Consider the following 121,649-nt stretch of genomic DNA (forward strand, 5'->3'; position numbering starts at 1 on the left):
AATGGTAATTATTCATTAATTATGCTAAATCATGCAAATATAACTTGTCTGGATAGCCATATATAATACAACTGCTGGGACTGCCCCGGCAGAGCTCCTGATTGACATGTGTACTATGGTGCATTGAGTTGGTTGGAACCTCTCCAGTGCGCTGCAATAAACAATGATTAATTTAATATTGACTTAGAGTGTCCCTTTGTAAGAATTTCCACGACACTAGAAAAATATGTTAAGGACTGGACACTATCCAGAAAACTAAGTAATGATCTTTCAGAAAAAGTCTAGATCTCAGGAGTATATACCATTTCACCCTAGGAGAAACATCCTTGAAACATACCACCAACTATACTTACCTTGGTGCATGGTTTGAGTAAATTCATCTGGGCGGTTTGACGTGTCCATAAAGTATTTTACAGATAAAGCACGCAGAGAATATTTTGAAATGAGAAAAACATTGTACAAATTTAACCCTCCAATTACAATTTGGCAAAAATTATTTGACTCTGTCATAACTCCAATCCTTTCCTATATGGCAGCGAAATTTGGGACCCCCTTTACAATTTAAACTACACATCATGGGGCAAAATCCCCACCTAAATTTTAAACACCTGGCAAAAATATTCTAGGTGTGCACAGAAATGTCCCAAACCTAGCCTGCAGGGCAGAACTCGGGGGATTCCCCCTAGCACTCCAAGTTGAAAAAGAGTGACCAAATTCTGGACTCAACTAACACACTGTAATCCAGAATATTATCATCACAAGGCTTTCTTATACAAACACCACAACCCAGAAATTGACCCTTTAAAGCTCAGATACACTGTCATCAAGGCACAGGGTGGCTATTTTGAAGAATCTCAAATATAAAATATATTTGGATTTGTTTAACACTTATTTTGGTTACTGCATGATTCCATGTGTTATTTCATAGTTTTGATGTCTTCACTACTATTCTACAATGTAGAAAATAGTAAAATAAAGAAAAACCCTTGAATGAGTAGTTGTGTCCAAACTTTTGACTGGTACTGTAGGTAGGGGTAAAGTGACTAGCGGCAGTGTATGTGATGAGTGTGAAGGTGTGTGTGAGTGTGTGTAGTGTCAGTATGCATGTGCGTGCATGTTGTGTGTGTGTGTCAGTGCAATTGTGTGGGCAGAGTCCAGTGTGTGTAACATAGAGTCAGTGCAAGAGAGTTAGTGCATAAAAGGGTCAATTCAGGTATGTTTATTTATTTATTTAACCTTTAATTAACTAGGCAAGTCAGTTAAGAACAAATTCTTATTTACAATGATGGCCTACCAAAAGGCAAAAGGCCTCCTGCAGGGACGGGCTGGGATTAAAAATGTAAAATAAATCAAATATAAATATAGGACAAAACACACATCACGACAAGAGAGACAACACAACACTACATAAAGAGAGACCTAAAGACAGCAACATAGCAAGGTAGCAAAACATGACAACACAGAATGGTAGCATCACAACACAATGAGCTATTTAGCAGTCTTGTTTAGAAGTCTAATGATGGCTTGGGAGTAGAAGCTGTTTCGGGTCCTGTTGGTTCCAGACTTGGTGCATTGGTACCGCTTGCCATGTGGTAGCAGAGAAAACAGTCGGTGGCTTGGATTACTGGAGTCGTACATTTTTTTGGGGGGACCTTCCTCTGATACCGCCTGATATAGAGGTCATGGATGGCAGACAGCTCGGCTCCAGTGATGTACTGGGCCATACACACTAACCTCTGTAGCTCCTTGCGGTCAGATGCCAAGCAGTTGCCATACTAATTGGTGATGCAACCAGTCAATATGCTCTTGATGGTGCAGCTGTATACCTTTTTGAGGATCTTGAGGGCCAATGCCAAATCTTTTCAGCCTCCTGAGGTGGAAGAGGTGTTGTCGTGCCCTCTTCACGACTGTGTTGGTGTGTTTGGACCATGATAGATCCATAGTGATGTGGACACCAAGGAATTTGAAGCTCTCGACCCGCTCCACTACAGCCCTGCCGATGTGAATGGCGGCATGCTCAGCCCTCCATTTCCTGTAGGCCATGATCAGCCCCTTTGTCTTACTGACATCAAAGTCACACTGCCATCTCTCTGACCTCCTATCTATAGGCTGTCTCATCATCGTCGGTGATCTGGCCTACTAGCGTCGTGTGTCTGAAAACATATTTGATGGTGTTGGAGTCGTGCGCATCCACGCAGACGTGCGTGAACAGGAAGTACAGGAATGAACTAAGCATGCACCCCTGAGGGGCCCCCATGTTGAGGGTTAGCATGGCGGATTTGTTGTTGCCTACCCTCAACACCCGGGGTCGGCCCGTCAGGAAGACCAGGATCCAGTTGCAGAAGGAGGTGTTCAATCACAGGGACCTTAGCTTAGTGGTGAGCTTTGAGGCTACTATGTTGTTGAACACTGAGCTGTATTCAATGAACAGTATTTTCACATAGGTGTTCCTCTTGTCCAGGTGGGAGAGGGCAATGTGGAGTGCAAGAGATTGTGTCGTCTGTGGATCTGTTGGGGTGGTATGTGAATTGGAGTGGGTCCAGAGTGTCTGGGATGACGGTGTTGATGTAAGCCATGACCAGCCTTTCAAAGCATTTCATGGCTACATATGTGAGTGCCACAGGGCGATAGTCATTTAGAACGGAATACATTGGCGTTCTTGGGCACAGCCACTATGGTGGTCTGCTTGAAACATGTTTGTATTACAGACTGGGTCAGGGAGAGGTTGAAAATGTCAGTGAAGACACATGCAAGCGCATGCTCGGAGTACATGTCCTGGTAATCCGTCTGGCCCTGCGGCCTTGTGAATGTTAACATATTTAAAGGTCTATATTTATTTAAAGGATACGGAGAGCGAGATCACACAGTCTTCTGGGATCAGCTGGTGCTCTCATGCATTGTTCAGTGTTTCTTGTCTCAAAGCGAGCATAGAAGGCATTTAGCTCGTCTGGTAGGTTTGTGTCACTGGGCAGCTCGTGGCTTGGTTTCCCTTTGTAATCTGTGATAGATGCAAGCCCTGCCATGTCCAACAAGCGTCAAATAAAAAGTGGTTGGTTATAGGTTTCATATGAGGTAGGATGTTAGAATATCTCCTACTACTGTATAGTACTGTATTTAATAATATATTTATAGTTTGAAATTATCAAAAAAATCATGCATGTGTTATAGCTAAGTACTACTTGTTTAACTGGTTGTTATGTTCATGAGGTAGGCTGCTATAATCATACTATTGTATATGTTAGAACGGCCAGCTTCAGACAGCTGATTCTAGCCATCCCTTCTGGTTAGATCTAGTCGGGCAGCTTAGTCTCCCATTCAGAGGACCCCCACTTTTGTTTGTGTCTTATTGGTCAAGGTCACGCCAAATATTTATCACTACGTCTCCTTCAGTCTATCAGTGGCCTTGTTTCCCAGGACTCTAGTTTCAGTTAGTCTATGACCCCAGCACACTGTGTGGTCAGAAACATGCTATCCCCATCCTGATGAGCACTTCCACAGTTTACTCTCCTGCTGAACTTTTCCTCCTGTGGACTGAATCCCCGCATGTCTGATGTTTAATTGTGTGTGCATCTAAACTACTGCACATAGTTAATGTCAGTTCTCACTGGACCTGATTCTCAGTTATCTGAAACATGAGTGGTCAGATGTGTGATGTGTGAATGTGAACATCTTCTTCCATTAAACTCCCCTTAACCTGGACATCCGCCTCATCCTTGTTCTAACCGGACATTCTGTAGTGGTTGCTACCGGCCTTAAGCCAGCACCTAAGGTTTCTTATTATATTCATGGTCCTTCGACTCTCTACAACCCTACTCCTATTTTTCAGTATATAATAATGTGACATTGCGTGTTGGTTGCAAGTCAGATGAACACAATGGAAGAGGTGTCAAGCCATCGATCTAGTTTTGGTCTGTCAAAGAAACACTGGCTGGGAATGTTCAAACAGCCCTCTGTGTGGTACAGCTCATATTTTACATGTGAACTAACTACAGTATGCCACATGGATGACGAGCTAAACTACTTCCATGCTCGCTTTGAGGCAAATAACACTGAAACATGCATGAGAGGACGAGCTGTTCTGGAAGACTGTGTGATCACGCTCTCCGCAGCCGATATGAGTAAGCCCTTTTAACAGGGCAACATTCACAAGGCCGCAGGGCCAGACAGATTACAGGACGTGTACTGCGAGGATGCGCTGACCAACTGTCAAGTGTCTTCAATGACATTTTCAACCTCTCCCTGTCCGAGTCTGTAATACCAGCATGTTTTAAGCAGACCACCATAGTGCCTTTGCCCAAGAACACTAAGGTAACCTGCCTAAATGACTGCCAACCCGTAGCTCTCACGTCTGTAGCCATGAAGTGCTTTGAAAGGCTGGTCATGGCTCACATCAACACCATTATCCCAGAAACCCTAGACCCACTCTAATTTGCATACTGCCCAAACAGATCCACAGATGATGTAATCTCTATTGCACTCCACACTGCCCTTTCCCACCTGGACAAAAGAACACCTATGTGAGAATGCTATTCATTGACTACAGCTCAGTGTTCAACACCATAGTGCCCTCAAAGCTCATCAATAAGCTTAGGACCCTGGGACTAAACACCTCCCTCTGCAACTGGATCCTGGACTTCCTGATGGGCCACCCACAGGTGGTAAGGGTAGGTAACAACCCATCCGCCAGGCTGATCCTCAGCACAGGGGCCCCTCAGGGGTGCATGCTCAGTCCCCTCCTGTACTCACTGTTCACTCATGACTGCATGGCCAGGCATGACTCCAACACCATCATTATGTTTGCAGATGACACGACAGTACCTACCCGATGACACAACAGTACCTACCCTTACCACCTGTAGACCTGATCACCGACAACGATGAGACAGCCTATAGGGAGGAGGTCAGAGACATGGCCGTGTGGTGCCAGGACAACAACCTCTCCCTCAACATGATCAAGAGAAAGGAGATGATTGTGGAGCAGGAAAAAGAGGACCGAGCACACCCCCATTCTCATCAACGGGGCTGCAGTGGAGCAGGTTGAGAGCTTCAAGTTCCTTGGTGTCCACATCACCAACAAACTAACATGATCCAAGCACACCAAGACAGTTGTGAAGAGGGCACGAAAAAAACCTATTCCCCCTCAGGAGATTGAAAAGATTTGGCATGGGTCCTCAGATCCTCAAAAGGTTCTACAGCTGCACCATCGAGAGCATCCTGACTGGTTACATCACTGCCTGTTATGGCAACTGCTCGGCCTCCCAGTACATCACTGGGGCCAAGTTTCCTGCCATCCAGGACCTCGATACCAGACGGTGCCAGAGAAAGGCCCTAAAAATTGTCAATGACTCCAGCCACCCTAGTCACAGGCTGTTCTCTCTGCTACTGCACGGCAAGCGGTACCGGATCGCCAAGTCTAGGTCCAAGAGGCTTCTAAGCTTCTACCCCAAGCCATAAATCTCCTGAACATCTAATGAAATGGCTACCCAGATTATTTTCATTGACCCCCCCACCCCCCGCCCTTTTACACCGCTGCTACTCTCTGTTGTTATCATCTATTCATAGTCACTTTAATAACTCTACCTACATGTACATATGACCTCAACTTACCGGTGTCCCCGCACATTGACTCTGTACCGGTACCCCGCTGTATATAGTCTCGCTATTGTTATTTTACTGCTGCTCTTTAATAACTTATTACTTAGATTTCTTATTCTTATGTGTTTTTAAAAAACTGCATTGTTGGTTAGGGGCTCGTAAGTAAGCATTTCACTTTAAGGTCTACCTACACCTGTTGTATTCGGCGCATGTGACTAATAATATTTGATTTGATTTGATGTTGGGCGGCAACCTCTTGTTTTTGCCTGCTTGCATGGCTTACACTGCTTTTTACTCTCTTGTTCTTCACTTCTCTCCAGTTCCATGGTCTTAATTGTATTTTTATTAACCCTTATTTTACCAGGTAAGTTGACTGAGAACACTTTCTCATTTACAGCAACAACCAGGTGAATAGTCACAGAGGGGAAGAGAGGGGATGAATAAGCCAATTTGAAGCTGGGGATGATTAGGTGGCCATGATGGTATGAGGGGTTAACGGGGTTATCGGGGTCAACACCCATACTCTTATGATAAGTGCCATGGAATCTTTAGAGACCACAGAGAGTTAGGACACTCATTCGATGTCCCATCCGAAAGACGGCACCCTACCCAGGGCAATGTCCCCAATCATTGCCCTGGGGCATTGGGATATGTATTTATTTTTTAGACCAGAAGTTAGATTGCCTTTTACTGGCCCACCAACACCATTTCCAGCAACATCTGATCTACCATCCAGGGACGGACCAGGACCAACTCTGCTTAGCTGCAGAGGCAAGCCAGCAGTGGAATGCAGGGTGGTATGCTTCTGTAATACTAGTTACACATTAATGTCATGGCTACCAACCTTCTTCAAAGATATATTTCCGCACGCTTTAATTTCTTAAGGCTCTTTCTTTGCCTCCTCATGTCTTACCTAAACTGCCTTGTTCACCCAAAATAAATGGTCTAACCATTGCAATTTAGTCTAATCTGACAATTCACTATATCATAATTCATACCTCTAATATAGGTTGTTCCAGGGATGGGTGAGTAAGTAAGTAAGTGAGTAATCCCATCTGTGCTCTTTGGAGAATAACATTTCATATCACCTCATTCAGCAAGGTATAAGAATGACACAGTTTACAGGACATGGTAATAACAGACTGTTCTCTGTTCTAGGTTTTGGAACAGCATCTGTTAGGAAGATGATGCAGGTAAGCCTATTTGGTTTAAGATCGCTAACTTACGTTCTTGTATAACTGAACACATAATATTCAGTGTTATGTGGGCAGAGAGAAAGTATGCGTAAGAGATTTGTTCAGACAGGTGGGATCTCCACAATTTCATGCCAGACAAGGCAATGAGACATTTCCATTGGAATATATCCAAATTCTTTTCCATGACTGACATTACTGAATTAGCTATCTCTTCAAATGGAGAATTTAAAGTTAAATAACTTGACTCTGGATGTTACATACTCTGTCTGGTCCATAGGTGTGTTTATCCACTCTCCATTTCCCTTCAGCTGTGGCCTTTGTCTCTGCTGCTAAGGGCCTGGCCACCTTCAACATCAGGCCTGGCCACCTTCAACATCTGTTTGTGTGTTCATGTCACATTATACAATACACATTATAGAAGTACACCTGTACATACTACAAACATCTGTAGGGTAACTTCTCATCCAGGTATTAGTATACTAACTCATTGCCATTGTCCCTATGCCCTAGTCGTGTGTCTGTGAATGTACTGGACCTGGCCCCATCGTGAGCTGGAATCTGGTTTGGTCAGTTTGTCCTACTCACTAGGTCCATACTTGCGAACATTAGAAAATGTTAAACTTAAACTTGGGTTTAAGTTTAAACTTGAACCTTTTCTCCATCTCAAAATCTGTATCAGCCAATTAAAATCGATTCACATGATAGAATGCTACATGTTAGCTGTTCCCATTGGATACCCTGGCACACTTAGCCCTATGCTAATAACAAATCCAATAGCAAATCCATTTTTGTCATCTTTGTCATATGAAGAGAAATAATTAAGAGATAAATATAGATAAAACGTATCCATGCTCATCGGCCATTGGACATAAACATTACACAACAAGTTGGAAATCGCAAATTCAACAATGAGTGGTTTGGTTGGAATCAGTGGCTAACTGCAAGCATTGCAAAGAAATCATTAGCCTGCTATTCAGTGGAGTGGCTGTGTGGTCCCAAGTCTAAGATTAAGGGTCTCTTTTCCTAGTTTAAAATAATAAACATTCAACTTTGGCCATGCTGTCAATTAAGCATGATTTGTGCCGCGCTCAAAACGACTGTTAACTCGGGACTGCAAAATCTGACTTAAGTGAGTTCAAGACAACTGGGAACTCGGGACAAACAAGCTATGACTGGGAAAATATGTTTTGAACTTTCATCCAACTCGGAATTGTAAAATCGAACTCGTACCTCTTTCTAGAGCTACGACCTGAAGATCACTGACGTCATCATGATTCTACCAGTTGTCTTGAAAGCACCATAAATCCAGAAAATGCCAGACATTGAGGACAAAGTTTGATGACAAAATTTGCCCACGAAGGACCGCTGCGCCCACCTTCCTGTTCAAGTGAGCACAGCACAACAACGTGAGTCCAAAAATGTCTTGTATGCTTCTGCATAAATGATGTAATATACCAGGGAGATATGTATACTGTAGCTAAGAAAGTAATACTAACTATATGTGGTGTAGTAAGCTGTTAGTAGTGTCACACCTGCTCCCGCTACCTCTCCCTGGCACTCGAAGGTGCCAGGCTCCCCTGCATTACGCACTCCTGCCAACATCAGTATGCACACCTGCCTTCCCCCGTCACATGCATCAGCGATTATTGGACTCACCTGGACTCAATCACCTCTGTCATTACCTCCCCTATATCTGTCTGTTCCCAAGATCTGTTCCCTGCTTCAGGATTAATGTTAGTTCATCTTTGGATACCCGTTTCTGATGCTGTCTCTGTCCTGTTTGTTGTCTGTTCCATATTAAATGTTCTACTCCCCATACCTGCTTCTTTTCTCCAGCGTCGGTCCTTACAAGTAGCCCATGTGCCTCGCCCTAATCATTTTGTCTATCTTCACCTCTTAATTTCGCCTACTGTTCTGACTTGGTGGTGCAGATGTAGCCTATAACCTGTTTTTGAGAAATGTAATCATTGGATATTGTAAGAACTTTCATTGTCTGCTTATATGCCCCCTTTATTTAGCCAGCGGTTCTGACTTGGTGTACAGGGAGAACACTGTAAGAACGGCCCGTGTTCTGAATTCTGTCTGTGTTCATTTCGAAAGTGCTTAACAAATAGTTATATTAACTACCTCCGTCCTAGTGCGCTCATTAATGTGTTATTCGAAATTATGGATTGCCTCTTATTCGCTTGTCGTCCCCTTATGCCCTAGTTTGTACATCTCAATTGTCAGTAAAAAAAACTTTTGTTTAAGCAAGTTAGCCGTATCAGCAGTAAATGAGGCCGAATGTACTGTTTCGTTGCCAGACAAGTCTCTGCTTGGAGAACGACACATAAGCTACTGCTATATACATAATCGTCGCTACAATATAGACTATACTGTATATGAAAGCCAGAGGCAATTATAATTTTTTTAAATGTTGACTATCTCGTTTGAACGACTTTGAAAGAGATACTAACGACTTATCTCTTTAACTACTTAGTAAAAAAAAGTTGCTGAAAAGAGATACTAAGTCCTTCAAACTAGAAAATTGTTCTTCTGTCTAATTAGGCCTCATTTGTTATGCAGCTTGTCAGACCAAGTAATGGTTGCTGCAAACATTCATTCCCTGATTCTATCCATTGATATGAATGACAGTTCTTTGATAGCCTAAAGAATGGCTGCTTTTGAATGCCATGTAATAGAGCAGAGTGTAATAGAGCAGAGTGTAATAGAGCAGAGTGTAATAGAGCAGAGTGTAATAGAGCAGAGTGTAATAGAGCAGAGTGTAATAGAGCAGAGTGTAATAGAGCAGAGTGTAATAGAGCAGATTTTTTTAAATGTTGCCAATTTCGCTCTAGTACTGCTCAGCCACAAGCCTTGGGCATGCTCTGCCTAGAATATTTTGTTTCCTTTATCATTATATACAGAAAATATATACATTGATACCAAATAAAACACATACGTGCAAATCAGCCTGAATATCAGGGATAACAACTGGAGTGCGTTTCGACTGCTAATTCATACACACATTGCATCTGAAACTATTATTTAGAGATTGTAACCCTTCTGTCCCCACTAAAAGTGTTTTTAGGGCTCCACACTCTGCACAAATTAAGGGTTCAACAAGGGTTCTTCTAAGATCCTCAAAGTTCTTCGAAGAACCTTTGGGTTCTTGGCACTGAAAATGGCTCCCAAAAGATTCTTCCAAGAACCCCATAGGTGGTGGGGTTCATCGAGGAACCTCCTTAGTTGGAGGGGGTTCTTGCAGGAACCTAACTGCCCAACTGAAACGTTCTGATTTGAATTTGAAAGGACAGCAGCTGCAGGCACTTAACTGTAGTACTGTAAAGATATCCTCAATTTAAGGTAAGGTTTGTCCCTTGTATTCATATTGTTTTATGACGATAATGTCTATCTTTTCACATTTGTACAAATCTTTCTAAAACAGAAAATGGACACAATTCAATGGGTATCAATCCAAGAGGTAAGAATATGTAGGCTATAAGAATATGTTGAAGGCTAGCTGTATTGGGTGTCGATGACTGAACAGACAAGGAGGCATACATATGTAAATTGGTATGTTATGCAGATCACATTTACCATCCTCCTTCCTTACCTCGTCAATGAATGTCCCATAGGCCTCTACATTATGGACAAGGTATGTGTATGAAAACCATTATCAAAAGTTTTTTTTTCCCATTTACAACCAAAACCAAGGTATGAATACTGTCGTGTCAATGTTTGGTTAATCATCTGTATAATTACAATTTTGGGGGGATTCACAGACTTCACCCTCCCTATACCTCTGATGAATATAACAGGAAATCTGTTCAATCACCATGCACTGCAATATCCTTCTGGCTATGGATACAGAGAACATCAACACATTAACATCAACACGCCAGAGGAAATACCCATTGGACATGGGATTCTGCTGGGAGTTTACCTCATATTTAGATTTGTTTTTATTCTGCTTTGCCACTAAAATCCTAATAAACACAGAACTAAAATATTGTGTTATTGTTACAGTAGGCATATTATTAATATTAATAATAATTACAAGGGAGGGAGTGTAGTTAAAAAAATGTACCCCAAAAGGTTCTTCAAAAGGTATGTCGAGGATCAATTAAAAGGGGTTCTTTGAAGGGCCCCTTTCAAAGGGTTCTTCGAATAGCTTATAGTGGTTCCCCCACATTTTCAATTTGAATAATCCCTAAAGGATACTCCAGGAACCTTTTCCTTTTAGAGTGCATCTACCGTCATTCCACCTGGAGCGTAAAGACATATCCAAGCTGGAGGCAATAGGAAATGTCAGGAAGAACTTTACTGGCTCTGAGAAACAAGCCCTTAAATCTCCAGAATTACACAACTCTAGCCATCCTCCCAGTGGACAAGGGAGGCGTTGTTACTGTACACGCCTACATAGTCTATAAGACTGAAGTAATAAGATTGATCAGACATTCCAGAAGGGACAAACCCCACAACACAGCTTCTGGGCTGTAGTTGAACAGACTGTCACTAAGGGCATGCACAATAGTGATATCACCAAAAGAGTGATATCAGACAAGGTTTGGCAGAAGGCATGAAGATCTCTGCTCTGCTTCAAATTTCCTGAATGATAAATTTGCATTTCTGAGTTGTATAATTAAAAACAGTATCTTGTATGATTCAATAATTGGAAGTGTAAGAGTTGTTGCCTTGTCCATTTCTCTGCAATTGTCATTCTAATGGAAACATTTACTGTACATCGAAAGGTGCAAAGTTATGGGCAAAGACACAAAAACATCCACATCAAATTAAATATATTTCTTGATCAAATAACATGGAGAACAACCACATTTTGTGCAGTATTAATTTAACATCCTTACAAACCACCATTACTCTATTGCACATAGGCTGGCTCAATTTACCTGTAGATTTTCCATCACCATGAAGGAAAACAATGCACAATACAGTAATTGAGTACATTGAGGCTTTCACGGCTATTGAAAGGAGAGGGCCAAGGCTGCATTACAGTGCTTGAGGCATCACTATAGACCTGGGTTTGATCCCAGGATGTATCACAGCTGACTGTGACTGGGAGACCCATGAGGCAGTATACAATTGGCCCAGCATCGTCCAGGTTAGGAGAGGGTTTGCCAGGCCGAGATTTCCTTGTCCCATCGCGCTCTATAGACTCCTGTGGCATAGGGCTAAGTGTGCCAGGTTACCTAATGGGAACAGCTAACATTTAGCGTTCTATCACGTGCAACTATGTCAACGATTTTAATTGACTGATGCCGATTTTGAGACTGAGAAAAAGTTTAAGTTGAAACTTTTTCGAATGTTATATAAGTATGGACCCATTATCTTTCGCTATCGTTGTGTCTTTCATCCGTTCCATTTGTTCCATTTAGATTGGCAAACAAATATGTTGGTCCCAAAAATGGCTCATTATTGTTTTTGAATATATGTGGGGCTTTCACAGGTAGATATCAGATATCAAGACGCTATGTATATTGTACATCAGAATTATATGATGTTCAAGGTTAAGTGTATTATAGGCCTATATACTGTATTTGACTGTAAATGAGACCAGTTTGTGTATCCTACAGGGCTGGTTCTGTTGTACGTCTGCTTACCTGATTAAGGTCACAACTTCCTGGGTTACTGTGTTCTCCCTCATCACAATGGTGAATACCATGGGCCTGGCAGCGTTCCTCATGTTTGGAGATGGCAATTGCGTGGACTTGTGGAATTTGTCCCAAGTCATACTTGTATGACTCACAAAGAAAGACTGCCATTAACTTTGTGTGTACACACTCCCCTACATATTTATTTGGACAGTGAAGCTAAACCTTTTCATTTGTCTCTGTACTCCAGCATTTTGTATTTGAGATCAAATGTTTCATATGAGGTGATAGAACAGAATGTCTCCTTCTATTTGAAATTCCCTTATATGTATATTAAAGTAGCCAAAAGTTTAGTATGAGCAACCAATGACTACATCAAGCTTGTGACTACAAATTTGTTGGATGTATTTGCAGTTTGTTTTGGTTTTGTTTTAGATTATGTTGTGCCCTATATAAATTGAATGGTAACTAATGCATTGTGTCATTTTGGAGTCACTTTTATTGTAAATAAGAATATAATGTTTCCGATCACTTCTACATTAATGTGGATGCTGCCATGATTACAAATCATCATAAATGGTTAGTTACAGAGGCTCAAAGATCATACCCCCAAGACATGCTAACCTCTCACCATTACAAATAACAGGGGAGGTTAGCATTTTTTGAGGAGTATGATTTTGTAACAATGTACACAATTGTATTTGTTTTGTTTTATATGTTTGTGTAGAACAAATGTCTGTCTAACAAAATTATTTGTAAAAAGGCCTATGTAGTAGACCTATGAAAAGGTGACTTGTTTCTGTCACATTTTATATTATGCCCTCTAGCACCAGGTCTGAGAATAAGATCATGTTGGGATACAATGGAACTAAGTGTCATTACAAAATAGATTTAGCTATTGAACCCACTTTAAAACATCCCCAAGCATGTTTGTTGTTTCATAAAATAAGAGTTTAAAACATGTATAGTTAAATGTTGTTTAACTTGGTAGAACTTTGAAAACAGTATATTGTCAAAAATGCATGTTCGTTCTCTGATATTGAATAGAGAAATAAAGACCTAGTAGAAAGCAACTTTATGTGCGGGTAGGCACGCACAGCCTTGGGGAGGAAAAGCCACAGAGAATTAGTGCAGTTTCAGCACCATAGCCAGTGGACAGCGGTGGTGCTGGTGCAGCCTGGTCTCATAGTTTATAGACGTGCAGCGGACGCCTGATGCCTAGATCATTGTTTTAGGCTTAGCCTATTCTATGTATTCAATAGTGGAATACCGAATACCACATTCCATATGCCTAGTAGGCTACTACATTAATCATTCTCCGGATGCAAAGTTGTACAACAAGGGTGTAGTTGACATCGACAGTGAGTTTACGTTTGCTAAAATCCCTTGCACATATACTGTAGGAGTCAGTGGTGCATCAGATATGTAAATGAATTGATGCTTCTTATGGATAATGCTTCTATAATTATATTGGTATGGACATTGGACACTGACTGGTGTTTGTTCTAACACTCCGGATTCAGGAAATAGGCTATAGGAGGCTATATCAAATGAATTGTAATAGCCTGCGAAGAATGCTCCTTCTCCACTATTGCGGGCTGTCACTATCCATTGTTTGTGTGTAGTAATATGCCCTTGTGATCTAAGCTACACTAAAACTACACTTAAGAAAAATCTATTTTACTTAAATAAAGTCACGTTGATAAGGTAGTTCAGCACATCCAAACTACTTAGTGAAATTATCAGTATGTAAATCTGAAATGTCATAGACTACAAATTTCAAAATTAAGGGTTTAAAAATGTACAGATAAATAGTTGAACTTGGTAGAACTTTGAAAACATTATATTGCCAAAATGCTAGATCACTTTTCGTCATACAGTATGTTAACAGAATGTGTAATTTAGACAATTAAACACAATAACTATGTTTCAAGTGAGAATTAAGCATGCCTGATGCCGAAAAAGAAAGGAAATGATTGCCTACTTCACCCATATTTTATTTTACTTAGCTAAAAGACTTTACTGTAGTTCCAGTAGTTAGCCAGGTCTCATAGACTAGGAGTAAAATAGTAAATCAGGGACTCTCAAATTAGTATGATATGTTAAGTTTGGTATGGTTACATAAGACAGACTACTTAACGCAATAACGCAAAAGTTTAGCAACCCAGATATTGCGAGTTCGAATCTCATCACGGACAACTTTAGCATTTTAGCTCATTTGCAACATTTCAACTACTTACTACTTTTTAGCTACTTTGCAACTACTTAGCATCTTAGCTGACACTTCCCCTAACCGTATCCCCTTTAGCTAATCCTAACCCCTAACCCTAACCCTAATCCTTTAGCCTAACTCCTAAACTTAATCCTAATTTTAACTCCTAACCCCTAGTTTAGCTAACGTTAGCCAGCTAGTTAATGTTAGCCACCTAGCTAGAATATATATGTTTTGCAAATTTGTAACATATTGTACATTTGCAAATTCATAAGGTATTGTACATTTTGCTAATTTGTAACAGATAATGTGAATTTTAATTTGTAACACATCATATGAAATGGGTGATGCACATCCACAAATGAATACATACCATACTAAACATAACATATACAAAATGGGGTGACTCGGATTTACATACAGAATAACACAAAATGCTCTGAGACCAGGTTGGTTGGGGAGGTGTTATCGTCGATGCACTATTTGCCCCACAAGGTGTCTATCTATCATTCAGATAGGTTTAAGAAAGTCATACAATTACATAATAATCGGATATTATGGTTATTATGCACACTGGAAATGAACCGTAAACTGTTCTGCAAAATGTCAACTGCTCATCTCAAGAACATTTCGCGGATGGTTTATGGTGGGGGGAGTTTGACCCGTTCTTGATGTCAGTTGCTTCTAATCTTCAAGCATTGCATTCAATTCGGAGGAAGAGGACGAGTGTCTGGGATGAGAAGAGACGCAAATCCTTCTAGACTGGGTCAGAGATGATGAAAACAAAACAAGTGGACTACGCAACTACTGTTTCGGACAATCAAGGTTAATATATAGGGCAAATGTATTTGAAGCGATGTCCTCTCTCCGGTTATGCGTTATCATGGCTGGAGTGGTGCTGGGGCTGCGGATGCCTGGACCATTGTTATAGGTTTAGCTTAATCTATGTATTCGATAGCCGACAATGGACCATATTCCATAGGCCTAGTAGGCTACGATACTACATCATTCTCCGGATAGAAGGTTGTACAACAAGGGTGCAGTTAACATCGACAGTGAGGTCTCGCTTGTTAAAATCACTCGCGCATATTGGAGTCCGTGGTGCATCAGATATGTAAACACAGTTATGCTTCTGGTGCATAATGTTTCTGTAATTATAGTGGCACCCTGATGTAACTGGACCAATGTGGTATGGACATTGGACACTGACTGGTGTTTTGTCTGACGCTGCGGATTCACGAGATATAGGATGCTAGGCTACATCAAATTAATTGTAATAGCCTGCGCCAAATGCTCATTCTCCAGTATTGCTGGCTGGCACTGTCCGTTGTTTGTGTGTAGTACTATGCCCCTTGTAATCTAAAAACAGGTGTGAGGTAATGGGGATTTGGAAACGATCAGTGTAGGGGAAGGTCCTCAAAAAATAGTTTACCAATTACATCACACTGGAAGAAGTTAAACTACACTAAAGAAAAATGGATCTTCTTTAACTAAAGTTACTTTGATAAAGCATAGTTCAGTACATCCAAACTACTTCGTGAAAAATTAGCTATATGTAAATCTGAAATGTCATTGACTACAAATTGCAAGAATATATCACTCTGGGGTCATATGTTAACAGAAAGTGTAAATTGGCCTGTTAAACATAAAAACGATGTTTCAAGTGAGAATTAGGCAGGTCTAATGCCGAAAAAGAAAGGGAATTGCCCACTTCACCCATATGTTATTCATGCAAAAAGACCAACTAGGCCTACTGTAGTTCGAGCTGTTCAGCCTGGTCTCATTAACGTCGAAGTAACATAGTACATGTAAATCAGGGACATTCAAATGATTATATGTTACCTTTGGCATGGAATGCTACCAGAAATAATTCGCAGAAACCCGTTACTAAAGGCAGAGTCATCCATGATTCTTCAAATTATATTTTAAAAGAGAAAGCTAAATATTTTAAGCATATATTTTATTTTCTGTCTCATCCTAACCCTTAGAATGACGATTACTGTAAGGAATTATTTCCAAATAATAACAAAAATGTAAAATTAACAAAGACAAAAAGATCAGTGCGAAGTCCAAATTACAGAGGAATAACCTTTCGAGGCTATTAAATCCTTTCAGTCTGGAAAAACACCAGGGCTTGATGGCAAGCCTTTTTTTATATACTCATAGCTCCATTATTAGCTTGTTTGAACTACTCCTTTAGAAATGGTAGTCTGTCAGCGGATTTTGAAAGAGTAAGAGACTCACTTTGGTGAGTCTCTTATTCAATGGGTACAAGTAATGTTTTGCAACCCCAGGTGTAAAATAGTAAATTGCGGCTACTTCTCAGAGTTTTTAACTATTAAGAGGAGTTAAACAAGGCTGTCCCCCTTTCACCATATCTATTTGTTATGGCCATCGAAATGCTAGCTATTACAATAATATTAGAGGATTAGAAATCCAAGGTTTAAAAACAAAGGTGTCCATGTATGACGATGACTCAAGTTTTATATTCAGTCTGCAAGCTAGATCCTTGCAATTTCTCATTGAAGATCTAGATAACTTTTCTGGCCTAATTATAATAAGTGTATCATGTTACGTATTTGATCTTTAAAAAACACAACTTTACCCCGCAGTTTACCTATAAAATGGGCTGACGGTAAAGTAGACGTACTTGGTATTCATATCTCAAAAGATATGAGCACAACTTTTTATAGAAATAGAAAACTAGTAAAAATAGATCCTGCAAACATGGAGGGGTAAATACCTGTCTATTTATGGAAAAATGAACTCCTTAGTCATATCTCAGGTTACTCACTTACTTATGGTGCTGCCTACTCCTGATGATTCGTTTTTCAAATCATTGGAGTAAAGAATATTTCACTTTATCTGGGATTCTAAACCAGACAAGATGAAGTATCAATATAATGAATATGATCTGGGTGGTTTGAGATTATAAAAGCACTACACCTCTCTCTAAAAGCTTCACTTATACAAACAATTATTCTCAAGTAGATTACTGAGAAAACATGTCCACTGTTTAAAAATTGCCTTTTTGCCTTTGTGCAGATTGCCATGTCTCATTTTCGATGAATTGAAAATGAAACATTGTTGAAAGTGTCTCTCTTTTTCGAACAAGCATTGCAGGGCTGGTTACAATGTCATCCCCTCGAAAAGATAGAAAAAATATGTGTTCTATGTTTGAAAAGGGTATTTTGTTTTTAAATGATATTGTAAATTGGAATTTTACAGTTATGTCTTTCATGGAGCTATCGAAATTGTATGGGAAGTTCTGCTTAAGATTACAACCAATTGATTACATTACCCCAAAAATGGAGGACACGGGTGGCAACGGGAGGAGGTAGGGAACTGGTCTGTCTGCCCAATATAAAGGATCAAAACTGGCGGAGGTAACAAAAATAGCATAAATAGGAAAGTATACCAGTTTCATTTGAGAACCAGGATGTTGACAGCTGTGCCATACAGATTCCAAAATATCTGGGAAGAGATTTTTGATATACCGATTCCATTGCAAAGGGTGTATGAGTTTATATATAAAACAACGCAAGATTAATTGAAGACATTGTGCTTTTCAGCTAAAATTATTGTACAGAATTCTTGGCACCAACAAAATGTTTAATATTTGGGGCATACAAACGTCACAGCTCTGCAGATTTTGTTGTGAGAATACAGAATCAATAGACCATTTGTTCTGGTCTCAGGTTGAGGAATGGCTGAAAAAGCCATTAATCTAAAATTGACCCTAAAAATAGCATTGTTGGGAGATCTGGTCAGTCAATTACTAATATACTAGTACTCTTAGTAAGAGTATTTATCTTCAACTTGCAAACTGTGGATTCTATTCGATTAGATAGATTCAAATTGTATGTTAAACATCACAGCATAGTTGAAAGCTATATGGCGCATAGAAATCCGAAGAGGGTGGTCAGCAGAGATGGATGGAATGGGCTGAGGGAAGCTGGGGGTTGAGATGTGAAACTGAAGACAAGTGGGAGTGGAGTTGCTGGGTGGTGGATAGAATGACGGTCAAAGATAAAAGTAAAAAATAAAGTCTAAATAAACAACAACAAAAAAGTATGTTTCAATGACACTGAAGGGCAACACTGTTACATCCATTACCTGTTTGCCTGAGGCTGATACCGTGCAGGTGCTTGTACGCGCGTAACCTCGCATTCAAACGGACACATGTACAGGTACGCATCCTCACATGTACGTGTGCGCGCATGCACACACACACACAAATAGTGCCACACATGCACTCAAACGCCTTGCTGTTTGGATTTTTGTTGTCCTTGTCTTTTGCTTTTTTAAATTGATGTTTTCCTTTGTTTTTCTCTTTTTTTCCATATTGCTGGTGCATTGGGGACGGTGGCTTGGGGTGGGCGTTTGGGGGATCTTGGATGGTTGGTGGCCTAACGGTTGGGAGATGGGGCCGGTGGCCGATATGTTGTTGGATCGGGTCCCCGATTTGACTTGGTGGGAGATCTCTCGACGTGCCCTTGGGCTGGACGCTTGACCCTGGTTGCTCCTGTGGGTCGCTCTGGATGGGAGTCTGCTAGATGACTGAATGCAACGTACATTTTGAACGGCTTCACTGCAGGTAGATTGTATGTAAAAATATGTAAAAATAAATAAACAGTTTAGCGTGGTACATAAGACAGGTTACTTAAGGCAATAACGCAGACATCTAGCAACCCAAAGTTTGAGTGTTAGAATCTCATTACAAGCACCTGCATGGCATCAGCCTCAGGCAAACAGGTATTGGATGTAACAGTGTAACAGATGTAACAACTACTTCATATTTGTTTGCTACTTTGCATGTTAGCTAACCCTTCCCTTAACACTTTTAGCTAACCCTACCCTTAACCCTTTCAGCTAACCCTTCCCTTAACCAGGGATGCAAACTGGTGAGGGCCCAAAAAGGTGACACTTTTTTTTTGCACTGAAACATGCAAAAAATCCCTGCTAGGGGGAAATGCATGTTTTAGCTAATTAAACAACAAAGAATATGATCTACATGGTCAGTCTGTGTGTAAAATAAAAAGTGGTCAATGTGAACCTAACTCACAGCTAAAAAAAATTAAGAAAGCAATCCAATGTTATTTGTTGCCTAGACTTTACTGCTAATTACACTCAAGTTTTGAGAAAAACAATACACTAATATTGCAGTTAGCCATGAAAGCCTTTATAATAGAACACTTGTGACCACACACACACATCTAAGTATTGCACTTGGGGAAAAAACATCTTAAAGTAGAAATAGAATGAAACAACAGGCATTCGATTTTTGCTCTATTATAATGGCAACTATAGTAGACATTGATCAAGTGCACAAGACTACATGTGTGCAAAAATAATGTTCACTGAGTAAAAATGTGTATTATCCCCCCTCACACACACACACAAGTGTTACTGTCAAGTTCAACACAACATAAGCAAAATATTTGGGCTACACTGAACATTATTACAATTGTACACGTTCTGCCTCTGCATGCAGAGCATGATACCCTTTGTTGGCATAATTGATCTCTTTTCAGGCAGAGAGTACACCTGGCATACCCCTTTTATCCACTGTATTGAAAAAGTATGTGGTGTTCCTTTCACCTCTATAGTGGCATCCAGTTTAAGCCAGGCCCATCATTTTCCCCTAATTCTCTAATTCTGAAAATTAACTACATACTGTAGAAAGAAAACATTAGTTCACAGATAGTAGTTACGTTCGTTAGCTAGTTAACATTTCACAGATAGTAGTTACGTTCGTTAGCTAGTTAACATTTCACAGATTGCCAGGGTCCAGTAAGCAACTAACGCATTATAACTTGAATGACAAGGAGTCGTATACCAGTTAATACTATCGCGAATTGGTTATGTGAAATGTGACTAGTTTGCATCCCTGCCTAACCCTTTAACCTAACTCCTAACCTTAACCCCTAGCTTCAATAATGTTTGCCACCTAGCTAACATTAGCCATTACAAATTGGAAGCCGTAACATATCATACGTTTTTCAAAATCTATCATACAAAATGGATTAGGGACATCCACAAATTAATACATATGAAAAACGTACTTTATCATACTATATGGAAAGTCTCGGATTTACGGACAAAATACAAAATTCTCGAGACCAGGTTGCAGCAGTTAGCTACACCACTAAATGACAAGAAAGTAATGAACTACTCTAAACACTACCTCAATTTGAATTTAGTTCACAACTCCTGAACACTGGAGTAGTGGTTATTGGCATTAATCTAATGATGCAATCCATCTGCAATCTAGGACAATTTATAGGTAAATTGAGCGAGTGTTTTGGGGGTAGGATTACCACTTTTCGTGTTCACGCCGGACCTTGATTTAATAGCAATACAATTAAGGCACGCGGTGAATGCCAAGAGAGGAATCACGTTAACGTCGATCCAAATAATTGAAGTGATTGTATTTTAGGCAAACAAAACATATCAACATAGTTACTTCAGTGGTAAGAAACATAGTTGTAGGCTATGAGCTCTGGTGATCAAACACGGGAAAAGTATATGGACACATTTTACGTAATCCATTAGCCTTGGTTTGATGTGCTGTGAATTATGTAGGCCTAGAATTCAGTTTGTTTTTATGGATCATGGATTCAAAACTGAATAAAAGGTATTTTGGGTTTGGGACTTTTGAGACTATACCGTTGGTTTTATCAGAGAGAGTACAAGTATCTTATGTGTTTTTGACCCAGGTCTGAAATGGCAACGTCCATACTTCAGGCACCACTCTCTCATCTAACAAACGTGGGTCGTCGTCACCTCGTCATCCCCCTCCTCGAGAATTTTGTATTTTGTCTGTAAATCCGAGACTTTCCATATAGTATGATAAAGTACGTTTTCATATGTATTAATTTGTGGATGTCCCTAATCCATTTTGTATGATAGATTTTGCAAAACGTATGATATGTTACGGCTTCCAATTTGTTATGGCTAATGTTAGCTAGGTGGCAAACATTATTGAGGCTGCTGTAGATGCAGACATAGCTACTTTTCACTCACAATAGAACAAACCAAAAACACTTACAATAGATAGTATACCTTTAATAATGACCATGATCAAATCTAAGAATGTGATAGTGACCTTTGATACAACGCATATTAAATTCAGGGGTGACTTAAACATTTGTTTTCTTAAATTTTTATATACTCTCATGAATGAATAATTTCCAATACCATTACATAAATCTGATTCCCTCAATAAATCACACTCCCCTCTGTCTTTCGCATACAGACATACACAGTACAGCAAGCAGGTCCCGGAAAAAAAGAAATCACACACAGATACCATATATACTATTCTCTGGGTTTTCATACACTTGACATTAAATCAGTCAAATTAATTTTAAGATTACATATTTGAGGCGTTCTCAGTTAGCATTGCCAGTACATTAAAGCTTAACATTTCTGAGGATGAAGTGGAAGGGTTATATCAATGCTTTAAATCTGTTAAGAAAAGGACAAGGATAAGAAACAGAGTGACAGGGCTATCTTGATTTTAAAAGCAGTACATGCTACATTTGTCCCCAAAATGACTTAGTTTCATTGACCCCGTTGTTGGAATGATGGGGAACAGAGAAAAGTAACAACTATGATTTAAAATAAGGAAGAAGACAACAATAGTATTGTCCGGCTAAGAACTTGAACTCAAGACAGTTTACATTTCCACCCCATCAAGAAAAAAAAAAGGGACCTCCTTTGAGAGCGGATGCTCTAGACATCTTTCCCCTGAATCTTTTTGCTGACACACTTGAGTTACAGTACAGCAAATAGAGTTTCATTGACACTGATGTCAGAAAAACTGTTAAGGCTCCACCGAAAAAAAAGAAAGAAAATAAAACATATTGTATCTCTTCTTCAACAAATTGTTGTCACAACAGTGTTAAGCCAAGTGATACCCAATTTAAAAAATATTTCTTTTTTTTTTAAAACATTAAAATTTTCTAATGTCACAGCCTTTCACATTATCCATTATATGCATCATTTGCAGAAGCTTTTCACATCTTCTACCAAGCCACAAGACCACCCTCACATGGACAAGAAGGGCATAACAGAACAGTTTATTTTGATTATGCAAAATAAAACTGGCCAAGTACAGTTATCAAACATTTGTCAAGATTCAGTTAATTGTCGCATTCACTCTTCCTAAATCAGAACAACCAATACAAGCACTTAACGTTTCTCCAACACTCACACCACCACAAGTTGAACAGTCACTGAATATCAGCAGCATGTTAGATTTTGTTAAAGAAGTGCAGATATTTGTTACTCAGTTAAGGATGTGAGTGTGGGAGTATAGCAAATAAAGACCTGCCAGGCTAAAAATACAGAAAGAAAGAAAACAAATAAGGATGAAGCAATTTGATTAATGGAAACTGACTTCATCCCTGCGCACGACTTAGAGACTGGGAACCGGACCAGAAGCAGTGTGGCTCAAAGTTTGATGTGGGCCAAAATAAATAGGAGTTGACAATTTCTTTATGTCCTCTTTTTTCATGATCTAAATTCCATTATGTCCATCCAAGTATAACCATTGATCAAGCTATAAGGAGCATTCCTCTATTGTGGTTTACTTCGGTTTTGGCGTTCCTTGGGTGGGGAGGGGAAGAAATAACAAAAGTGTTACCATTAGAAAAACTTCACTGAATAAAATCTTCCACCCCCCTACAATGGTTTATTATTTCCTTAGAGACATAGGGAACAATGTCTTGATGGGCAGAAGCCGAATAAAAGGTGAAACACTCAGAAAAGGTTCTTTACCTGATCAAGTCGAGACCCTCTCTGTATTGGAGCTGGCTCATAGGTCTGTTGAAAGAAGAGGCATTTAGGGATGGTTACACCTCCTCCACAAAACAATAAAAACAGCAAACAAATACAAAACGGTAGACATTTGGTCTGTGATGGGACAAATCAAGCAATACAAAACTCAGGTTGTCCCAATATTTAAAAAAATCATCCCTATTGTAAAAAGGAGATATACACTGCACTTGGAAAGTATTCAGACCCCTTCCCCTTTTCCACATTTTGTTACAGCCTTATTCTAAAATTAAATAAAACATTTTCCTCAATCAACATTGAATACCCCATAATGACAAAGCAAAGTTTTTAAAAAAGTCAAATATACACTACCATTCAAAAGTTGAGTGTCTAATTTGAGAAACAGATGCCTCAGAAATAGATGCCTCACAAGCCTTCAACTGGCAGCTTCATGAAATAGTACCTGCAAAACACCAGCCTCAATGTCAACAATGAAGAGGCAACTCCGGGATGCTGGCCTTCTAGGCAGAGATCCCCTGTCCAGTGTGTGTTCTTTTACCCATCTTAATCTTTTCTTTTTATTGGCCAGTCTGCCTAGAAGGCCAGCATCCCAGAGTCGCCTCTTCACTGTTGACGTTGAGACTGGTGTTTGCGGGTACTATTTAATGAAGCTGCCAGTTGAGAACTTGTGAGGCGTCTGTTTCTCAAACTAGACACTAATGTACTTGTCCTCTTGTTCAGTTGTGCACCGGGGCTTCCCACTCCTTTTTCTATTCTGGTTAGAGACAGTTTGCGCTATTCTGTGAAGGGAGTATTACACAGCGTTGTACGAGATCTTCAGTTTCTTGGCAATTTCTCGCATGGAATAGCGTTAATTTCTCAGAACAAGAATAGACTGACGAGCTTCAGAAGCTCTTTGTTTCTGGCCATTTTGAGCCTGTAATCGAACCCACAAATTCTGACGCTCCAGATACTCTTGCGTCATTAAATCAGAACAACAGTTTTCTGCTGTGCTAACATAATTGCAAAAGGGTTTTCCAATGATCAATTAGCCTTTTAAAATGATAAACTTGGATTAGCTAACACAACGTTCCTTTGGAATAAATAAAAAAATCTGCCGTTTCCAGCTACAATAGTCATTTACAACATTAACCATGTCTTTCTAACACTGTATTTCTGATCAATTTGATGTTATTTATTTTATTATTATTTTTAAATTTTACCCCGTTTTCGTGGTATCCAATTGTTTAGTAGCTACTATCTTGTCTTGTCGCTACAACTCCCGTACAGGCTCGGGAGAGACGAAGGTTGAAAGTCACGCGTCCTCCGATACACACCCCAACCAAGCCGCACTACTTCTTAACACAGCGCGCATCCAACCCGGAAGCCAGCCGCACCAGTGTCGGAGGAAACACTGTGCACCTGACAACCTTGGTTAGCGCGCACTGCACCCAGCCCGCCACAGGAGTCGCTGGTGCGTGATGAGACAAGGATATCCCTACCGGCCAACCCCTCCCTAACCCGGATGACGCTAGGCCAATTGTGCTTCGCCCCCCCAGACCTCCCAGTCGCGGCTCTGGTGGCACAGCTGGCACTGCAGTACAGCGCCCTTAACCACTGCGCCACCCGGGAGGCCCATTTGATGTTTTTTAATGGCCAATTTTTGTTGCTTTTCTTTCAATAACAATGACATTAAGTGACCCCAAACTTTTGAACGGTAGTGTATATATATTTTTATACATACCTTACTTACAAAAGTATTCAGACCCTTTGCTATGAGACTTGAAATTGAGCTCAGGTGCATCCTGTTTCCATTGATCATCCTTGAGATGTTTCTACAACTTGATTGGAGTCCACCTGTGGTAAATTAAATTGATTGGACATGATTTGGCAAGGCACACACCTGTCTATATAAAAAAAATGGTCCCACAGTTGACAGTGCATGTCAGAGCAAAAACCAAGCCAAGAGGTCAAAGGAATTGTCCGTAGAGGTCCGAGACAGGATTGTGTGGAGGCACATCTGGGGATGGTACCAAAACATTTCTGCAACATTGAAGGTCCCCAAGAACACAGTGGCTTCCATCAATATTAAATGGTAAAAGTTTGCAACCACCAAGACTCGTCCTAGAACTGGGCGCCCGACCAAACTGAGCAATCGGGGTAGAAGGGCTTTGGCCAGGGAGGTGACCAATAACCAGATGGTCACTCTGACAGAGCTCCAGAGTTCCTCTGTGGAGATGGTTGTCCTTCTGTAAGGTTCTCCCATCTCTGCAGCACTCCACCAATCAGGCCTTGATAGTAGAGTGGCCAGACGGAAGCCACTCCTGAGTAAAAGGCACATGACAGCCGCTTGGAGATTGCCAAAAGGCACCTAAGACAATGACAAATAAGATTGAACTCTTCACCCTAATTGCCAAGCACCACATCTGAAGGAAACCTGGCACCATCCCTTCAGTGAAGCATGGTGGTGACAGCATCATGTTGTGGGGATGTTTTTCAGCAACTGGGAAGTACAGAGAGATCCTTGATGAAAACCTGCTCCAGAGAGCTCAGGACCTCAGACTGGGGCAAAGGTTCACCTTCCAACAATACAACAACCCTAAGCACACAGCCAAGACAATGTAGGAGTGGCTTCGAGACAAGTCACTGAATGTCCTTGAGTGGCCCAGCCAGAGCCCGGACTTGAACCCAATCCCTGGAGAGCCCTGAAAATAGCTGTGCATCGATGCTCCCCACCCAACCGGACAGAGCTTGAGAGGATCTGTTGCGAACAATAGGAGAAACTCCCCAAATACAGATGTGCCAAGCTTGTAGCATCATACCCAAGACTTGAGACTGTAATCACTACCAAAAGGTGCTTCAACAAAGTACTGAGTAAAGGGTGAATACTTTTGTAAATGTGATATTTAATTTTTTGTTATTTTTATACATTTGCTCAAATTAAATGTTTTGCTTTGTCATTATGAGGTAGTGTGTAGATTGATGAGTAAAAAAAACATATCAATTTTAGAAAAAGGCTGTACTGTAACAAAATGTGGAAAAAGGTCATGGTTCTGAATATTTTTTTTTTTTGGGGGGGGTGTCTTTACAAAAATGGATGAAACCTATCTGTGATCAGTTCGTTTAGGATCTTTGTGATCAACAAGAGACGGTAATTATGATTACCTTTCTGACAACCTCCTCTTCTTCCTGTCTCTTCTCATAGTGGGAGAAGTCATCAAAGATGGAGGTGGTGTGTTTGTAAGTTGCGATGATCTTGAGCACCTGCTTAGCCTTCTCCAGAGGGACCTCTTGAGTGTCCCTGGAGTTGGTCACCGGCTTGTTGTCGTTGTTTTCCAGCCTGATGTGCCTCAGCTGGCTATTAGGCACGTCTTTCACAAACAGCCAGTCCACGTCAAACTTGCCTTTCCACTTGTCCTGCGCCCAAACGCCAGCACTGGTGCCGTAGTCCACGGGCGAGAGCATCTCTGCCACGCCACAGAAGTGGCCACTGCCATTGACGCTGAACAGCAAATAGACAGGGCCTTTGGCATTGATGGCACGGAAGGCTGAGTCCAGACGCTTGTTACCATGCTCTGTGCTGCACCAGATGGAGTACTTGATGGAACGGTGGATGTCGTCCTCAGAGTAGCTCTTGATGATGAACACGCGGCCATTCTTCAGGTTCCAGTCAAACTCCTTAGGGTTGTAGCTGTGGGCAGCCCGCAGATTCTCCAGAACAGGGTGGTTCTCTAGACCTGGGCCAGAACCTGGAGGCACACCTCCACCCCCACCACTAGAGGAACCGCTGCTGTCCATGCTGCCCCCACCGTAGCCCGGGTTACGGTTGCGTGGAGCAACCCAGCGGGTCTGAGGGGGTGGGGCTGAGTTGTGGTTCTGGTATGACTGTGGGGGGGGCGGGCCCATGGTCATCTGCTGCACAAGGGACTGGGCAGATTGAACAGACTGCTGAGGGGGAGGGGGGAGCCCGTGGGGGAGGTGGGCATGGCCATGAGAGTGGAGCTGCTGCTGGTGGTGGTGGGACAGTGGAGGGGCCACTTTGCTTATAGACCCCTTGTTATCCCATGTCCCAATGTCCATATTGTGTTTGATGGGTGGTGGTGGCAGGGCTCCCCCCATGGGCATGCCTGGCTTGGCCTTCAGCTGCTGTGGCTTGGCTGGTTTGCTGGCGATAGCAGCCCAGGACGTGGGCTTAGGAGGGGGCATGCCAATTGGTGTTCCACCATTGCCTGTAGAAACAGCCTGAGCCACAGCACCACCGCCGATCACAGAGCCCACACTCTTCACGCCTGAGCCATTGCCCGACACATCCCCACCTATCTTCAGCCCCAGCATCCCCTGCTCCAGGCTGTTCATGCCTGGTGCCTTGCTCAGAGTGTCACTGTGGAACCCTGTCTGACCATCAGGGACTAGTGTGCCCCCCAGGGAGCTGGGAGGGTAGCTGTAGCTGCCCCCATAGGCTGAACTCTGAGTCTGCTGGCCTTGAGACCCACTGGTACCCCAGGTGGAGAAGGCTGGGTTCTCAGGGAAAAAGTTAAATCTATGTGGGTAGATGCTGCTGCCAAGTCCCCCAGGCTGGCCAAAAACGGTGTCATGCATGAAGTGGTGGTCTCCATTGCTAAGGGGCGCATAGGGGGTCAGGTAAGGGATCGGGGGGTCGCCACCGGTGGACCAAGGTGCCTCGCTCAGGGGGTAGGGGAATCCAATGGAGGGGGCATAGTAGCTGGACAGGTAAGGGTCAGTCATGGATTGGTAGCTGTTGTTCTAGAGAAAAAAAAGGAGTGTAAATACAATTTTGAAATCCTGATACATCAAACTAAATATCAACATGACCTACTATCACAAACCCCAATGACCGTCAGCTTATACCCCAAAAATTCTGATTTTAGGACCAAAAGGGCCATGCGTGCAGTACTTAAGGCATCATCTTTAATTATGCAAATGTATAACAATATCAGCTAACAATGTAGCCAAGCAAACGTCCTGTCCTCCTGTGCGACAATATTGAGTTGCTTGTGGTCCTCCCTGCAGCCAAGTCAATTTTTTATTTTCTAATTCAGACACAGATACACACATTTCAAAAGTCACTCACCTGATTGGATTGGCCAGTGAGATAGGGCTCAAAGTCATTATCATGGACAGTTTCCTTCTGGTGGAGTGAGCCATTTTGCACTGAAACCGGAAAGACTGATAGTAGGGTTATTTATCAATGTGTGTCAAATAAACAGACACACACATGTACATGTCTTTTCAGTCATAACTGATTAACACTTGGGTGTGTAAAAGCAGCAAGACATCGAATGCATAACAAGACATGCATCACTGACATAACAAGACAGCACTGTATTTACACCGCAGCTGCATTGTTTGTAACTCAGTCCGTGCATGGTCTGAGCAATCGCAGTCTACCTAATGAGTCGAAATTGATCTAGCTAACAGTAACTACAGTGATCTTACCTTTAGCGTCTTGTCCTTTTGAATTCTTAATTCCCGTGTAATTGGTTAACATGTAAAAGAGAGAAATATGTTTTAGCTGTCTAATTAACATCCAACCCACACTCGCTGAAAATTAGAAGCTCGCTTACATTAGCGTTAGTTACTTAACTTTACCATCTAGCCAACAACCAGTTTACTAGCTAACTAAACACATTGCGTTGGCACAGAACCACAATTTACTAGAGCTGGTAAACCACTGCAACAGCTGAAACTGAGCCTGACAATATTAATAAGGAGAATACATGTGAAATACATAATGTTGGGTTTTTAGCAAAACACATAGCTAGCTAACGTTAACTAGCTAAGCGCTAGGAACAAAACGTGGCGATTGCTTCAAATTATTATTGGTATAAAAAGGTCAGATTTATTACGTGTTAGCTAGCGGCTAACTAAATTGGAGTTAACGTTAGCTAGCTAGATTGAATCACATCTCAGCAATGGGTGGATTGGGCGCACAACCAACCACCTTTCCTCAATGCAAGGCCTTGAGTCGACGCTGAGTGGATTTTTTCCGGGAAATATATTCTGCCTACCTGAGGGTCAATACTTGTAGCAGACATAATTCATGAAGCAAGCCACTGGATTTGTGTAGAGCGTTTCAATTAGACGCGTTCCCTCAAAACCTGCGTTTTATTCGTATCCCAGTACAGTAGCTAGCAAGCTAATCAGCAAGATGTTTTCCTTCGTACAGTCAGCAGCAAGCTAACTCAAACTACTGTTCCAAGGCTCAATTCTGCCAGTCCCCCAATGTTTACGTAAATCCAATTTGGAGATAGTCCTGGTGGTTTCAAAGGGTCCACTGTTAGGATTAATCCTATGTATTTTTTATTTTCCCCCCTTATCCACCAAATTGCAGTTATTGTGCTGATGGCCCTGTTCACTTCCCCCACTAACAGTTTCATCCGGGGTCTAAATGAAGGGATTGACGTCAGCGGCACACCAGGCGCGGTGCCTCAACGACAAAACGTCGGAAGTCATGCATCTTCAATAGGAGGACTGCGGTAATCGCGTTTCAGAAATATCACTTGTGATCTTTAATGCTCTGCCGCGATGACGAGTCAGCGCGCTAACCAATCCCACGGAAGAGTGATGGGGACATTCTGAAAAGGGACGATTTATTTGGGGCACAATCTACTAGAATTAAGGTAAGGCTTTGATAATAACATGTACAACCTTCACAATAGAGAAAATACTCTCAATAGCAATGTAGATATCATGTATATTATCTTGACGACTGTTACTACAAATATTCTGTATAAAAAATTGCACTGAAGCCATTTAGTGAGCTTTTTTCCCCTTCCACTCACACTTTTTATAGACTCTGTTGTGTTTGTCACAAACATTAAGTTATATCTTGGTTATAAGTGTTTCATATAGAGAATGTAAAGCTGTGTGTATTTATTATAGGCTCCAAGTCGACCTACAGCCCTGCAATCATTTTTATAATATTCAGATTTGATGGACTGGACTCTTGAGTCGGGACTTGAATAATAGCCAGTGATACTCAATGGTTAAACATGCAATTTAAAAAAATCAATAGTAAGGCAAGTAAATGAGGAATGTGAGTCAAAAACATATCTGCACACATTGGTTAACAGAAAAGCACAGTTTATTCAAACAAAATTCACTTAAAGATACAGCCAGGGTCTTTTTTTCCATCAGTGGCACGCAAATTCAAACCAAATTCAGAGGTAGGCCTAAAAAATTAGAAGATGCATTTTTACATGACAACCACTGACTTTAGCTAATTTCTATCACAATATTGAAGATTGTTAATAAAATGTCTTTATTTTCCTCTGCTATCTGGAATTTAATGTATGAACTGCACACACACGCACACACACGGGCACACTCATACCTTCACATAGGTCCAAATCCTAACTATAAACCTGTATACATAACTTTGATAATTTGCACATGACTCAAATTTTCATGCACATTTTCCATTAACATTAATGTAGAACACACAATTATAGGGTTTGGTCCATTTTCAACAGTATGTGTAAATGCATATTTTTACAGAGTGACACTACTGTATGTCATCAAACATATAGATTCAATGGTTGTAAAGATGGGGAGAGGTCTGGCCATAATAAAGAGATGCTCTGCTTTTCTGACACCAGACTCCAAAAAGCAAGTTCTGCAGGCTCTAGTTTTGTCTAATCTTGATTATTGTTCAGTCGTGTGGTCCAGTGCTGCAAGGAAAGACATAGTTAACCTGCAGCTGGCTCAAAACAGAGCAGCACGTTTTGCTCTTAATTGTAATCAGAGGGCTAATATAAATAAACTCAGCAAAAAAAGAAACGTCCCTTTTTCAGGACCCTGTCTTTCAAAGATAATTCCAAATAAATCCAAATAACTTCACAGATCTTCATTGTAAAGGGTTTAAACACTGTTTCCCATGCTTGTTCAATGAACAATGAACAATTAATGAACATGCACCTGTGGAACGGTCGTTAAAACACTAACAGCTTACAGACGGTAGGCAAATAAGGTCCCAGTTATGATAACTTAGGACACTAAAGATGACTCTGTACTGACTCTGAAAAACACCAAAAGAAAGATGCGGAACGCACAATCGCTCCATCAGTGCTCAGACTGTCCGCAATAGGCTGAGAGAGGCTGGACTGAGGGCTTGTAGGCCTATTGTAAGGCAGGTCCTCACCAGACATCACCGGCAACAACGTCGCTTATGGGCACAAACCCACCATCCTGGACCAGACAGGACTGGCAAAAAGTGCTCTTCACTGACGAGTCACGGTTTTGTCTCACCAGGGGTGATGGTCGGATTTGCGTTTATCGTCGAAGGAATGAGCGTTACACCGAGGCCTGTACTCTGAAGCGGGATCGATTTGGAGGTGGAGGGTCCGTCATGGTCTGGGGTGGTGTGTCACAGCATCATCGGACTGAGCTTGTTGTCATTGCAGGCAATTTCAACGCTGAGTGTTACAGGGAAGACATCCTCCTCCCTCATGTGGTACCCTTCCTGCAGGCTCATCCTGACATGACCCTCCAGCATGACAATGCCACCAGCTATACTGCTCGTTCTGTGTGTGATTTCCTGCAAGACAGGAATGTCAGTGTTCTGCCATGGCCAGCAAAGAGCCCTGATCGCAATCCCAGTGAGCAAGTCTGGGACCTGTTGGATCGGAGGGTGAGGGCTAGGACCATTCCCCCCAGAAATGTCCAGGAACTTGCAGGTGCCTTGGTGGAAGAGTGGGGTAACATCTCACAGAAAGAACCGGCAAATTGGGTGCAGTCCACGAGGAGGAGCTGCACTGCAGTACTTAATGCAGCTGGTGGCCACACCAGATACGGACTGTTACTTTTGATTTTGATCCCTCATTTGTTCAGGGACACATTATTCCATTTATGTTAGTCACATGTCTGTGGAACTTGTTCAGTTTATGTCTCAGTTGTTGAATCTTGTTATGTTCATACAAATATTTACACATGTTAAGTTTGCAGAAAATAAACGCAGTTGACAGTGAGAGGACGTTTCTTTTTTAGCTGAGTTTACTATGTATGCCAGTCTCTCTTGGCTACGAGTTGAGGAGAGACTGACTGCATAACTTCTTCTTTTTATAAGAAACAATGTGTTGAAAATCCCAAATTGTTACACATAGCTCTGACACACACACTTATCCCACTAGACATGCCACCAGGGGTCTTTTCACAGTTCCCAAATCCAGAACGAATTCAAGAAAGTGTACACTATTATACAGACTCCTAATTGCATGGAACTTCCTTCAGCTGTGCTTTTGCCTACTCCATTGCCTGATTAGGGCATAGTAATTCCCCTACTCTGGTGCTCTGCTAGGTGTGGCGCTAAGGACGCACGACACTGCACTAGTGTAACACGCCAGTAGTCTTTGGTGCTGGTGGAAGGGACAATGCATAAATGTTTAGTAGCCTATATGTGCACAGGATCAAGAACATTTTTGGGCTCATTGATATTTTCTCAAAAACAAATATTTGTTCATTCTATCCACCCAAATTGTTCACTTTCAGGCAACCCTCACCTGGGGTCACACACAAACATTGCATAGGCCCACAGGACCTAAAATAACTGGTTCCTATATTGTGGACCATGGAAGTACTAAAAAGACAAGTCCAACAACTTGAAGTCTATAACCAAACAGGAAAACACGGGCACAGAAAACCCCGCGCACACCATTGTGCACGTGTTTGGGTGGAGCTGAAGGACAGCGCAAGTCAATAGGCCAGGTTGGAATCGTGGTGATGATTTGTCAGCACTTTTGTCAAACGGCAGTTCTATGACTGTGACACAGTAAAATACATCATAATAGTTATTTGTTTTCATCCAGTGATGTGGTAACACAGCCTGATCAACCAAATGATGACCCATCCCTGGTGATTACAAAGCATCAGGCTACCACTCATATTGCTAAAATAAACAGCAAACCTGGTTTCAAAAAAACAGATAAAGCAACACCTCTTGGCGCAACGCCTCTCCCCTATTTGACCTAGATAGTTGGTGTGTATGCATTGATATGTAGGTTACGTGTGCATTTTTAAATGTTTTAAATGTAGTTCTGTTTTTGAGCTCTTCTTGTCTATTGATGTTCTGTATTATGTCATTCTGCATTATGTTTCATGTTTTGTGTTGGACCCCAGGAAGAGAAGCTGCTGCTTTTGCAACAGCTAATGGGGATCCTAATAAAATTCCAAATACCAAAAATACAACACATACCATTCCCTGTACACTGATACATGTTATGTCAGAAGTATCAGTAGTTTTCTGATTGTACCTGTACTGACCTGCTGTATAGCCCGCTGGGTGCCACTCTGTTGTTTCTCCTCTGTTGCCAACTACTTATGGAATTGTCATGCCAAACAGCTTGACAATGAAAATGGAGTAGGCAAAAGCACAAACTGACCTGGGACCAGGCTAGTATTGACCATAACTGCACTGAACTGTTGGTGTAGGCTAGTATGCATTAAGAGTGCCCGGGAGGCTGAGGAATTATGTTTTTGTGCAGTGTGGGAATGTCTTCTGTTTCAGTGACTGGAGATGTGATTTCACTCTTCCAAAGTAGGTATTTCACTCACTCGTTCCTCTTCTGCCCTCCTTGCTTGTCAGTCATTTTCAACACACTTGCAAGCCTTTACTTATAGTCTGTAAATCAAGACATGATGGTAAAGTAACTGCACAGTCTCAGACAGAAACATACTGAATACATGTTGCAATATAAAATAAGTGCGCACACACACACACACACGGGCCAAATATATACGATTTTGTTCCCCCTGAGAAAGTAATGGTACTTACAGCCCGATTGTACACTATAAATACAGCGGCGATGTTTTAGATGGGTAATGGACACCACCAATGAAATTAACTGAAAAAGAATACACAATTATATGAATAAATATCAAATAATTCAATACTAATTTCATGCTCTTAAATAAAAGGGTCTAAATGATTAAAACAAGTGAAACATAAAAATAAAAAAGGAAAAAAGAGGCCTTGACAGTAGGGCAGTGATGATACCAGTATCGCAAAGGAAAATTGTGGCAAAAATGAAAACATGAAGCAGATCTAAACTCTTTAGTCCTTTAAAAACCTGCTGTATGTAAAATACTGTGTGCTATAGCTTGGGAAATAAATTAATGTGACTCTGGATGACAACATCATTATGTTTGTTTCCAACATTATGGCGTTTTTTTAATAAAGATGTTAAATCCGCTTCGTGTTTTGTTTCCTTGCCACCATACTAACAAGTATCGCGATACTAGTATTGTCCCGGCCCTACTTGACAGTATTACATGTGGCTGTGACCTTATGCCTTTCTATCTGTTCTAGTACGTGTTAAATTGTGTTTGTGTTTTCTTTGTAAAGTGTGTTGTGACCATGCATAAAATGCACTTTAAATTCACATACAGCTGTCCTCCTCCTCAGTGAAGGTGCTGACCATATAGCAGGCATAGACGAATCCCAAGAGCTGTAGGCACAAACACAGAGACCACCAGTTCAACATTCAAATCAAATCACATTTTATTTGTCACATGTGCCAAATACAACAGGTGTAGACTTTACTGTGAAATGCTTACTTACATTTTGTGTGTGTGAGCATATGTAGTGTTTGTGTGTGCGTATTGGAGTGTCAGTGTAAGTATGTGTGAGTGTGTGTGTAACATGTAACATTACATTCCAATGAATACCACCACATGGGAGAAAGAGAGAGAGAGAGAGAGAGAGAGTACTCACAGAGATTAGGAGTTGTATGATACAATGTAGGACCTCTATGTATTGGTATTCTAGCCAGCATCCCAGAGCATAGATGAGTTCTGGGCTCTCCAGACTCTGCCACCTAGTGGCAGGAAGGTCCCTGTCGTCACAGCCTGGCCCGTTGTCTTTCCACCATGAAAGGTGTGAGGATACACCCAGGGATAGCAGGTCGCTCTCCTGCAGTGACACAGCATATGGGTTGTTCATGTTCATACTAGCATGGTTATGTATTTATGGTATGTTATTGTTTGGGAATAGAAAGACTGTTTGATCCAGTGCCAAAATAATACACAATTGAAGACGAAGCAAATATATTAGTTGATAGCAGGTCTGAATATTAGTGACCAATACCTTGGAAAGGCCTCCCAGGTCCAAATAGAAACAGCACACAAAGACATTCCAGGCCACCCACAGTAATGTCCACAGCAGGTACTGAGGCATGAAACAAAATATTTGATGACCATTTTAGACACATAATGTCTATCTATTTGTATGGAGGCAAACCTCTATACATGACAGAATTGTAACAATGGCCAATGCTTTTCCACAGTGGTTATAGAAATGACTTTGCCTTCAGCACGTACAGTTCCATTCTTCTATGAAGAATAGGCACATTTCATGCAATTATCCATGTTGATTACAAGGTGTAATTTGTAAGTAAATACAGTACACTGCATTGAAACTTGCCTATGTAATAACCATTTAATTACACAACTTTCTCTATGCTTAATATAACATGGGATCAATATTTATATTTGCAGCACATAAACATTCTTACATCACAGGTGATCCCTTACAGCTATTGTAGATTGGATTATGGATCAACAGTAATATTTCAGTGGGGACTGAAGATTTATTTTCTTTATCGTAGACAAAAATACAACATTATCCATTGTAGGATAGCCTGGGGCAGATGAACACAAAAGTAGTGTGGCCTAGATGTGACTTACTAGAACAACGTAGCGTGGCCTGTACTGGATGGTTCCAAAGAGGCCGAGGATAACCATGATTATTTGCAGGAAGTTGACCATGATGGGAGCCCACTGGTACCCAAGGAAGTCAAAAGCCTGCCTCTCCAATGCTGTCATCTGGGATGTGAAAGGGAGAGAGTAGGAGGGGCAGAAAGAGATGGTGGGTTAAGAATCTCTATGACGTGCATTATGCATGAGGAAGCATCTTATCAAGTCATCCACTCACTGCTTCCAGACTCTCCAGAAATTCTCATCTAAACAGTTGGTTCTGAATTGATGGATGGTGGTGTTAAACAGTCATCTCTCCTACAAAGCATTCACTAGACTCATTTTTTCCACATGCTGACTGCTCTCTCTGGGTTGTCAAGGTAACTGAGTCACTGGGACAATGCATGTTTCAGGGAGAGGGGCAGAGCAGGGATATGAATTATGTCCTCTGAGTCGCCTTCTCAATCACTCAAAATGGGGGGTAGGGTTGGAAGAAAGAGCGGGACAAAGTGGGACTAAGGTTCAGGCAGAGTGGGGGTTGACTCCCTTTCCCCTTAGGCAACTCATGCAAGCAAGATAAACATGTATATTTTTGTATTCTAAAAGCACACAATCAATTATTTTATTTTCAGTGTTGACCCATAGCTTGTAGTTATGGTGAGCAAGAATACAAAAATCTTAATAAAAAAATGTATGTTAGAGAGAAATATTAATTTATGTTTGATTGACGTTGTATTTGATGTGAAATATTTATATTATTATAATACACTTAAATGTGTTTTTCTCAGCACACAAATATATATATGGCCTATTATTACATAGTTTTACTTCAAATATGTTTAATTCAATTTAGTTGGATATGGAAATGGAAAGACTGACGGGTGTGTCGTGGGAACTGTAATTTACACGTTTATCTCAAACGCGCAAAATTTGCCTACTTTGTTTTGTCTTTACAAAAACAATTTCAACAACATCAGCCAGCAGAAGTGGCAGTAATCATTGAAGGAAGTAAACCAAGACTATGGTAGCAGGTGTGTTTTGAAAGTCTGTATAGAGATAGCATCATCGCAGAAGAATGATCTCACCACTTGGAGAGTGCAGAGGAAGATCAGCATACATCGTCCTGAACAGCAACCCATTCTCTCTTATCTGCATAAACGGCTTCCAAATAGGCGAATCGAAACAGCAAAGCAACTTTTTATAAATTCATAGGGGGCAAGTTGAATAGTCATTCCCATATCCAAACAAGCTCTCCGGTCCGGGGACGTGTCGTGGTTTGCAGCGGTGGAACAAAACGAACTGAGAAGGAAAACACTTAAGGATGTTACAACGAGGGGGAGGGTAGGGGGCATAGTAATTCCCCTACTCGGATGCTCTGCTAGGTGTGGCGCGAGGGACGCTCGACACTGCACTAGTGCACCAACTAGTGTAACACTCCAGTAGTTTTTGGTGCTGGTGGAAGGGACAATGCATAAACGTTTAGTAGCCTATCTGTGCACAGGACCAAGAACATTTTTGGTCTCAGTGATATTTTCTCAAAAACAAATATTTGTCCATTCTTTCCACCCAAATTGTTCACTTTCAAGCAACTCTCACCTGGGGTCATACACAAACATAGCATAGGACCTAAAATAACTGGTTCCTATATTGTGGACCATGGAAGTACTAAAAAGACAAGACCAACCCATATTGAAGTCTATAACCCAAACGTGAAAACGCGGGCACAGAAAAACCAGCGCACGCCATTGTGCACGTGTTTGGGTGGAGCTGAAGGACAGCGCCAGTCAATAGGCCAGGTTGGATTCGTGGTGATGATTTGTCAGCACTTTTGTCAAACGGCAGTTCTATGACTGTGACACAATAAAACACATCATAATAATTATTTGTTTTCATCCAGTGATGTGGTAACACAGCCTGATCAACCAAATTATGACCCATCCTTGGTGATTTCAAAGCATCAGGCTACCACTTACCACATTATTATTACACATGGTCATCTATTTCACCTCAGACGTCCACATCTGTGTGATGGTTTAGATTGAAATGTTATTCCAATCTCCACGCACTCCATTCACAGCACTTCTCCATCCTTCCGAGAGATGACGCTAGAAGCAAATCACAAATTCATAATTGGGGTTCTCCAGTTCCCCTGTCACATGGCTCTACCACGGAGCTGAGGCATAGTGTAGAGATGGAGGGGGCTTGAAAAACTGTGGAGGAACATCTGACGGTTCGATACAACACAGGGGATACAGAGGAAAATAGTTAATCTGTCTGCTTGCTTTGCTTTTTGCGGAGGTGTCCAAAAATGCCAAATGCAATGGTGCATTAGGCTCATGTTTTCTCACACAAGAGGCTCCAGTTATCGCTTTAATTGATTATGCTAGCGGGGAGCGGATGGTCTGAGTGGACGCAGAAATTGAAGGAACAGACCAAAGTGGACGCTGCGCGCCGTCGCGCCTCCCGAATCTCTGAGCTGAGTGAGTGAGTATGAGATCAGCTCCTGGCGCAATGCTCTGCCTAGAGCATGTCTCTCTTTTCCAGCATGTGGGATTTTCATATATCCCCATAATTGTATTATAGCTTTTCTGCTGACATAAATTTGATAGGCTTATTAATATTTTTCAATTTGATAATTGATTGGTAAGCTAAATGCATTTCTCCTCGCTATTTTTTTCCCCTTTGTGTTCACAGGCTCCGTTACCTTTATTTCCAATGGGTCATGCATTTAATAGAGCAGACACGTGTGCTGCAGCCATAATGTCACTTCATTAACTGGCTTTTGTGATTAGACGTCTAATTAACCGATTCGTCAGAGAACCTTAATGTAATTGCATGCATTATGGAAACGTTATGTATAGGCTAGACTACGTTTACATCGCATGCTTAGTATTCGAGAGGCTTCTTTGAATCATAAAGATAATTCATTTTAGACCAATATTTGTGTTCGATAAGAGATCACCAAGCTTGGTCAGTGAATGAGAACACGCACACATAACAATCACTACATCGATTCTCATGTGTGCGTGTGTCTCTGAACCTTTTTGGTGATTCTCTCATATGCCTTGGCACTGCCAAATTCACCTCGCGTGTTCACACCCAGTCTCTCTGTCATGGCTAGAGTCATGTTGTGCCAGCTATGCCTGCTCCGTGTTTGGTCTCTAACCTGTTGTCTCCGGAATCACTGCAGTTTGAGCTGTCGGGGTTCTCGATGAGATGTTAAAACCCATTCAACCTATGAGAGAGTCGCGGTGTGCAGTGCAGGCAAGGGCGCAAATCATTAGGCTCACATACCAGGCTACTCGACTGATGCATAATGAAGAGGTTGAATAGGAAACATTGTGTGTAGCCTACTTGTGGAGAAGACCGAAATGCATTTGAGTTTGCTACAAGGTAAAATGTATCAAAGGAGAAGGTGGTTTGGGATTTGCTTTTGTCAGCAGCAAAGGGTGCAGACAAATTAATCTCAGTTGGAGCTCAGAGCCAGGGAGAGAAGAACCACAGGGCCAGTGTATGAGCCAGCTCCCTCTAGTAGCCTAAGCCTTTATAGATCTATTTAGCATTCAGTGCACACTTAAATGCATGGATGAATACATGCTACTGAGAATCCTTTCACAGACAATATTCTCCCTCACTCAAGGCTAAAATGGTTAATGTTATTGCAAGCAAGCATCTGACCTCATTCACATCATCATCATGTCTCCTTTACCCTCCCCCCTCTCTCTCTCACACACTCACTCACACACACACACACACACACACACACACACACACACACACACACACACACACACACACACACACACACACACACACACACACACACACACACACACACACACACACACACACACACACAGATTGAATTGTGGCTCAATGTGCTCATGGTGTCTGTCTGTCTCTGTGTGTGTGTTGGCTGGAATGACTCACAGATAAAAGGTGGGGCTGCTCTCCACATCATCTCCCAATTGATTGATCAGGACTTAAGTGCTATGCTTGCTGTGGCCAGGGTGAGTTCAGGACATAGAGAGAATAGAGACAATGTATCTGTTTGCATATGAGTGTGTGTATGTGTGTGTGTGTGTGTGTGTGTGTGTGTGTGTGTGTGTGTGTGTGTGTGTGTGTATGTGTGTGTGTGTGTGTGTGTGTGTGTGTGTGTGTGTCAGGGTTGTGCTCAATTCAGAATTGTGGAATTGACTCCCAATCAACTCATGAGTTGGAATTCAAGTTGAATTGGCCACACCCCACAGGATGTAGAATTTGAATTTCAGCTTGAGTGACATGACGTAGAATTCAATTCAGTGCAATTCAAAGAAATTCCACTCAGCAATAGAACATTAGAGTTTCATTGAATCTGACAGGTCACACTTCCAGATAATAAAGAATATATAACTGTTCTCTAGAAACAATGTTCATATACTATTTTAAACATAGCGCTTAGCCAATTATATTTCCACCAACCATTTCATTTATTTGGCTTCTTTTTGAAGTCCTCATGGTCAACTTGAGGGTTTAACTAATGCTTTCTGTGAAATGTAGTATTTATTTTTTACCATATTGAACCAAATTTAAAGGCCCACACCAGTAGAAATCTACTTTTTCGAGATGAGAAACGAAGGCCAAATATTACCCATGATGTTGCACAATGATTTAAGTCAATAAGTCATCGTTTTAGTCAAAGTAGGATATATTTTGGCTTGAATTGACAAATCCGAACTGCCCACTTCGTTCAAATCCGCGTGAATGCGGTCTTTTCCCATGCCATACAAATGATTTTTAGCCTACGTTTCGTTTCAGTGCTGGGTTTTATTTTAATGTTACCACCCACCAGCATGGCTTTGTTTATTAATTACAAACAGCTGCAAAGTTATTCCTCTTCGTGACTGAGATGAGTCAAACAGCCATGTGTCCACTTGGCCGCCTGAGCCATGGAGCAAATTAAAATAAGGGGCACAAACGTTTTTTGTTTTTTTTTACCAGAAAATGATCATATCCATTGGATAATTTGTACATTTTCACTTATTTTTGAGCTAGTCTGTATTATTATTTTTTATATATGACCATTTTATAAATGGTCAAAAATATAATTGCATGATATGATAGCCTTTGAAAACCTGCTCCCACTGTCGCCCCCAAGATGAATGGTTTTGACCACTAAAGTTTTGCTTAACTACACACTGCACTGCTTTGATTGGTGTAACTGTCACGATCATCGTTGGAAGCATACTCGGACCAAAGCGCAGCCCTAGTCACACCCCGACCTAACCAAAATAGAGAATAAAAAGGCTCTCTATGGTCAGGGCGTGACAGTAACGTTAGCTAGAAACCACAAGTGTCTATCCAGATAATGAAAGGGCACTTGCAAAATAAAATTCAAGGAACTTATCATTTGTGGCGTGTCATTTGTGTCTCCCCCCCATTATCCCCTGTGTATTTATACCTGTGTTCTCTGTTTGTCTGTTGCCAGTTAGTTTTTTTCATTCATACCTACCAGCATTTTCCCCTGCTCCTGCCTGTTTTCCTGCTCCTGTTTTCTAGTCCTTCCTGGTTTTGACCGTTCTGCCTGCCAAGACACTGAGGCTGCCTGCCGTTCTGGACCCTTTATACCTTCGCTGGATTATTGACCCCTGCCTGACTTGACCTGTCGTTTGCCTGCCCCATTTGTTTCTTCAACGCTGTCTGCATCTGGGTCTTACCTCAAACGTGATAGTACAAACTGGACATGACTGACCCAGCGGACCCGGACCAGCTGCCCAATGCCATCTCCTCCCAAGGAGCCTCCATGGAGGGGGTCCAAACTTTTGCTGAGCGCCATGACCGGACGTTGGACATGTTGCTGGAGCAATTCCGCGGATTGTATGGGAGACAGCCTGCCACGGTGGTAACCCCACCACCTCTCAGTAACCCGGCGGTTAGCAGCGCCGCCCCACCGGCCACTCCACCTTCCCGGGAGTCCCGTTTACCTCTCCGGAATGCTTTAATGGAGAGCCGAGCACCTGTTGGGCGTTTCTAGCTTAGTGTGTCCTCATTTTCGAGCTTCAGCCCTCCTCCTTCCCCTCGGATCGCTCCAAGATAGCCTACCTCATCACGCTGATGTCCGGTAGGGCTCTCACCTGGGCTACCGCTGTATGGGAACAACAATGTGTGTGAGTCTGGAGGGGTTCATGGGAGAGGTGAGGAAGGATTTTGATGCCCTTTTCTCCAGGAGAAAAGCTGCCCGGAAGCTAATCCAGCTCCAGCAGGATGCCCGCAGTGTGTTCGAGTATGCAGTGGATTTTCGCACATTTGCAGCTCGGGAGTTACCCACAGATCTTGATTCCCTCATCAAATCAAATCAAATTTATTTATATAGCCCTTCGTACATCAGCTGATATCTCAAAGTGCTGTACAGAAACCCAGCCTAAAACCCCAAACAGCAAGCAATGCAGGTGTAGAAGCACGGTGGCTAGGAAAAACTCTCTAGAAAGGCCAAAACCTAGGAAGAAACCTAGAGAGGAACCAGGCTATGTGGGGTGGCCAGTCCTCTTCTGGCTGTGCCGGGTGGAGATTATAACAGAACATGGCCAAGATGTTCAAATGTTCATAAATGACCAGCATGGTTGAATAATAATAAGTCAGAACAGTTGAAACTGGAGCAGCAGAACGGTCAGGTGGACTGGGGACAGCAAGGAGTCATCATGTCAGGTAGTCCTGGGGCATGGTCCTAGGGCTCAGGTCCTCCGAGAGAGAGAAAGAAAGAGAGAATTAGAGAGGACATATGTGGGGTGGCCAGTCCTCTTCTAGGTGTGCCGGGTGGAGATTATAACAGAACATGGCCAAGATGTTCAAATGTTCATAAATGACCAGCATGGTCGAATAATAATAAGGCAGAACAGTTGAAACTGGAGCAGCAGCACGGCCAGGTGGACTGGGGACAGCAAGGAGTCATCATGTCAGGTAGTCCTGGGGCATGGTCCTAGGGCTCAGGTCCTCCGAGAGAGAGAAAGAAAGAGAGAAGGAGAGAATTAGAGAACGCACACTTAGATTCACACAGGACACCGAATAGGACAGGACAAGTACTCCAGATATAACAAACTGACCCTAGCCCCCCGACACATAAACTACTGCAGCATAAATACTGGAGGCTGAGACAGGAGGGGTCAGGAGACACTGTGGCCCCATCCGAGGACACCCCGGACAGGGCCAAACAGGAAGGATATAACCCCACCCACTTTGCCAAAGCACAGCCCCCACACCACTAGAGGGATATCTTCAACCACCAACTTACCATCCTGAGACAAGGCTGAGTATAGCCCACAAAGATCTCCGCCATGGCACAACCCAAGGGGGGGCGCCAACCCAGACAGGATGACCACATCAGTGAATCAACCCACTCAGGTGACGCACCCCTTCCAGGGACGGCATGAGAGAGCCCCAGCAAGCCAGTGACTCAGCCCCTGTAATAGGGTTAGAGGCAGAGAATCCCAGTGGAAAGAGGGGAACCGGCCAGGCAGAGACAGCAAGGGCGGTTCGTTGCTCCAGAGCCTTTCCGTTCACCTTCCCACTCCTGGGCCAGACTACACTCAATCATATGACCCACTGAAGAGATGAGTCTTCAGTAAAGACTTAAAGGTTGAGACCGAGTTTGCGTCTCTGACATGGGTAGGCAGACCATTCCATAAAAATGGAGCTCTATAGGAGAAAGCCCTGCCTCCAGCTGTTTGCTTAGAAATTCTAGGGACAATTAGGAGGCCTGCGTCTTGTGACCGTAGCGTACGTGTAGGTATGTACGGCAGGACCAAATCAGAAAGATAGGTAGGAGCAAGCCCATGTAATGCTTTGTAGGTTAGCAGTAAAACCTTGAAATCAGCCCTTGCTTTGACAGGAAGCCAGTGTAGAGAGGCTAGCACTGGAGTAATATGATAATTTTTTTTGGTTCTAGTCAGGATTCTAGCAGCCGTCTTTAGCACTAACTGAAGTTTATTTAGTGCTTTATCCGGGTAGCCGGAAAGTAGAGCATTGCAGTAGTCTAACCTAGAAGTGACAAAAGCAATGGATTAATTTTTCTGCATCAGTTTTAGACAGAAAGTTTCTGATTTTTGCAATGTTACGTAGATGGAAAAAAGCATCATCACTTTGACCATCCGCATCGATGGGCGATTACGGGATGACGGATGGAGAGGAAATAAAATTTCGCTCACAAGCCCAGGAATTCCACCTCGCCTCCAAGTCATCCCTGAAGTCCCCAACTGTCCCGTTGCCGAGAGCACTCGAGGTTTCCCGACCTCCCTCAAGAGTTGCCGAAGACGGCTGAGGCACTGTTTCCCGAGCCTATGCAACTAGGCAGAGGTGGGCTGTTGCCAGCGGAACGGCAATACAGGATCAACACAAAGAGCTGTCTGTATTGTGAGACTTTTGGTCATTTTGTGTCCTCTTGTCCATTAAAAGACCAGGCTCACCGGTAGGAGCGAGTACTCTGGTGGGCCATATGGAGAACTTTTCTGCTTCCCTTACTCGCACCCCTTTTCATGGCATTCTGCTGTGGGGAAACCAGTCCAAATCTCTCCGTGTCCTCATTGACTCTGGGGCCGATGAGAGCTTTTTGGACGCCAGACTGGCTACCAAGCTGAACATCCCCACTCAGCCCCTCTCCATTCCCATGGATGGTAGAGCTCTAGATGGCACTCTATAGGTCGGGTCACCCATAACACCACTCCCATCAACCTTACGTGTGTCAGGGAATCACAGCGAGACCATTCAATTCCTGCTCATCAAGTCTCCCCAGATTCCCATGGTTTTGGGATTCTTCTGGCTCCAGCGACACAATCCCCTCATCAACTGGACTACGGGTGCTATCATGGGCTGGAGTCCATTCTGCCATGCCCATTGTCTGAAGTTGGCGCAACCTGACCCGGGACGTCTTCCTAGGGGCTCGGAAGTTACTCCAGACCTCTCCTCCATTCCCGCGGTGTACCAGGACCTCCGGAAGGTGTGTTCAGCAAGCCCTGGTCTACTTCCCTTCTGCCGCACCATCCCTATGATTGCGGGATTGACCTTCTCCCTAGCATCAGCTGCCCCGGCGACGTCTGTACTCTCTGTCGGGACCAGAGACCAAGGCTATGGAGACCTACATCGGTTCTTCTTCGTGGAGAAAAAGGACATGACCTTGTGCCCGTGCATTGATTACCAGGAACTCAATGCCATTACTGTGAAGAACCGTTATCTACTACCACATTTCCTCTGTCTTCGAGCCACTCCAGGGGGCCACTGTTTTCTCCAAGCTGTATCTACGAAATGCCTACCACCTGGTGCGGATACGAGAGGGGGACGAGTGGAAGACCTCCTTCAACACGGCCAGCGGCCACTACGAATATCTGGTCATGCCGTTTGGCCACACCAACGCCCCTGCTGTGTTCCAGGCTCTGGTGAATGATGTTCTCCGTGACATGTTGAACCGGTTCGTCTTCGTCTACATTGATGACATCCTTGTCTTCTCCCGCTCCCCCCAAGAACACGTGCTCCAAGTCAGACAGGTTCTCCAGCACCTTCTGGAGAACCAGCTGTTTGTTAAGGTGGAAAGTGCAAGTTCCATTGCTCCACCATTCCCTTTCTGGGCTATCATCTCTGCTGGGAGTGTCCAGATGGATCCCAGGAAGGTGTAAGCGGGGGTGGATTGGCCTCAGCCTATATCCAGGGTGCAGCTGCAATGCTTCCTGAGGTTTGCACATTTTTACACTTTATCCTGGGTTACAGCACCCTGGTCTCCCCCTGTCTGCACTCACCTCTACCAAGGTTCCGTTCACGTGGTCCTCTGCCGCTGACCAAGCATTCCGGGACCTCAAACGCAGCTTCACCACGGTTCCTATCTTGGCTCATCCTGACCCTTCCCGTCAGTTCGTGGTGAAGGCCGATGCTTCGGATGTCAGAGTGGGGGCTGTCCTGTCCCAAGGTTCTGCCCTGGACCTTAAGCTGCATCCCTGTGCCTTCTTCTCCCACCGCCTCAACGCCACGTAGAGGAACTATGATGTGGGGAATCGGGAGCTTCTTGCTGTGAAAATGGCGTTGGAGGAATGGAGGCATTGGCTAGAAAGTGCGGAACATCCGTTCATTGTGTGGACCGACCACAAAAACATGCAGAATCTCCACACAGCCAAGCGCCTCAACTCCAGACAGGCGAGATGGACCCTGCTGTTTACCTAGCTCAACTTTTACCCTCTCCTACCGGCCGGGGTCCAAGAACGTCAAGCCCGGATGCCATGTCTCGCCGCTATAACCCCACTTTAACCACCCCGGATCCCTTCCCACCTCGTGCCTGGCGACAGCACTCAGCTAGGGTATAGGGAAACAGATGGGGGGGGGCACAGATAATCGGATGTTTGTGCCTGACGCAGTCCGGTCCGCGGTTTTGGATTTGGCCCATTCCTCCAGGCTTGGCTGCCACCCGGGTTCCCGTCGGACAACGCTTTTGGTGGCTTACTATGGTTTCGGATGTTGCCTTGTTTGTCGCCGCCTGCACGGTCTGTGCACAGAACAAGACTCCTCGGCAAGTTCCGGCTGCTCCGCTTCAACCACTGCCTGTCACTCACCGTCCCTTGTCCCATATATCCCTGGATTTCATCAAGGGTCTCCCCCTGTCTGAGGGCAACACTGCCATCCTGGCTGTGGTTGACTGGTTTTCCAAAGCTGCCCACTTCATTCCTCTCCCAAAACTACCCTCGGCCAAGGAGACGGCCCAGCTTATGGTGCAGCACGTCTTCCGTATCCTCAGATTCCCAGTGGACATGGTCTCTGACCGGGGTGCTGAGATCTCGTGCCGGTTCTGGAAGGCGTTCGGCACGCTCATTGAGTTGTCGGCTAGCTTATACCCTTTTTTATGATTTCCAACCCAGTACCCTTTCCAGACTATACAAATGAAATACACATGCGGATCCCTTCTCCACAAAATAGATGTGCATGCAGATACAGGCTTAAAGACATAATGTAGGCATAAAGAGGTGCATCAACATGCTCTAAAACTTGTCTCTATGGCCTCTCAAGGACAAACACCACATGTCCTGTTCTTAGCTCCCTTATACCCTGACATGCCCAGCCTCCTGTCACCCCAGTAACACACAGACAGGTAGGGCAACACAAGGGGTAGAAGAACAATGAACATTTACAGTTTGAGGTTTAAGCGCATAGTAGATTGCCATAGGATGAGGGGGTTTTCTCTGTGGCTGGGGAGAGGGGCGTTGTTTAGCAGAGGAGCCTCTGGTGGAGGGCCATTTGACTGCTTTGCTCTGCTCAGAGCGCAACGTCCAATTGGTTGGCTTAGAGAAAGCTGCTCCAGGGCCAGAGATTACACTGCAGTGCCGAGGCGTCACTCTGACTATGAGCCAAGGGGTAAGGCAGGGGATAGAGAGAGAGAGAGAGAGAGTAGAGTAGAATATGTTGGGAGGAGGAGGAGGTGGACCGACAGAGACAACAAGGCAGCAGCTCTGGGAACCTGGCTCTGGAAATGTGACAGTCTCCTCTCATCATCGGCTTTTCAGCTTCTTCAAAACACCTTGTCACGGAACTCCCACGCACACACTGATGTGCCTGCCTCTCTCTTTCTTCCTCACCCTCCTTTCAGCCTTACTCTGCTCTACTTCTTCTTGCCTTACCCTTACTCAAAACATCTGTGTTCTGTTCTCAGAACATAGATACACTGTCAGATTTCTGAATGAATAGAATATGTCTTTCTGGATCCATTTGGGTATTTCAGAATATTCAGGATATTATTGTGAGAGTGTTACAAAATATATATTCTGGGTCAACTCTGGGGAGGGAGTTGGAAAGCACTTAAAGACATTTGAATTCTGGTGGGAATTTTTTTAATTGTGTAAAGTTAAAGGTTTGTTCACCTCTCCTGTTTATACTCCCCCTGTATTTAACATTTTTATGACATGCTTTACACACAGTATACAATATATAGGTATGTCCGTTAAGTTGTAAGGTAATACAGATGTGTTATTAAGCATGTTTCCTGCCTCAATGTATTGTACAGTCATTGCCAAAAGATCTGTACAGGTATGTAGTGGTTGGCTCTCTACTGTTGCGAAATGTCATTTATTAATAAATTCTATTCATATTTATCAAGCAGGGACTAATTTGCGAGTCAAGAAAGAACACAGTTTGTGTTTGTGCCCTGTTGAGAGCACTCTGTATCATACTTACGAGAACAGCTGAAGGATGAAACCATATTTTTGGAAGAATCAGTACTTTCTCTCCCATATAATTTAGAATGTAAACATGTGCCCTACTAGCACTGTACAGACCACCACCACAGCCCACTGCAATGGCAAGGCTAAGGCTAATTTATCTGAGCTGCTTCAGCCATTTTGGATACCCACACTGGTATGCTAATGAGCAACAATACTAACCATGTAAGTGCCTACCAAATTGGCACATTGGTCCCATAGCCACTGAATTGATCTGACCATAGACACTCTTTTGGCTAAAACCAAAAAATAATGTGTGTGCATTCCACCAAATATTTACTCCAATTCCCAAGGAGGACATAAGATAAATGCCTTAAAGATATCAACACTTGGCAGAAACCTGCATATCTGTTGGTGTTGAAATTCCCTGTGTGGAATATCCATATGTTGCAAATCAGTGCTACATTCTTCACAACCTCATCTATTTCTATAGAATGAATGATGCAGGCACAAAGGCGCACAGCTCAAAACTCCCCCACCTGCCCAGAACCCCCCCCATCCCATTTTCGCTGTACCGGAACAAGATTCAGTGCAGAGCTCTCCGTTTCAGTGTGTAGGAGCCAATTTACTATTATGTCTAACTGAAGAAATGGTTGAGCGATAGGAATGTCAGACAGTCATGGGAGATAAGGGTTTTGTTTTTGTGTGCGAGAGATAAAAATATAAGAGGAACCTAATAGGAGTTAATTGAAGAGGGGAAAAGCACCTGTGAAACTGGACATACATCACAGTACCTCCTAATTACCTAGCAGCTGGTCTGAACCAGTGTTTGGGGGGAGATGGGGGTAGTAGTGCAGAAAACAATGTTCCTCTGTTAACAAGGACATAAAGAACACCTTATACTGTACCTCAGCATGCTGTGTGACCTGAGAATTTAAAAGTCAAATGTTTTTCATGCCAGGTTATGGCACACCATAGTTAGCATAAATATATTCAGAAGCACAGATGTCCAACCATAGCCACATGCAGAGACAAAGTCAAGCGATATAACTCTTTCCTTCTGTACTAATTGAGACCATCCCGACTCAACTTCAACTGTTAGTCAACAAGAGGCTATGATGAACTCTGGAGAAGTCGTAAAGTTGAAGGTATAGAGAGACTTTAGACTATAGATCAGAGTGAAAGGAGTCATATGAATCGTAATGTATAAAGAGCGTGACAGTATATTCACCAATGAATATATCTGTGAGAAGAGATTTGGGAACCTGTTTCAATATAGGCTAGCACCTTGGGGATTGCCGGTTCAAAATACTTGGTGTTTTCTTCTGTAGTCATGTAGTTCAATAAGTTGAACGGATTTTGTGAAAATATGCGACTGATTAGTCAGCCAGGACAGTTATATCAGAAACATATTTGCTGTCGCTTTGAGATTTGGAGGGCATCATGAAATAATCCTGATAAGGACTTTTCCACTTTGTTTCAATCAAACCGTCCACCTTTACACTCGTCTTTCACTGAGAGAGGAAAAAGCTTGGAGGACAATATAATCAAAGAAAAGATGGTTTCCTCTGTTCTCTATCTTCTCTTTGGTTTTGGAATAAGATAATGATGTGTGCCTCTCTCTGTTCCTGTGTCTGTGTTACAGTATTTTTAGCTTCCATGTGACTCATTGACCCTGTTAATATTTACACTGTTGTGCAGGATTGATTCAAACATGGGGGAAATCATGATAGTTACGTGGGGTGAATTACATTACACTTAAACAAACACATATGTCAGCATATCTTCAACTGGTTTCTCGCAGGGATGATTGGTACAGCATATGTGTGTGTAGAGGAAAGGTCCTGGTGAGGGTGGTCCCTGAAGACTAAAGATTAAGCGTAGTTTCAAAGATAAAGTCCAGCACACATTTGAATCTGGATATTAATTCCACTGATGTTGATTGTAGTACTATGGGCTCTTTGGACACAACAGGTTAGGTACCTGACATTTTGTGGATGTGTCAGAAATGCCCCAAATCCTTAACGAGCCAAGGAAGATAAAGATGCCACAGGGCAAATGACAGTCAGTGGAGAGGAAAAGAGGACAAAGAAAAGGAGGTCAGAAGTGCTGTGGTTGATCTCTTGGTTATTCCTATGTCTTTTTTTTGTTGGTCCTTGGAGCAATGGAATAAATGGAGCAATTCAAGCAACTGTTTTTCATGATGTCTTCTCCTTTTTATTTGAATGATATGTTTGCCCAAGTTCCCCATTCCCCCTTACAATTCCGTGGGCTTAAATAAGAGCAGCTGATCTGTATGACAAACACACAGTTCTTTCCTCTCCTTCTCCGTCTCTGCAGAGCCCAGGGAGGTTGTGGTGCCTACGTGTGCGGTGTGCATGTGTGTGGTGAGTGTGTGGTTGTGAGAGAGCGAGCGCCAGCGCTCCCACATGGCCTCCATGCAGGACGGGCTGAACTTCACGTCTCCTTCCTACGGCAAGGTCCTGCTGCTGGGCGCTATCGCTGCTGCCTCAGCCTTCGTCGTTACCATCCTCATCGTGGTGCTCTGTGTGGGCTGCCAGAGGTGAGACGAGTTAATGACCATGACCATGTGCACATGCACACAGCTATTTGCGTCTTTATAGTACATGAAATGTTGTGTTTATTATAGGAAGGGAAAGACGCATAATGTCTCCAGTGAAGGTGGGAAGCACAGGCTGATGGACATGGTGAGCAGAGAATCCCTCATATTACCACATTTACCTCAGCTGTGAGCATCATTTTAGGTAAAGCATGGATACATTATGCATTCAAGCGATTGCGATAAACTATAATTTGTTTGTGTGTTTTCAGAGTATACTCAAGCAGTCAAGGCTGCGTTCCATCAGCAAGTCGGACGGTGAGATGAACAAGCTAAACTGTAATGGCAAGAGTGAGTAGAACTCTTAGGTATAAGACTATCACAAATGTTGAGCTCCATTTCGAGAAATCTTCACTACATAACAAACAATGAAATTGACACCTTTTACAAAGCCTTCTTTTATGTAGGTGTGAAAGAATGCTAATCTTTCTGGTTTCCATGTGTCCTGCAGAGTCATCCAAAAAGAACCGTCCGGCCAGTATGGACCTCCTGCTGCTGCCCAGCCGCCGGTCCAACTCTGACCTGCGCTCCGGGGGACGGACGCTACCCCAGGTACCCTCTGGTACGGGAGAGGAGCACACCTACTCTGAGGTCGGTCAACGCTCCTCCCCGAAGCGTGGCCCTGATAACAACCTCTACGCCATAGTGGGCAGGGCCGGAGAGACAGACACCCCAGCCCCTCCGGCCGTCCCAGCCAACACCCCTGCCCCCCCTGACCCAGACGGGGATGGGTTGAATGAACTGCTCCCCGAGCCAGATCCCATCCCCCAGGCCATGGCTCCTCCACACCCCCCGGAGACGACTGCAGAGTACGCCTGCGTCCGTAAGCTCCTGAAGGTAGACAAGGCTGTCCCCCAAAAGAGAGATAGTGGGACGGATATGGGGGAGGCACCGGTGCCGCCCCCTCGCCACGCCCCACCTTCACATCCTGCCCCGCTTCCGCCACACCCTCACAGCGTTAAGATGCTCCGGAAAAACGCAGAGGCCTTCAACCTGCCCACCTTCCCCAAGGTTGGTAGAAAAAAGGCTGATAATACAGAATTATACAGATACAGATTTCTGTTCATTAGGGGAGTCTGAAAGTCAGACCTTGACGAAGGCCATGTGTGCAGAAATGGTGATTAATTTCACTGCATTTTCCTGCCTGTTTATACATGTCTCTTTATGTACTTCCAGTTCACTACATGTATTACTCACAGACTGTGTGTGTGTATGTTTGTGTGTTTTGTATAAGATTACGGTTTGTACTTAGCATTCTTCACAGCGCTGCTCTCTCGGGCTCAATGCCATATAGATGACGCAATGCATTGAAACACAGATCATTATCCCTGCAGAAAGACAATGGTGCTGCTTGGCTGTCCTGTCATTCAAACAGCAAGCTGCACCTATCAGTTAAAATCCACAAGATGTGGTACTTTAAGTCAAGTCTCTAATCCTAGTTTTAATATACATAATGTATTCTTGATTTGGTTAGTATCCCCTGTGCTCCAATAATGTAGAGCTGTACAGCTTGCATGAATCAACTGTAATGGTCTAGAATCTAGATGCTTCCTACATTTATGCCTGCAAGGCTGTTTGAGGTGTTATGAATGAGCATGCATCTTCTTTAGGATCTGTCATGGATGCTGGGTCCCTAGGCAGCCCCTAGAGAGCATTGAATCTTAGTCAATTTCTCCTGATGCCTCTGCAGCTCAAGTAATTCTGTTGAGAGCTAAACATTTCATTGAGATGTTTAGAGTGCCAATGTAATGTAATGCATTTATATGTATGTTTGCACACAAGGAATGACTTGTATACTCCTTAGCAGAGGAGAGCAAAGGCATTTTAAATAATAAGCCTGTAACTGAACTTTTCATTACACTCTCCAAAGTATTATACAAAAGCACTATGTTTTGTTTGTTTTATTGCTGTGTTTCATCTCAATCATATGTGATGTGTTGACAACCCGTTCTTCCCGTTCTCTGATTGGCTGGCAGGAGGCAGTGTTCATGGGTAATGGAGAGCAGTATATATGGAAGCCTCCAGAGGATGATGACATCATCATGCTCCAAAACAAACCCTTAGGCCCTCTGAGTCCTCACAGTGGAGAGAACATTCAGCCATCTACTGCTACGGTGAGTATCAGTGGAAGTTGGTGGGTGGATGTATAGGAGGACGCGCTCATTGTAATGGCTGGAATGGAATTAATGGAACGGAGTCAAATGTGGGTTCCATTCTAACCATTACAATGAGCCCGTCCTCCTATAGCTTCTCCCAACAGCCTCCTCTGGTGAGTATGTTTGTCATTACAAAGTATGTGTTGTGTTTATCAGACTGATTAGTACTGAGGGTTGTCCTGTGCTGTGTGGTTTCCAGGCTGCAGAAATGTACTCCAAACCAGTCAAGAAGAAGAGAACTGTTCCTGGGTCTCCCCCAGCCAACATTGGCTTCCGTACCTTGGGACGCGGTGACCGGGACCGGGACCGAGACGGTGGGTTCAGTGTGGTGGTCAAGCCCCAGAACTGGGCCCCGCAGGAAGGGAAGCCTGTCGGAGGAGCCTCTGCAACTCTGGAGGACCACTGTTACGAGTCCATCGGGACGGGGGAGGAATGCAACCCTGCCTATGAGCCTATGGAAGGTGGTGGTGGTTGGAAGCGAGTTGGAGGAACCGAACGGCCTCCCAACACCTGCGCCACCCTCAGGCCCAGAAGGAAGAAGTCCCAGCAGCCCTTGCAGCAGCAGCAGCCTCCCCCGCCACCACCCACACAGCAAACCCCCAAGTTACAGCACCTTCCAGCCAAAGCCCTGCTGCTGCCCGGGGAGAACCTGTACGAGAGTATAGGGGACATGAAGCAGGGCGGAACTGCCACTTCCAGCACCACCACCATCTTCACCTTCAACGACGGCATGGAGATGTATGTCACTGGGCTCTAAGGCTGCTCCCTCTGTGACCTGTGACCTCTCACCTCCTTCCTAGCATTTAAAAAGAAGACCACGGTCGAGGAGAGCTGGTTGAGCCCCTCTCATGCTCACTCACATGTTTACATTACAGTCATAACTTCCTGCCTTTCAGAGCCTAGGGCAACAGTGTTGGTCAGTGGTTAACGACCTGGGCTGAAGAGAAAGCCCTTGGCTGGGTCAAACCCCTACCTTGAATCCAAAGGTAGTGATGAGAAATGAGCACAAAACTATTACAGAAATATCTGTAGGATGGCAGCACTATTTTAACAATGTGCAGAGCACAATTAGAGGGAACGTTTGGAAAATTCTTCCCAATTTTTGCAGGTCTAACCATTGAAATAGAATTAATTTCTATGGTTAAAACAGTGTTATTGTACTGGCAATCCTGGAGCCCTAGTTTAGGAATGAGCACAACTTTCAGTTTACTCCCTATGTAGCACTTTTAGTCTGTGTACGGCAGACCTTTCCCCCAAGTTGGTCGAGGTGTGCTTCAGGAAGGAATTAAAAGTATTAAAAGTAAAGAAATTAAATATTAATCAAAAGACTTGAAAGCTCAGGGACCAAGAGTCAAATTATGAGAGAATAATTAACTAAATTGCACACATTGTTGTTTTCTTCCCCCCCAAAAAACACAAATAATTTGACTATATTCTCAGATGATAATAGCAGATATTTTTCCCTTTTCATTTGTTACATATCACATGGACTGACAACTGTCTCCAATGCCATCTGTAAATGAAGTGTTTTATTTTGTCAATCTTTTTCTTGCATTTTGCCTGCTTAATGTTGCATGCTAAAAAAACTCAAATCAAGCACTGTCATGTGGTATCTAAGAACGGTTTCTTTTTTGATAATGTTGTTGATTGTTTAGTTATTATGTTGCCTTGTTTCTCTTAGAGAGCAAAATGTCATTCTGATTCAGGATAGCTTTGGTCACTGGAAATCTCTGGTAATTGTTACTGTCAAGTTGGTCACTGCCTTCTTCTTCACCACAGAGAGGATAGGATACTACTATGTGAACTACAGGGGCCATATCTAGTCAAGGGGGCATGCTGGTGGAGTCCACACAAATGGAATAGCTCCATCATCACTCTCACAACTGTGGATCAGCCAAGATACTGCTTCTGCCTCACAGTCCTGATCACTGACGATGGTGATTCCACCATCCTCAACTCTGAACGCATGGCGGAACTGACATCCATCAACAAACCCTCCATAGCTGTGTCTTATCACGCCACTGATGAACATTTTGATCTACTCTCGATCCCCAGTGACATCTTAAATATACAGGAACAACAACAACAGTGCAAGTGACAATAAATGCCAACGATCCAACGCAGAGATTGTAAAGGAGAGTATAAAAAGTATAACGCAAAACGTCATCTCAACCTGGATACTAAAGAAGAAAACTTCATCTGACCAAATATACCAGCACACAATGTGGTTATTATTATTATTATGTATGTTGACGCAATGTGCGTGTGTGTATGTTACGAAAAGAGAAATAATAATAAATATATAATTGGTGTCAAGAAATCTATCTTTTACTATTTATGTTTGGTTGTGTTTTTGGAATGACTTCTCTGGTGGCAAATTTGCAAAGAAGTAAGTTACAATGTGAAGTTTGATGTGCTTTTGTTACATTTTTCCAAGCCACTTAAGCTATGATGTGTTCATTGAAAAGCCCAGCTAAGCTTTATGTGGCAGCTACTGTTGTGTGTTTGCTAATCAGACGACGGGGTCTTGTGCCCGAAGCTTGTAATTAAGTGCTAAAAATGAAAAAGATTGTAATGTTTTATATCAAGATTAATATTCATGAAAATGTCGGTCAAGTTTATACTTTTGTAATAAAGTGGCACTTTGAAAAATGTGTTTTCTCTAAGCTTGACTTTTAAAAAATCAAAACATTTACCTCATATGGCTTTTAATTAGGTAGGATTACCTTTACCAGAAGGTAATAATTATTTGTCCAATCTTGCCAGCTAACTTCACTAAAACACAGCACAGTCGAAAGCAGTCTTTCCATTTGACCCTTTTCCATATGCACTGTTCATGATCTGATAAGATATTATTATTATCATCATTATGTCTATTATAACATCATGATCTAAGGAATTAACATGGTCCACACATACCCATACAGTTGTGAAAAGGGCACGACAGCACCTCTTCCCCCTTAGAAGGCTGAAAAGATGGCATGGGCCCTCAGATTCTCAAAAAGTTCTACGGCCGCACAATTGAGAGCATTTTGACGGGCTGCATCACCACTTGGTACCGCAACTGCAAAGCACATGACCGGAAGGCACTACAGATGGAAGGGAAGTACTGCCAAGTACATCACTGGGGCCAAGCTCCCTGCCTTCTAGGACCTCTATACAAGGCAGTGTCAGAGAAAGGCACAAAAAAAAGGCAAAGACTCCAGCCACACAAGCCATAGACTGTTCTCTCGGCTACCTCATGGCAAGCGGTACCAGTGCACCAAGTCTGGAACCAACAGGACCATGAAAAGATTCTACCACCAAACCATAAGACTACTAAACAAGACTGCTAAATAGCTAATCAAATGGCTACCCAGCCTACCTGCATTGACCCTTTGTTGCACCAAATCTCTTGCACTGACTCTATGCACACACTGGACTCTACCCACACACTCACACATACAGTACTTACACTGACACCCCAACACACACCCACACACATAACATGCGCACACGTGCACACTGACGCCACGCACACACACACTCACACACCCACACTCACCACGTACGCTGCTGCTACTGTCTTATCTATCCTGTTGCCTAGTCACTTTACCCCTACCTTTATGTACATAGCTACCTCAATTACCTCTTACCCTGCACATCGACTTGGTACTGGTACTCCCTGTATATAGCCATGTTATCCATGTTACTTTTTACTTGTTATCATTATTCATTACTCACTGTGTATTTATTCCTCGTGTCACTATTTCTTATTTGATATTTTATCTTTAACTCTGTATTGTTGGAAAAGGACCTGTAAGAAAGTATTTCACTTTTAGTCTACACCCGTCATCTACAAAGCATGTGACAAACACAGTTGGATTTGAACCAAGCATTTACCAAGATCAAACTCGCAAATCAAACACACGGTGGCCTTTAACCCTCATTGTAGGCCGAATATTTAGCAATATCAAAGTGATCCTGAAACCAAAGGCAACTCTGAAAAACACTGGTGATGACTAATGGAAGACAAAGGTTCTGCAATAGTGCTATAGATTTATCACAGGTAAACATGATTTAATTGGCTATTAAGGCATTGAGAAAGTCAGATTCTTGCAAGTAGATGTATGGGGGATTGTTTCCTCACATGGTAATCTGCCATTCACTCTATTCCATAATTACACTCTCATGCATTTCCCAGAGATAAATGTTCAAATTTGCCATGTCAAAATATTACACTTGATCTCCATCATAACCTAATGAGCACAACAGTATTATTTTTGCGAAACGGTATATAATTTCTTGTTGCTTTCACACACAATGCAAATGCTAAGCACATTGTTGAAAAACACTTAACACAACTCTATAAAAGATGCAAAACTCAGTTGAGTAAATCGTAACAAAACCAAATTCTAACATTTGGTTACAGCTGATACAAATTACTCCCAGGGATGTGAACCTCTTTTGTATGTGAGCAAAACTTGTTTGCACGGTTGTTCAATCAGCAATCAGTCCTTATTTATGCATAAAAAAGGTCACCTCTGAGTTGCTGTTTGCAAGAACGGACCAAGTTAGAGGCCGAGGGCAAAGACAAAGGAGGGGTAGAGGGGTCTGTAAAGGAAGATAGTTCAGCTCTCAGTTCAAATGAAATGTTTTAAAATAAAGCCTTTGTTTCTGGATATTCATGCTTTTGAGTGGCATTCTATTTTTATTTACAGTGGGGCAAAAAAGTATTTAGTCAGCCACCAATTGTGCAAGTTCTCCCACTTAAAAAGATGAGAGAGGCCTGTAATTTTCATCATAGGTACACTTCAACTATGACAGACAAAATGAGAGAAAAAAATCCAGAAAATCACATTGTAGGATTTTTAACGAATTTATTTGCAAATTATGGTGGAAAATAAGTATTTGGTCACCTACAAACAAGCAAGGAGGTATAAGCTATGTCTATATGTTTTGTTGTCTTTTATAATTATAGTATCAACAAATGGCAGGGTTAACCCTGTTAGACAATATTGATAGTTGTAGATAGTATTTATTGGGCCATTGTGCAACGATTGATTGAAATAACTTTTCATTAGATAAGAGGTTGTATGTTTTGATGGAGGTAGTTGATTTCGCATCATGTATTTCATGTTTTGAGAGCCTTAATGCATTTTGCAAATTAAATGTGTCATTTTGGCCAACATGTTTCAGTTTTGGGCTGCGTGGTAATTATTTTGAAAAAGTGAAATCTGTTTAGACAAATGTGCTCAAGCAAGAAACTGTCATCTTAAAATGAATTAAAAAGCTTTTTTGTTTATTATCTTTGAGTGTGTTTATTTATTTTGTGTATCCTTATAACCTCCTACAGTCTATAAATCTCAATGTGTGTGAGTATCCTTGTTTATGTGTGTGTTATTGTGTGTGTGTGTGTGTTTGTGTGTGTGTGTCTGACTAGCTGTAGAACAAAATAGGTCACCCTTAAAACAAAAAAGCTTGCAGTCAACATCGCAACCGTCTGCTGAATTTTCATTGGTGGGCTTGTCTCCATAGTAACAGGTTAACCTTGAGGCAGTAGTCACATGGGCAGGCAGGGTCTTGTGCTGTCTTGGAGAATACAGCATGACATCCATGATCACAGTCACCCACTCTGGAAGGGTTATCACAGAGAAAAAGAGATTCCCCCAAAACAGTGTTCTCTCATGACTAAATGTAGGCTATGCTTGTCAATCATAGAGGCAGAGATAAAATACATTCAACACTCATACATGTGTGTATACTATGTCAGGTAAAAATGAATACAATAAACGTAATGTATAAATGGGTGTCACATCCCTTAAAAAACGGGGTAAGAAAAATACAAAGATATCTAATATTTGGTATTTAGCATTGGGCATCAGGACATGTCACGATCTCTTTGTTCAGGTGAAGATCATCCTCAACAAATTTCTAGTGACTGTTTTCGATCATCTCCATCATGGGTGGAGAGGATTCAATACCATTTCCACTCACTACCTTTCAAATTTCAAAACCTTTTCAAATACTTGAAAATAATGGTCAATTTCCCTGTACATGATTTGTCAATTCACTCAATGAAATGAGTTGAATGAAATGCACCAATTACAGGCCGTCATATGGTTTCTAGTGTACTTTGAGTATCTGGGAGCACACACAACATGGCAACACAGCAACTATAATTGAACAATGCTCCCCCCTACAGGCTAGAAAGCTTCTCTACCTAATAAAACATAGATAAACATTCAATAATGTTATGTTTAATATACAATTGCCAAATATAATCTGATAATAAAAAACAAATAGCTAGGTAATTTCAAGATAGTGTCTTGAGAGGGGATGAAACTGATTCAGTTTCATGTAGCACCATATACATGATAAACATTAGCTTGCTTGAGCAGTCCAGAACTGAAACGTCCAACCATATAAATAGAATAATGACCCATTAACATCTAATATAAACCATACAAAAATGTCTTGTTGTACATACATTTGATTTGAGTATTGACTCGTTTATTGAGACCCTTTGTTGGGTCCATCTACTGTATAGCAGCTGAATGGAATGTGACTGGTGTGGTCAGGAAGTCCTGCCCTGAACTAGCCTTTGTTAAACCAGCCTGATCTAGCAAGCACACAGTCTGGTTTCACAAGGCTAGCCTTTAACCTTGTGTTTCACAGAATCAAGTTCATTGTTTGTTGTTTCGGTTGCTCCTGTTCCTCACCGTCACTCCAGCCTGATGTTCTACCACCTGTCCCAAAGTAGCGGTCTCCAAAGTCCCCTGTATCAACAGAACACACAGATACACAGTTTGAGTTGTATGACACAGAGTTAACTTACATCACACGGAGTACAGAATACATTCAATGACTTCCACCACTGTCCATGACGCATAACCGGAGTGCTACAGCAGAGCCAAACCCACCAATCCCAGGAATGGCTTGGAGGAAGTCATCAACACCCTTGTCCACAGCGGTGGTGATGATTTTGACCTTGGGGAAGGCATAGGCCACCCAGTGCACCCCCAACCCTGCCATCAGCAGAGAGGCCAGCGCTATCTTCTCCTCCTGCACCTTGTGGTCCTGCACAGATACATCACAACACTCATTTAACACAACACACAATCAATGCTATGCCAACTTTTTAAAACCCAGCCATAGTATGGTGGGTAATGGGGGTTACTTTCATAGAAACAGAACTACTAATTATAATTCTATGGTTACTATAATGATTAATCATGAAGTTGGGGGGCTATCAGTTATTATGGGATAGGGATGTCAATTGCTACTTTACCAATAGGGCCCTCACAGCCATCATGGCTGCAGCGCTTGAAGACAGTGCTGTCAATTAGAATGACATGGTCCTCACTGATGCCTTTGGGCAGACGCAGGTAATGCAACTGGAAAGGGATGGGGCAGAGAGAGGAGGAAGGAGAAACAGGGTTACCACGGAGATACGATCAGGAGGTGGAGGAGGCAGATCTGGTTACTAAGGAGACACCCAGTGAGGTGGATATAAGTGTGACTGTTCTAAACAAGGCCACTTCTCTCTTCAGCCAATAAAGACCTATTCTATTCTGTTACATTCTAAAGTACCTCTGGTTCTCCTGAGTCCAGGTTGGTCTGGATGAGGATCTCGCCGAAGCGGACATCCTTGCACACCGCCCTCAGGGAAGGCTATGGTCTCCCCTGCCCGCAGGATGGACACTCCTGTGATCTGGAGAAAGGAGGATCCAGCTTCAGCATGGTTACAAACACAAACTCTGCACTATTAGAAAGGAACACCAAACACACACGGTGGAGCAAAATAGGAGTACTACCAATGACTGTATAGTACCCACCCCTTTTCCACTGAGGCTTCTCTTCCCCTCATACTCACGGCCCTGTGGGGTCTGTACCGTGCAGGGCTGTGACATGATACAATAGGGATAAAGTCCGTTACATTATGTCAAATCACTATCAAACCAAATAACATATTACAATTAAATACACTATAATATGGGGAAAAAATGTCCACATACCTGAGAGGGCAGGAATGTTAGAGCATGTTCAATAAGGAGGCGCATCAACCTCTTGGGGTAGAAGACGAACTCGTCTCGACTGGTCTCCTGATTCCTGAATTACACAAATGAGTTGGAGAGGAGAATGAGAAAAGGCCTAAATGCCTCTCATTGCTAAGCTCGATGACCCGGCAAATACCGTCTGGAAGACAGAAGTGTCTGTGGACGGTAGTTTGGCTCTAGACCCATAGACTGTGATCTGACCTGATGATGGTGTGTAGGCCTTTGACCTGGGGCATACTTTCCAACACTCTGAGGGTCTGGGAAGGGGGGGGGGCTGAGTCTGCTGGGCCGAGAACAGGACTGCCCTGGACGAAACAACACAAAGGAGAATACATTTGAATAGGTGACAATGACAAGAGACTGTTCTGCTCTCCCACTAGTTCTTCAGTAGAAGTCAACCATGTAGTCACACTGAGACACCTGGTGGGGGTATTGTGAATAACACCAGGAAGAGAGGCGTGGAACGAGGGAGGAGCTGTAGGAGATGTGTAAGCCTACCTGACACTGAGCTCGTGCTGCACAAAGAGAGAGGGAAAGAGATAGAGAGCGAGAGTGAGAGAGGGAATGTAGTAAAGGGTGAAAGAAACAGAAAGAAAGAGAGAAAGAGGCAAAGAGATGTCAGCCACTCATCCCTTCACTATGCCTCTATAGACACTTCAGCATTCTGCCACAGTGTGGCGCCCTCTTCTCATGCACAGTGTTCTGTGGCTCACTCACCTCCTCCATCTGCTTGTGAACATGTTGGACTATCAAGTAAATGGCCACCATGTTACCACCACCTGGCAGAGGTACACATTCAACATATTTTCACTTGGAAACAACATATTTTCACTTGGAAACAACATATTTTCACTTGGTCAGAAACATTTCGCTAGCTCATATGGCTACCTCATAATTAACATTATAAAATATCTGCACAGAAAATTTGCTATGAAATAATAGTATATCTGCAGGATATATATGCCGTCATATGGGTATTAGCTCCTAATGGCTAACAAATATTAGATAAAGACTGGAAGATACCAAAATACTGCACTTTTGACATTTCGAATGGTTAGTGCTAAATCACTCACCTCGTGGCACAACGATGTCTGCCAGCTGAATGTAGGGTTCGACGTACTGCTCAAACGCAGGCTTCACAAACTTGTTGTACTGCTTGATGACCCCCTCGATGTCCCGCCCGCGCTCTGTGATGTCCCTGCGCAGCCGACGTACGAGCCGGATGTCTGAGTCAGTGTCCACAATGCTCTTCATGTCTCGGAGCTGGAGACAGACAGAGCAACAACAGAGCACTATGTTCCTGTACGTTGCAGTCACAGAGGACTCGACTGATTCAGTAAAGAGATCAGAAACCCTAAACATGTGATGATCATACAGCCTTACCTCCAAAAGCTCTTTGTCTGCAAAGGACATTATCCCCTCAAAGATGACCACACTGGCACCATACACAGTTTTCTAAGGAGGGGAGAGACAGAGACAACAGAAATGCTCAGAACTGCAACAGCTGCCCGTTTTCTCTATCCAATAATGTTTACGGTGGATAAATATATCAAGAGAATCTACAGTTTTCACTTGGTACATGGCCTCTCAGTTCTACACTCACCCAGTCTTTCTGTCTGCCATGTGTAGTGAAGTCATACACAGGGATCATGACAATTTTGCTGTGTTTGAGCCGCTGCACGGTGGCCACCAGCAGCTCAAAGTCAAACGCCCCTGGGCGTTACTGACTGGCTGCCAGGGTCTGTTCCTCAAGGGTCAGAACCTAGGGGGTACAGGAGAACAAACTTCAGGGATGGATGGACACAGAAACACAATGTGTACGCGTGTGCACGTGCGTGTGCGTGCATTCGTGCGTGCATGTTGAGTCCATGGGACAGGATGCGTGTTGTTCCCTGCTGGTCTATAAATAGACATGATGGAGGGAGGGATGGGATTACCCAGACTGTAGACAGTCTCTTCCCCATGACAGTCTCTTCCCCACATTATTAAGAGTGAGGGATTGTGGGTAGGCTCATTCATACAGTATTACAAGGGTGACATGTCTGTCAATAAGGCTCCAGGCTGTTGTGAAGAAAATACAGTAGCAACCCTGCACAGACAAACACACATGTATTTTTGAGTACAACAACCTGTCAACAATAAGGAAAGACCATTACAACACCACATATAACAGCAAAAACACCTGAGTAACACTTCACACACTGACAATAAAATAAGGCATACACCCATGAATGTTGTGCCGATGACGAAGGCCTCTTTGGACTCTGCACCATGCTCATCGTACCAGGGGGGTCTGCCTGCTGTGTAGATGGTGTGTGTGCAGGTGCGGAGCAGGGGCGGCTCTGTCTTAGTCTGGGATGTGCTCTTCCTGCGTACGGCGGTGATAGGCTGAGGCAGCAAGCTTAGTTAAAGTGAACCCCCACAGAAACACAGGTCCAATCCACCTGACACACTTTACATTGAGACACAATCTCTGGATGTCTCTTCAGACCTTTGTCACAAATGTACCCACTGAATCCAGCCTCTCTCTAAGGTTCCGCTACGTACTCTCCTTTACCTCTTCTCCGATCTCGACCCTCATCTCAGCTCAGAGGGGAGACAGGAAAATGTCAAGTTCAATGTGCCCCCCACCTGTAGTCTGAGTGTGTTTACGAGGACCACATACGAGGACCACAGAGTTGCTTGGCTGTTATTAATAGAGGCCTGTTTACACCAAGACTTCCTCTACTGCTCTTCATCTTCAAGTTCATAGTCTCGAGTGAGCCAGACCTCAACATGGTATTAGAATTGCTGGAGCAAGTCGAGGCTAATGTGTGCAACACTCCAAGAAGGGCAGGCAGGCATAGTACTGCAGGGCAAGTGTTTGTCTGATGATCATGTTTATCAGCATCTTTCTTGCACAATGCCAGGGCACTGCATTTCATTCAGCATGTGTCCCTTGTGGCATGTGGCAATTGATGTTACTACATTTCTTACCATTCTCTACCTAGTTATTATAATACATAAAACTACATACACCCAAATGCTACAATTTCAACAGATACATTTTGATAGCAGAGCAATGCAATAAATAGTATGTCATTATGTTGTGTTATGTGGTAGATACAAGGCAGATGTCCATTAGACGGATCCTATTACGCGTCTGCTTGGTGACGGAGACTTTATTGGCAACGACATCACAGGCGCATTAAAATGATAATTGGTTAATGATCAAACTTGATACCTGATTCAGTAACCACCTGGTAATTTAATAACATGTACAATGCTTCAAACATTATTTTATATAGCCAACCTTGACTGTGTGTTACGCGCAGGTGGGAATTTTTATCAATTAAACAAACCCACTGCGCTCGGGGAGGTCAAATTATGCCGTAGTAGATTAGGCTACAACGAGAAGGACGCATAGGCTGCTGTGGTTAGCAAACAGTAATATAATTTAGTATTATTCTAAACCTAAGTTGATTTAAATGATAGTATGGAATACTCTATGGTGCAAGAAGCTGTACCTGTCCAAGCAGTATGACATTTTCTTTTCGCTGCATTTCGTTTCGCACAGCATCTCTAGCCCTCCTCCGTACGGGTCAGACAGCGACATGTATTCAGCAGTGGCGGTCGGTGACGTTTAAGATGGAGAACGATACATTTTTTTTTAATGAGCATAGCCTTATTTCTATTACAGCATATTAAATGACAATCATTCATATTTCATTCACCCCAGCTCAATTATTTATTTTTAATTTTGATGTATTATTATTTGTTTTTAAGCCAGTTGAGAACAAGTTCTCATTTGAAACTGCGACATGGCCCAGATAAATCAAAGCAGTGCAACACAAACAACACAGAGTTACACATGGAATAAACAAATGTACAGTCAATAACACAATAGAAAGGTCTATATACACTGGGTGCAAATGGAGTAAGATTAGGGAGGTAAGGCAAAAAATTGGCCATAGTGGAGAAATAATTACAGGATAGCAAATAAACACTGGAATGATAGATGTGCAGAAGATGAATGTGCAGGTAGAGACACTGGGGTGCAAAGTAGCAAAATAATATAAATAAAATAAATAACAATATGGGGATGAGGTAGTTGGATGGGCTATTTACAGATGGGCTATGTACAGGTGCAATGATCTGTAAGATGCTCTGATAGCTGATGCTTAAAGCTAGTGAGGGAGATATGAGTCTCCAGCTTCAGTGATTTTTGCAATTAGTTCTAGTCATTGGCAGCAGAGAACTGGAAGGAAAGGTGGCCAAAGGAGGAATTGGCTTTGGGGGTGACCAGTGAAATATACCTGCTGGAGCGCTGCTACAGGTGGGTGCTGCTATGTTGACCAGTGAGCTAAGGTGGGGCTTTACCTAGCAAAGACTTATAGATGACCTGTAGCCAGTGGGTTTGGCGACGAATATGAAGCGAGGGCCATCCAACAAGACCATACAGGTTGCAGTGGTGGGTAGTATATGGGGCTTTGGTGATGAAACGGATGGCACTGTGATAGACTGCAACCAATTTGCTGAGTAGGGTGTTAGAGGATATTTTATAGATGACATCACCAAAGTCAAGGATTGGTAGGATAGTCAGTTTTACGAGAGTATGTTTGGCAGCATTGAGTGAAGGATGCTTTGTTGCAAAATAGGAATTTGATTCTAGATTTAATTGGAGATGGTTAATATGAGTCTGGAAGGAGAGTTTACAGTCTAACCAGACACCTAAGTATTTGTAGTAGTCCACATATTCTAAGTCAGAACCGTCCAGAGTAGTGATGCTTGGCGGACGGGCAGGTGCGGGCAGCAATCGGTTGAAGAGCATGCATTTAGTTTTACTTGCATTTAAGAGCAGTTGGAGGCCACAGAAGGAGAGTTGTATGGCATTGAAGCTCGTCTGGAGGTTAGTTAACACAGTGTCCAAAGAAGAGCCAGAAGTATACAGAATGGTGTCGTCTGCGTAGAGGTGGATCAGAGAATCACCAGCAGCAAGAGCGACATCATTGATGTATACAGAGAAGAGAGTCAGCCCAAGAATTGAACCCTGTGGCACCCCCATAGAGACTGCCAGAGGTCCGAACAACAGGCCCTCCGATTTTACACACTGAACTCTGTCTGAGAAGTAGTTGGTAAACCAGGCAAGGCAGTCATTTGAGAAACCAAGGCTGTTGAGTCTGCCGATAAAAATGCGGTGATTGACAGAGTCGAAAGCCTTGGCCAGGTCGATGAATACGGCTGCACAGTATGGTCTTTTGTCGATGGCGGTTATGATATCGTTTAGGACCTCGAGCGTGGCTGAGGTGCACCCATGACCAGCTCGGAAACCAGTTTGCATAGCGGAGAAGGTACAGTGGGATTCGAAATGGTCGGTGATCTGTTTATTAACTTGGTTTTCAAAGGCCTTAGAAAGGCAGGGTAGGATAGATATAGGTCTGTAACAGTTTGGGTCTAGAGTGTCTCCCCCTTTGAAGAGGGGGATGACCGCGGTAGCTTTCCAATCTTTGGGGATCTCAGACGATATGAAAGAGAGGTTGAACAGGCTAGTAATAGGGGTTGCAACAATTGCGGCGGATAATTTTAAAGAGAGAGGGTCCAGATTGTCTAGCCCAGCTGATTTGTAGGGGTCCAGCTCTTTCAGAACATCAGCTCTCTGGATTTGGGTGACGTAACATCGAAAGATTTAGTTTACTACATGATATTCACATTTTCCCTATAGCCATCATGAGGTTGATTCAACCTAGCCTTTGAATTAAAATTTACAATGTAGGTGCACAAGTCGAGAAAACATTTTGAGTAATCAAGGTGACAGACAGAGTCACACATTCAATACCGTCTTGCACACTCTTGCTTGCATCAAGCTGATGGGTTATCATTAGTCCAACAGTTGCAAACAAACATTTCTATTGGACAAATTCAGGTATGTTTTATCCTCATTTAGTTAATTTTGCTTCAGTTTACGAAACGTTTTTTCAACAGAATCGGCGGAATTAATACACTCCGGATCACATGCAAACACAGTTCACGATATTTTATTTAACCTTTATTTAACTAGGCAAGTCAGTTAAGAACAAATTCTTATTTACATTGACGGCCTTCCCCGGCCAAACCCAGATGATGCTTGGCCAATTGAGCGATTCCCTATAGGACTCTAAATCACGGCTGGATGTGATACAGTCTGGATAGCAGCCACATACCAACAGCATGATAATATTGCTCGTTGGAAAGTTTTTTTTCGCCTGGTCACAGACAGCTGATGTGTTGTGCACTGAAGTCCACAAGCAAAGGGAAAGGTGAGAGGAGGAGAGCATGTAGATGCGAGAAGGAATTATACCAGCCAAACCTTTATATCATATCCACTAACCGCTACACACAACCTACATCATAGTGATCATATTAGCTAACATCATAGCCAACATAGCCAACTAACAGTTCTAGTAGTAAATCCGCTACAATCATGCAGTACAGTGTACAGTCAGAAAGCAGTTTCACCGGCGGTCCCCGGTGGCAATAAATTAATAAAACCAAAAGCCTTGACTTGGAAGGGTTCCAGTGTTAGCTAGCTGGCTATGGCTATCCAACATAGCACCCCTTTCTTTTTGAGCCAGGTGTTCGAGTAGGCTAAACTATATTCTCTAAGTGAAAGTGAAATATAGCTCTCTTGCTTCTCCTTCATTTTTAAAGAAATGTATTTGTTCTAAACTGTTTATCTTTTGTCTTTATCTTGGAGTTAACTGCTTACATTTTATGCACTGCAGTGCTTGCTAGCTGTAGCTTTCAGTACTAGATTTATTATCTGATTGTTTGATTAGGTGGACAACATGTCAGTTCATACTGCAAGAGCTCTGATAGGTTGGAGGACATCCTCTGGAAGTTGTCATAGTTACTGTGCAAGTCTATGGAAGGGGGTGAGAACCATGAGCCTCCTAGTTTTTTAAAATTGAAGTCAATGTACCTGGAGGAGGATGGAAACTAGCTGTTCTCTGGCTATACCATGGTGCTACCCTACAGAGTGCTATTGAGGCTTCTGTAGAACATTGCAAAACCGCGTGTTTTAATGATTTGGCGACATGAATAGATTTAGTATAGTTTTATCTAAAAAGGTTAAATTTAATGTTTCACTATTTGTATTTATGAAATTCACTGAGGATGGATGGTCCTCCCCTTCCTCCTCTGAGGAACCACCACTGGCATTCAGTAGGAATACTATCTTAGATGAGGATAGTGGGTAATGTGGTTTATCTCCAGTCAGATGATACACAAAAACCATGTAAACCAATGTAAAATACATTTTATTTGTCAGAAATAATGAGCCTTTACCCAAAAATGCATCTCACAAAAATATTTTCAAATAAACCCATTTGAAAATCCAGATTAGAGTGTATTCACAATTAAACACTGAATCTATAGGATACTTCTAAAGAAACAGTGAGACAAAAAGGAATCATTCACAACCTTACAACTGTTAGGGTAAAACATAGAATAGCATACAAATGGCTACAAGACACAACCAATCTTGACAAAGTCTATAATCATGATTATAGTCTTCAGTCCAGACAGATTTGGTTGATGGAAAACAGATACTCCACTTTGTAAACTTGGGGCTGTGCTCTATTGATTGTCCCATCCAAGTTTGATGCTGCATGTGATCATCCCATGTGTCCTCTTTAAAGTTCATGGTTTCCATGTGATTCATATGAATTCTGACCGTTATGTAGTAGTAGTCTCCCTGCATGCACACCGATGAATACATTTGTCCAGTGTTCAGTGTAAACAGCCCAGTTAGGAAAATAATATCCATATTACGACAGGTTCCCAAAAGAGCCACCTAGGAAAATAAAATATGAGGGGGAAAAAACAGTAACTGTTAGAATGGCATCCAAACTTAACCAGTCATCTTACACATAATCACGTTACACAAAAAAAAACAACTCAGTATTCACCTCTGCTAAGGAGCTGCAAATTCCGTTCCTCCTCTTGCACCTGCAGTTGAAGCACCTGATGTAGGAGCTCCTGCCTCAGCGTCTCCTGCACCAAGCCCATCCTCTCCAACTTATCTCCATTCAGACGCAACAGAGCACGGCCTGACAGGGAGCAGAGAGAGGAGGCTGCCATTAAAAGCTTAGCAATTCACTCACCCACACCCGCTGTATTGTGGATTTTACTCGCATTTTAATATTATTATGAATTATGTTTTTTGTGCTAGTGCAGTAGTTGATACCTGTGATGGCATGAAGGGTAAATCCCAGCAAGCCTATTGATTCAACTGACAATACTCTGCCAGCCACTCACGTCAACTGCATTCCACTCTCATTTTAGGACTGGAAATACCTGTGATGGCGTGATGAGAGAAGGCCTCTACGTAGGTCAGGTAGTTGTGAGGACAGTGTTTCTTCAACCATCGGCAGACGTCCTGCTGAGTCCACAACACCACAGGTCGGATCAGACTGGGCTGGGTGGGGCTGGTGTGGTAGATTCCATAGGAGTCACCTGAACGATGCTGGAAACATGAGCACGCACACAGAGAACGTTTCTGTAATGGCCCGCTACTGCTTGTACGTACAGTGGTTTAACCGTCAGTACCCCAAGGGATGACCACTCCAGTCAGACATAAGCACATCCATCAAGGAATCTGTTCAGACACCCAGAGGTCCTTCCTTAAATGTTAATTCTGTGACCCTGACCCTAACCAGGGACCACTTTCATGGTGTTAGCCACACAGATATGATGCATGTCAATGCAGTTGCCAAGAATATAGTGATGTGAGTGACTTTCCTTTATTTATGGTCACATACTACTTTCTCTGCAACCACTGCACTTCTGACAAAAGCACACACACTAAGCCCATTACTAACAAGGACTATCATATAAAAAGGTCCCCCTGCAGATCAAAGCATACATACATATGAAGCCCGAAGATCAGGGAGCATAGTTTTGTGAGGAATAAGCATCAGCATCAGACCAGGGTGCATGTGGGTCAGTCGTATCCAACGACCAAATTCATTCCTTTGGAATCTGAGCAGGATGTGGGTGACTAATCAAATGAAGCCTTTGATCATTCATTCACTTTTAAAAAAAATCTATGAAAGCAGTGTTCCCTCTGCTCTGATCTTCTTCTCCAGAGTAGAGCAGCCCCGCGTAAAGTTCAAAAGGTTGGAACGCAACATGCTAGTGCTAGCCCCCCCCCCCTTACCCTCCCTGCATTTTTTTAGCACAGACATTCATGATACAAAATTCTGTAACATATTGCAGTGATAGTGAAAGACACAAAGAGTGAAGCCTATGCATGCATACATGCAAGGGGATTGAAAAAACGGTTGCAAAAAAACTATGTACCTCTGTCATCAACCCAAATTTGTAGGGTACTCGGAAACCCCAATTTATAGGTGAGAATTATTTTTCATTAATTGGTCAACAACCAGGCATGTCAAAATTACAATAGCAGGATTTAAAGTACATTTAGAACACAAAAGGTGCACTGTGCTGTAATACCACATGAAGGAGATACCATAATATATCAGATACCATTAATTGAAATAGCTAGACATGCTTTGTTAGAAAACATATCCGTAAAAGCACGTACTGTAAGGTTCACTACAGCCATTATATTTCATACAGTATATTTAAACAATAATGGGGTGTGGTATATGGCCAATATACCACGGCTAAGGACTGTTCTTAGGCACAACGCATCGCGGAGTGCCTGGATACAGCCATTAGCCGTGGTATATTGGCCATATACCACAAACACCTGAGGTGCCGTATTGCTATTATAAACTGGTTAGTAAAGTAATTAGAGCAGTAAAAGTAAATGTTTTGTCATACCCATGGTATACGGTCTCATATACCACGGTTGTCAGCCAATCAGAATTCAGGGCTGGAACCACCCAGTTTATAATGCCCCTTTAAGCTCTTAGTCCACAGACAAGTGCTGGTGCTTCTGCACATAGGAAGGCCAGCAGTTCTATTTAAATCCATTCTAAAATGCTGGACCGGCTGAGTGCCTCATAGCCCTCTGGGTTTAACAGCATCTTCCATTCTCCACAAACAAAGTGCTGCTCATGTTGGAACAATGGATGGTCACCAGATAGCGCATTGCATTTGTCAGATTATTTTTAAAATATTTTTTCTTTGTGAAGAGAGAAGCCTTTATGTTGGCATGCGACAGAAGGCTGGAGAGAAGCTTACATACTGTACACATCAATTAATAATGGAAAACAAAGGCTTTCTTAGACTGATCAGAGATGAATGAAAACCTAGGAAGCTCTTTCCTTTTCTTATTTGCATGTGCATCTAGAATAGGCCTACAATGATGAGAGATGGGGTGGATGACGAGAAGCAGATAAAGCACAAAAAGACATCCATAATCATCATGGCTGAAAAGCAATACAGAAATGGGGGAACATGGATTTCCCTACACCCCCAATAGCATCTGCTAAATATGTGTATGCAAACAATACAATTTGATTTTGCATCTGATCTGTGATCATGGTATGATATGCAGAAAATCACAGCGATCCAGAGTAGTTGAGGTACTCTACCTGATAGCTCTCTGTCCCAGGCTGTTGGAGCAGCTTCACTGTCCGGCCCCCTGCTGTTTTCTGACCACGCCCGTCATGCCAGGTGAGGTTCCCTCCCGTCTGTCGACTCAGGTGGTTGAAGTCCTCAGGCAGTGCCCTATACTCCACAGCAGGCCGGCAGAAACTGAAACTGGAGGCTGCTAGAAGATAAGAAGCGAGAGAGAAATGAGAAATGAGTGAACAGTGCTAGTAGCCAATACACAAGCTTGTGGTTCTTACTTGAAACACCCTCAAAGTCTGTAATTTGCCCTAAAAAGGCATGTGAGATCTGGAAAAATATCCTTGTGTTGGGAATAACTGATTACATGAAGAAGAAAAAAACTAAATCAGTTACGTTACCAGCAAAAATCGAATGCCTTTTAAGAGTAAGTAATCCAAAAGTAACCAGATTACATTACTGAGTTTGGGTAATCCAAAAGTTACGTTAATGATTACAATTTTGGACAGGTAACTAGTAACAGATTACATTTAGAAAGTAACCTACCCAACCCTGCGTGTACCAAAGAACTAAAAGGTGTGCCTACTCATTGAGAGATGATCTCAAACATCATTACTAGGTGTTTTTTCAGGCAGCCCAGGCACGTGTTATAATAGCGGAGCCAGTAAACTGAGTCGTTACAAGCTGTTGTTCAAAGGGATTTCAACTTTCACCCAGATAGCTCCCAGGGAATTATGGGAACGTCATATGGACTACTGCATATAAATCATATAGGATGTATATACGACAGATGTGCCATTCGCTCATCATTATGCTAAATTACTGGCAGACACACACCCTATCCCACTCTGCAGGCAGCAGGTGTCTCTTCAGTACCATAATGAAGGGAAAAGGTGCTAGCTAGAGTAAACACACCATTACTGAAACCGAACCTGGCAACCAGCCACAGGTCATTACTGATTCTGTGCCAGATTGGGTTGATTTTCTGGCTGTGTTGGAGGCAATGTTTTGAGCAGAGTGTGTGTCAGAGTGTGCGCATGTGTGAGTGCATGTGCGTGATGCTCATTAAAATGTCTCTTCTCTAAATGACACAGAAGGTTTAATTGAAATGAGGACAGAATAAGAGACAGAGGAGATGAAAGGGTGAGTTTTTGGCTCTCTTGCTTGTACCCCTCCTCTGCATCATTCAGCATCCCCCAGCATCCCCCTTATCACAGACCCCCAACAGAGCCAGGCTCTGCAAAGGCAGCTCTTGTTATCAACCCAAGCCATTCCAATGTCACTGGTGAAGAACATTGCCATAATGAACCCAACCCTTTTATATCAAACCTCTTCAGCATGGGGCATGTGTGTATGTCTTCATAAGACACTTAATCCCTTTAATAATAGGCCTACACATACACTATAAATACAAAGGTATGTGGATACCCCTTCAAATTAGTGGATTCAGTGATTTCATCCACACCAGTTGCTGACAGGTGAATAAAATCGAGCACACAGCCATGCAATCTCCATAGACAAACATTGGCAGTAGCATGGCCTTACTGGAGAGCTCAGTGACTTTAAACATGGCACCGTTATAGGATGCCACCTTTCCAACAAGTCAGTTCAAATGTCTGCCCTGCTAGATCTGCCCTGGTCAACTGTAAAGGCTGTTAATGTGAAGTGGAAATGTCTAGGAACAACAACGACTCCACCGCGAAGTGGTAAGCCATACAAGCTCACAAAATCATCTGTCCTTGGTTTCAACACTCAGTTCCAAACTGCCTTTGGAAGCAACATCAGCACAATAACTGTTCATCGGGAGCTTCATGAAATGGGTTTCAATGACCGAGCTGCCGCACAAAAGCCTAAGATCACCATATGCAATGCCAAGCGTTGGCTGGAGTGATGTAAACCTTGCAGCCATTGGACTCTGAAGCAGTGGAAATGCGTTCTCTAGAGTAATGAATCATTCTTCACCATCTAGCAGTCCGACGGACGAATCTGGGTTTTGGCAGACACCAGGAGAACGCTACCTGCCCCAGTGCATAATGCCAACTGTAAAGTTTGGTGGAGGAGGAATAATGGTCTGTAGCTGTTTTTCATGGTTCGGGCTAGTTCCTTAGTTCGAATTAAGGGAGATCTTAACAGTACAGCATATAATTACATTCTAGACGATTCTGTTCCAACTTTCTGGCAACAGTTTGGGGAAGGCCCTTTCCTGGTTCAGCATGACAATGCCCCCATGCACAAAGTGAGGTTCATACAGAAATGTTTTTTTGAGATCGGTGTGGAACAGCTTGACTGGCCTGCACAGAGCCCTGACCTCAACCCCATCGAACACATTTGGGATGAATTCGAACACAGACTGCGTGCCCAACCTCACTAAGAATGTCCCCAAAGCAATGTTCCAACATCTAGTGGACATGATTTTGGAATGAGATGTTCAACGAGCAGGTGTCCACATACTTTTGGCCATGTCATGTTTTTCCACAAATAAGAAATTATGCTACTTAGAAAATGTACCCAATGTAATTCGATTTCACTTAAAGACGGTCATAAGTGATCAAAATAGGCTACTACTTGAAAGAAATGGACTGCGGTCAGTTGCCATTGTCACCCTTAAGTCGCTGTCCATTTCAGCACCACAAGGTCTGAACAGCAGTGTCTTATTCGGCTACAAAATCCCAACTGAATGCTGAAGCCTAAGTAAATAAGATGGAAAACCGGTCAGGCAAATTCAGCAAAACTTATGTACACTTGTTTAGCTTAGCCTGCACATCGAATTAGCCTGTAGTTAATAGGCCTAGTTACCGACAACAACAAAAAAAAGGCTATTAGAGGAGAAGATGGAAGATGATATTTGAGATGTCCGCATGCAAAACTATTAGATCTCTATTACCGTCCACAGCCATGGCGTCTCCTTTCCTTTCCAGTGAATGCACTAGTAAAAGTATCCCATCCTCTCCGGTAACCGCTGACCGACCGGTAATCCCCCGTTTGCGTTCTCCTCACCTCTCTGTTCTGCTACAGCATAGTCCTTTCCGCCAAACTTGACAGTACGGACAACCAATTATAGCCTACTTGAACAGGACTGCAGAAGCGCAAGTTAGCTCCTCTTTACAGTCGCACAGGTGCCACTGCCGGTGAACAACAATCTCGTAAGTTGCCCGGTTATATGCAGTGGTGAGGTGAGGAATAACCACATGGAACAGGCTACCAACTGCCTAAATTGACACGAAGCATGACTGTAGCCTAAGTTTTAAAAATAGTGTTAAAAAAAACATCCATAATAGGGATGCGCTCTTGAGCAACCTCTAATCAGATGGTGCTGCTCATAGTGTCCTGTCCCGGGTGACGTTATGTCTCTTTCGATGCGGGAATGTCCCAATGAAGTTGGCTGACTGGTTCTGTCAGTGCGGAACTATATGCGTGTGGTTTATCTACTCGTGAGAATCAGGCGCACTGCTTTTTCTCAAGAGCCAGAACGAGCTGACTCAAAGTGCTGCCAGGAGCCCTGTAATTAGCGCAGCCAGTGGAGAGCTACTGAAAACGGGCTGATGAAAAACCAGCCCAAGAAATAAAATAGAGAACATTCAGCATAAGGACTCCCCCTGCCCAATGGGGCCAGAGCTTGTGGGCTCCCAAGATGGCATGTTCTGTGGTGGAGCCTCAGAGCTATAAAGCCCAGGGAGAAACCCAGGGGCATTTCTAGGATTTAAAAACATTCGGGGCATAGCCCAAAGCCAGTAGGGGGGCCCTGGGGGATCCTCCCCCTGCAAAAAAAATAATAATAATTTAAACAGCTAAATGCATGAATTTGGTGCATTTTGAGAACATTGAAAGACTAGATATTTTTCAGGTAACTTGCACCTTCCCTCCTGGCACAGCAGACACTGCCAGTACTCAATTACACTAGCTACTGTGGTTCTCTCTACCATAGAACACTATCTACTCTGAAACGCATACATCCACAGTGTATTGCCAAAAGCCTCCATACCTTTTCACTTCCATTTTCTATTTTGACGTCTCTTTTGTCTACCCTCCTCTCTCATCCTGTCCTGGTTGTAAAAATGTTTTTAATTGTAATTACAGACCTTTTCACCTCACCTGCAAATTCTTTGTAAACCATTTTGTACTTGTTCACTGTCTGTGTCTCGCCTGTTATAATTTGTGCAAATAAATAAAACTAATTAGAATCTATAGAGCAGCTTGAAGTGATACAGTCTAATGTGTGCTCAACCCACCACAGTTCTCTCTGCATCCCTTTCGTCACTTGTCTGTTGCTGTCTGCGTTCTTGTCTGTTGCTGTCTGCGTCTTGTCTGTTGCTGTCTCATGTTTGTTTGTTAATGTCTCCTTTGTCTATCCTCTTCTGTCATGGCCCATTTTGTTATTCTGGTATCTCTCTCCATCACGTATTCTTCTGTTCTGGTCTATGTCTTGTCTGGTGTGTCCCTCCATCATATCCTTATCTTCTGTTGCTGTCTCTGTGTCTTGTCTGGTATCTCTCCATCATCTACTCTTCTGTTGCTGTCTCTGCCTGGTGTGTCTCTTTAGTTTTTCAATCCAAAAATGGTCAAGGGGATACTAGGGTAGCTTAACTTGTTTTGGGCCGGTGTCTGGGCCACCTAAATCATCTTCTTCCCTATCTGTTGCCTCTGGCTGCTGCTGTTCCAGGTGTTCCACTGGTCTGCTGTTTTTAAGTGTTCCACTGGCCTGCTGTTCTAAGTGTTCCACTGGCCTGCTGTTCTAAGTGTTCCACTGGCCTGCTGTTCTAAGTGTTCCACTGGCCTGCTGTTCTCATCTGTCTTCCTCCTGGGCTCATCTGCAAGGTAGAGTTACGTGTCACCAGTTTGTTTTAAAGGGCGACGGCACTTCCTGACTTGGCCTGGTTTATTTCAAGCTGTAGTAACGTTCAGCGTCAGTCCACAGCGGGGCGCTGTCAGAAGATACCGTATGTGATTTAGTCAGAAAAACAAATCTCTTCAGTCTGAGCTAGCTAGCAACGTGGCTAGCCAGCCGGGCTACACTATATGGGGCGGCAGTTAGCCTCGTGGTTAGAGCATTGGATTTGTAACCGAAAGGTTGCAAGATTGAATCCCTGAGCTGACAAGGTAAAAATCTGTGGTTCTGCCCCTGAAAATGGTAGTTAACCCCACTGTTCCTAGGCTGTCATTGAAAATAAGAATGTGTTCTTAACGGACTTGCCTAGTTAAATAAAAGGTCAAATAAATAAGTACCTTAGCTACAGAAATGAAACCCATGAAATACACTCGCTGGAAATAAACACTTTTCCTAATATCATGACTTATAACATCCTTAACTTGCCCATTCACAAAATATACTGTTAAATATAAACTGGGTGGGTCGAGCCCTGAATGCTGATTGGCTGACAGACGTGGTATATTTAAGCAATATGTCTCGAGGGGGTGTGAGGGGGTGTGGTATATGGCCTATATACGACGGTTAAGGGCTGTTCCTATGTACGACGCAACGCGGAGTGCTAGGACACAGCCCTTAGCCGTGGAATATTGGCAGGGGTTTGTGATATATGGCCAATATACCATGGCTAAGGGCTGTGTCCTAGCACTCTGCGTTGCGTCGTACATAGGAACAGCCCTTAACCGTCGTATATTGACCACATATCACAAACCCCCGAGGTGCCTTATTGCTATAAACTGGTTACTAACGTAATTAGAGCAGTAAAAATACAAATGTTTTGTCATACCCATGGTATACGGTTTGATATACCATGGCTTTCAACCAATCAGCATTCAGGGCTCGAACCACAGTTTATAATAGACCATACACCACAGGTATGACAAAACATGTATTTTTTTCTGCTCTAATTAGGTTGATAATCAGTTTATAATAGCAATAAGGCATCTCAGGGGTTTGTGGTATATGGCCAATATACCAAGGCTAAGGGCTGTGTCCTAGCACTCCGCTTATATCGGCCATATACCACACCCCCTTAGGCCTTGTTGCTTAAATAACTGATGCTGAGCGCTAACGCAAACTCATTGGCGTTAGTCAACACTTATTCTGAGGGAGACTAGCTAGTTAGCTACCACTAACCCTGCACAAACCTGTGGTTTACTCTACTGCTGCACTTTTACTTTCTGGCTATTCTGCCCTTTCCACCTCATTCACTGCTGCCTGCTCAACATGAGAAACTCGGAATATCCGTATTTGCTCTGTGCTGTGCTAAACTGCAGATTGACTGAATGACAGGCGTTTTACTGAATGATGACAATAACCACGTTTCCAGCCACAGTTTTTATGCGAGTAAAGTCATACCATATAAAAAAAATAATCAGAAAGCTGTGATGAAAGGAAGTTTCGGTACAAATGTATAAATGCTGACAGATAATTTGTTCGTTCGACATCGTGGGATCTTTTTGTTTCGGTAAAATTATGCGAGAAGAGCCGGTGGAAACGCCTTTATGCGCAAATATTGATATAACAACCATCATATTGAAGTAAACTTGGAGTCACGAGATGACATGTGTGGTGCTCCCACTACGACTCTGGAAACCATGCAGTTTATTTGGCTACAGATGACATAAATGATGAACTTCACTGGGTGGCGAAAGTGCACGGTGATATTGATGCCTTTCCAATAAATATCGAGGGTCTAAATTCTGGTGACATGATGATTGACTGCGGTTTGACAAATGTAAATATTATCCATAAAAATGGAATCATGTAGACTAGTCTACACACACAGCCTACCCCCATTGTATCTGCGAGGTATTGGCTAGCGTGCATGTGCCAAGACCAGAGTAGGCACATTTCCCATTTAAAAGCAACAGTTTGTGACAAAACTATCTATACAGTTGAAAATGCAATGGAAACAAATGTATTTTTTTGAATGTAGTACATGAACACCTTTTTTGTTTGCACTTCTTCACGCACTGATTATCTGCAGTCAGTTTGGTGGAAGCACAACTCGTGGGAAAATGCGCATATTTTCTTTATGCGGATTTGATAATATTGGCATGTAAATCTAACCAATTGGATGGAAAGCTAATGCCATCTAAACGGTGCTAAAGTTGTAGGGGACGTGAACGGTCCACTGTGTTATAAAATCCTGGTCAATCACAGTAGCTTCCGCGTCACTTCAGGGGCTTCTTGCAATGCCTACTGCAGGGATTCCCCATGACATAATCCCTCAAATCTAAATTATTTTTGGTCATAATTCAAGGTTAGGGTTAAGAAGGGTTAGCAGTGTGTTTAAAGTCAGATTTGAAAGAAGATACATTTTCGAAATGGGAGGGAGTTTAACCATAATTATGACTTTGTTGCTGTGTTAACTAGTGACAACCCTACTACTGCCTAGCGCATTACCTTACTACTTCCTAGTGCAATATATTGTATTGTTTATTTTTGTCATCAACATTTGTCAGGAAAAACATTTGGTTTAAATACTGCATAGCATTATGTGTGGTTATGGAAACTCAAAAGGGTCGGGGCTGGACCAAAAGCAACCGGGGCAGAAGCCCAAGCCCAGGCACTGTGGAAACCCAAGGCTTTCAGGAGTGGTAGCCTACTGTAAATGAGAAGTTTGACACATCAATAGGCTGCCGAGTGTCAAGACTTGAGTTAATCAGTAATTTATCCAATTGTATACAATCATTCATAGCTTGATCATGTTACACCAAAGCGTCATGTTACACCAAAGAAAATCATGTGCATTTTGTAGTCTGTACCACCCATAGGCCTATTTTCTCACAGTTGGGTATACAATCATGTCTGGTGGTTGGATCAGCTGCAGCACTTGATGGTAAATCCCAGAATACATACTGGATCAATCAGTCCCACAAACCACATGTGGGACATGCTGACCCAGTGACAACAAACAGCCAATTCCTATAGGTCTAATTACTAGTGCATGGGCACTTCCTGGGGTGTATGCCTACCATTGTTGCTATGACAACATAACTATCAATGGAGCAGCAGAGACTTTAGGGGGCACATAGGGGCTGACATATTAGCATGGGCATATTTGGCCTCGTTAGAGGGCTAAAAGATGAAAGGGAACCCCTAGAATGAGAACATTTCTGCTGGAGGGAACATCAAAGCGCATAGAAAATTAACAATAAGTTTGAGGTTCCGCTGAGAAAAAGGTTTTTTTCCCCTCATGGTGTATCAGTGGAGAATTATTCATTATCCAACAATAGGTAGATTTCAAGGGCACATGGTTAAAATACCTCATCCACTAGCAAGCCATTCAGCCAATAGAGGCTTAGCAACACAATGAGTGTGGCCAAACTTTTTCCTCCCTGAAGAAGAAAGAACACACTGGCACTATCAAGCTGCTCTCTACGGACTTCACTGAAGGCTACACCAGGGGGCAGCCTCAAACATGGTTCTCACTGTGTATGGAAATGGAAAACACCCATTGCTACAGTACACCAGTGGTGGCACTTTTTTTTAAATAAGAAAAAAAGGGGAGGATGGGCTCATAGCAATGGCTGGAACTAAATAAATGTCATGGTATAAAACACATCTGGTTTTCCACGTGTTTGATACCAGTCCACTCATTATAATGAGCTGTCCATTTCATGACAATGGCTTGTTCCAATTGACCAGGAGGACTGAGGAGGTGTTCTGTATGTGTAGACAGGTCTTGTGTGGACTGTGTCTACAGATGTGTGGACACTACAGAGCCACATGGTATGAGACCAGATTAACACAAACACACAACCTCTAACATGGGTGTTAAGTGTGCCACCAACTACTGCTTCCCCATGTGGCCATCAAATGAGCTTTGGTCTTATCAACATTTGTATTATGTCAATAGTTTATCGACATACCACAAGAATGTGTCTAATAGGCTACCTCTCCCACATACTCACCACGTGAAAGACATGAAGTTCCATCTTACATAGACAATAATACTTGAACAGGTACTTTACACAACCACAAAAACTGTCACTTTGGAAGTATGATGGTGCAGTAGAATATTCAAGAAGCTGCAGAGGAAACACATTAGGTTGATGGAGGGGTGTGACCAATTATCCCTGTTTGTTCTTCCACATGGCTGTCAGTAGGCCTACTCAAAAGCAAGTTCAGTCTAGTACAGACTGAAAGTAAGACCGAGACAGAATACATAACATTTTATTAAATTGTTTGGGGAATGACCTCATCTCAGAGGGAAGATCCTCGGAGCTAGATGATGCGATGGCAGGTACCCCTACGAGAGATATGACACTGCGGATGATGATAACGTTTGTAACCTTTAACATGTACATTTCCACGATGCACATAGAATCGGAAACCACACACACACACACACACACACACACACACACACACACACCTGAAAATAAAGCAACATTGAAAAGTCTGACCAGCTGACACTGACCAGCTGACACTTAAATGCCAGACCTAAAATAAAATCTCAACAAGACAAAGTACTGTGCAGTAGATTGTTTTTGCACAAGAAAAATCTATGGTTAAGTTGATAGCAAAAATACATGGGTTTGTGAAATTGGCAGAAGACCAACCAATATCCCAGCGATCAGAACAGTGGCAGATTCCTAGTTAAATACTGCCAATGTCACACTTCTCTTTAGACACACCGACTTTGGAGAAACAAACATAGACAACATAAGCCTGACTTAAAATAATTCACAGGCAGGCTCTGAATGTAGATGTCTGGTGTCAATAGTAAACAGACAGAGAGACAGACAGAGACATTAAAGTCATGTGGACACGCACACCATCTCACATGCTCCATTCGTTCTAGTCACTGCATGGCTTCAACACTTTTCTGCTGTGTGCGGAAAAGCATGTGGCAGGTAAATTACACCTCACCCTATTCAGAAAACAGTTGTGATAATAGGTATGTGAACATTCTACATTCTGAAGTCAGAGTTACGATGGGCAGGTGAGTAGAGGAGTAGAGCCTGGAACAGCTGCTACATTGTGATGTCATTCAGTGCACTTCCTGGTGGAGTGGCCTGCTCTAACTACTAGAATAATGGTGTGCTTGTGTTGCATTACCAGTCCAGGATCAAGCCTAGCTCCTATGTTTGAGAGTATGGCAAAATGAAGACTTGTTGTTGACAGATCAATTGGTGGCGTAGCTAAGAGCTAAGGGATTGGAAACACGGACACATTTGTGCTCGCACACACACACACACACAATTCTGTTGTTTTGTATCAGCGCGTGAAAGGGAGTTCCCAGGTAAAGAAGGTGGGACCAGGCACAAACAGGATACAGGAAATTACCCTTTAAAACGAGGGCTAATCAAAAGCCTGCTCTGAAATAATGGATACAATGTTAGTCCTGTTCCTGACAGAGTGCAGGCTAACAAGGTCCAGTTGATAAATCATTTCTGGGGAGAAACTGACCACTGCAGTTTCATGTATCAACATGGTTCTTCCATATACCGTCATTATAAATACACAAACAAATGGGATACTTTTAACCTAAATTACCACAAAGTAACATTTAGTACATGTTATACTGAACAAAAATATAAAAACGCAACATGCAACAATTTCAACGATTTTACTGAGTTACAGTTCATATAAGGAAATCAGCCAATTGGTTACCTGTGGTCTGTGGCTGTGAGGCCAGTTGGATGTACTACCAAATATGGTAGAGAAATTAACATTACATTCTCTGGCAACAGTTCTGGTGGACATTCCGGCAGTCAGCATGCCAATTACATGCTCACTCAAAACTTGAGACAAACTTGATACATCTGTGGCCTTTTGTTGTATGACAAAACTGGACAGTTTAGAGTGGCCTTTTATTGTGACCAGCACAAGGTACACCTGTGCAATGATCATGCTATTTAATCAGCTTCTTGATATACAACACCTGTCAAGTGGATGGATTATCTTGGCAAAGGAGAATTGTTCACTAGTAAACAAATTTGTGCCAAAAATTTGAGAGAAATTATCTTTTTGTGTATATGGGACCAACACGTTACATGTAGCATTCATATTTTTATTCAGTATACATACTTTTGTGTTTAGTGATCTGCACCAGCTGCTTAGTTAAACATTCTGTGGTACATGGTTTGTGGCCACTACTGAGGGGCTTGAGTCCTGGGTAAGACCAATGACTGCAAAATTACACTATTTTCTATTTTTAACCCATAAGATGTCTCTAAGATAGGCACACGCCTCACATGTATGTAGCCTACCTGATGAGTCACACTTTCTCTATGAGCAAGTTAGCAACACTATGCAAATAGATTTAAGGACTTGGGTTATTGAAAATGTAAATGTACTTTAACTGATGGCTTGTAGGCCTAAAATCCCCCTATGATATAATTACTAACCAGCCAACAACCTCACTGAGCACTGCCCTGCTGAACAAAGACATGTTGTGATTCAGCATGTTGGTTTACTGGGGGATGAGGTACTGGGAAGGGTGGGTGTGTTTCCACACAGGCTATTTGTTTGTATTTGTTCCTGGTTGGTCCAGGTGGTTAGCTGTTAGGTCTGGGTGGGGTGTGTGTGAGAGTGGGGTGAGTCCAGCTGTGTAACAGATATAATGTAGCAGTAGCTATTTCTCATAGGTTTGTTCAGTGGTGGATAAAATATATCTACTGTACGAATCGTATGAAGTGGACAGAGCAGGGGAAGTGTCAACTGTCGAGCTTCATTTCCATCATGAGCCGTTTGTTTTGCAAATGTGCTGTTTTTATCTGAACAGAGAAATGACTTATTGCTTATGTAATTTTGCCCTGATGTCCCCTTAGCAGTGGGCTCAAATTCAGAGGCATAACCCACATAACCCTGACCAACGAGAGACATTAAATAACGTGTTTGATTTAATTCTGTGACCCTGACTGTCACCTCAGATGACCTTTTACTGCATGGGAAAAACCTAACTTTTAGACATGACCCATGGTTCATTATGGCTAAGATCATATCAGTTAGAGAATAACCCACATGTAATGGCTTCCAGAAATAGATATTGCCCTGTCATCATTTCGATAGGGAGACAGTAGATACTGAATTTGTTTATGTTGAATAAGGGATACTGTTACTATCCTGCATTCCTTCGAAAGCCATTTGTCCATCCTTGCATGAGGAAGTTGAATAAGAGGCCGCAGCCAGAGTAATGTTGGTGATGGTAGAGGCCCTAGCTAGGCCTATTCATGGTAGCACTATTATAGTATTAATGAGCATTGACACATATGAAGGAATAGAGGACTGGGCCCTCTCCCTCTACTCTCACACTTGTGTTACTTTCAGGAAGGCAGTGTGGGAGGGGGATATGCAAATAAATGCAGGGGGTGCCCCCTATTAGGGCCCGGCAGCCGCCCTGTCAGCTCACAGTGGACTGTTGTCACCCCGACAGAGAGTCCACCACACCTGTAGCTACAGACTGCACCAGGGCCACACCAACTGACAGACTTGCACTTGACTTGGCTTTTCCTAAGTGCTGAAGAACTCTTTCTCTGACAACTTTTTTCAGTGTCAGCTTCTCATCTATGGATTTTGGTTACTCAGCATGAAGCCTTTGCTTTAGAACTGACCCTTTTCTAGTTCTGTGAGGTGTTTTTAGTGAGATGCTATACATCTGAATTATACATCCTTTTAACATCTGACACCTCTGAGGATTCAAGTTTTAGGATTTCCCTCAAGCTGAACTCAAAACTTGCCTGTAAGGCAGACTTACGTTTTCTTTAGAAACTACACTGCCATTCTTTCTGTCAGCAGTTTATTTTATTTTTCGTCTACCTTTCCTTGAGTGGGAGTAACAATGCACATTGTGGTGGCATTACATCCCATTCTCCTCCTGTCAGTCACTCTGTCACTGGCTGATGCCAAATCCTACAGACCCCACCAGTCCAACCTCTACAAAGCTGGACCCAATCCTCACCACCTTGTCCATGGGAAGCCCACCAGCAGGCACAAGTGAGTACTCACTCGGACTATACTGGGCTATACAGGTCAGAGGGGGCTGACTATAGATTTGCTCAGTATTCAGTGCATACTGTAGTTGATTATCGGTTGTTCTGGTCAATTTTCTTTCTCCTAGTTTTCTCAAGCCAGTTAGAAATGTTGTAAGTTTGTTTTTAGGTATAAAATACATTTTTAAGACTGTTATCTGATGTCTCCCCCCATCATCCTCCCTCTGTCAGGAACCACTGTGCCTATGTGGTTGAGAAGACTATGTCATTCACCATGCAGAATGGGGTAACACCCTATGTCAAGGCTGAGTACAACAAGTGTGCCTGGGGTCAGAAGTGTTCAACACTCATGTGAGTGATCCATACTGCACGAGACAACTATTCCTAATAGTCCTTGAACCTACTGCCTTTGACATTGCTACTGTTGTTGCTGCTTCTACTGCCGCCTACCAATACCATGGCTACTATGTGTATAACTGCTGTAAAAACAACCGCTATTATTGTTTCTGCTGCTATTACCATTTGAAAAGGTTATGAAAACAGTACTGCCATTTTTCCTTCTGCTGTTCACAGACGTCACCTTATGCAGTTTCTTGAGTCATGTTTTTAATATTTTTTTTCCATCGACCCACAGGTACCGTCTGATGTACAAGCCAGTCTATAAAGTTGCCCATAAGACTGTCACTGAGCTGGAATGGCGTTGCTGTCCAGGCTACTCTGGCTATGGCTGCATGGAGGGACCCCCAGCCTACAACCACCCAATTAAGGCGATGCCTCCATTCAAGGTCTCACCATTCAAGGGCCCACCCATTAAAGGAAATCCCTGGAGTCAGACCAAGGGCCCTCCTCCCATGAAATCTTACCCAATGCTTGCCAAGGACCCTCCCATGAAGGGACCTCCTCCTATGAAGTCTTACCCCATGAAAGCAAAAGGTCCTCCTCCCAGCAAGTCCTACCCTATACGTCACTTTGGGCCTCCTATGACCCACCCCTCCTACCCAGTGTCCTCCTTTGAGCGTTACCCTTCTGTGCCACAGCACCACCGACAGCCAGACCACCACGAGCCTGAACCAGACCATCACTCAGATCCAGATCACCACGAGCCAGACCAACATCAACCTCAACCAGACCACCATGAGGAACCAGACCACCAGGGGCCAGACCACCACCAGCCTGAATCTGATCTAGAGCCAGAACATCACCATCACCAGCAACCTGGACCAGACCAACCTGATCATCCAGACCACACAGATCACTCAGAGCTGGAGCCCGTTGCTGAAGAAACAGCTCCCCTTGTTGGCAGCCAAGAAATCGATGGTAAGACAGAGTGTTATTCCAATGCATTTTCAGTACTGCTGCACATCATGAATATTACATGTACATAAGATTCTAGCCTTGCTTCCTCTACTGGAAGAGGATATCTATGTGTATTTAGAGTGCATAAATGCACAGAAACTCCATTTATTTTGGCAACATTCTTCAAAGGCTTTATGCAGACAAATACTCGTAAAAATGAACACTTATGTTACATTACATTTACTCTCTCGATCTCTCTGATGTATGATTGTGTATGTAACACTCTTCTCTCCGCTGTAGGCCAGGCTCTAGACACAGTGGGCAGTGAGTCTGCAGAGCGTCTGGATCGGATGGAGGAGGACATGCGGCATCTATCCCGGGGTCTGGAGACACTTAGTGGGACAGTGAATGGTCTGGAGGACAGCCTGCGTGCCTCACTACAAGAGGACGCAAGCAGGATGCTCTCCGCCCTTCTGTCTGCATCACCAGGCCCTGTCCCCGCTCTGTCCTCCTCCCCCCACTCCATTGTAGGCTTTGCAGACATCCCAGGAGGGAACCCTGATGCAGAGGGGCTGGATGGTGGCCAGGCATTCCCAGGGCTGGGCGAGCTGACGGGAAGGGTGGAGGAGCTCCGGGCTGAGCTGCAGGCAAAGGCCGCTGAGCTGGAGGAGCTGAGAGGCACGGTTATCAAGCACGACGACACACTGAAGAAGATGTCAGGAGGGATGGCTAGCTTAACAGGGACCCCATTGAGAGACACCCAGAAGGCCATGGAGGATCTAGTGGACGTCAAGTTGGGTGGGGCCCGGACGGAGATCATCGATGGGTTTGAGAAGCGCGTGGAGAGTGCTGAGAGCCGCTGTGAAGAGAATGCCGGGGAGGTGAGGCGGCAATGCCACAGAGAGCAGCAGGAGAGGCAGGAACAGATGGAGCAGGCCCTGGAGGGCAGCGCCACGGGATTGAGGAAGGAGCTGGGACTTGTGCAGGCTCAGATTCAGGGACATGACCTGACAGAGAGATGCTGTGGTACAGTCACTGGCCTGGCTGAGAGGGTGCATATGCTGGAACAGTCAGTGGCAGTCCTCAACCAGTCCCAGGAGCACTTGAGGGTGGAGCTGGGTGGGCACAAGGCCCATGTAGAGGGCATGCTGGAGGGCCGTCTGGGGTATGTGGAGGCTAAGCTCAACCTGACAGGGAGTGGAAAGGTCAGGGGTGGCAGAAGTGGGAGCAGTGGTAGTGGCGGGGTCCAGGGTAGCAGCTTAGAGGGAGGGATGGGGCCAGGTGGCCTGGAGGCCCGTCTGGAGGGGAAGCTAAAGGCTCTGGAGGGTCGTCTTCTGACGGCTGTGGAGGAGCTGGGGAACGCTACAGCCCCTGCCCTGCTTGAGGGCCACGTCGTGCCCACGCTGGAGACAAAGCTGGAGTCCATCAGGAGAAGGCTGGAGCTGGATGTGGACAGTGTGCAGAAACAGCTGCGTGGCTTGGAACTCCTCTGCATGTCCTCCTCTCAGCCCATCCACCAGGGAGAAACAGCCACATTGAACACTCATGTGGTGGATGAGGAGAAGAAAGGAGGAGGAGAGTTGAAGGGTCTCCTGGATGTGCAGGCTGACCGTCTGAACAGCGTTAATCTCACGCTGCAGAGCCTCCTGACCAGACTGTCCCAGAGGGAAGACCACCGGGAGGGAGAGGGGAGCTCAGTCCAGGGTGAAATCATGCTGCTTAAATTCAACGTTCGCTCCGTGAACCGCATCTTGAAGGGCCTGAAGGACACTGTAGTGTCAGTGGTCCGGGATGTGGGGCACGCCAACACCACATGGCAGGAGCGGGAGGAGCGCCTGGCCCAGCAGGTGAAGGGCGTGGTGCAGCTGGTGGGGCGCCAGGCCTCCATGCTAGGGGCGGGAGAGAGGAGGCTGACCCGGCTAAAAGGAGAGCTCCAGGAGCTGAGGAGGCGGCTGGCCGGTGAGGTGCAGGGCTGCCGCTCCACTGCGCTGGGAGTCCAGAAGGAGGTTGTGGAGGTGGGGGGGCGCTTGGCCAGCATGGAGGGCCAGTGTAAAGGCTTCAGTCACCTGGCCGAGGATCTGGAGAGGATCAGGGCAGAGCTGGAGAGGCAGTCAGATGTGTACCTCTCTCAGGTCAACGGCACCCTCACTAATCACACTCACCAACTGTCTGAGCTAAGACAGGAACTCAGGAACTGCACGTCGAAGGCAGAGCCCACCCAGCAGAACCTATTCCTCGTAGAGTCAGAACAATTAAGAGGAGACCAGTAACTTGTCATGAAACCATTTACTGTAAGAGGGAGGCCAGTGTTCTGTACGGAATGATAATGGACCATAATCGTGAGCCCCAGAGACAAGGGCTGGTGGTAGAAACAAAAGGCTAATGTTTCAACCCACTGGCAATCCATAGAGAATTTCTAATTGTGTTGAGTTTTGTTTAGCAAAATGTTTACACTTGATTTTTTTGTATTGCTGTTCTTTCGTAGGCCTTTGAGTTTACAGGTATCCAAGATACTATATTTTTATTTTGTATGATTATCGTCTTTTGTATTTTACATTTTTATAAAACATTACAGTTCTTTGTGACCTCCATTCCTCTTGCTGTTAAAGTATTGTTTGTATAATAAAGAGGCGTTATGTCACTGTTGCTCTATGGTCTGAAATGTATATACTTGTAAGAATAAAAGCATCAATTTGACAACAGTAAATAAAAAAAAAAAAGATGCACTTAAATCCATCAGTGAGTGAACACAATGGCAAAAGTATGAGATTAGGCCACATCTAAAGCCACCAGAGGGCAACAGAGAGACAGATTACTCTGTCACTACCCACTGAGAAGCATCTGCATGCAGATTCAAGAAAATACTGCGCTTGGACAAATCAGTCTGTCTGTCTTATTACACATATTGGCCAAGTCCATTGATACTGAATGGTCACTTGCACCTTGAACTTCATCCATTTGTAAAACACGAAATAAAATATGTAGTTTTGCTTAAACTGAATTGATTATTCAATCACGATATTGAAATTGGCCATTCAGTAGCCCTCGTGAAAATGTGGTGCATGGCGCTCCTGAATGCAAATAATACATATCAAAGGAAACTAAAAGCATCATCAGGGTGAGGACTAGACAGACACTCGATACCGAGATTGTTGACTGTCTCTGTTCCCAAAGCACCCATATCTGATGGGTCCTTATGACGGCCCATAGGTGACCTTCCTACTAACCCTCCCCTGTTGGTCCCTGTTTCCCATCTGACATCCCACCATTAAAATGACTGATTTGTGTGAGATGAACTGCGGTTATGTGAAAGTGTTTTGGCCACAGAGGTGGAGAATGGTGGTGCATATTAATGTAATGTCTGGGAGGGAGAGAAGGAGAGAAAAAAATAAGAGGCAGGAGGCAAGATTGGGTGCTGAAGGATAGTCATCTGCATGCACGCACACACACACACACACACACACACACACACACACACACACACACACACACACACACACACACACACACACACACACACAGACAGCACTGCGGTTGGTTGTATCCAGTGGGCCCTGTCACACGTTATCACCTTCAGAACACTCTCTTATGCACCGCCTCCTTACCATCCACTTCCTCCCTTTAAATCAGCATCACACCAAAACAAATCAATCCTATAATCATATTTCTCCTAATCAACTCAGTTGTATTTCTCCTCAGGACAAACAAGACAACCTCAGATCTTCTCATTAAAAAGGCGCTCAGGCTTAGCGATAGGAATATCCCTTTCCATCAAACGTTCTTATGTCTCGGGAACGGGATGGTCAGAAAGGGAGCCGCATGACAGAAAATCCATTACATTGGAGATGAATGTTGTCTGAGCAAGGCGCCATCTTGAAATGCACAGCCCTCACATCTCCGCTTGACTCCAACAGAACATGGCTGCGCAGGTTGCAGTCCTGCTGTTTTTCATTTAACCTACACTTAATTGACCATTATTGTCACAAGTGGTCGGAGAGTGCAGCGCACTCACTAGGCTTCCCGGATCATATAATTCAGTAACTGATTCAAATAAAAAAGACAAGAACAAAAACTAACAGAAGCCTAATTTTGATAGTATCAGAATACTACATTATACTATTGTCACTAGTGTTTTTGCAGACTTTACTGTGGTAATCACTGTAGTGTTTTTGCCGACATGACTATAGTATACTATAGTATTCACTGTAGGGTTTTGGGTTTTTGTGGACATGACCGTAGTATACACAGAGTGCACAAAACATTAGGAACACCGTCCTTTCGTCCTCAGAACAGCCTCAATTAGTCGGGGCATGGACTCTAAAAGGTATTTATATGGGCAGGTTCAAACTGGGCCTTTCACCCAGACAGAGCTGAGTAGTTGAGCACGACAAACAACTCTCATAAACAACAACCAGTATGTGTCACTAAAATATGAGAACAAACCTTTTATCTTATAAAATCGGATGGCCGCAAAATTCTAGCGAATCAGTCAAATAGCCATTTTGAGTCTATTGATCTGTTCTCTTTGGTACTTGTAGTGTAAATGGCCACATTAATAATTGGTACATTTTTTGTGCATTGCCTTTGTTATGCTAACTAGGCCTCCTTTATGGCTATGCTTGCTACTTCTGTTAGCTTTATATTGTTTGCTTGCTATGCTATGTAACCATTAAATTAGCCTGCTATAGTTTCGGTCTACCATGCCACAGGCTACTGCACCCCCTTTCTGGCCAATCATTATGAACTGCTGTTATATTTATGCATAGCTTTACCCATTTATATGCTTATTTCATTTGCATATTGCCATTGATTATTTCTGATTAATTATGCATGCTCATTGCTGTTATTGACAGTTATTATTTGCACCTTTCTGTGTCTCCTTTTAGATGAACCATACTCCATGCAAAGCCAACCAAGTCTCAATTCAAGACAAGAGTCTCATGTCAATAATTGTCAATCATTCCCTGCCATGTATCATCTCCATTACCTGAGCCTATAAAGTCTCTTAAACTGAACTGTATCTCTGCCTCTGCCTGCTTTTAACTGGAGTCCCACAGTAGATGGGCATCACCATAACCCTCACCTAAACATCACATCACTCTTGTAACTGAACAATATTGTGTGGCAGGCTAGGAACCAAAGTTTTGGTCAGCGTTTCCCCTGGGCACCCTTATTAGGGGAGGACATTTAGGATATGTATAAAAGCACCCCTTGGCCATGTTCAGGTGAGAAACTATAGGGGTGCTTGTGATGTTGGCCGGTGCGAGAGAGGCGAGTAAGTGTAGAAGATGTTGTATGCTAAGGCAGGGAAGAAGATAATGGAGGGTGGATGAAGGGTGAGGGATTCTGAGAGGATGAATAGTAGAATAGTGAATAGTAGATCTGTGCCAGAACAGAGGGCAAGGCCAATGAGTGATATGTTTCCATAAGGTTGGCTTCTTAGCCTTCATAGCAATGGTTATCAATGGTACTGCAGAGATTAAACGTAAGGCAGAACATAGATGTGGTGGCAGCTGCAGAGAAGTACTTGGGTATATGAGATTTGACTTCAGAAGAGTTACAGGGTGTGTTGAGTGGTAGTGTCCTGTCCTCTCAGGTCATTAGCCTGGGGTAGTAATCAGATAGGGTCAAAGTAGTGGAATAAGGGGGTGGGTTTTTAATGAGTGTAGGGTTAGTTGGTAGGGTAATTTTAATTGTGCCCCCCCCACCCCCCGTTTACCCTTTTTGTATTTAATGTATTTAAGTTTAATGGATTTATACTATAGTTCAGTTTGGGGCAACTTGCTATCCCCAGCCTGCTAACTGTCTGAATCGTCGTGGCCCCAGCCAGCCCAACCACTCACTGGACCCATACGATTCACTTGGCTGTGCATACCTCTCCCTAATATCAATATGCCTTGTCCATTACTGTCCTGGTTAGTGATTACTGTCTTATTTCACTGTAGAGCCTCTAGCCCTGCTCAATATGCCTTAACCAACCATGTTGTTTCACTTCCCGCATATGCGATGACATCACCTGGTTTAAACGTCTCTAGACTAGATCTTTCTCATCATTACTCAATGCCTAGGTTTACCTCCAATGTACTCTCTTCCTACCATACCCTTGTCTGTACATTATGCCTTGAATCTATGCTATCGTGCCTAGAAACCTGCTCCTTTTACTCTCTGTTCTGAACGTGCTAGACAGCCAGTTCTTATAGCCTTTAGCCATACCCTTATCCTACTTCTCCTCTGTTCCTCTGGTGATGTAGAGGTTCATCCAGGACCTGCAGTGCCTAGCTCCACTCCTACTCCCCAGGTGCTCTCATTTGTTGACTTCTGTACCTGTAAAAACCTTGGTTTCATGCATGTTAGCCTACGCCCTAAGTTTGCTTTATTCACTGCTTTAGCACATTCTGCCAACCCTGATGTCCTAACCGTGTCTGAATCTTGGCTTAGGAAAACCTCCAAAAACCCTGAAATTTCCATCCCTAACTATAAAATTTTCTGCCAAGCTAGAACTGCCAAATGGGGCGGCGTTGCAATCTACTGCAGAGAGAGCCTGCAGAGTTCTGTCTTAATATCCAGGTCTGTGCCAAAACAATTCGAGCTTCTACTTCTAAAAATGCACCTTTCCAGAAACAAGTCTCTCACCGTTGCCGCTTGCTATATACCACCCTCTGCCCCCAGCTGTGCCCTGGACACCATATGTGAATTGATTGTCCCCCATCTATCTTCTGAGCTCGTGCTGCTAGCTGAACTAAACTGGGACATGCTTAACACCCCAGCCATCCTACAATCTAAGCTTGATGCCCTCAATCTCAAACAAATTATCTATGAACCTACCAGGTACAACCCCAAATCTGTAAACACCGGCACCCTCATAGATATCCTCATAACGAACTCGCCCTCCAAATACACCTCTGCTGTTTTCAACCAAGATCTCAGCGATCACTGCCTCATTGCCTGCATCCTTACTGGGTCTGCAGTCAACCGACCAACCCTCATCACTGTCAAACGCTCTCCAAAACACTTCAGCAAACAGGCCTTTCTAATCAACCTGGCCGAGGTTTCCTGGAATTAAATTGACCTCATCCCGTCAGTAGAGGATGCCTGGTTATTCTTTAAAAGTGCCTTCCTCACCATCTTAAATAAGCATGCTCCATTCAAAATTTTTAGAACCAGGAATAGATATAGCCCTTGGTTCACTCCAGACCTGTCTAACCTTGACCAGCACAAAAACATCCTGTGGCGTTCTGCATTAGCATCGAATAGCCCCCGTGATATGCAACTTTTCAGGGAAGTTAGGAACCAATATACACAGGCAGTTTGAAAAAGCTAGCCTTAGCTTTCCTAACAGAAATTTGCCTCCTGTAGTACAAACTCAAAAAGGTTCTGGGACACTGTAAAGTCCATGGAGAGCAAGAGCACCTCCTCCCAGCTGCCCACTGCACTGAGGCTAGGAAACACTGTCACTGCCGATAAATCCACAATAATTGAGAATTTTAATAAGCATTTTCTACTGCTGGCCCTGCTTTCCACCTGGCTACCCCTACCCTGGTCAACAGCCCTGCGCTCCCCACAGCAACTCGCCCAAACCTCCCCCACTTCTCCTTCACCCAAATCCAGATATCTGATGCTCTGAAAGAGCTGCAAAATCTGGACCCCCTACAAATCAGCCGGGCTAGACAATCTGGACCCTCTCTTTCTAAAATGATCTGCCGAAATTGTTACAACCCCTATTACTAGCCTGTTCAACCTCTCTTTCGTATCGCCTGGGATTCCCATAGATTGGAAAGCTGCCTCGGTCATCCCTCTCTTCAAAGGGGGAGACACTCTAGACCCAAACTGCTACAGACCTATATCTACCCTGCCTTTCTAAGGTCTTTGAAAGCCAAGTTAACAAACAGATTACCGTCGCCAAACCCACTGGCTCCAAGTCATCTATAAGTCTTTGCTAGGTAAAGCCCTGCCTTATCTCAGCTCACTGGTCACCATAGCAGCACCCACCCGTAGCACGCGCTCCAGTAGGTGTATCTCGCTGGTCACCCCCAAAGCCAATTCTTCCATTGGCCGCCTCTCCTTCCAGTTCTCTCCTGCCAATGACTGGAACGAACTGCAAAAATCTCTGAAGCTGGAGACTCTTACCTCCCTCACTAGCTTTAAGCACCAGCTGTCAGAGCAGCTCACAGATCACTGCACCTGTACATAGCTCATCTGTAAATAGCCCATCCAACCTACCTCATCCCCATACTGTATTTATTTATCTTGCTCCTTTGCACCCCAGTATCTCTACTTGCACATTCATCTTCTACACACCCGACCATTCCAGTGTTTAATTGCTATTCTGTAATTACTTCGCCACCATGGCCTGTTTATTGCCTTACCTCTCTTATCCTACCTCATTTGCACATGCTGTATATAGATTTTTCTACTGTATTATTGATTGTATGTTTGTTTATTCCATGTGGAACTCTGTGTTGTTGTATGTGTTGAACTGCTTTGCTTTATCTTGGCCAGGTCGCAGTTGCAAATGAGAACTTGTTCTCAGCTAGCCTACCTAGTTATATATATATATATATATATATATATACATTTAAATAGTTCAGGAGACAGCTTTGTATCTGGAAGGTCCTTTGTATATTTGCTGTATGGCCTTGTTGCTGTTGGTTTATTTCAGTGAGCAACAATTTTGTGGCCTTGTTGTCTTGAAGAAATGTTTGGGGTGTGGTCGATTGTTCTGAATGGTATGTGTTGAATTTGACCATCAGTGAGTTTATTCAAGATATCAATTATGTAAAGCCACTGCAATAATGTCACAATAATAAAACACTACAGTGAATACTACAGTAAGGTCTGCAAAAACATTATAGTATACTACAGCCACAGCTGCAAAAACACTACAGAGAATATTACAGTAAATCCGTGACAAGAAGCTGCCATGCGGGGGAATCGTAGGTGGCTCGTTTCAGCCAGCTTTATAGGTGCGTTCAGTTCGCGTGAACGTTTACTACATTGCGGAACGGTTTGCACTGAACTACATGTATCCATCCCCAAAACATTCTTGTAAGGTCTTGAACAGACTTTGAGGTACGTTTGCTCCCGTTTGGTGGGTGTGGCTTGAAGCAAAGATTGATGTATTTAAAGTACAGTGGCCATGCCGACAGCATTCCCACAACCCCTCCCCGTTTTTCAACAGGTTGTTCAGTACAGCGCATTCCAGAACATTTTATGGCAACAACAAGAATCGCTAGCTATGTATTTGAGATACACGTGCTCATTTTGTTTTCAATAAATATTGGAGACTAATTGTAGTTTATCTAAGCCAGTGGTTCCCAAACTTTTTATAGTCCTGTACCTCCTCTAGCACCAGGGTCAGCGCACTCAAATGTTTTTTTTGCCTTCATTGTAAGCCTGCCACACACATTATAAGATGCATTTATTAAACATAAGAATGAGTGAGGTTTTGTTACAACCCGGTTCGTGGAAAGTGACAAAGAACTCTTATAGGACCAGAGCACAAATAATATAATGTTGCTCTTTATTTAACCATCTTACATATAAAACCTTATTTGTTAATTGAACATTGTGAATAACTCACCACAGGTTAATGAGAAGGGTGTGCTTGAAAGGATGCACATAACTCTGCAAAGTTGGGTTGTATTGGAGAGAGTCTCCGTTTTAAATCATTTCCCACACAGTCTGTGCCTGTATTTAGTTTTCATGCTAGTGAGGGCCAAGAATCCACTCTCACATAGGTACGTGGTTGCAAAGAGCGTCAGTGTCTTAACAGCAAGATTTCCCAAGGGAGGATACTCTGAGTGCAGCCCAATCCAGAAATCTGGCAGTGGCCTCTGATTAAATTTTATTTTCACAGAACTGCTTGTTGCAATTTCGACGAGGCCCTCTTGTTCAGATATCGGTAAGTGGACTGGAGGCAGGGCATGAAAGGGATAATGAATCCAGTTGTTTGTGTCATCTCTTTCGGGAAAGTACCTGGGTGCGCAATTACACAACTCACTCAGGTGCTTCGCTATATCACATTTGACATTGTCCGTAAGCTTGAGTTAATTTGCACACAAAAAATCATACAATGATGGAAAGACCTGTGTTGTCCTTGTTAATGCAGACCGAGAAGAGCTCCAACTTCTTAATCATAGCCTCAGTTTTGTCCCGCGCATTGAATATAGTTGCTGAGAGTCCCTGTAATCCTAGATTCAGATCATTCAGGGGAGTAAAAACATCACCCAGATAGGCCAGTCGTGTGAGAAACTCGTCATCATGCGGTCAGACAAGTGAAAATGGTCAGTAAAGAGAACTTTAAGCTCGTCTCTCAATTTAAAAAAAAAACATGTCAAGACTTTGCCCCTTGATAACCAGATAACTTCTGTATGTTGTAAAAGCGTTACATGGTCGCTGCCCATATCATTGCATAGTGTAGAAAATAGACGAGAGTTCAGGGGCCTTGCTATAACAAAGTTAACCATTTCTACTGTTGTGTCCTAAATTATTTGACTAGGCTACCTGTATTTGACATTGTGTTGGTATTTCGCTGAACACTAGATGTTTTCATTTTATTTTTGGCAGTGAAACGAAGCTACTTAGGCGAGAAAAAAACCTCACCCAAATGTATATCCCTGTTGGATAATATAAATGGACTGTTTGAAAATGTGAATAAAAAACTGGGGTACACAAACACCCTGGGAATACCTGATCTAACGCAGTCAGTTTTGCCCCATATTTGCGCATGCGTCGGTTTTGTTGCTAAACAACCAACCCGTGTATTACAGTCATGTCCGCAAAAACAATACAGTGATCACTATAGTATATAAATATAGTAACATAACATTATTTAGACCATATTATAAACTGGGTGGTTTGAGCCCTGAATGCTGACTGATTGGCTGAAGGTATATCAGACTGTATACCACGGGTATGAAAAAACATGTATTTTTACTGCTCTAATTATGTTGGTAACCAGTCTATAATAACAATAAGGCACATCGGGTGTTTGTGGTATATGGCCAATATACCACGGCTAAGGGCTGTATCCAGGCACACCGCGTTGTGTCGTGCTAAGAACAGTATTGACCATACACCACACCCCCTCCAGGTTTAGCGCTTTATTATACTATGGTACATTTTTATGTGGATTAGCTGTAAATGTGTACCATGTTTGAACCAGGACCACAATGGAAATACATTTGAAATGTTGTTATTCTCGACAAATGTCTAAATGCATTGTACCTACGGTTGTGGTTCTATAGTGTTTTTAAATAATCAAATCAAATCAATCAAGGGATACTACAGTGTGGAGTATAGTATACTACAAAATTCTATAGTAAGCACTACACGATTGAGCGGGGACCCCAGAGTGAATTCCCGGCATGAGCTCCCCAAGGACAGCATGTTCAAATCAAAACAGCATCGACAAAGCTAGCAGCTAGAAGTAAAGCTAGCTAGCAGTTCAATCAATCCAAAAATGATAAAGTAAGCACTACGTGATCGAGGGATACTATAGTGTGTAGTATAGTATTCTACACAGTATACTACAACATTCTAAAGTAAGCACTACATGTTCGGGGGATACTACAGTGTGTGGTATAGTATTTTGAGATACTGGAACCAGCGCGCTTGGCACCGACGATCACACCATGCTCATAGTCGCTTAGGTCAATCGTTTTACACATTCTAACGTTCAACAGTAACTGAATGCCTCGATGACTGTCGGCCTGCTTTATATAGCAAGCCACGGCCACCTATCTGTAGGAGCGAACCATTTTCGTGAACAGAGTGGTGTAGCCGATAAACTGTATATACAGTGCATTCGGAAAGTATTCAGACCTCTTGACTTTTTTCAATTATGTTTCGTTACAGCCTTACTCTAAAATTGATTAAATAAAACATCAACCTACACACAATATAATAACAAAGCAAAAACAGGTTTTTAGAAATGTTTGCACATTTATTCAAAATAATAAATAAGTTATTTCTGTTTACATAAGTATTCAGACCCTTTGCTATGAGACTCAAAATTGAGCTCAGGTGGATCCTGTTTCTATTTATCATCCTGGAGATGTTTCTACAACTTGATTGGAGTCCACCTGTGGTAAGTTTAATTGATTGGACATGATTTGGAAAGGCACACATGTGTTTACATAAGGTCCCACAGTTGACAGTGAATGTCAGAGCAAAAACCACGCCATGAGGTCAAAGGAATTGTCTGTAGAGCTCCAACGCAGGATTGTGTCGAGGCACAGATCTGGGGAAGGGTACCAAAAAATGTCTGCAGCATTGAAGGTCCCCAAGAACACAGTGGGCGCCATCATTCCTAAATGGAAGAAGTTTGGAACCACCAAGACTCTACCTAGAGCTGGTTGCCTGGCCAAACTAACAATCGAGGGAGAAGAGCCTTGGTCAGGGAGGTGACCAAGAACCCGATTGTCACTGTGACAGAGCTCCAGACTTCCTTTGTTGAGATGGGAAAATCTTCCAGAAGGACAACCGTCTCTCCTGCACTCTAACAATCAGGCCTTTAAGGTAGGGTGGCCAGATGGAAGCCACTCCTCAGTAAAAGGCACATGACAGCCCGCTTGGAGTTTGCCAGAAAGCACCTAAGGACTCTCAGGCCATGAGAAACAAGATTAGCTCGTCTGATGAAACCAAGATTTAACTCTTTGACCTGAATGCCAAGCGTCACATCTGGAGGAAACCTGGCGCCATCCCTACGGAGAAACATGGTGGTGGCAGCATCATGTTATTCAGCGGCAGGGACAGAGAGACTAGTCAGGATTGAGGGAAAGATGAACGGAGCAAAGTACAGAGAGATCCTTGATGAAAACATGCTTCAGAGCGCTCAGGACCTCAGACTGGGGTGAACGTTCACCTTCCAACAGGACAACAATCCTAAGCACACAGCCAAGACAACACAGGAGTGAGTTCAGGACACGCCTCTGAATGTGCTTGAGTGGCCCAGCCAGAGCCCAGCCTAATCCCGATCGAACATCTCTGGAGACCTGAAAATAGCTGTGCAGCGACGCTCCCCATCCATCCGGACAGAGCTTGAGAGGATCTGCAGAGAAGAATGGGAGAAAATGAAATGGTTGTCCTTCTTGAAGATTCTCCCATCTCCAGAGAGGAATTCTGGCCCTTCTCCCGATTGCTCAATTTGGCCAGGCGACCAGCTTTAGGTAGAGTCTTGGTGGTTCAAAACTTCTTCCATTTAGGATAGAACTTCTTCCATGATGGAGCCCACTGTGTTCTTGGACCTTTTCCAAATCATGTCCAATCAATTCAATTTACCACAGGTGGACTCAAATCAAGTTGTAGAAACATCTCAAGGGTGATCAATGGAAGCAGGATGCACCTGAGCTCAATTGAGTCTCATAGCAAAGGGTCTGAATTCTTGTTTAAATAAGGTTTTTATTTTTTTATACATTTGCAATACATTTCTCAAAACCTGTTTTCGCTTTGTCATTATGGGGTATTGTTTGTAGATTGCTAAGGATTTTTAAAAATGTAATACATTTTAGAATAAGACTAACGTAGCAATATTTTGAAAAAGTCAAGGGATCTGAATAATTTCTGAAGGCACTGTATATCTGATACATGGATTTCTGGACAGACAGTTTTGTCAGGCTCAGCTTGCAGCTGGTCTCATCTATATTCTCAGTTTATGAAGTGTCTGTCCTCTGGCATAAAATGTAAGAGACACATACGCACACAGCAAATGGTTTCGAGGTTTGCTTTGTGTTTCTATGAGTCTGGCGAGTCACTCAGAAAATCGAGACTTGATTACATGAGACGAGCAGCAGAGAGGGGCGACGCTGATGGGGACAGGCCAGCCATGACCACCTCCATCCTGATCCTGTGACTGTCTTATTAATGAAAGAATAACGTTAGAATAGAAAGGCTTTTCATAATGTTTTGTTGCATGGTGATGCTATTGATTGATATCAAGCAGAAGTAGCTTCTGTTATGTATCTGTTCAGAGACTAGTTTGTTGTCCTGTGTTCAGTTATGTTTCAGTTTTGAGGCACTGACATGAGATATTAGTGTTTGTCAATTTTGTATGATCAAGTAACAAACAATGGTATATCACTTTTTTCAATATTGTTAATTCATTTCTGCAGATGTTAATGTCAAGTACGCATTTAAAATAGATATTTACTGATTGCGGAATTTTATAGTTTGTCTGATGGTGGCATTTTGTGGTGCTTAAAAACAAGAAAGGCTGTGTGTGAGAGATAAACAGAGAAAGTATGCCCTCACACAGAGAGACCGAGTGGTAAACAGATAGGGAGGGGACAAAGAGAGAGAGAGCGAGAAAGAGAGAGGGTGAGAGCGGGGGAAGAAGAGGGGCAGAGACAGAAAAGAGAAAGAGGGGGAGAGAGAGAGAGAGAGATGGGAGGAACAGAGTGAGAGAGTTGTATAGGGGAGGGAGAGAGAGGGGTAGGGGAGGGAGAGAGAGGGGTAGGGGAACGGTGGTACTTTGATTCGTCAGTGACACTCAGCGCCTCCCAGTCAGTGTTATGCTGATTTCTCTCTCTCTCGTTCTCTGGTTACATTAGCATCACCCTGGCCTTATCTTCCTGGCTTCACTACAATGACCCACTGCATCTCCAAGGAAATGTGTGCAGGCAAATGTACTGTCTGTATGTATGTATGTATGAATGAATGAGTGTGTCTGTTAATGCAATCCTGGCTCTCCACCTGGCCTTCATGAGTTTATCTGAGGACACACATCTCCTCCCTGGAAGGTAGGTACCATGGGCAGACATGGTATGGGGCTGCATGGTGTGGGGCTTTACATAAGGGAGGCTGTGGGAATGGCTGCATGGAGGATTCTGTCTGTTTCCTTTCAGTTCAGTGTTGGGGATTAGAGGATTACAGGGCTGGTTCATGGGGACCACTGTTGTTGACGCAGCTACATGACCTTACAGGTTTTAGCTGATGTTATTTTATTGGACTATTTTAGTGTAGGGATAGTGTACAGGCATGACATTTGATATAGGGGAACCACACATGTCGTAGAGAGAATGTCATTTGTCATATTTACCCTCACACTGTCTGCATGTCTCTGTCTTTTTCATGTCTGTATGTCTGTCTCCCGCACTTGTGTTCTCTCAAAGATGTTATATTGGTTAGTTTGTTACTGTTTAAGTGTACTTGACACATCACCTGATGTGATGTTGTTGTCAGGGAAATGGCTGAAAAAGCAGCGTTCAAAAGTGTGACAGCAGTGTTGTATGTGTATATGTACTGTACATGGAGGCTATCTAACAAGGTTGAAGCACTATCTGGAGTAGATCTAAGTGACTGTTTTAGATTTAAATGTTCTGCATTGTGGGTCTCTACTGATTAGATGAAGGCAACAATGTCCCCCCTTCTCCTCATGTGTCAAGCTGGACTTTTGTTCAGATCACAAATAATGTATTGCATCTTCCCACTACAGCTTATAAAAGTCCATGATGTGATTTGGCACTCTGGCAAATCTCTGGTTTCCAAAGCTATAATGATGGAAGATAAACTCAAGGCTTTATTGACCATTTTCCAAGAACTGCATCAAATTAAGGCAGAGATGAGGTCAGGGAAGTGAACAACACGGTAGATCTTGGTATTGAGTTACCTTTGATGTCTGCTCGTCTCTAAAGCTCATTCAGTACCATGGAGTCTAACCTACACAGGGGCCTTTGGTATAAACACACAGACAGAGAAATGGAGACATTGGAAATGCAAAGAGACTCCAGAAAGGGATCCTAAATGAGACCGAGTCTGGTGTGTTAGACCGAGTCTGGTGTGTTAGACCGAGTCTGGTGTGTTAGACCGAATCTGGTGTGTGAGACTGAGTCTGGTGTGTGAGACCGAGTCTGGTGTGTGAGACCGAGTCTGGTGTGTGAGACCGAGTCTGGTGTGTTAGACTGAGTCTGGTGTGTGAGACCGAGTCTGGTGTGTTAGACCAAGTTATTTATTTCACAAAATTGTTTGACTGAGGTTGTTTTTCACACAATCATTTTCTTGTGTATTTATAGGCCTGGGGAGTAAAGCGTTTGTGTTTATTGACAGATGGAGATGGAGTATGTATGGAAATGTTTAGATGCACCTGGATAGAAAATGTATGAGAGGGAGAGGAGGAACAGGTCACACAGTGTATGTGTGTGTGTGTGTGTGTGTGTGTGTGTGTGTGTGTGTGTGTGTGTGTGTGTGTGTGTGTGTGTGTGTGTGTGTGTGTAAAACATTAGGAATATTGAGTTGGACCCCCTTTTGTCAGAACAGAATCAATTCGTTGGCCCATGGACTCTACAAGGTGTCAAAAGCGTTCCACGGGGATGCTGGCTCGTGTTGACTCAAATGCTTCCCACAGTTGTGTCAATTTGGCTGGATGTCCTTTGGGTGTCCATATCTTGATACACACAACATTCGCCCTCTGAATGGCACAAACACAATCCATGTCTCAATTGTCTCAAGGCTTAAAAATCCTTCTTTAACCCCTCCTCCTGTTCACTGATTGAAATGGATTTAACAAGTGACATCAATAAGGGATTACAGCTTTCACCTGGCCAGCCTGTCATGGAAAGAACAATGTGCTTCATGTTTTTTTTAACCTTTATTTAACTAGGCAAGTCAGTTAAGAACATATTCTTATTTTCAATGACACAGTGGGTTAACTGCCTGATCAGGGGCAGAACGACAGATTTGTACCTTGTCAGCTCGGGGATTTGAACTTGCAACCTTTCAGTTACCAGTCCAACGCTGTAACCACTAGGCTACCCACACATAGTACTGCTAGTACTGCTGTAATCTGAATGCTGTTGATGTTTAAATGATTTCCAGGACCAGTCAAAAGTTTGGACACACCTACTCATTCAAGGATTTTTCTTTATTTGTACTATTTTCTACATTGTAGAATAATAGTGAATACATCAAAACTATGAAATAACACATATGGAATCATGTAGTAAACAAAAAAGTGTTAAACAAATCAAAATATATTTTATATTTTGAGACTCTTCAAAGTAGCCACCCTTTGCCTTGATGACGGCTTTGCACACTCGTGGCATTCTCTCAACCAGCTTCATGAGGAATGCATTTCAATTAACAGGTGTGCTTTGTTAAAAGTTAATTTGTGGAATTTCTTTCCTTTTTAATGTGTTTGAGCCAATCAGTTGTGTTGTGACAAGTTAGGGGTGGTATACAGAAGATAGCCATATTTGGTAAAAGACCAAGTTCATAATATGGCAAGACCAGCTCAAATAAGCAAAGAGAAACAACAGTCCATCATTACTTTAAGATATGAAGGTCAGTCAATACGGAAAATTTCAAGAACTTTGAAAATGTCTTAAAGAGCAGTCGCAAAAACCAAGTGCTATGAACCAAAATCAAGTGCTATGATGAAACTGACCCTCATGAGGACCGCCACAGGAAAGGAAGACCCCGAGTTACCTCTGCTGCAGAGGATACGTTCATTAGAGTTACCAGCCTCATAAATTGCAGACCAAATAAATGCTGCACAGAGTACAAGTAACAGTCACATCTCAACATTAACTGTTCAGAGGAGATTGCGTGAATCAGGCCTTGAATTGCTGCAAAGAAACCACTACTGAAGGACACCAATAATAATAAGAAGAGACTTGCTTGGGCCAAGAAACATGAGCAATGGACATTAGACTGGTGAAAATCTGTCCTTTGGTCTGATGAGTCCAAATGAGATTTTCTGTTCCAACCGCCATGTCTTTGTGAGACGCAGAGTAGGTAAACGGATGATCTCTGCATGTGTAGTTCCCACTGTGAAGCATGGAGGAGGAGGTGTTATGGTGTGGGGTTGCTTTGCTGGTGACACTGTCTGTGATTTATTAAAACTTTTACTTTGAATTTACCATCTACTGCATCTTGCCTATGCCGTTTGGCCATCGCTCATCCATATATTTATATGTACATATTCTTATATTCTCATTCCTTTACACTTGTGTGTATAAGGTAGTTGTTTTGAAATTGTTAGATTACTTGTTAGATATTACTGCATGGTCGGAACTAGAAGCACAAGCAATTCGCTACACTCGCATTAACATCTGATAACCATGTGTATGTGACCAATAAAATTTGATTTTAATTCAAGGCCCACTTAATCAGCATGGCTACCATAGCATTCTGCAGCGATACACCATCCCATCTGGTTTGCGCTTTGTGGGACTATCATTTGATTTTCAACAGGACAATGACCCAACACACCTCCAGGCTGTGTAAGGGCTATTTGACCAAGAAGGAGAGTGATGCTGCATCAGATAACCTGGCCTTCACAATTCCTGACCTCAACCCAAATGAGATGGTTTGGGATGAGTTGGACCGCACAGTGAAGGAAAAGCAGCCAACAAGTGCTCAGCATGTGTGGGAACTCCTTCAAGACTGTTGGAAAAGCATTCCTCATGAAGCTGGTTAAGAGAATGCTAAGAGTGTGCAAAGCTGTCATCAAGGCAAAGGGTGGCTACTTTGAAGAATCTCAAATATATTTTGATTTGTTTAACACTTTTCTGGTTACTACAAGATTCCATATTTGTTAATTAATTGTTGAGGTCTTCACTACATTATTTTACAATGTAGAAAATTGTGAAAATAAAGAAGAGTGTCCAAACTTTTGACTGGTACTGTATATCTCAGCTAAAATCTTAAGAGGGCACTTTGTGGATTGCATATATAAAAGAGTAAAAGACTTCATGTTAGTACTTTTTTTATGGATTTGAGCATCGTTGATGTCAGCAACTGTAGCATGTTGCAGTTTTATGTAATGTTTGCTCACAAACACGAATCAAACCATTACAAACTAACTGGCTGTGAATGAGGCTAACTAACTGAATGCTGCATAACACCATCAGTTGCCCTGACTAGGAACCCCAAAAAAATATCACCTCACCTCCCAGGAGAAAAAAAGCCATCTCTTACCTCTCAGGGACCCCAATGTGGAGGATTTTTCCAAAGAAAAGTGGGCACTGGTTCAGGAGGTCTAATCTTTTTTCTTAATTAAGCAAAAGCGTTGAAACTTTGTCGAAGTTAAATGTATGTTGCTCATATAAAGATACAAATACAACAGGTTATCAGGGCTATATAGCCTATTAGCGGAGCCACTGATTACCAATGGTGTCAGAGACAACACATCAGGTCAGTTGACAGTGTGAGAATTGCCCATTAGTAAATCAATGACATTTGATATTCCATGTAGAACATGTGGTAGTGTTATTATTAGTTAAATAACAGGGTGATTATGTAATATGGTTAGGGGGGGGGGGTCTTGAGGCAGAACAGAGTGATGATGATGACATGAGTAGCTGGGTCAGCGAAAACATTTATTTGCATTCCTCTGGGCTGATCTCCTTCCCATGGGAGCAGAGTAGTCTTAGGAAGGCTCTCCAACACTCACATGCCCATTAGCCTGTCTTAGCTAACTCTATTTGACAAGACGTCAGACATTCTTTAGGAATTCTTACGGAGATGTAACAGAGGAAATGGAAGCAAGTCTAATTGGACAAAACAGTTTCTTTTTTTAGCAGCGCAGCCAGTGAAAATTGACCAGGGGGGTATGTCACAAAAAGCAACACAAAGCAGGACTAATATTCCTAAATACTGACTCAAATGTTCTTATAACCCATTGTCAACGGTATAGCTTTTGTAACCAATTGGACAATCAACTGCCATACCTGAATGTTTATCAAAGTTACTAAACATAACAAAGCAGGATAATTTAAATAGCTAAGATAAGGAGCCTTTACACACAGCAAGCACACAATCATACCAAACAATGGATGTCAATGATGATAAATGGAAACTAGCTTCCTCCACTGTCCCTGTCCCAATACTGGGTTTTAACCAGTGGGCCTCTGAACGCAAACACATATCCTCCTTGACAAATGTACGGAGCAGTTGAGCTATAGAAAAGGATCCAATTCGTTAACTCCATTGGCAACATTTCAAGCTATCTCTGGAGTGAGCTTACGGCACATTCTTATCTCCTCCCATCTGGTTTGCACTTTGTAGGACTATCATATGTTTTTCAACAGGACGATGACCCAACACACCTCCAGACTGTGTAACGGCTAATTGACCAAGAAGCAGAGTGATGGAGTGCTGCTTCAGATGACCTGGCCTCCACAATCACCCGACCTCAACCCAATTGAGATGGTTTGGGATGAGTTGGACTGCCGAGTGAAGGAAAAGCAGCCAACAAGTGCTCAGCATATGTGGGAACTCTTTCAAGACTGTTGGAAAAGCAATCCAGGTGAAGCTGGTTGAGAGAATGCCAAGAGTGTGCAAAGCTACCATCAAGGCAAAGGGTGGCTACTTTGAAGCATCTCAAATATAAAATATTATTGTAAGAGGACAATAAGAGGAGAGCAACTATTGTAGTTGTCATCAACTTCCAGTTAGAAACCAAGGAAAAGTTGTGGAATCCTACAGTAGAAACACATTTACTTTGTGGAGGGAGTACACGGATCAATTCTGTATGGCATTGAGTAATGTTTTTGTGGACCTCAAATCCAATTCTGATGTAATGCATTGGTAAGTCTCTTCGAGGTTCCTTCACGTCCCTATTTTTATTTTTGAGTAATTCCTCTAACTCATTCAATTGATAACAGCCGGGCGGGCCCGAGCATTTCTGCATCCATGCAACAAAAAAATCTAACTCACTACTCATTCCATTTTAAGGAGCTTTTCAGAATGTCATTTTAAGGAGCTTTTTGTGGATGAAAGCACTTCAAAGCCCCCTGATTTTCTTGACATGCAATTTATGACGACAAGACTATTGACCAATAAGTTCACATGCTAACGTGGAGGAGAAGCCATGCAGAATATTCAGCTGTGAGATGTAGCCTAAATGTGAAAGAGACTAAGTGGTATGAGAAGAGGCCGTTTTTGAGGACTGGTAAGATAAGGCATTAGGTCTCAAAGCCCATGCAGATCATGTGTTTACAATTATCTCATTTGAAAGCGACATCAAGGCACATGCATCCTTGGCAACCAAAGGGTTGATCTCCAGGTCATATTTAGATTCATGACTACATTTACTGCATCTAAATGTTTCATATGCGGACAGAAACCAATTCCCAGCTAAGTTAAGGCATAGGCTATACACAGCAAATACAAGTCAACAAATACTTCCTCAGTCAATATGGGCCGTGTCTTCATACCTCATCTATCATCTTCCAAACCAATCATATCTACAGTACAGTTCAACTCTGAAGAATGGGCCATTAGAGAGTGGTTCTGGTATAGTGCCCCCCCCCCCCAAAATGACAGTACATTAGCAGTGAGCAGTACATGCTGATAAATATATTGTTCTGCACAGAGCATCAAACCGGAGTTGTGCTGTTAAGTCATCAGAACGTTGTGGGAAACAGAAACCGCAGGATTATGGTGACATTTACTTGTCAGCTCTGGGTCGGTTGAGGGCGCTTTTACATGGAGAGCATGCGCGGTTCAGCTCACTCCCACGACCTCAAGGCATCTCCAGAGGCCCACTTTGAGGACGTAACACACAACATGCCACATGTGACATATGTGTGAGGCAGTACGTGGTTTTCAACATATTTGGATAGCTGATTCTTTAACGTGGAAATGCAACAACATGCATGTGATGCACCACTTCTGTTTTTGAATTGTGATCATAACTGGCTTTGGCTTGATCCATGCTTCTGCAAGGGAAAATGTACAGAATGAAAGACATCCAGGCGAACAATGTCATATGATTACCGTCTGAAGTTAAGCTCTTTACTTAACAGTTAGCCTAGATGGAAACACAGTTTAAAGTTTTTTTTTCATATGCATGATCTGCAAGTATAATCGTGTCACCGCTCACATGCTCATTTATACGGCAAATGCCTTAAATGTAATTCAGACTGTACATGGCCACCACCATGCTACAACAGGCACCGATCCCACCAGTTATCTCCCGAGTCAAGACCATCACACAGTACGAGTGACATTTCTAGTTAAAGTGGAGTCCTGCAGTATGTCGCAGACTAAATAAATGTAACTGAGGGAGAACACAGAATGTGTGAACATTTGACTGACATCCAGCCAACAATAAGAGGAGAAACAATAAGAGGAGAGCATCCGACAGACATGGTCAGACCACAGCGTTTAGTGTCTGAAACTTTGTCTCTCTGGAAATCAAACCATTGAAGTGTTTTGCCTTCAGATAATATTCACAACCTTGGACTTCTTCCACATTTTGTTCTGTTACAGCCTGAATTTAAAATGGATTAAATGAAGATGTTTTCTTGTCACTGGCCTACACACAATACCATGTCAAAATGGAATAATGTTTTTCTAAATCTTTGCATGTTAATTAAAAATGAACAACTGAAATGTCTTGAGTCAATAAGTATTCAACCGCTTTGTTATGGCCTAAATAAGTTCAGGAGTAAACATATGCTTAACGAGTCACATAATACGTTGCATAGACTCACTGTGTGCAATAAGTGTTTAACATGGTTTGTGAATGACTACCTCATCTATGTACCCCACACATACAATTATCTGCAAGGAAGGTCCCGTCGTTGAGCAGTGAATTATAAAAAACAGATTCAACCACAAAGACCAGGGAGGTTTTCCAATGCCTCACAAAGAAGTGCACCTACTGTATTGGTAGATGGTTAAAATAAAATAAAAATGCAGACTTTGAATATCCCTTTGAGCATTGTGAAGTTATTACACTTTGGCTGGTGTATCAATACACCCAGTCACTACAAAGAGACAGGCGTCCTTCCTAACTCAGTTGCCGGAGAGGAAGGAAACCACTGGGGGATTTCACCATGTGTAACGGTTCTCTTTAGTTGAAGGAGAGGCGGACCAAAATGCGGCGTGATGATGATTCATGTTTGTTTAATAAAGGAAAACTATACATGAATAAACTACAAAACAATGAAATGTGAAAACTCAAAACAGCCCTATCTGGTGCAAAACACAGAGATGGGAACAATCACCCACAAACACACAGTGAAACCCAGGCTACCTAAATATGGTTCCCAATCAGAGACAATGACTAACACCTGCCTCTGATTGAGAACCATATCAGGCCAGACATAGAAATAGGCAAACAAGACAACCAACATAGAATGCCCACTCAGATCACACCCTGACCAACCAAAACATAGAAACATACAAAGCAAACTATGGTCAGGGTGTGACACCATGAGGCCAGTGGTGACTTTAAAACAGTTGCAGAGTTTAATGGCTGTGATAGGAGAAAATTGTGAACGGATCAACATTGTAGTTACTCCACAATACTAACCTAACTAACAGAGTGAAATAATATTCCAAAGCATGCATCATGTTTGTTACAAGGCACTAAAGTAATACTGAAAAAAATGTGGCAAAGCAAATCCCTTTTTGTCCTGAATACAGTGTTATGCAAAAAGGGAGATACATAAAGGAATAGATACAGTATTAAAAATAACACAGTAGTGTCAATTGTAAATCATTGACTTCTGATATTTGTGCAGGTCATCTAAGTTTGGACATCTAAACTGGATCTGTGGAAGCGTCTCAAATGGCAACCTATTTCCTATATAGTACACTACTGTTGACCAGGGCCCAGTATTGCACTAAATAGGGAGTAGGGTGCCAATTGGGACACATCCTGTGTTTGTCACTATCCAGGTCACCCAGTACACTAGAACTGACCAGAGCAGCTGTTCAACTGAACTCAAAGACACATTATCTTTGGCACAGTTCAGCTGGTCCCACAAAAAACAGATTAGCCACAGTTGACCAACATCGCAGTTCAGCCGGTCAACTAGTGGTAATGTAGCTTTCCAATGTGGTGACAAGCATTCACGGATGCACACACACACGCATGAGCTGTACTCACACATGCACACACACACACGTACTCTCTCTCGCACACACACACACGTACTCTCTCTCTCTCACACACACACACACACACACACACACACACACACACACACACACACACACACACACACACACACACACACACACACACACACACACACACACACACACACACACACACACACACACACACACACACACACACACACATACAGCTGAGGGTGTTCTGGTACTCATATACTGTTACTAGTGAGCATGCCTATTTCTTGGAAAAACACAGCGAGTAGAACAAGGACATCCACTGTAGCGCTGTCAGTGGAAAAGATGGTTTGTTTGAAAGTGATGACACACATTGGTCTGTAATGAAGCTTTCCAATTTACATTCAACATGTTAAAAAAGTACCAAGGGGTTTGGTTTGCATGAAATCAAAAAACAAAATCTGAAATATTAATGTCAGGATCTTTTTGAAGTAGTATCATAGCGTAGTTCTTATTGGTGTCTGTTTGAGTAGCAAAGCCGGGCTGTCTATTTCTTTGAAAGAAGAAGAAAGGAACACCCTCAAGTCTCTTTTTTCTGTGGGCGGGACAGCTAACTTCCTGCTATTTTACACGGTGTATGTTAAGTAGGTCAACGATGTGAACTCACTGTTCTTTGTGCGCTTTAAATAAAGAACCTGTTTGTGATGTTAATGGTTATGGCATGGATCATTTACACCTGGCTCAAGTACCCATCTGAAATATGACTGAGGTACATTAACCATACGAAGTTCTGTGTGTTGTCATGACATGATCAGTAAATTCAGACAACCAACCCATTTGATAATATCTGTCAAGCGCCCACGTAACATTGTTGCCTACATGTACCTGAATATATCGGAGAGGGCTGTTATGTAACCATGTGAAACATAATGACAAGTCATTCTATTGGAAATTGATATTCAGGTCAAGGGGAAATGCAAGGAATAATGAGTTCTGTGGAGCGCTTCCAACCAGACTCAATTACTGAGCATCACTATGTTATATAGCCTTGCTTCTACGGCACCGATGTTGTAATAAATTATGAATATTTCCTAGAGTTGTGGTGGTAGAACTACACTACCAGTCAAACGTTTGGACACACCTACTCATTCAGTGGTTTTTCTTTATTTTGACTATTTCCTACATTGTACAATAATAGTGACGTGTTAAACAAATCAAAATATATTTTATGTTTGAGGTTCTTCAAAGTAGCCACCCTTTGACTTGATGACAGCTTTGTACACTCTTGGCATTCTCACAACCAGCTTCATGGGGTAGTCACCTGGAATGCATTTCAATTAACAGGTGTGCCATGTTAAAAGTTAATTTGTGGAATTTATTTCAGTTGTGTTGTTTAAGACATCAGTCAACCTGGAACATTTTAAGAACAAAAAACCTTTGTGTTATTTCATAGTTTTGATGTCTTCGCTACTTTCTACAATGTAGAAAATAGTAAAAATAGAGAAAAACCCTTGAAATAGTAGATGTGTCCAAACTTTTGACTGATACTGTATGTCTTGCTGTGTAAGGTATTGAAATACTTATTGGAGCATGGCTACAGGTTCGAGGACTCTCTCTGTATGACTGAATGAATGTTGACCTAAATGTTTATCTTTAACTAAATTCCCTGGGCACGTCAAATGAGGTAGCAGATTTAGTTTGATGTCTGTGTTGGGTTGCATATAAAACCATACTGTAATGTGCAATGCATTGCTGTCTTCTCGTTTAGGGAAAATCTGTCTGCACATAAGATGTGACACACTTGGCTTGTCTCACACTTACACCCTCATCATCATGCCAACACATTGGTAACACTTTATATTAGGGTATAACTTATGAAGGGTTTATAAGTAGCTTATAAACTGTTAATAATTTGTTTATAGATAGGCAATCAATCCTTATTCATTTGGTTACTAAATATGGACTAGAAAAATAAGCAAACTTCGTAGCCTACATAAGGAGGGATGCTTGAGGGCCATGAATGTCTAGGGAGATTAGAGCCTCTGGAGAAAGGGGCGGGAGGCCCATTCAGAACACGAGTGGTGTTCAAGACCCTTTGTGCTTTTCTTATTTCCTGGCTTTAATTTGATTTTTTATTTAGCTTTTCTCTGTCTGCATAATACAAACTCAATTCCTCAGCAGGAAGAATTTCCATGTGGACCGCTCAGAGGTCTCTGAACTGGCTCTGTCCAGCTCCTCTGCATGACTCATAACATGGAACGTGTGTCTCTGATATAATACTGTAGCTAGTCAGGCCTTATTAGCAGAGGGACTGCAGGCTTCTCCAACATCCCTCACATCAACCGTAACAGACATGTCCAATAACCTCTGTGTATCATATAACAACAGTGTGTGCGTAGTGTGTGTGCGGTAGAAAAAAATTAAGATTTACCATCTGCTCAACGCTCTCTGGAGCAACTTTAAGCTCCCATTTATCTCAATCTCCCTCTCTGTCTCTCTCATGACTAATCTTCTCTCTATGGGATATTTGGGTTCAGTGAGATACTTAGACTTTTTGGGCATTCATTTTTAGGTGCCACCGTATCTGCTGTGAAACGTTCAATCTCTCCAACTATATTTCCCTCTGTTGTGCCTTTCTACCGCTTCAAATGCATGCCTTTATCACAGAATCCTGGTCTTTATCTAACAACCCACCTCCTAGAGTATATGCCATCCACTCTGCAGAAACTGTAGCATATAACATAATAATACAGCCTCCTTAACACAACTACTTCAATATACGCCACATACAAACCAGCAGCTGCTGGGTGAAGAGCACACATTCAAACTCTTGGCAGAAGTACAGGCAGTGTCTTGATTCATTTGCTCAACACAGCTCGCTGCATAACCACAGTCCCAAATCTTGGCCCAATTTGTGTCTCTGTAAATATATTTATTGTAAATACATTTATGGTGCATGGTTTTCAACGGTGTGATTTGACTTCTATTTGTCTCTCTGGAGCAGTTAAATCAGATTAGCCAGAAAGTAGGGCCCTTTTGAAAAAAAATATTAGGCCAATTCATTCTTTTAAAATCTATGTATTTCCAATTCATATATTTTCTATTTTTTTGTTTATCAAAAGTAGACAACTGTAGAGCTAACAACAACAACAAATAGTTTAGGGAAGCCTTTGTTGCTATGCTACTTTCTCACTTCCATTTCCTGTTTGTTTCCCCTCTGATTTTTCCTTTGTCACTCATTCACTGATTATTCAACTAGATGATTCAGAGAGAACTTGTGTCTGTAATTAACGCTAGCAAGCACGACGTAATTACATAATTAATACAATTAACTGCACTACTGTTTTCTGTAACTAACCATTACACTCCTCTGTCCTCTCCAGATGGGAAATGCTTCAGACACAACCCTGTTTGTCTCCACAATCTCAAAGGAGCTTGACTTGCTCATGGGCACTTTCTACAGCATATTCTGTGAGTTCCTATTCCCTGTCAATGGGTCATATTTACTCATTGTTGATCCAGTCCTTACATGATTCCAAGGGGAGCCAGTCCCAGCCACATACAGATCAAATAGAAGCGTCAAGGCATTTACCCTCATCCATTCTTAAGAGTACTGTCTTAGTATTTTGTGTTTATATAATTATTTGGTCAGGCCAGGGTGTGACATGGGTTTATTTTGTGTTGTGTTGTGGTATTGGGGGTTTTAGTAGGTATTGGGATTGTGGCTGAGTAGGGGTGTCTAGCATAGTCTATGGCTGCCTGAGGTTCTCAATCAGAGTCAGGTGATTCTCGTTGTCTCTGATTGGGAACCATATTTAGGTAGCCTGGGTTTCACTGTGTGTTTGTGGGTGATTGTTCCTGTCTCTGTGTTTGTTGTCACCAGACAGGCTGTATAGGTTTTCACATTCCGTTTGTTGTTTTTGTATTATTCGTATTCATTAAAGATGTATCGTACTAACCACGCTGCATTTTGGTCCGACTCTCTTTCGACGGAGGAAAGCCGTAACAGAATCACCCACCACAACTGGACCAAGCAGCGTGGTGACAGGCAGTGACAGCAACAGCAGCGAAAAGAGGAATGGACATGGGAGGACGTTATGGACAGCAGGAGTATAGAGTATACGACTTGGGAGGAAATAGACAGGTGGGCGGTCGACCCAGAGAGAGTGCCGGAGCCCGCCTGGGATTCGCTGGAGCAGTGCGAGGAGGGCTATAGGAGAATGGAGTCGAAGAGAAAAGCACGGCGGCGCAGAAAGAAACCCGAAAGTCAGCCCCAAAAATTTCTTGGGGGGGGGCTCAGGGAGAGTGTGGCAGAGTCAGGGTTCAGACCTGAGCCAACTCCCCCTGTTTATCGTGAGGAGCAGCGATCACAGGACTTCTGGACTTGGGAGGAGATATTGGACGGAAAAGGACCCTGGGTACAGCCTGGTGAATATCGACGCCCCAAAGAAGAACTGGAGGCGGCGAAAGCGGAGAGGCGCTGGTATGAAGAGGCAGCATGGCGACGCGGATGGAAGCCCGAGAGTCAGCCCCAAAAATGTATTGGGGGGGGCTCACAGGGAGTATGGCTACGCCAGGTAAGAGACCTGCGCTAACTTCCTGTGCTCACCGGGGGGCTAAAGAGACCGGGCAGGCACCGTGTTATGCTGTGGAGCGCACGGTGTCTCCAGTGCGGTTGCATAGCCCGGTGCGGTACATACCAGCTCTTCGTATTGGCCGGGCTAGAGTGGGCATCGAGCCAGGTAAGGTTGGGCAGGCTCCGTGCTCAAGAGCTCCAGTGCACCTGCACGGTCCGGTCTATCCAGTGCCACCTCCACACACCAGTCCGCCGGTGGCAGCTCCCCGCACCAGGCTTCCTGTGCATGTCCTCTACCCAGTGCCAGCACCACGCACCAGGCCTTCAGTGCGCCTCGCCTGTTCAGCGCTGCCAGAGCCTTTCTCCTCTCCAGCGCTGCCGGAGCCTCCCGCCTGTTCAGCGCAGCCAGAGCCTTCCTCCTCTCTAGCGCTGCCGGAGCCTCCCGCCTGTTCAGCGCAGCCAGAGCCTTTCTCCTCTCCAGCGCTGCCGGAGCCTCCCGCCTGTTCAGCGCAGCCAGAGCCTTCCTCCTCTACAGCGCTGCCGAAGCCTCCCGCCTGTTCAGCGCAGCCAGAGCCTTCCTCCTCTACAGCGCTGTTGGAGTCTCCTGCCTTTTCAGCGCAGCCAGAGCTGCCAGCCTGCATGGAGCAGCCTGAGCTGTCAGTCTGCATGGAGCAGCCTGAGCTGTCAGTCTGCATGGAGCAGCCAGAGCTGTCAGTCTGCATGGAGCAGCCAGAGCTGGCAGTCTGCATGGAGCAGCCAGAGCTGGCAGTCTGCATGGAGCAGCCAGAGCTGCCAGTCTGCATGGAGCAGCCAGAGCTGCCAGTCTGCATGGAGCAGCCAGAGCTGCCAGTCTGCATGGAGCAGCCAGAGCTGCCAGTCTGCATGGAGCAGCCAGAGCTGTCAGTCTGCATGGAGCAGCCAGAGCTGTCAGTCTGCATGGAGCTGCCAGTCTGCATGGAGCAGCCAGAGCTGCCAGTCTGCATGGAGCAACCAGATCCGCCAGTCAGCCAGGATCCACCAGTCAGCCAGGATCCACCAGTCAGCCAGGATCCGCCAGTCAGCCGGGATCTGCCAGAGCCTACTACCTGCCTGAGTTTCCTCTCAGTACTGGGCTTCCTCTCAGTACTGGGCTTCCTCTCAGTACTGGGCTTCCTCTCAGTGCTGAGCTTCTCCTCAGTCCCGAGCTTCTCCTCAGTCCCGAGCTTCCCCTCAGTCCCGAGCTTCCCCTCAGTCCCGAGCTTCTACCTCAGTCCCGAGCTGCCCCTCAATCCAGTGGGGTCCTTGGTGAGGGTTATTAGGCCTAGGTCGGCGGCGAGGGTCGCCAATCAAAGGACGCGTTACAGGGGACTAAGACTTGGTTGGAGTGGGGTCCACGTCCCGAGCCGGAGCCGCCACCGTGGACAGACACCCACCCGGACCCTCCCCTATGGGTTTTAGTGTGCGGCCGGGAGTCCGCACCTTGGGGGGGGTTCTGTCACGCCCTGGTCTTAGTATTTTGTGTTTATATAATTATATGGTCAGGCCAGGGTGTGACATGGGGTTATTTTGTGTTGTGTTGTGGTATTGGTGGTTTTAGTAGGTATTGGGATTGTGGCAGAGTAGGGGTGTCTAGCATAGTCTATGGCTGCCAGAGGTTCTCAATCAGAGTCAGGTGATTCTCGTTGTTTCTGATTGGGAACCATATTTAGGTAGCCTGGGTTTCACTGTGTGTTTGTGGGTGATTGTTCCTGTCTCTGTGTTTGTTGTCACCAGACAGGCTGTATAGGTTTTCACATTCCGTTTGTTGTTTTTGTATTGTTCGTATTCGTATTGGTATTCATTAAAGATGTATCGTACTAACCACGCTGCATTTTGGTCCGACTCTCTTTCGACGGAGGAAGCCGTAACAGTATAATTTTATGCCTGGATATATACCCTGATTTGACATATTCCTAATTCTTCCTCTATGTTTAGGTCTTTATTTACAGTACATTCTGAAAGTATTCAGACCCCTTCCCACTTTCCATATTTTGTTACGTTACCCCCCCCATTTTTAGAAATGTTTGCAAATGTTTTAAACATAAGAAACAAAAATACATGATTTACTTACAGTTGAAGTTGGAAGTTTACATACACCTTAGTCAAATACATTTAAACTCAGTTTTTCACCATTCCTGATATGCAATCCCAGTAAACATTCCCTGTCTTAGGTCAGTTAGGAACACCACTTTTTTAAAGAATGTGAAATGTCATAATAATAGTAGAGTGATTTATTTCAGCTTTTATTTCTTTCATCACATTCCCAGTGGGTCAGAAGTTTACATACACTCAATTCGTATTTGGTGGCATTTCCTTTAAATTGTTTAACTTGGGTCAAACGTTTCAGGTAGCCTTCCACAAGCTTCCCACAATGAGTTGGGTGAATTTTGGCCCATTCCTTCTGACAGAGCTGGTGTAACTGAGTCAGGTTTGTAGGCCTCCTTGCTCGCACACGCTTTTTCAGTTCTGCCCACAAATGTTCTATAGGATTGAGGTCAGGGCTTTGTGATGGCCACTCCAATACCTTGACTTGGGTTGTCCTTAAGCCATTTTGCCACACCATTGGAAGTATGCTTGGGGTCATTGTCCATTTGGAAGACCCATTTGCGACCAAGCATTAACTTCCTGACTGATGTCTTGAGATGTTGCTTATATATATCCACATAATTGTCCCTCCTCATGATGCCATCGATTTTATGAGGTGCACCAGTCCTTCCTGCAGCAAAGCACCCCCACAACATGATGCTGTCACTCCCGTGCTTCACGGTTGGGATGGTGTTCTTCAGCTTGCAAACCTCCCCCTTTTCCCTCCAAACATAACAATGGTTATTATGGCCAAACAGTTCTATTTTTTATCAGACCAGAGGACATTTCTTCAAAAAGTACGGTCTTTGTCCCCATGTGCAGTTGCAATTCGTAGTGTTGCTTTTTTATGACGGTTTTGGAGCAGTGGCTTCTTCCTTGCTGAGCGGCCTTTCTGGTTCTGTTGATATAGGACTTGTTTTACTGTGGATATAGATACTTTTGTACCTGTTTCCTCCAGTATCTTCACAAGGTCCTTTGCCGTTGCTCTGGGATTGATTTGCACTTTTTGCACTGAAGTACGTTCATCTCTAGGAGACAGAACACATCTTCTTCCTGAGCGGTATGACGGCTGCGTGGTCCCATGGTGTTTATATTTGCGTACTGTTGTTTGTACAGATGAACGTGTCTTCTTCCTGAGCAGTATGACGGCTGCATGGTCTCATGGTGTTTATACTTGCGTACTATTGTTTGTACAGATGAACGTGTTACCTTCAGGTTCATTTTTTAAATTTTATACATTTGCAAAAATGTTTAAAAAATACAGTTTTTGCTTTGTCATTATGGGGTGTGTAGATTGAGTATATTTAAAAATATATATATTTTAGAATAACGCTGTGATGTAAAAGAAAAATGAGGAAAAAGTCAAGGGGTCTGAATACTTTCAGAATGCACTGTAGTTATCCTTCTCTTTTTTTATTTTCATATTTCATTCTCATTCTCTTATAGGTGTTCTGTCTCTCCTGGGGAATGGCATCTTGCTGCTTGTTGCGTATCGTAAGCGATTGTCCTTGAAGCCGGCCGAGTTCTTCATCATAAACCTGTCCATCAGCGACCTTGGGATGACCCTGTCTTTATTCCCTCTGGCCATTCCCTCAGCATTCGCTCACAAGTATTTGATATTCTTTCTCTCTTCTTGTTCATGGAACAAAAAAACCCTAGGGCATTATCGAGAAAGCATTTTTATTCTATGCTGCAATGATAATGACTAAATATCTCAGTGAAAACTTTTTCCTGTCTAACTCTCTTATCTCTCCCCACTGTGTAGGTGGCTGTTCGATGAGATCACCTGTCAGTTTTACGCTATGTGTGGGGTTCTGTTTGGTCTGTGCAGTCTGACCAACCTCACAGCTCTCTCTTGCATCTGCTGCCTCAAAGTCTGCTTCTCTAACTATGGTGAGTTAGATGTCATTGGCATATAATCTAACCTTAATTTTTTTGTTGTATGTTAATCTCTGAGATGGTGAAGTAGTATGTTAAAACTGATGCAATCTAATGTGCCCTTTCGAGATGAATAAAGCACTATTTTATCTTGTGTCAAAATGCTAATTTCTCCTCCTTCCTTTTCCCCTTTGTCCCATTTTCCATTCCCAGGCAATAAATTCTCCTCATCCCATGCCTGCTTCCTGGTGGTGGCAGTGTGGTGTTACGCCTCTGTGTTCGCCATCGGTCCCCTGGCACATTGGGGACACTACAGAGCAGAGCCTTATGGCACTGCCTGCTGCATTGACTGGAACGTACCCAACTACGAGCTGTCTGCCCTGTCCTACATTGTCTGCCTGTTCCTCTTCTGCTACGCTCTGCCCTGCACCGTCATCTTCCTCTCCTACACCTTCATCCTGCTGACGGTGCGCGGCTCTCACCAGGCCGTCCAGCAGCATGTGTCACCCCAGACCAAGACCACCAACGCACACGCCCTCATCGTCAAGGTCAGAGTATCCCTGTGTCAGCAGTCCAGTTCACAACAACAACAGCTCAGGGATTATGTACTTTTTTGTGGTTAGACTTGTATAGTTTGCAGGGTCTGTGACAAAGTTATAAAGCATTATACCTTGCGACTAAGTCAAGTGATATTGAATATTTATGGCTGTTTATATATTGTGTGTGTTTTTCAACAGTTGTCAGTAGCAGTATGCATCGGATTCCTGGGTGCATGGAGCCCTTACGCCATAGTGGCCATGTGGGCGGCATTTGGTGACGCCACCCTAGTGCCTCCTACTGCATTCGCCCTGGCAGCCATCTTTGCCAAATCGTCCACCATCTACAATCCTATGGTATACCTGCTTTGCAAACCAAACTTCCGCAAGTGTCTTTGTCGAGACACATCCACGTTCCGCAATAGGATCTGCAGGGGCAGCCCCCGGCCTGAACAGAAAGACCCATTTGGATCCACATCCCAGAGAAACATCAAGGACATGAGTGTCTCAAACGGACAGCCAGAGAGCCACAGGGCATGTTTGCACTCTGCCGAGGATGGAGCACACTGCCACACAGGGACCACACCCCAGAGGACTGCCCGAATACTGTCAGGCTCCACCTACAGCAATGCGACTGTCAGTCAACTCTCTGCTAAACAACAGGCTCATTTCCTCTAGTAGTGAATCAGAACTGTATCCTACCCTAATCATTCAGGCAGGGATGGAGATGGTCAGGTGGAAAGACATGGCCAGGATGGGAGACAGTAAAATGGCAAAAAAGAATAGGTGGAATTCAGTTCAAGCACACAGGGCAAAATGTCAGTATCTGTGAGAGACTGGCCCATCATGCCTCATCAGCGTTAGCCTCCGCTACAAAACAGTGCATGCATTCCCCTGTGCCATCCATCCCCCCAAACATACATATGTTTTTAGCTGGCTGAGTTACTGGTATTGGCGCTTATTTGGGCAATATTTGTTAATGCCTCCATTCCAGATAGCCACTATTGGCATTACAGCAAGCTACGGCCAGCCTCAGGATCCCTATAGGGAGAGCCTCAGTCCATTCTGTTCTGACCAAGGTCACTGCCAAAGGACCACAGCTTCAAGGTTGGATATTTAGCAAAAAAAAACATATTTCTTGAAATGTTTATGTACGTCGGCAGCTGTTATACTCCGTCTCACTCACCATAACAAACAAGTTGATCAATGCAAACAACAAATAACATTAAGTTGTACAAGATGCCTAAGGACAAAATTGTTAATTGAAATATTTAAATATATTTATAAAAGAGAACATTTATTGTTATAAGTGCAGTGGATTTATCCAAGGACAATTACACGGCAAGGAGACAGAACCAAAGGAAATAGGAGCCCAATGATCCCACACATTATGCAATGTTCACATCTCTGTCGTGGGGGCTATGATATGAAAATCTTATTGCTAATCACTAAACTCGTCTGGTGATACCGTGCCAGTGTAGAGAGGCCTTTCTCCTGACATTATTTCCAATACATTGTTGATAGTACTGGGCTGTGAAGTAGGCCTGGATTTGCCTTCAGACCATTGTGTTGTTGTGCTGTAGGCTTTGATGTGTATTTGTAATAAGAGAGCCTATCTAGGCTATATTTTCATCATGATGTCCTTGTTAAAACTGTGAAACAAATATGAGGAAATTGATTTAATTAGCTTAGTTATATTGTTTGAAATGTAAGTCATGTTTCAAAACGGCCAATCAAAATAGGGCTACCTTGTCACAGGTTAGAGGTCATCATGGAGTGTTATCCCTGAGGGTACCACAGGAGGGCATCCTTATGTTTCTAGTGTCCAGGTGAGCCTGATTAGGATTACTGGGTTCACCTAGTTTAGGACTATTTAGGTTCCTCTATTGAACTGGGCCGGTTGCTCAGGCCTCTTGTCTTGTTTTGTGTTGTACTCATGTGCACTTGCTTTGTTGTTTTTTCTATGAATACTTCAGTAAACATTCTGGATTTACCCTCACCTCTGCCTGCTGTGTTTCTCTGCGCCTGGGTCCGAGTTCATACAAGTTATTGTCACATACCTGTTCTGATGGGTAGGGAGGTTCAGGCCTGCATGCTGTGGGTCAGGTAAGGTAAAGTCATTGTTTGTGGCATGACAGATGTCATGTGCCGTAGTTTAATGAGATTAGATTAACCATCTCTGTTTTTCAATAACATTTTCATGGCTGCAAACTTTTGAAGAAGGCTTGGCGTGAGATTTGCTGTGTGAATTTCATTTCCCTAGATGGAAAATGTTACTGTTATAAAGCTAATTCCCTGCAATTCTACATATTTTGACATGGCTTAGATGTATGACCAGGATGGAAAAGTAAATACAAAAAAATAAACCACAGGTCAGGTGTATTCAGGATTCTTTAAACATGAAATGTTTGCCTACCCTGAAGTGCTAGGTGTTTGAAAATGTTCTTGTTATAACACATTTCTCAAATCACCAAACCTTCAAGAAAAAAAAATCAAATCAAATTCAAATCAAATTTATTTATATAGCCCTTCGTACATCAGCTGATATCTCAAAGTGCTGTACAGAAACCCAGCCTAAAACCCCAAACAGCAAGCAATGCAGGTGTAGAAGCACGGTGGCTAGGAAAAACTCCCTAGAAAGGCCAAAACCTAGGAAGAAACCTAGAGAGGAACCAGGCTATGTGGGGTGGCCAGTCCTCTTCTGGCTGTGCCGGGTAGAGATTATAACAGAACATGGCCAAGATGTTCAAATGTTCATAAATGACCAGCATGGTCGTATAATAAGGCAGAACAGTTGAAACTGGAGCAGCAGCACGGTCAGGTGGACTGGGGACAGCAAGGAGTCATCATGTCAGGTAGTCCTGGGGTATGGTCCTAGGGCTCAGGTCCTCCGAGAGAGAGAAAGAGAGAAGGAGAGAATTAGAGAACGCACACTTAGATTCACACAGGACTCCGAATAGGACAGGAGAAGTACTCCAGATATAACAAACTGACCCCAGCCCCCCGACACACAAACTACTGCAGCA

The 121,649-nt window shown here is 43.2% G+C and overlaps 6 protein-coding genes and 1 pseudogene across 9 annotated transcripts; 3 read left to right on the forward strand and 4 right to left on the reverse strand.

Annotated features, from left to right (window-relative positions):
• Positions 1 to 21,641: 21,641 nt before the first annotated feature.
• LOC112221887 (YTH domain-containing family protein 1) lies at positions 21,642 to 29,798 on the reverse strand. Of its 2 annotated transcripts, none has more exons than XM_024384298.2 (6): positions 29,405 to 29,798; positions 28,833 to 28,857; positions 28,468 to 28,547; positions 26,541 to 28,139; positions 23,379 to 23,423; positions 21,642 to 23,207 (listed from the first exon to the last, which is right to left on the reverse strand). In XM_024384298.2, the coding sequence occupies exons 1-6, from the start codon at positions 29,429 to 29,431 to the stop codon at positions 23,178 to 23,180; spliced, it is 1,806 nt and encodes a 601-aa protein (XP_024240066.1). In that variant the 5' UTR covers positions 29,432 to 29,798; the 3' UTR covers positions 21,642 to 23,177. The 2 variants fall into 2 exon arrangements, with proteins under 2 accessions (XP_024240066.1, XP_024240064.1); XM_024384296.1 differs by having other exon boundaries at positions 28,468 to 28,562; positions 29,405 to 29,796.
• A 3,649-nt stretch (positions 29,799 to 33,447) lies between these two features.
• LOC112221423 (sodium/potassium-transporting ATPase subunit beta-1-interacting protein 3) lies at positions 33,448 to 37,460 on the reverse strand. Its single transcript, XM_024383575.2, has 7 exons — positions 37,169 to 37,460; positions 36,075 to 36,212; positions 35,476 to 35,556; positions 35,104 to 35,301; positions 34,777 to 34,837; positions 34,165 to 34,234; positions 33,448 to 34,011 (listed from the first exon to the last, which is right to left on the reverse strand). Exons 1-6 carry the CDS (start codon positions 37,220 to 37,222, stop codon positions 34,179 to 34,181), a joined length of 588 nt encoding a protein of 195 aa, XP_024239343.1. The 5' UTR covers positions 37,223 to 37,460; the 3' UTR covers positions 33,448 to 34,011; positions 34,165 to 34,178.
• A 795-nt stretch (positions 37,461 to 38,255) lies between these two features.
• On the forward strand, positions 38,256 to 55,666 carry LOC112221888 (trithorax group protein osa-like). 2 transcript variants are annotated; one of them, XM_024384300.1, is made up of 7 exons: positions 38,256 to 38,567; positions 50,585 to 50,807; positions 50,895 to 50,952; positions 51,077 to 51,155; positions 51,316 to 51,875; positions 52,841 to 52,978; positions 53,220 to 55,666. In XM_024384300.1, the coding sequence occupies exons 2-7, from the start codon at positions 50,674 to 50,676 to the stop codon at positions 53,775 to 53,777; spliced, it is 1,527 nt and encodes a 508-aa protein (XP_024240068.1). In that variant the 5' UTR covers positions 38,256 to 38,567; positions 50,585 to 50,673; the 3' UTR covers positions 53,778 to 55,666. The 2 variants fall into 2 exon arrangements, with proteins under 2 accessions (XP_024240068.1, XP_024240067.1); XM_024384299.1 differs by having other exon boundaries at positions 38,256 to 38,563.
• Positions 55,667 to 57,928: 2,262 nt separating this feature from the next.
• Positions 57,929 to 64,654, reverse strand: LOC112221424 (annotated as a pseudogene).
• A 3,669-nt stretch (positions 64,655 to 68,323) lies between these two features.
• On the reverse strand, positions 68,324 to 74,976 carry LOC112221425 (sterile alpha motif domain-containing protein 10). Of its 2 annotated transcripts, none has more exons than XM_024383577.2 (5): positions 74,444 to 74,976; positions 71,583 to 71,758; positions 69,373 to 69,541; positions 68,985 to 69,125; positions 68,324 to 68,869 (listed from the first exon to the last, which is right to left on the reverse strand). In XM_024383577.2, the coding sequence occupies exons 1-5, from the start codon at positions 74,454 to 74,456 to the stop codon at positions 68,844 to 68,846; spliced, it is 525 nt and encodes a 174-aa protein (XP_024239345.1). In that variant the 5' UTR covers positions 74,457 to 74,976; the 3' UTR covers positions 68,324 to 68,843. The 2 variants fall into 2 exon arrangements, with proteins under 2 accessions (XP_024239345.1, XP_024239344.1); XM_024383576.2 differs by having other exon boundaries at positions 71,583 to 71,761; positions 74,444 to 74,972.
• An 8,863-nt stretch (positions 74,977 to 83,839) lies between these two features.
• On the forward strand, positions 83,840 to 88,366 carry emilin3a (elastin microfibril interfacer 3a). The gene is made up of 4 exons (XM_024384301.2): positions 83,840 to 84,433; positions 84,661 to 84,780; positions 85,064 to 85,746; positions 86,026 to 88,366. Exons 1-4 carry the CDS (start codon positions 84,279 to 84,281, stop codon positions 87,993 to 87,995), a joined length of 2,928 nt encoding a protein of 975 aa, XP_024240069.2. The 5' UTR covers positions 83,840 to 84,278; the 3' UTR covers positions 87,996 to 88,366.
• Positions 88,367 to 100,214: 11,848 nt separating this feature from the next.
• Positions 100,215 to 120,622, forward strand: LOC112221426 (opsin-5-like). The gene is made up of 6 exons (XM_024383578.1): positions 100,215 to 100,463; positions 112,914 to 113,001; positions 117,656 to 117,818; positions 117,975 to 118,102; positions 118,301 to 118,635; positions 118,825 to 120,622. The coding sequence occupies exons 2-6, from the start codon at positions 112,914 to 112,916 to the stop codon at positions 119,299 to 119,301; spliced, it is 1,191 nt and encodes a 396-aa protein (XP_024239346.1). The 5' UTR covers positions 100,215 to 100,463; the 3' UTR covers positions 119,302 to 120,622.
• Positions 120,623 to 121,649: the final 1,027 nt, after the last annotated feature.

The sequence above is a fragment of the Oncorhynchus tshawytscha genome, linkage group LG22, assembly GCF_018296145.1.
Source record: "Oncorhynchus tshawytscha isolate Ot180627B linkage group LG22, Otsh_v2.0, whole genome shotgun sequence".
NCBI classification, from domain to species: domain Eukaryota; kingdom Metazoa; phylum Chordata; class Actinopteri; order Salmoniformes; family Salmonidae; genus Oncorhynchus; species Oncorhynchus tshawytscha.

Excerpts from the sequence above, each read along its gene's own strand:
- LOC112221887 (XM_024384296.1), bottom strand. The coding sequence starts at position 29,431 with ATGTCTGCTACAAGTATTGACCCTCAG. Across the intron at positions 28,140-28,467 it reads TCACTGGCCAATCCAATCAG|AACAACAGCTACCAATCCAT; the intron begins GTGAGTGACTTT and ends TTTTTTCTCTAG. Across the intron at positions 23,424-26,540 it reads AAGAGGAGGTTGTCAGAAAG|ACCTATGAGCCAGCTCCAAT; the intron begins GTAATCATAATT and ends TTCTTTCAACAG.
- emilin3a (XM_024384301.2), top strand. The coding sequence starts at position 84,279 with ATGCACATTGTGGTGGCATTACATCCCATTCTCCTCCTGTCAGTCACT. Across the intron at positions 84,434-84,660 it reads AAGCCCACCAGCAGGCACAA|GAACCACTGTGCCTATGTGG; the intron begins GTGAGTACTCAC and ends TCCCTCTGTCAG. Across the intron at positions 84,781-85,063 it reads CAGAAGTGTTCAACACTCAT|GTACCGTCTGATGTACAAGC; the intron begins GTGAGTGATCCA and ends ATCGACCCACAG.
- LOC112221423 (XM_024383575.2), bottom strand. The coding sequence starts at position 37,222 with ATGGGTTGCTGTTCAGGACGATGTATGCTGATCTTCCTCTGCACTCTC. Across the intron at positions 35,557-36,074 it reads GGCCACGCTACGTTGTTCTA|TACCTGCTGTGGACATTACT; the intron begins GTAAGTCACATC and ends TTCATGCCTCAG. Across the intron at positions 35,302-35,475 it reads ACCTGGGAGGCCTTTCCAAG|GAGAGCGACCTGCTATCCCT; the intron begins GTATTGGTCACT and ends GTGTCACTGCAG.
- LOC112221888 (XM_024384300.1), top strand. The coding sequence starts at position 50,674 with ATGGCCTCCATGCAGGACGGGCTGAACTTCACGTCTCCTTCCTACGGC. Across the intron at positions 51,156-51,315 it reads GCTAAACTGTAATGGCAAGA|AGTCATCCAAAAAGAACCGT; the intron begins GTGAGTAGAACT and ends TGTGTCCTGCAG. Across the intron at positions 52,979-53,219 it reads TTCAGCCATCTACTGCTACG|GCTGCAGAAATGTACTCCAA; the intron begins GTGAGTATCAGT and ends TGTGGTTTCCAG.
- LOC112221426 (XM_024383578.1), top strand. The coding sequence starts at position 112,914 with ATGGGAAATGCTTCAGACACAACCCTGTTTGTCTCCACAATCTCAAAG. Across the intron at positions 113,002-117,655 it reads CACTTTCTACAGCATATTCT|GTGTTCTGTCTCTCCTGGGG; the intron begins GTGAGTTCCTAT and ends ATTCTCTTATAG. Across the intron at positions 118,103-118,300 it reads AGTCTGCTTCTCTAACTATG|GCAATAAATTCTCCTCATCC; the intron begins GTGAGTTAGATG and ends TTCCATTCCCAG.
- LOC112221425 (XM_024383576.2), bottom strand. Across the intron at positions 69,542-71,582 it reads CTGGGACAGAGAGCTATCAG|CATCGTTCAGGTGACTCCTA; the intron begins GTAGAGTACCTC and ends TCATGTTTCCAG. Across the intron at positions 68,870-68,984 it reads TTTGCAGCTCCTTAGCAGAG|GTGGCTCTTTTGGGAACCTG; the intron begins GTGAATACTGAG and ends TTATTTTCCTAG.